General features: G+C 37.1%; 6 protein-coding genes and 1 long non-coding RNA gene across 10 annotated transcripts; 3 read left to right on the forward strand and 4 right to left on the reverse strand.

Annotated features, from left to right (window-relative positions):
• Positions 1-814: 814 nt before the first annotated feature.
• Positions 815-19,247, reverse strand: LOC132142235 (tyrosine-protein phosphatase non-receptor type 9-like). 2 transcript variants are annotated; one of them, XM_059551943.1, is made up of 13 exons: positions 19,113-19,247; positions 12,827-12,970; positions 12,635-12,724; positions 11,002-11,126; positions 10,807-10,912; positions 7,146-7,256; positions 6,183-7,027; positions 5,991-6,087; positions 5,566-5,635; positions 5,383-5,461; positions 3,748-3,898; positions 3,285-3,492; positions 815-3,194 (listed from the first exon to the last, which is right to left on the reverse strand). In XM_059551943.1, the coding sequence occupies exons 1-13, from the start codon at positions 19,245-19,247 to the stop codon at positions 2,971-2,973; spliced, it is 2,385 nt and encodes a 794-aa protein (XP_059407926.1). In that variant the 3' UTR covers positions 815-2,970. The 2 variants fall into 2 exon arrangements, with proteins under 2 accessions (XP_059407926.1, XP_059407927.1); XM_059551944.1 differs by lacking the exon at positions 19,113-19,247 and adding an exon at positions 18,934-19,095.
• Positions 19,248-20,477: 1,230 nt separating this feature from the next.
• On the reverse strand, positions 20,478-26,736 carry LOC132141809 (exosome complex component RRP45). Of its 2 annotated transcripts, XM_059551474.1 has the most exons (13): positions 26,575-26,736; positions 26,361-26,455; positions 26,114-26,233; positions 25,897-25,999; positions 23,351-23,488; positions 23,147-23,229; positions 22,480-22,612; positions 22,297-22,385; positions 21,339-21,485; positions 21,009-21,127; positions 20,723-20,786; positions 20,557-20,614; positions 20,478-20,525 (listed from the first exon to the last, which is right to left on the reverse strand). In XM_059551474.1, exons 1-12 carry the CDS (start codon positions 26,638-26,640, stop codon positions 20,584-20,586), a joined length of 1,188 nt encoding a protein of 395 aa, XP_059407457.1. In that variant the 5' UTR covers positions 26,641-26,736; the 3' UTR covers positions 20,478-20,525; positions 20,557-20,583. The 2 variants fall into 2 exon arrangements, with proteins under 2 accessions (XP_059407457.1, XP_059407456.1); XM_059551473.1 differs by having other exon boundaries at positions 20,478-20,614.
• Positions 26,737-29,304: 2,568 nt separating this feature from the next.
• Positions 29,305-31,271, forward strand: LOC132142114 (paired mesoderm homeobox protein 2B-like). The gene is made up of 3 exons (XM_059551751.1): positions 29,305-29,395; positions 30,278-30,465; positions 30,676-31,271. Exons 1-3 carry the CDS (start codon positions 29,305-29,307, stop codon positions 30,955-30,957), a joined length of 561 nt encoding a protein of 186 aa, XP_059407734.1. The 3' UTR covers positions 30,958-31,271.
• Positions 31,272-33,323: 2,052 nt separating this feature from the next.
• LOC132142115 (uncharacterized) lies at positions 33,324-79,848 on the reverse strand. Its single transcript, XM_059551752.1, has 33 exons — positions 79,487-79,848; positions 61,715-61,785; positions 60,968-61,037; positions 60,490-60,596; positions 59,659-59,689; positions 59,438-59,548; positions 59,124-59,325; positions 57,177-57,414; positions 56,777-56,956; positions 55,144-55,482; positions 53,705-53,986; positions 52,974-53,261; positions 51,657-51,968; positions 49,362-49,766; positions 48,693-49,022; positions 48,010-48,225; positions 47,438-47,467; positions 46,325-46,457; positions 46,085-46,242; positions 45,130-45,598; positions 44,739-45,042; positions 44,035-44,153; positions 43,314-43,401; positions 43,039-43,095; positions 39,988-40,319; positions 37,653-37,745; positions 37,387-37,580; positions 36,871-36,965; positions 35,856-35,964; positions 35,555-35,641; positions 34,377-34,485; positions 34,196-34,298; positions 33,324-33,498 (listed from the first exon to the last, which is right to left on the reverse strand). Exons 1-33 carry the CDS (start codon positions 79,592-79,594, stop codon positions 33,473-33,475), a joined length of 5,796 nt encoding a protein of 1,931 aa, XP_059407735.1. The 5' UTR covers positions 79,595-79,848; the 3' UTR covers positions 33,324-33,472.
• Positions 79,849-86,119: 6,271 nt separating this feature from the next.
• LOC132142236 (E3 ubiquitin-protein ligase RNF38-like) lies at positions 86,120-121,102 on the reverse strand. Of its 2 annotated transcripts, XM_059551945.1 has the most exons (13): positions 120,953-121,102; positions 119,349-119,938; positions 101,788-101,849; positions 92,149-92,342; positions 91,192-91,447; positions 90,050-90,229; positions 89,690-89,860; positions 88,979-89,140; positions 88,785-88,888; positions 88,605-88,692; positions 88,365-88,486; positions 87,152-87,251; positions 86,120-86,332 (listed from the first exon to the last, which is right to left on the reverse strand). In XM_059551945.1, exons 2-13 carry the CDS (start codon positions 119,854-119,856, stop codon positions 86,270-86,272), a joined length of 2,010 nt encoding a protein of 669 aa, XP_059407928.1. In that variant the 5' UTR covers positions 119,857-119,938; positions 120,953-121,102; the 3' UTR covers positions 86,120-86,269. The 2 variants fall into 2 exon arrangements, with proteins under 2 accessions (XP_059407928.1, XP_059407929.1); XM_059551946.1 differs by lacking the exon at positions 119,349-119,938 and having other exon boundaries at positions 120,953-121,020.
• LOC132142237 (uncharacterized) lies at positions 112,555-114,821 on the forward strand. The gene is made up of 4 exons (XR_009434034.1): positions 112,555-112,646; positions 113,609-113,664; positions 113,793-113,862; positions 114,567-114,821. It is a non-coding gene; the product is annotated as an uncharacterized LOC132142237 (long non-coding RNA).
• Positions 121,103-129,372: 8,270 nt separating the features above from the next.
• On the forward strand, positions 129,373-132,556 carry LOC132141810 (cysteine-rich protein 2-like). The gene is made up of 4 exons (XM_059551475.1): positions 129,373-129,525; positions 131,230-131,324; positions 131,395-131,449; positions 131,624-132,556. Exons 1-4 carry the CDS (start codon positions 129,483-129,485, stop codon positions 131,668-131,670), a joined length of 240 nt encoding a protein of 79 aa, XP_059407458.1. The 5' UTR covers positions 129,373-129,482; the 3' UTR covers positions 131,671-132,556.
• Positions 132,557-136,673: the final 4,117 nt, after the last annotated feature.

Below are 136,673 nucleotides of genomic sequence, written 5' to 3' on the forward strand. Positions count from 1 at the left end.
TTTGAGTAATATTTATTTGATTTTATTCAATTGTTGTATGTTTTGCCTTTATATAATGATTTCTTATGGCAGGCGTTATAGGGTTAAAGTGATCTAACTTTCACTTATAAAACACTTGAGGTAGGAGTAACTGTTCTTAATTGTTTAAAAAGATTTATGATTGATTCAATTTTTCTGAGATTATTGCATTTAGCCAAAAACACCAACCGATTAACAGCTGTTGCCCGGTTTAACAATTTAGCAATGGCTAAACATTCGTTCTTTGTTTTAGTAAACTTAGATTAAATTTTGTGCCAAACTCACTTCATGTTTAGGAGATTTCAATATTGTATATATCGCCTTTGCTATTAAATTGGAGATGCATTTCAGCACTATACCATCCATCAACAGTCACCCATTATTTTATTATATTTTAGACACACACTGAATAGTTTAGTTTAACTGTGGGAACAAAGAGTGCAGGTGGTAAGCCTTTCACATTTGTAACTAATTCCAGCCACTTTTATAAGGCCTTATGAAATGAAAAAGAACAAAACCACTTCACAATTCCTATGCAACTTTCTGCTGGAATCTTTTTGGTTCCAAGTGTCAATTTGACCTTTTTTCCAATCATTTACTACTTTGTGTGTGAAGCTTTCAAATCAGCAGTCATTTCTGAACAAGTCAAATCAATGTGCCGTTTGGCTCAAAAATACACCAAATTACAGCTAATTCTGAAATAAATCACTCCTTTCTGAAAACACAATGGTTATGTATTTCAATACAGTTTCACGTTTCAGTTCTCATCAGCTCATTTTGACACACAAACACATGCTCAGTTTCAGAATAATATTCATGTTTACTACGACACTACTGCAGAGGTCAGGTAAAAAGACCATTACTCAATCACAAGCACTCTGGGCACCAAATGAAGAAAAACAAAAGTAACAACACTCACATCGCATTCCCGACTGCTTTAATAAATCCGAGCAAAGTGTGTCTCTTCCACTTAGTCTCATTCAAGCAGGAATCAGCTGTATAAAACAGTCAAGCACATTCTACAGACCTGCATTGGAGAAGTCAGTCAACAAGCAAACATTATATGAGTGGGACGTTCACACATTCACTACCATCTGTCATCATACAAGCATTGATATTCAAGGAGAAAGCATTCCAAAGTTCTCCCAAAGACGACATGATTTTAATCTAACAACATTCAAGTTATGTCTTTTTTTTTTTTTTTTTTTTACATGTAAAACCTCTGTCTGTGTTTTGATTGGCAAATAGTTAAAAACTGTCAGTGGCATCCATGCTGATCGGTCGCTTGTCTGTTTCAGTCTTGGCCCTTTAACAGTTCACGGAGCATGAAAAAGGTTTTGCTACAGGCATCTGGGAAAATAACAGATGTTATCTCCCAAAACACAATGATGAGTAACATAATTCCAAACTGAACTGAATGCAGAAAAAAAAACTGATCATTCTCGTTATGCGGATTGATTTCTTTAGCTTATCTGTTTAAAATAGTATGTCTGTTCATTTTTTCGTACCAACATTCAAATTTCAATACTGCTGAAGTTCAACAAAGGCATAAATAAAAACAGAATATAATACAGGATGCTGTATAAAATTCAAAATAAAATTTATATACCCTTCCTTTTTTGTCTTTCACTTTTTTTTTCTTTTTTTTTGTGTGTGGAAATGATAGTTACCAGAGAGGCAAATGACGTTTTTGAGAGCAGGAAAACACCAAGTATACCCCTGAGATTAAAATAAATTCCCTATATGCAAGTCAAGTGAGAACAGCTGATCTACTCATTGCACTACAGAAAACTTGAAGGCACAAAAACTGGGGCTTTTTGACCCCAGGGCTCCATACAAACATACACACAGCTGAAGACCCCAGTTCACTCGTAACAAATGACTCCCAACACTTCAGTACAGAACACTTTAAATAATCGCGGTAACAAAATCAGCGTTCGTGCGGATCAGGATACTTCAACTTGGGGCCCATAGTGGAAGGAGATTTAACAAAAAAACAAAAAAAAACAAGTAGAAATAAAAAAGACCAGCTGAGTCGAAAGTCAAAGTTCATAGTTTAGAGAGAGCAAGGCAGTGATTGAATGTTTAGAGCCAGAATTGAGACGCTCTGTGAATGATAGACGGCCTGCATTAAGTCTGGATAATCATGGATCACGGTTCGATGAAAATCAAAACTGCAGGACAAAAACGGTCACCTAGATAATCTATATATAGCAGAGTTATGTTCCTCCACTTTTCATATCGTTTTAACCCAACATATACTTAAACATATAGTCTTTATATTTATATATAGATACACATAATTCTGAAGAAAGTTAAGAGTATTATATTAAAACAAGGCTTTTCAAAGGTTATGCACAATATATAAATGTATGTTACAAGATATACAAAGGTTTAAGTCACAACGATCATTACGGATACATCCAAGCATTCGACACCATACCTTTGGCTTGAAGATTAGTTTAACGAAGTACACGAATAATGACAACAACTAAAACTGTTGGAACCTGTTCAGACGCAAAGAAGTTGCTATTTTAATGTGATGGAGAGCAAAAAAAAAAAAAAGAATATTCAAGTTTTATGCTTTTACACATTTGATAAAAAAAATGTGTGAATTTAACCCTCAAGTTGAGTGATATTGAATTTCGACAACACTCAGAGCATAAAAAAAGAGCAGATAATACGATAAACTGCATTTTTCAAGTTTGTCATTCCACATGTGCAAGTCAGTATTTATTTAAAAAATAATAATAAAAATGCTACAACTCGTACATCAAGCCACAGTCTCTGATCACATCTGGATCGGAGTAAAAAATAAGGGCTTGAAAAGTGGCAGGACAAAAGCATCTTCCTCAGCGGTGGAGTCTACCTGTAACCAGGAGAGGGGAAAAGAAAGCTTGTTTTCCTTGCGTGTCTTCTGCTTCCTCTCCTGCGAGTTCTGTGTTTCCTGATTCACTCGCTGTCAGTCTCCAGCTCGGTGTCGGACCACTCCACAGGCTGCAGCTGGCCTGTCTGTTGGGCGTACTCGATCACTGCTTTGTAGCAGAAGTAGTACTGGTCCCATGTTTGGATGCTGAAGGCACGCTGTGTCCGCATGCGACGCACCGTCTGCTTAATGTCCACTGTCCCAATGTCCTCTAGACGAGAGAGACAAATGTCTAATGTACAAAACGTACCTGAGGGTGAAGAAAAAAGAACAAAAAAAATCTTAAGACACGCTGTAGTGGTGTTAAACAATGAGATCAAAGATGAAGGTAGAAACAAACCTGTTCGGCCGATGCCTGCGCTGCAGTGCACCACCACTGGGGGGCCCCCTGGGAGTCCCATCCAATCAGGATACAGTGTTCGTAATGAGGATTCTTGTCTCTGTTTCACATGCGCCCGGAAATCCAACATGGCCGACGCTGACTTGGGAACACCAAAATCTGGCCAGCTCATGTAGAGGTAATGAGACAATTCCCTACATTCCCCTGTCTGAAAGAGAAGCTTGTCCTGTCATTTATGTTTCCACGACATTATTATGGACAATCAACATACATATAAAAAGAATCAACATGTGTCTTTAACTACACAATAAGCATGTGATGTTATGGTGCTGTTCTCGGGTAGAATAAGCCCAAAAGTGGACCAGACGTCATGTCGATAGTCTAAACAGCAAACTTCTATGGCTGAGTCAGTACTCATGAAAATAAACTACACTACAAGAAAAACAGGGACTGAGGGACTGACCTGAGTGTTGAAGAGCTCCAGGTGTGATAGCTTAAAGTCCTGAAACATCTCAATATGGACATTTCTCACCAAAAAGTACCCATAATCCTCAGTGCGCCCAGCCTCTAATGGCCAGTACTGTCCACACTTCACTCTGCCTCGCTCTACAACTCTGAGACAGAGATCAAGAGTCATTAATAGGGCTGCAGGATAAATCTAACCGGAATTTAGATCACGTTTCGACAGAAGCTGCGATTGTTATGCGTATCTTTCAGTGAAGCATGGTTCTGTGATCAGCAGTAAATCTCCATTCAAAGGCCAGAGGGCGCTCTCGTGCTGAAAATCCAAATATGCCTCACATAAAAAAATACAGGAAAAGCCTATAGCAGTAGCTGGATAAACAGAAGATTTAACTGCTTTTATTGATTCAACATGACTAATAAACACACCATTATGACAATATATGGTTCATTGGAGTTATTATTATAATAATTTTCATTAAAATAAAGTATATTTATAATGCGATGCCTTTATGAAATATGTTGTGTGCCTTATTCTGTGTAAGAAGCCACATCATCTCACGGAAGGATTTATTTCAAACACTCGACTGATGTTATGAAGTGAGTTTCTAGTATAAATATGTTTTTAAATGTGGTATTTCACAGAGCCGTAGTTCACAGAGAAGCTAAACAAACAGCTGTCGTTATCGTAAATGATTTCTTCGATTTCATACTCGTGAGATAAAATCATCTGCCATTTTTTTGTGGAGCTTGTCAGTGAACTACGGCTCTGTGTAGTAAATGCTGCTCCATCTGAAAGCACATGGTGATGATTTACTGCTGATTACAGACCGGCTTTACTAACAAAATGCACATGACAATAGCATTCGATTAATTGTCCAGTCCTAGTCATTATTATACTGGTCTACTTTGTCAGACATTTATATTTATTAAGAATAATAATAATGATTAAAAACATCTATAAATTCAGTGCAAAGATCTTTAAATACATTCTATTAACCAAATTATAATACATATGCATAAAATGAAAAAAACATAGCAGGGCTGCAACAACAAATATTGAGTATTTGTAATTAAACATTATACAACATAAAATGTATTACCAGCAGTATTATACACTTTTTAAAATTATAGACTTTCTTTTAGCCATTTTAGCTGAAAATATCAGCCAGTGCATTCAATTAAATACAAAAACAACAAGGCTTTTTCCATTGAGAACATATTTTTATCTGTAAGACTTTTAAACATTTTTGAAAAGTCCCTTGGGGCTCATCATACAGTTTGAAAAATACAGTATACAGAAATACTGTAAAATATTATACTTAATTTTCAGCATCATTACTTGTCTTCAGTGTCACATGATATTTTAACTGTTGTATTACCAGCTGTATTATCAATATTGAACAACTTTACACTGCTTAATTTTTTTTGCGGAAACCATGACGCTGCATGGTTTTCTTGAATTTCAGGATTTTTTCATGCATAGAAAGAACTACAATTATATTAGAACTATTTTGTAACCACATAAAGTAAAAAAAAAAAAAATCACTTTTATTCAATTTCATGCATCCTTGTGAAATAAAAGTATTAATTTATTTTAAAAAGTTATAATAATCTTTAACAGAAGGAAACTAACCTTGTAGTCATAACAATGATTAAAACCATTTGCTCCCACACCATTCGCCAAAAGTCTCCAAACGTTTTTGGCAAAGGACCTGAAACAACCCAAACATTTATATTTACACACATACACTGACATCTGTAACATGCATGTATGTGTACTTCAAAACACAACGTTTATTCCAACAAAGTGTCTCACCCTGAGTAGCGATGTAAGCATTACTCCTCTTGTAACCATCCATGAAACTTGCATTTATGTAGTCAGATGTCTGAAAGCAAACAATCAAATTGATGAAGAATGAATACAAAAAATACAAAAAAAAATTTTAGTTAAGTGAATTAAAAATATTAGATGCAAAACAAACCAAAACATTTTATTTGAATGAAGTACTAAAATTACTATACCTATAACTGGCATACAAATAAATTAGTTACATAAAAATAAATAATAATAAAAGCACATAAAATTACTAAAAGTTAAAAAATGAAATTAAAAATGAAAGCCAATTCAAAATATTCTTAAATACTATAATAGTATATAAATAATACTATACTAAAATAACACTGCATTGAACAATGACAACCATGAGGAAGATCATAAAGGAAAAAGGGCATTACTCTGACCTCATCATCCTCATTGTTGAGCGGACAGAGTCGAACACGTGATTGGTCGAGGCAGAGCACATCACTGTAGCGATTCTTTATCTGGTTAGAAGCTTTCCTGTGAGAATAAACATCCTTTATATAAGCAAACACTTCTCGGACTATAAACGTATCATCTTTACAGCCATTTCTTTAAAAGTAAAAGTCACTTACTTAGAGTAGTCAAAGGTTCCAGCAGGAGGTTCTTTCCGGATCTCCTCGTACTCCTGATAAATGCCCTTCTTCTTTTTACATTTCACGTGTTGCACCAGATCCTGCACGCTCATTCCGCCCGGCTCAGCCACATGCACCGACAATATAGCCGTTTCCGGGACCCAGCTCATATCCGGGGCGGGGCTGTGATGGAGGGACGGCGGCAGCCTCGATTTCTGTGGAAGGGGTGGAATGCCATCCCCTCCGTCCTCCTCCTCTTCCAGAAACTCCACATCCTGTTGGACGTCCTCAGCACCATTGCCATCCTGCCTCCTCTCGTCCAAACATGCGCCTTCCATACCTATAGTCCCTCCTGGCCCTATTGCACCAGCTGTGAGTTTTTGGTGCAGGGGCGTGTCTGGGGGCGTTTCTGACTGTGGGGGCGGCCGCCGGCCCCGTCCATTAACGACATTGGCGTTGGACCCCGAGAATCCCCCTGAACCTGGCAGTACAGAGCCATTCCAATGTGCATGCCCTGCAGTTCTGTGGTTCTGCAGATTGGCATTGCCGTCATCCAGTATGGGGCAGTTTGAGTTCAGTCCGTCCCCCAGGAGGGTGGCCCCTGAAGTATTGGCAGTTAAGGGGTCTGCTGAAGTGTTCTGGCTATGCTCCATGGAGTAGGAGTGGAGGAGACTGCCCAAGCAGTCCCCAGTGACATAGGGAGAGTTATTGGGGTGGTTGGGGCTGGAGTTGACGCAGGACTGGATCCAGGCAATGTGGCTATACTGTGATGAGCCACCCAAATGTTCTGGAAGGGAGCTGAATGGGATGTGATTGACCAGTTCGTGGGCTCTTACAGTGCACACCTGTGGAGGTATCACATGCATACAAACATTCAAAGTATTGCACCCTTAAAAATACAAATATAGCACTGTCCATTTAAAAAAAAAGTTTAGTTTTGCATAAACAGAGCTCTAGACATACCCTTTCTCTGAGTTTCTCTCTCACAAACAGACGGAGTACCGCAAATGGTGCTCTGAACCACAGCGGAGATGACACAATAAAGACGCATTTCAGACGAGCAGGGAAAGCCCCCTAAAATCATAAAAACGGCCGACAGTAAACAACACACACTGTGCCAATCCCATTCACAGACCCACCCACTAAACAAACCCTCTGAAAAATCAAGAACATAACATTTTGCAAGCTTAGGGTTGGTAAGATTGTTGAAAGTAGTCTCTTGAGCTCACCTTGGCTCCATTTATTTGATCAAAAGTCAATAAAAAAAAATAAACATTTATTTTTCTCTTTAAGACAGACTGCATTGTTTCAATATACTGTCTGATACAAAACAGTTTTCAGACAAAACTGGCTGTGTTTATGAGGATACTCACCAGGACGGGCTTTTTAACATAATTTTCTGTGTATTTGGCAGCATAAGTGCAATAAGCTGTGAAAATAACTTAATATGGTACTCGTAAGGTGTTTGAGGCAGAGTGCTTTGGATGTGACTGTGAGCACTCAGGAAACTACTGTGGAGCATGTGACTTTATGAATGGTTTATAGTGGGTTTTTGTTAAATGTGAGCCAAAATCATCACAATTAAAAGAACCAAAGACTTAAACTACTTCAGTCTGTGTGCACTGAATTTATTTAATACACGAGTTTCGCAATTTGAGTTGAATTACTGAAATAAATGAACTTTTCCACGACATTCTGATTTATTGAGATGCACCTGTTTGCCTGTAAGTGTGTGGATGGCCAAGTGTTTTACTCAAATGTGCTTGCTGACATTTTCATTTGCATTAACTGTAGGTTCATCCTCCCTTTGCTGTTCTAAAAGCTTCCAATGTTCCAGAAAGGCACTAGATGCTGAGGATTTGCTCCCAGTCAGTCCCTATAGCATAAGTGAAGTCAGCCAGTAAAGATGAGCGATGGATCCTAAAGTTTCTAATGTTGTTCAGTGGGATTCAGGTCTGGCCTTTGTGCAAGCCAGACAAGTTCTTTTAGAAAAATCTCAGAAAATAATCTCTGTATGGTTCTTGGTTTGTGCACAGGGCCACTGTAACAGTGAGAAAAGAAAAAAAAAGTTAGTCTCTTTTAACCTAAAATGTTAATCTAAGGAGGTTGTGTGGTTATGTGCTTAATTTTTAGCACCTGTCATAGGCTGAGCTAAAAAAGCAAAATCTGCTCATTAAAAGGGGATGACCGCATACTTTTCATCAATTCTGGACAAAACAAAGAGACTTGGTCTCATGCACTCTCAGAATTATCCATCTAAGGTAAATGGTCTCACTAGTTAGCAGGACTGAACAGCAACATTTTTAAAGAAATTTCTTAAGAACTGGTCATTATTTCCATTACTCCACTATTGACATCTTTTTTTTTTTAACCAAATAGACACAGTTTCCAAAAACAAGATTTAAACTGCAAAAATTAAAACCCTGAATATTAAAGTTAAAATAATCATATATAAATCACACTTCACAAATTGAACAAGAATGAAGAAATATTGTATCCTCTACACTACCATTCATATGTTTGGAAAGTTGTCCTGGAAAGTTTCCAAAATATCTGGAATATTTCCGAAAGTTACTGGAAATTTTCCACCATTTTTGCAACCATATTGGCAATATATTATCCCAGACATATTGTGAATTTTCAATACATCAACCAACCACATTTGTATGGGATTGAATATTGATAAAGCTCCAGTTGTCCACACATTACAAGTACAGCAGTAAATACAGATGAAAATCTTCCTATATATCCAGGGCTCCAAACAAAAAAATCGAGTAAGGAGCCATTGGCTCCTATAAGAAAAAAACTTAGGTGCCAAATGATTTTTTTAGGTGCCACAGAATAAACATGTTTTATGTGTTTTATTTAAATTATTTATTTTACATTTTAACTTTTTAATCATACTGACGTATGACGTACTCTTTATTTTTAAGAGTGCATGTCTTTCACACTTTCAGTCTGTTTTATTAGTAAAATTAAATTTTATAGGAGGAGTTGAATCATGTAGACAACAGGTTAAGTAAAAATATTAAATTTCAATAGCTCATAAATATAGCAAAATGCTCCTCTTTATAGTTATTTTTCTAGCTGACTGATGAGCTTGTGGACACCGAAAGGTTACTGAGGTTAATATTACGTTGCAATGTTTACAAGCTTTACACGTTTTCCGCAGTTTGAAAGTGTTGTACTGTAGAATCTCTTATAAAAAAGCCTACCTTTTGATGTTAATTCATGTTCACTATGTACTCGAGTAGTAAAGAGCAAGGTATGATAGGTTCACGTGCTGCTTGAACTGAAGCACTACTCGTGATCGCGTCTGCCGCATGGCTGGCGACACACTGGATGCGTGGCACAAGCGTCTCAGCGTGTCCGTTTTTAATTCAGCTCCCATGTTAACAGGTTAGAGCTTGCAGACTGCCTGTGTGAGACGCGCGTCCAGGCGCGGCTCGAGCCTCGCGGAAAACGCGTGCATGCTAGAAATAGAACCGACACCTATTTTTCACGCGTCACGCGCATATGTTTATGTGTCATTTTGTACACAAATACATATTAATTCATGACATTTTGATGTTTGAAAGTCTATAGGTTGACATAAATTCAGATATAAATGTAATTTAAAAAATAATTAATTATCGATTTTCAAATATTGCACCTGTCAAACATAGTATATTTTGCCGTCAAAACTGTTGACGGTGTCCTTTATCAGTAGGCGTAGGTGTAGGTGTGTAAAAAAAAGTTTATACTGTTGTCATGAAGACAAGAGCCTGGTCTGTCGGCGGCCTCCCTCTATGTCACCTACAGGAACAGCAGCTGCGTGTCAGGAGTGTGGCGGCTGCCTCGCGTTTTCTGTGTCTTTAAACACTAGAATCGTGCCTGACGCTGACGCGGCGCTGCTGCTGCGCGCGGCCCCTTAAAGAGCACCAAAACTGTTTTTATTGTTTGAATTTTGTTATGAATTTGGAATAATTTTCAAGCTGATACTTTGTAAATTAAAAAGTAACAAAGCACAATGCTTTTTGCGATTACTGGATGGCAAGTGCACTTCAAATAATGAAGTTCATGCATTAATAGAACACAGCATGGACTAAGATCTTGTTAAGAAGAAGCCTTATGATTATAAACGACAACTGTTAACGATATTGGCAATATCCACACAGATGACAGCTTTACCTGTTGTAGTTTGTTCAAGTTATGAACTAAATAGACGCTGTTTTACTGCACTTTCTCTTCAAGTCTCCATCATTTCTCTCTCGTGGCGTTTATCAGGTGTGTGTCAGCGCTGCTGCGCGGCAGATGAGGACTGTTTAAAACTCTTTTTCCCACTAAAACTTCGATGCGCATTCTCTCAATGCGCGAACATAACAAAAGATGTGAATGCAAAACAATCAGGAAAAAAGTCATTACATGCAATTTTTTAAGAGATAGCATGTAAACACATAGGCCTAGTCGCCACTGGCGACCTCAGCAAAAACTTGACTCGCATTTTAATAATTATGGTCGCAAATGCGACCGTTTTAGTCGCAGTTTGGAGCCCTGATATCCAAACCCCTCTGAGTTCTGTTAACACCATATGAACGCAGTATGAAACATACAGATGGTCTTGACAGCACTAAAAAATACTTACTTTAAGCAGATTCAAAATCTTGACGCAAAGCTCATAGTCAAAATTGGCATATGTGGAGTTAGTCATATCATAGATAAAAATGAGCCCGTCTCTCTGTGTTTGAACACTGGGGGAAGAGAAGGATGTTTTAGATTAAGTTTAAGAGCTGTTAAAGACATTACATTTGATCAGACTTACGGAAGTGGTCTATTTTACCTCTCAATGGCCTTGTCTAGCTGATATATAATGGCCTGAAGAACAGCCTTATGGGTAGTGAGGTCAGGGCGATGGAGACGTGCTGTAAAAAGCGCCAATGCCGCACCATTCGCGTCACGGCCGGGCTATACACACATAAGCCAAATGAATGCATACACAACTTGTAAAAACATTTGCACAACTAATACATGAACACACATGACAAGAACAAGTCAAATGTACTGTCTGCAAAAGTTTAATTAATGCTGGTTATCTTTTATATCATTGGAATAATTCTCTTGCATGCTCATTGATCTGAAAACTGTTTAAGATGTGATGAATACATCAGAACTGCCTACACAAACACTTGAGCAAACTGTATACAGCACAAACAAACAGTAATGTTCAGACTAAACAAAGATCATGGAACTGCTCTGTGTGAGATGGTGTGAAATCACAGATTAAATTACCTTAGTCGTCACTAGCAATGATGGTGGCCTTTATTTTATACTTTATTTACAGGGACTGTAAATATGAATGATCGCAACTTGCACTGTTTTTGGTTAGGATAATCTGAAAGTGATTAAAAAATTGCTGTGTCCAAATTCCTGTAACTGCGCTTTACCAAAGTTTGGGTTACTTACTGAGAGTTTCCAGTTAACTGTCTTTGCAAGTGCATATATAGATTACAGTTCAGAAGTGTGTGGAGTCAGCAGGATTTTGCAATGATTTTGAAAGAAGTCTCTTATGCTCCCCAATGCATTTATTTGATTGCAAAATACAGTAAATTATTGTGAAATATTACTAATATTATGAAATATTAATTCAATTTCAAATAAATAAATAAATACCACAAAACCAGTCTTAAGTCGCTGGTGTATATTTTTAGCAACAGCCAAAAAAATATTGTATGGGTCAAAATTTTTCTTTTATGCCAAAAATCATTAGGATATTGAGTAAAGATCATGTTCTATGAAGATATTTTGTAAATTTCCTACTGTAAATATATCAAAACTTAATTTTTGAATTTGAATTATTCCTGTGATGCAAAGCTGATTTTTCAGCATCATTACTCCAGTCTTCAGTGTCATATGATGCTTCAGAAATCATTCTAATATGCTGATTTGCTACTCAAGAAACATTTCTTATTATTATCTTTTTTGCTGCTAAATATCTTGTGGAAATCTAATATATTTTCAGGATCCTTTAATAAAAACAAAACAAAATACAAACCTTTTGTAACAATATACATGTTGTTGCTGACACTTTTGATCAATTATTATATATTAACTGCTTTAAAAAATCTCAATGACCCCAACCTTCTTAATGGTAATGTTTCAACAGCATTTTTACACAGTGAGCCAATTCAAAACTGAAATTCAAGTTTAAAATTGATAATTGATTCAAAAGCTCATCACATTTGCATATAAATCATGTACCAACTGACTGAAAATTGATAAAATTTTAAATAGTTTTTGTCTAATAGTCTGACCTCACAAAGTGTCTAACAAATCATGCCATCTCCAATCTGTCAAACTAAGATGTTCCTGCAGCACAAAAGCAACGGCATACTGGTAACAGCATCCAAAAAGCTGGCCTGGACATCAGTAATGTTCACACACCACACATTATGTTCGTGTGAAACCGTACTCACCAGAACTGTGAATTTACCACAAAGTAACTCGCTCCTTAAAGGCTCCTCATTTGGGTTAATATTGTAGATGCCTTCCTTTATTCTGGTGTTCTGTAAACACACAGAAGCATTAGAATGTAAACTGACTCTCATACACCACACCGAATTTTATCATCTGACCAACCAGACACACACACAAACTTTTCACATTACCTTGTAAGCTTGGAAGAGGTCTATGGCTCTGGAAACATCAAACTTTCTTGCCGTGAGGAACTTAACCGCTGTCACCTGACTGACAAGATCTGCTTTCTGAGACTGTTCCAGACACCTGAGCTCAGCCAGGAACTCCTCCACCGCCTGGCGCACACACAAACATGAATTTCATTAGGAGCTTTACTCCATCCAATGCTGAAAGAGCAGTCTGCAATCTATTTTTGTATATTTATTGTAATAAATGCTGTCCTTTATAGTGTTGATTGGGTCTGGCTGCTGTTACTAGAGATAAACCAATGTATCTATCAGCCTCACTGATATAAATCGTAGGGCTGGACGATTAATCGAAAAATAATCAAAACCGAAATTCATAACCTCTAACCGACGTAATTTTCTCATGTCGGTTATCTCGGTTTTTTAATTCTGTTAAAACTTTCCCCTTAAAAGCATACTAGTGCGTGTGTAGCCACATGACTCTGCCTGTCAGTGGCATAAAAGCAAAACACGGAGGTGAACGCCGGTTCAACACATACTGATGGCGCGTGAGCGGTGAGCCTTGTGTCTTCACTAAACTTTGTCAGTTGTATTTGTTTTATGGTTTGGACATTCAAGCGATTAGATGATTCGGATGTGTATTCTTACATCGAGCTACCATGTTCGCGCAGCTGCACTGTGGCACGAACACTCATATAAACAGTAGCTATGAAGACCGCGTGCACAGAGGAACGCAGAAACTAGTTGTCAGCGCTGTCCTGTGATTTATCACTAAAGTATCTTAGAATCTCAAAACGTATTATAGCATGTTTGTGTGCAGTGCTCATGAAGCACAAGAGCGTGCATAGAGAGCAGCGGTCGGCGGTCGCGCTGCGGGTTCCCGGTTTGTGTCCGTTCTCGGACTGTTCTGTGTATTTTCACTGTAGAAAAGGTTGTTCCGAGTCGAAACTACGATACAGAAAACTACATCAGTATATCATCATAAACGCAGCCGTTTTTGTCTTACGTGAACAGATTCATAAACAGATGAGAAAGAAAACACATGTGCAGTATTTTTGATTAAAGAGACAACAGCCTAATAAACACGCTGCCTGTCATTAATGTTAATCAAAGAACAAAAGTAAATCATTCACTGATCTTGACTGAATATATTTAATAACTTTACTTGATTAATCTTTATTCTATTTATAAACGAAAACTATGCAGTGTTTTTAAACTTTTAATTAGTTTCTGTACCTGAAATTTTTTTTTGTTGTATGTATTTATTTATGATATTGCTAATTGATTTGTTTGTTCCTATCTTATTACTGACTGTTTACTTGTCTTTAACACTTTAATATTTGAAATTTATATTAATCTAGTTGTTTTTGCTATGGTATTTTTTTAATCACAGGCAAAATTCCTCTTGCAGTGTTTTGTAGGCTGCTGATTTTTGCTCATGTTATTCAGCTGCAACAGAATGCTTTGTAAAAATGTTTGACATCTAAATGTTTGACTTAATTTTTTTATATTGGATTTTTTTATCTTACTGGAATCGAAACTAGGAATCGATAAGCAGACAGAATCGGAATCTGAATCGATAAAATTCAAACGATACCCAACCCTAGTAAGAAATCTTATGAACATAGATAAAATAACTGCTGATAGTCAATCATATTTACAGTACAAACCTTGTCAGTGAACTATGAGGGCAAAAAAACAAAACCGAAACAAAATAATCGTTCATTAACCGTAATCGAGGTAAAATGTTCAATTAATCGAGGTAATTAATTGATTTTAGGCCATAATCGTCCAGCCCTAATAAATCGCTGATCATAAATCAGTTGATATTTGGTATTTTGAGATCATCGGCATGGCCAATCAATAACCATGGTGGCTTAACCAAAGTTTGGCTGATTAGCATGACACCCGCTGGCTGCAAACAGCATCCTTTTCCATTGACAGACTTTCATAAGTCAATATTTATTCTGGCAAAGCACATTGAGATGAATGAGAATGCTGAACGAGTTGCTTTCTCCAGGTATTATAATAGAAATGTTAGCTATCCCTTGTTAAAAAAAAAAATCAATCAATGGCCCAGTCAATAAATAATCTTTTTTTTTTCTTTTCAGATAGTTTTTGTGAATTTTGAGTGGATCTTATGTAGAGCTGCACAATAATGGTTAAATGGTTAATGACAATAAATCTGCTCAAAAAAATATAATCACGAGTTTTTTTATCATGATTCCTTTTTCTATTTATATTTCGTCAGTGTTATTGTACTCTCAAATAGGTACCATTCAAGAGAAAATCAACTCGCATAGTTTGCTTGCAGATTTAGTCACAGCAAACAGCACAAATGACCATGTGAAAGAAAAACTTACAGCATGACATCATTATTAGAGCAGAATATCTCAATAGAGATTACTGAACTCCAATTTACATGTTTGCCCGTGTTTTCTGGTTGGGTAGATTAAGTAAACCACTGAGCTAAAAATACATAAATTTAAGAGAAAATCTTATTTCAGGCAATTATTGCAAACGATTATGATTTTAAAAAAAAAAATAATAATAATCTCAATTTATAAAGAAATTCATATTCAATTCAGCATGCCGGACACAATAAATTGATTGAGGAGTGACAGTAAAGACATTTATAATGTTACAAATAATTTCTATTTCAAATAAATATAATAATATAAATAAAAGATATATTAAAACATATGAATGATTTCCGAAGGATCAGGTGACAGTCAAAACTAGCAACAAATAACATGTTAAATTATAAAATGTGATGAAACATACGCTGATGACACTCAACTCTAGCCTACTTCTGAAGTGAAGTGAAGTGACATTCAGCCAAGTATGGTGACCCATACTCAGAATTTGTGCTCTGCATTTAACCCATCCGAAGTGCACACACACAGAGCAGTGAACACACACACACACTGTGAGCACACACCCGGAGCAGTGGGCAGCATTTAACCCATCCGAAGTGCACACAGAGCAGTGAACACACACACACACACTGTGAGCACACACCCGGCGCAGTGGGCAGCCATTTATGCTGCGGCGCCCGGGGAGCAGTTGGGGGTTCGATGCCTTGCTCAAGGGCACCTAAGTCGTGGTATTGAAGGTGGTGAGAGAACTGTACATGCACTCCCCCCACCCACAATTCCTGCCGGCCCGGTACTCGAACCCACAACCCTTCGATTGGGAGTCCGATTCTCTAACCACCAGGCCACGACTTCCCTCATTCCAACCAGATGATCCAACGGTAGCTGTTCACACTGCAGCTCTTCTGAAAGACATCTCTGGCTGGATGAAGGACCACCACCTTCAACTCAACCTTGCACAGACAGAACTGCTTGTGGTCTCTGCCAACCCAGCACTTTATCCCAACTTCTCTATACAGCAAGGTTCCTCAACCCTAACTCCTTCTAGGACAGCCAGCAACTTTGGAGTTGTGATTGATGAGCAGCTATTAAAGGGTTAGTTCACCCAAAAATGAAAATTATGTCATTAATAACTCACCCTCATGTCGTTCCAAACCCGTGAGACCTCCGTTCCTCTTCAGAACACAGTTTAAGATATTTTAGATTTAGTCCGAGAGCTTTCTGTCCCTCCATTGAAAATGTATGTTCGTTGTACTGTCCATGTCCAGAAAGGTAAGAAAAACATCATCAAAGTAGTCCATGTGACATCAGAGGGTCAGTTAGAATTTGTTGAAGCATCGAAAATACATTTTGGTCCAAAAATGATGACTTTCTACAGCATTGTCTTCTCTTCCTGTTGTGTTGTGAGTGCGTTCACAATGCTGCTGACGTGTTATCTTTGTTATTGGGCGCACCAGATAACACGTCAGCAGCGTTGTGAACGCACTCACAACACAACAGGAAGAGAAGACAATGCTGTAGAAAGTCATCATTTTTGGACCAAAATGTATTTTCGATGCTTCAACAAATTCTAACTGACCCTCTGATGTCACATGGACTACTTTGATGATGTTTTTCTAACCTTTCTGGACATGGACAGTAGACCGTACACACAGCTTCAATGGAGGGACTGAGAGCTCTTGGACTAAATCTAAAATATCTTAAACTGTGTTCCGAAGATGAACGGAGGTCTTACGGGTTTGGAACGACATGAGGGTGAATCATTAATGACATAATTTTCATTTTTGGGTGAACTAACCCTTTAAGCTTCACAGAACATATTACTACAACAGCTCGGTCCTGCAGAGTTGCTTTATGCAACATTAGGAAGATTAGACCCTTCCTATCAGAGCAGGCCACACAACTCCTTGTCCAAGCTTTGGTTCTCTCCAAAAGAACCAAAGCTCTCTTAGGTTACGTTCACACTGCAGGCTGAAACGACCCAATTCCGATTTTTTTTGCCCCTATGCGACCTGTATCTGATTTTTTCATGACAGTTTGAACGACACAGATCCGATCTTTTCAAATGCGACCCAGGCCACTTGGGTATGTGGTAGGGCTGCACGATATTGGGAAAAAATGACATTGCGATATTTTATTTTTCTGCGATATATATTGCGATATTTTTTCTTACAAACAAAAATGGGGTGAACACACTTACATGATTTAAACATCGACACCATCACGTCAATTGATTAAAATGCGGGAGGGAGAGAGAGCAAGACAGCGCTGGTGTTGTTTGAAGACGGCTCGCTCTCTCTCTGTCTCTCTCACAGTTAATGAATAACAGATCAACTACGACAGCCTACATCGCACATCCTGCGAGCTCCGCTGTTGACTACACTGTTGTTATGACATCCATGTTTAGCTACTTCCGCAAACAACGAGTGACGTTGTTGGCCGTTGAGTACTCTTCTGCGCATGCGGATCACTTCTGGGTCATTTCACGTTCACACAGGAGATCACAAAAGGTTGCATTTAATTGGAAATGTGAACGGCCTTGCAAAAAAATCGAATTTTTTCAAAAATTCGGAATTGAGCATTAAGCCTTGCAGTGTGAACGTAGCCTTAGCGGGCCCTCCAGCATGTATACTATCAAGCATCAGCAACTGATCCAGAATGCTGCAGCAAGAGGCACAAAATCTCTCTCACTGGTCTATACCTGGACTGTTTCAAGCTGGTGGGATGACCTGCCAATCTCAATTCAAGCAGCTGAGTCTTTGGCCATCTTCAAAAAATGTCTAAAGGCATCTTTTTCATGAGCACTTGACTAGTTAATGCTAACATTTTCTTATTCTACTTGTCTCTTTTTCTGGAAGAAAAAAAAACTGGTATGTGTTACTGTGCTAGACACACTGAGTCTTGTAAACGGTTGCCATCCTATTGGTCTGAATTGCTTCTATTTGCTCTTCTCATTTCTAAGTCACCTTCTGCTAAATGATTAAATGTACATAAAAAACTGCAACAGTAATTTTAAACAACAGCATCTCACATTACTGTTTTGATTTGCATTTGCGATCAAACTTTTTGATCACAATTTTTTTTGCCTCCGTCACATCTAGGCTATATTAACATTACACTGGCAATCACTCTCTATTTCCAGTCCCTGTATCAGTTAACCACTAGCTAATGTACCAGACGATCTACAGTACATTGCTTTCGTTTACCCGACTTTCCAAATTGTTTCCATAAGCAAAACAGAAACACTTTTGCAATAGCCAAAGATGACACCACTCAATCAAATGATAATCTGACAGTGTACCGTGCAGACAGACATTATGCTACACTCATATTACAGTTTCCTCAACGACTCAGCACTAGATATGAGTGTTCACGCTCAGACAGAGACAGAAATGTAAGAGTCACATTTTCCAGCACTAGAGAACTTAAGGCACCCGGCTACCTCTGTTATGTAGCAACGGCGATATTGAGATTCATATATGCCCACACATTACAGAGATAACGCTACAGGTTTATTAGAATAATGTGAACAGACCGCGAGTCACTTTCGCGTTGTATGCCAACAGACTGCTAGACAGCTGCTTCTCAGTCCAACACACGTAAGAGTCATTTTACAACGCCATATACAAGTTTGATAAAATTCTATAATCATACCGGTCAATTAACATATATTAAAAAGTTATAAATGTGCATTATTCTGTAGAGCGTCGCTAGCTGGCTAACACGGCTAGCATTTACCTCAGCTAACGTTACCTCCAAAACAGCCACAGGGCCGATTCTCATTAACTTAATTGTTTAAAAAATGATTATCAGCTATATTATGTGACGTATCGTCTTAACACATGCTACAGAGGAGCTGGTGGTGATTCAGCCTGAAACTCCACGAAAGGCTTAATGGAAATATTTAGGTATCTTACCAGCTCCTCTTGAGTTGTCAGGGCTTCCGCCATCTTGAAGCCTGGGCAGCAACGTCTACTGGCGCGCCGCCGCGCCCTCTCAGCTGTCGGGAACTTTTTTTTTTTTTTTTTTTTTTTTTTTTTATAACAAAACATTACAAGTTTACAGAACAAATTGGCATACAACTTTTATACATTCAAGGAATTCAGTTTTAAGAGGGGCTTAGACTTACGCCGAATACAAAAACATTATTTAAACCATCTATATTAATAAATATAGATTAAACACTGGATAAAATAAAACATTACAATAACTTACAATAACTCAAATAAATCTAACGAGATTCCAGCTTTTTTTTTTAAACAAAAAAAACAGTTTTTGAGTGTTGTCTTAAATAATTTTTAAATGCTATAAACATGGGTTGGGGGGGTTAACAAACTTTTTTTTTTTATACCACCTTTGTCATAGTTTCAACGTAATATCTATAAAGGACAGGTTACCATAATTCCACTTTGTCCCATTAGACACTAGATTCTAATACACTTTACAAGCAAATAATAATAATAATATCTGTATTGTTTGGAGATGAGTTATAAAATTCACATAATATCATTTCAAAATTAAATCTAACCCTTAGAAACTCTCCAGAAGGGTTAATATCATATATGAATAATATCATATATCATTTCTCTCAGCTGTCGGAAAAGCGCGGCTGATGCCTGCGGCGTGCGTCATGATCTCGCGCATGCGTAGTAACGTGTTAAGTACCCAAGATATTGATGAACTTTCGCTAGTGGGTAGGAGGACAATACTGCAGGCAGTATACTCTTCGAGACAGATTTTAGGTTGGTAGCGCGTGCTGCTTATAAGTCCAAAGTCGCGGATTCAATCCCTGTACCGGACTCACACATAAATGCACTGCAGTTCTGTTCAATTACATGGTCAGAAGCTTTAATTACCTGTTTAAAGCAGTAAGCAATTTCTGAGAAACACTGTTGATATTTGAAATCACTCAAACAAACACCCCCATACCTAAAAGGATCACCCCCATATCTTGATAGCTCCACCATCAAATTCAAGAACATGACGATAGATAGGCTAGAAGTTTGTTTTGGTACTCTGTGATTCAGAGAAATCACTTACTGCACCTTTAAGTTCCTTCACATTTACTATTGCTGTCTGAAATCGCATGCACTCGAGTAGGAACTTTTTTTGATTAAGTGATTGCAACCATAAGAGTATGTTCTGTATAGTGCAAATGTGTGTAGTATGAATGTAATCTGGATGCACTACATTCACCATGTCATAGGGTTGGTATATAGTAAGGAATTATGCAATTTCGGATGCAGCATATAACTTTTTTTAGTAAGTCAAAACACAAAGAATTCCATATTTTCACATTTCATTTTATTGTACAAAAAAAGAACAAATAGTGTCCAGTGGAATCAGAGTCTGGTATATGATCGTCTCTATCCTCTGCAGCGCCAAAGTTCATTTTTCTCTAGAAGTCTTTGTGGATTTCCTTAAAAAAAGGATTATATTTGGTTATATCACATTGCGTAATGAATTATGTGGGTATGTTGCACTTTTATGAGTGAGATAAGAGGACAGATTTAATGAAATGACTCACTGGGCTTCTTCATGAAGAATGACAACTTCCTCCTCTTCGCTGTCTGAGATTAACATCACTTCATCTGTAACACACACACACACACACATTTGGTCCCCACAATGTCAAAAATTTCAGGTTATACTATTCTTAACGTAGTCCCTACAACATACAGAATATATGGAGCACACACACATTAATTTTTTGGCAGACAATTCCTTCTCAGACAGAATTAATATATATATTATACATATGAAGTGCGTCTACAATTACTCTACAGCACAAAAACACACTTCTGACACAGTACCTGTTTTTCTGTCCTCTGTCTGAGATTCATCCTCTTCATCCTCTTCGAGTGCCCATGAGTTCACGATGCCCTCACCTATCTGTGCAGTTCCCATGCCAACAAGAACAGGAGAAGGAACACTAGCTTTGGGGTCAAGGAGTAATACTCAGGTAAAATAATTTATCTGGCACAGCAATAGGATATATATAGACAATATCCCTTTAAATGTCATGCATCTCCACTGAGACCTCACTCTACTTCTGCATTTCTAAACAAGATATTAAAACATTCTCAATCAACATGAGTTTTTCTATAACTATCTTTAAAGAATCTGTATGGGCCAGTAGATACGCTTCTGTGGTAGTTTCTGTTCTGTTCACAATGTCATTAGCAGTCTCTTTGACATCTGTCATCTCCACCGGGACTTCATCTTTCTTGAGGGTCGTGATTCGCTCTTTGGGCATGGACTCAGCAAAGCCAAACTTTCCACCCTCCTTTCTAAAAGAACAATCATACATACATATCTGTTATAAAAAAAAAAAATATATATATATATATATATATATATATATATATATATATAAATATGTTTCTTTTTTAATTGCTTTATATTTGCTGTAAGACAGTAAGAGTGATAGAAGGACTTTTAATTTTAAATAAAAGCCTTTAAATTTAAGATCAAATTCTAACATCTAAATTTAAATACAAAAAAACAACATTAAACATTAATAAAAAACAGACATTAAAGGGGTCATTTGACGTTGCTAAAAAGAACATTATTTTGTGTATTTGGTGTAATGCAATGTGTTTATGCAGTTTAAGGTTTATAAATAAACATTATTTTCCATGTACTGTACATTATTGTTTCTCCTCTATGACCCACCTTTCTGAAACGCATCGATTTTTACAAAGCTCATCGATCTCAAAAGCAAGGTGTGCTCTGTTTGGCCATCTATCAAGTGCGTTGCCAAAACTTGTGTTTATTTCAACAAAACACACAGCGACAGCGTCTCCAAGACATGGCAGCAACAACACTACAGCGATAGACAAAGTTACACCTTCTTTCTTTGTGTGAATGCAAATCTTCCCACATAGTGATGTAGAGATGTGGGGGCGTGTCTAAAAAAGCCGTTTTAGGAGGGCTTGGACGAGTCTTAAGGTTTATAAAGAATATCTCTTTGGGTTTGAGACTTTAGTCTTTGCAACTTTACAGATCTTCTTTATGCACCAAGAGCTTGTAACATTCCAAAGAGAAAGGAAAACTTGAAATCACATCATATGACCCCTTTAAACTACACACACATCAAACCTGATTTTTCTGTCATTCTCTAAGGCCTTGTTGATGAGCTCTGTAATTTCAGAAACTTTTACACTTGCAATTTTACTGCATCTTAAAACCTGAAAGAAAACAAAATGTTTATGATAAATCGATGAAATAAACTAAAAACCAATATAACTGGACTAAAAATGTATAACTAACACATTCTCTTACCTGGTCTTTGAGAAGCATGATTCCTCCACTAGACTGAATGGAGCAGATCTCTCGATGTTTGTTCATGGCTATCACCAATAATCCATCCTTCACTCGCTCTTCTCGTTCACAAGGGTCCACAAGCAAATAAGAGCTTAGGAAGAAATAACAAGTAAACAAAGAATGAAGAAAAATCATTACTTATGTCAACTGAAAACAAAAAACAGCAAGAACAGAACAAAAAGGCAAAACAAGTTCAAAATAAAACTCAGTACATAGTAGTAATTGCTACAAGTCAAGTCACCTTTATTTATAAAGTGCTTTATACTATAAAGATTTTTCAAAGTATCTCCTCGGTATTAAATAAGGAAGTAACGGAAACAATGATGAAACAATGATTCATTGACTTCAGCTGAAAAGAAACTCTAAAAAGACAGAAGTAGCTCCAATCAGTTCAGTAGAATAATAGAAGTTAAATTCAGCGATAAGTGTCTTTATTAAGCTCGAGTCAGTTTAATGTTTATTGCATTCAGTTCAGAAACAGTGTCAATGTCACAAAATTTGTCAATTATGAAAAGCAAAACTAACTAAAACTCAAATGCATTGTGCATTTTTCCAGTTGCATGCAGAATAAGATCAGTCAAATTTGTGTTGCTGTAAGAGATTGTGTGCATGTGATGTTTCTCACCCCTGCAGGAAGAAAGCAAAGCTGACACATATAGGCATGTGATAAATGCTCAGTGTAATAGGATCTCTCTCCTCTGGACTGAACTGTTCGAAAAAAAAAAAAAAAAAATTGTGACATAAGTAACTAATGCAAAATAAAATCCACCTTCTAAACGCATATATATATAAACAGCCTAGTCCACGTTTCTGCAGTTTCATGACTTACCACAGTGATATCTCGTCCCTGAATAGCAACATCTGGCCGCCTAAAATGTGAGAGTGCAGATATGGCAGCAATGCTGGCTGCATCCATCAAGTTTCCATCATGATTTAACACATGGACATCAACCCGTATCTGCCAAACCTGTCATTTCCAGAGATACAGGGAGTGAAGGGACACTTTATGTGGAACATGGGACTAATGAGTTGCTATGGTTTTTAGTATGAGAAAAAATTATATCACTGTTCAAAAGTTGTTGTTTTTTGTTTGTTTTTTTAAATAAACACTGTACTATTGTAAAATATTATTACACTTTAAAATAACCTAATATTCTTTAAAATATTATTTTAGTGTTCCTGTAGCTCAATTGGTAGAGCATTGCACGATCAAGCGCAAGGTTGGGGGTTTGATTCCCCGGGAACACATGATAGGTAAATATTTATAGCCTGAATGCACTGTAAGTCGCTTTGGATAAAAGCGTCTGCTAAATGATTAAATTTAAATGAATAAAATGAATAAATGTTAAATGTAATGATCCTTCAGAAATCATTCTAATATGCTGATTTGGTGCTCAAGAATAGGGCTGGGTATTGTTCAAAATCTTCCGATCCGGTGCCAATTTCGATACCTCAGTTTCGATACCGGTTCCTATCGATACTTGTTTCGATACCATATGTTTTAAAATCCATTTCAACATCAACACAAATACATTAAACACAAAACTTTTATTTTTCACCTTAATTAAAACAAATTCTGGTAACACTTCACACTCAGGATAACATTATTAAAACAATTGGTTGTTCTTTTTGGATAGGGGTGCGCCATTCAGGGGCGGACTGGGACCAAAAAGTTGCCCTGGACTTTCTGGCCCACAGCTGCCCACCACATCATAACGCAAACGCCCCTGTTTTGATGTCATTTATTAATTTAATATTTAAGTAAACAGTTTGGGAATTTTAACCAATAGGGCAACTGATCCTCCGTTGAAAAAAAAAAAAAAAGAACAGCAGCTGTTCATTTAGCGACTCCTAGTTAGCGATACATGCTCATCAAGACACAAACATTCTTCTAGAACTCACACTTTGCATTCAGTTATCAGATCCATATGAATCATGCATGAAATAGAAGTTTATAAACTCAAACGATAGCTTTATGTGCTTTACAGATTAACTTGAAGTCTTTATTCATTTGAGATGTTCAATAATAGATAATCTTTGGCTCGGTAATACAAGTTCATGATCCGATTAGTGAACCGATGATTCTTTTGAGTCAATCTTTTAAAATAATAATTTATTTTGTTTAACGAAACCAGTGTGGAAACCAGTGTTTCACAAACTGGATAGATCTGAGGTGCAGGGCTCGCAAAATTGTTAGCCCCACGTCCCGGTGCTATTGTGTTTTCCAGTCCGATGGGCTATCGTGAATAGTGATGTAAAATTCCTAACTTGCTTCGCTTGCGCTCACTCATTCAAAGCATGCGCTGCGAGCAGCATTTCAGACAATGCGCGTACAGAGAATGAATTCATCTTTCGCGTATCGTAACTTCTGAATGAACACATACACACACAATTATATCAAAATAATTGTCTCTGCAAGTATTCTCGTAAACACAGTCGGTTATATTTTAAGTGAACGTATACAGTGGCCTGCTGCTTAGAGAAATTCGGTGTACCGGATAAATCTGTCTCTCTCTCTCTGTTTTTTAGACGACGTGAAAGGGTGCGTGTTTTAAGATATGCAATGGAGTAGACCAAACTAAACAGGGAGGGAGGGCAAAACACTCATCCAAACAAATGCTTCATTAAATTGGTGGTATTGCCGGCTTTGGTTGCAATACTCTTATCGCATATGTTGCACTTTGCTGACTCGGCATCCACTTTTATAAAGTGTAGCCACACTTTAGACCTCTTTGGCATTGTAAAACGGAAACGTTTTGAAAAAAAACAACTACACTTGTGTTGTGTGACTGCGAGTATCTTCAGAAATCCTCCCCGTCATGTCACGTGGTGGTGGACAGCCAATCACGGCAAATTTAGGTCCTTACATGCACGTATGCTACAAGCTCACACAGACACAGCCGCACAAAAAAAAAAGCACAAAAAAAAATACGGCCGCTTGGCTTTTGGAACCGAAATTTGGCAACGAAAGATAAATAATTTTTCGATACTCATAGTATCGAAGTTTTTCGTTCGATACCGTAAAGGCATCGAAGTTCGGTACCCAGCCCTACTCAAGAAACACTTTTTTTTTTATATCAGTGTTGAAAACAGTTCTGCTGCTTAAATATTTTTTGTGGAAACTGTAATATGTATATAAATATTTAAATATTTTACATTATTTTTTTCAGGATTTTATAATGAAATAAAAGTTATGTTTTTATTTGAAATATATTTTTGTGTAACCATCTTAAATCTTTACATTAACTTTTGATCCATTTAATGCATCCTCAAAATAAGTATTAATTCCATTACAAAAATCATTCTGATCCAAGCTTTCCAACTGTAGAGTATGTTATATACTGTATGTTATCACATGACAAGTGTGCATATAACCTTTTCTCCTGAAACTACACAGAGAGACTCTGTGTCTATGCATTTGGAGTTCCTCAGACATCTCTCCAGCTGTCTGTTTAACGTCACCAACAACTCTGACTGTCTACAGAACACACACAGAAACACAATGAGAAACACATAGGGATTAGGAATGAAGAAACCACACACACACACAAGACAGAATAATTTGCAAGACTGTGTGTAGATAAATGTGAACCTGTTTGGCTCAAAGGCTGGTGATGCCATGGGAGACAATTCCAAATTAAAAAACACGATGCCTTCTGTGGGACGTGAATCTTTTGGAGGCACCAACTCACAAGATACCTGACACAACACCCTGGGAAGAAAAAGACGTGATACGAATGGGTTTTCAGCGGAAGTAACTTACCCAAACAAAGCATGCAACTGATTATTTGTTTTGACTTTAAACTCGTTGGTTTAGGGAAGCAACTATAAACTGATACCTTGTTTTTCCAAGTTCCACGCTACAGCAGCCATAATCAGCTCCAAAAGAGATTTTAATATTCCGGTAATCGTATGTTTGTCTCCCGTCTAAGCGCTACAGAACACAGAAATATGATTAAGACAGAGATGTGGACTGCAGAATAACAATGATCAAAATGTACGTAATCCTAATGATATCGCATGTTAACTATAAATTTAACATTGTGAAATTACTTTTTTCTGCTCTATAGCTTTTAGAAGAAAAAGCCTCTCGCAGTTTGACAGCGGAGTATCCCTCATTTTGACAGCTTGAATATATCACAAAACAGCTCGGTTTATCACAGCATCCTCTCGCACGTTTCATTCAGCGTAGAACCGCGCGCGATGTTATGACGTAAGCGGCGCGCAGTGTTTGCGAATGCGCTAATTGAGAGCGGTAAGCATGTGATAAACAGTAGATCATATCAGAGAATGTCTTATATGGCGTAGACAGGCTCTGGTCATATTCTTTGAAATTTCATGTTCCACCAAATGAACAACAAAAAATAAATGAATTAAAATTAAATACATTATATATAAATATATAATTCAGTATTGAAAATTAGATGTAGAAAAATATGTAGGTTCTCAAGGTTTAAATATATATATATATAAATAAAGTTTCCTTGTTTTTGCTAAACATTTTTTACTAATAATGTTAGACTATTATATTGCTAAAATAAAAATCAGACATAATTTACGTTTTTCAGAAATCATTTTGTTAAATTGTTATTATATATTTCAAATAGGCTACCTTAATTTAGGCTATGTGTGTGAGAAACTCGCTTATTCTGAATTTTTGAGTTTGTGCATGTCATTGTGCCTGAATTAATTAGCCTACTGATTTATTACTTTATAGTTCGATATCTTTAGTCTAGAAATCCAGCTGTGAAATACAGGATTGCAGCCTTATATTACAAAAATATATTACAAAACGAACCTACAGACAGATAAACACTGAGATAATCACTTTGTTGTAAGAAAAAAAACTGAAATTTAAGTGTGCCAACAATTTCTGCTGAACTAAAAAGAGCTAAATTAGAATTTAGTTATCTTCACTCATGGATGAAGTGTCGTCAAGTTATCAGAACAGCCTCAGATAGGCTATATGCTTAATTTTGTTTACAATTTAACAGTATTCAATAATCAAATGTATTTTAGAAATTAGGACTTTTTTGTGGATTAGCCATCCAGTGCATTATATATTTGGTTTTGCATAAATCAGAATCTTAACTGATGCAAATGTTAAGCTTTTAAGGCTATTTTTTTTGTAGCTACTGTTTGTGTGTGTGTGTGTATTTCAAAAGTAAATACAGATTTTAAATGTAACTTTATTTTATTACTGATACAATACACAGCATTACTATTAATTCAGAGTAAAATTATATGCATGGGGCCTCGTGGTTTTGACTTTGCTTAGGGCACGTATGGTAAAATCGCCATTTCACATGAGAAAAAAAAAAGAATTATTTGTCCATTTTACCTCAAACCGTTGTCGATTGATTTCTATGCATAAAAACATGGTTTGATTAAGATCAACCATAAAAGCAAATAATCGGTGGACAAAGCTATCTTTAGTCAGTTCTAGCTGGGTTGTCCGTCTTCCATATTGATCTGTTAATGAGATGAAACTTTTTCAGACAGTCTGGGTCATTTTGGCAACCCAGCATTGGGTCAGACTGTGAAAATAGATTTATTAAGCTAATTCAGCGTTTATTACAAATTAATATACTGGTTTATAAATCACTCTCCTTTTCAGTGCAACAATTCGGATAGTTTGATGGATCATAATCTCATGCAATCTGTAACAAAATAATGTGATTTATTATGTGATATTATTGGGAAGCTATTGTTAGCTAAGCTCGAACGCGCCTGTGGCAAATCAACCCGTTGGGCAAATTCACATGTACGCAGATGTCCCTTTTAAAAGCGCTGTGATAGCACCAGCCGAACACGACTAATCATAGCAGTGTTGTGGATATTGTTCAGCTGGTGCTCTTGTGAGGGACTGTTGCTCTCATAACGTTATGATGGATGGGCTGCACACTCGCCAGTCCTTTGAGCGGCTCAACGTGATACTCGCTTGTTGAGCACAAAGACGCGTGGATAGCTATTTGCATTAAAAAAAAACACTCTATCATCTCTTGTCTCTCTTTTTCACCTACATACACACTTACACCACACACCACAAACTCTTTGATTATAGTTCATGTCAAATGTCATGCAAGGTTCAAACTAAATAAGAACAAATAAATGCGAGTAAGCCTATAAACAAAACGGCTTAAAATAAATACGATACCGATTGTATATAGCTAAATAACGATTACGTCATAAAACCACGAAAATGTTAGGCTACAAGAAACATAGCGTTCAGAAAATTGTGAATCCCTGCTTATACCAGGCTTGTATATTTCCAGTTTATTCGACTTTAATTAAAACTATAATATTAATTCATAATTAGCCAATTTTTATATCATATGCCATTATGAGAAATATCAATATTAATGCATAATGTATTTAATATGTAATTATCTTCTGAAATTCTTTCCAGCTTATTGTAATTCTATTAACCATTAATGTGTGTAGCCTAATATAAACTGTATAAAATGCCCCATTAAACAGCCTACCAACTGAATATAAAATTTTAGATTATGAAAAAAAGTACAAGTGAATTAATGAATGAATATGTGATTTGTGATAGTTTGTAGAGATTTCTAAAACAAAAAATAGGTAGGCGGCAATCATTTTGCTGCTGGCTGATCTGATGCAGGTGGAGGCAGAGATGATGGAGAGACATGTCAAAAGCATAATACAATGAGAGCAACCGCCTCGTGTCAGTGACCGACTTAATCAGCTGAACTTCAGGGCTAATAAAAGCCACGGAGCACTCGCATAAGAACAGTTCCGGGGACTGCACCAATAGTGATGGAGTTCAGTTACCTGCCTTCCTCTGCATACGAGTCTGGGATGGACACTGGCCGAGCCTCTGGCCGCTCCACAGAGTTCAGCTCCTGCAGTCAGACCTTCAGCTTTCAATAAAACAGGTGCAATTTAGGAAACACGACCAGTTGCCATTTCATTGCGCCTGGTTCTAATCAACCCTCGCACTACATAACAGGTTAGTCTTTGCTTTAATCCTAATTATTAGTATATCAAATTAATTAAGGATGTAATTGTTTGCATTTGGCTAAGATTTTGTGAATTTGAAACATGACAGCTACAACCTTTTCACTACAGAAAAATGCAAATACTTTTTTCTCATATAGGTTCTCTTATGTTCAAAAGCTTTGGGTAGCTTGTTTTTTAATTAATTATTATTTTTTAAAAGATATTAATATTTTTATTCAGCAAGGATGCATTAAATTGATCAAATGTAACAGTTAAGAGTTTACATTTTGAGAAAAAATATTTAAAATAAATGCTGTTTTTTTAATTCATATTCATCAAAGAATACTTCTAAAACGTAAATAAGCAATTTTTTTTAAAAAGCACGATTTATTTATATATATAAAAAAGTTTTTAACATTTATTTATTTTCATTTCATATTAAAATAATTTCTGAAGTGACACCCGTGACTTTTACAGTTACTGATTTTGTTATTTTATTAAAATGAAAATATATATAAAATTAAAATGCAAACAAATTAAGCGGGATATGTATATTGTAGGCTATATTCCAGATAACCGTATTAGAATGATTTCTGAAGGAGCATGTGACACTGATGACTGAAGTAACGACGCTTTGTCATCACAGGATTATTTTTTTTTAAATAAAACATTTCAAAACCTTACCTTACTAAAACTTTAGCATGTTATAGAGTATACAGTTGCTCCAATTACTTATTATAAAACATTATATATATATTTGTGTTCAAATAAAATGCCATTCAATTTCCAGTTCACCACAAACTTCTGGCTTATGAACTAGGCGTCCAGGAGAGACGCAAACAAAGGCGCGTGCGCACCATCTTCACGAGCGCGCAGCTGAAAGCGCTCGAGCGCGTGTTCTCACAGATGCATTATCCAGACATCTACACGCGAGAGGAGATCGCACAGGAGATCCATCTAACGGAAGCTCGAGTTCAGGTACCTTATCTTCTGCACTGATCATTCTTCTTAAAAGACCTAAATACCCCATTCATAAACTAGAGCAACGTAGACAACATTAGCAGCAAGCAAATGAAAGAAAGCATGAATACTTAATAAATAATTACATTGTTAATATCACGTCAACCGGTTTTTATTAGGTCAGGTGTTTAAGTGTATTTATTCATTATTTTATTCTGTTCTATTCAGGTCTGGTTCCAGAACAGACGCGCTAAATTTCGCAAACAGGAGCGTGCATCTCTACTGATTGAGTCATCTTCTAAAGCAAACAGTTCACCTTCCCACTACAGCTCCAAAACGATGACAGTCCCTGACCCAGACAGCACACAACCCACCCTTACCCCAAACCCGGACCTCAAAAAGGACAACAGCAGTCTCAGAGAGGACCAGGCTCCAGACGAACTGACCTTGTTCACACAGAGGTCAAGAGGTCACCAAACTCACTGTGCAACAACCGCCTGCATGTGTTGAAAGAGTTCAAACCCTCAGAACCCACTGCATAGATCTCTATAGTGCCATTCATTTACCCCATTTATGTCATTTATCTTTTAGAACCTCATGCAAAAAAGTTTGTATACATAATGGGAGAGATACTAGATTTATATCTTTTTTTATTGATTTGATTAAAATGGAAATAAATGAAGCTGGATAGAAAAAAAAGTGTCATATAATCAGCTAACAGTGCTTTTTGTTCCGGAAGAGATAAATACAGCTAAATATTAAGATTTACAGTACAAACACTGCACACTTATATATATAAAACCATATTGCACTCACAAACACAAGCATGTGGGTCAAATGCAAGTGCATTTAAAATAGTTTATTACAGTTTATTTAAAAACATACACTTGCTATAAAAGCCATTGCATTTCAGCGTCTTGTAGGTTGTCTTATATCGCTCATTTTTAAAATAAATACAGAATATGAAAGTATTTGTCACATACATCTCACTCATCCTTGGCCACTCTTTCCAGTAATTATTGCCTTACTTCTGGGTCAGTTCATATTCTAACATTGCCACAAAATAAACAAACGATATACAAGCATCAGTCAAATCCCCCCGGATCTAAATGACAATGCCGTTAAATCTCAAATATTAACAGAAAGCATAAACAGAAGTTAAAAAGCAGCTGCTAAATGCAATCTGTCCTTGTTGCTGAATTTGATATTTTGGTGACATTTGGATTGAAATCCTTTCCAGTTGATTTAGATAAATATAGATATTTAATAATTGTACATGTCTAAATGCACACGAGTGAAGAGCTTACAGAGGGTGTGAGTTTCATTATTAAATCTCTTGCTCGCACATTCATGGTGTTCGAATAAAGTACAAGGGTAAAAGCAGAGTGCTCAGTGCATATGCATAATACTCTCACCAATACACATTGGTAACTGGAAGCTTTGGATGCAAGGGTGGCCGACACAGACATTATCTAGGAGCGCGTTTCTAAGGCACAACATTGCAGAAGAGAGAAAGGCAACAGAACACATTAAACCGTTTGTAACGGAATAATTTCAAAAGCTAAAAGAAAAGGATTACACTTTACATTACAGTGTTTATTACATAATATACTTCTGATTATGTGGAACTTCTTTGCAGTTTATGTTATTAATTTATTAGCTTGTAATGTACGTGTAACATGGACATTGTAATGTAAAGTTTCAGAGATCATGCAATCTCACCACTCAACTGCAGAGCAAAACGTAAATATTAATAACAAAGTTTGTAAAAGAATAAAATGGAAATGTAAGATCTACCTTAAGCAGCATGCTGTTTACATGGTTTTAAACAATACTGCACAAATAAAGTATCAAACCCCTCACTGATCAAACAAGGAAGAACAGAACTTTTCAATCAAAACCACTCCAAGTAAATAAAAGTGATGGACAATCTTTTCTGTATTCACTTCGTGTTGTCTGTTAAGGCTTCAGGACAAATCATCTATAGGCCTAAAAGTCGCACAACATCATGCTTTCGTCTGTTAGTGCCGAGCATATAAGAACAACGTGAGATACCTGCAAGACCTTTACAAAAACTGACATTATTTTTCACTCATAAAATAATAGATGCACATGTTCTTGAATGAAAACTGGATGCTTGTGCTACCTCATGTTCCACAACAGATATGGATTCAGTCTCACTCTACATTACAGTGCCCATGTTACAATGCATTTACATAAGAAAGTACTTGAACAACATGTAGTCAATAGTAGTTCAAGTTTAGAATTCCATGTCATTGCTGTTAGGCCAAAAACATCCTCTAAACAAGTGCACAAAGGCAGATGTTTCTATCTACGCAGTAGTAGTGAGCATCCTAAAGTATGGTGTCAATTTCACACTTATAAAAGCCATCCAAAAATCTCACTGGCTAAAACATCTAATAAAATGAAATATCTGCAACAGGTTTTGCAATATCTGCAATCTTGGTTTTAGATTTTTATAAACATTTATGCACTCTCTATATTAGTACTTTTAAGGTACATATTAGTACCCTAAATTGTATATATTAGTACCTTTTGAGAAGGTACTGCCATATTGACAACTGTTGTGAGTGTGCAGGTGGCTACCTAAATATTATTTGAGTTAATGGCACAGGTATTTAGCTCGATCACCACCTTTAGTACGGAGGTTGGATAGTGCACATTAATGCAAGAAAGCACATCTTTATTTGCGTGAAGCATTTTCAGGCCTTATCGCTATTGAAATGTGTGTAACATGGCCACTGTGAGGTAAAGTGCTACCAGAACTTCTTATTGTAACAGTATGAACAGACTACTGTAATCGCTGTAATAATCTTTACCGTGTAAGCAATAAGGTCATGTTTCAGCGAGTGCAAAAACAGTCAAATAAAGTCCAGAGGAAAAGCCATCATCTGTGCTTGATTGTGCTGTAAGGAAAACTGTTGGAAACATTGAATAAACATTTTTGTTGTTGGTTATGTTCCTGGGATGGTTTAATATTTCAGTTGTGAGAAGTGCAGAGGCATCACAATGTTGTTGGCTGGCCAGCAGCTGCAAGGAAGGAGCACATTAAAACTGTGTTGAAAATAGTTTAATCCAAAGGTACCAGAAAATCATATCATCACATTTGTAAAAACTATGATAAATTTTGACTTTACTAAAAAATATTTTATTACTCCTAAAATTGTATTTGTTTTTTACTGCTAAAAATAAATAACAAATAGTGGACCACCAATGAAACAGTGTCAATGAAGAGCTTGAAATGAATTATGATAAGAAAAATCAATGCACTATTTCTATTGTTCTTCTCTTCTAATGCAACTAATTTTGTCAAATTATGTAAAAAGTGCAAATATCAAATATTATTAAATTGTAATTATAAAATACATTGTAATATTTACTTGTGTGAATTTAAGATCAATAAAATGCTCGCTATAAAAGCAAGATGTTTCGAAACACTGTACATAACTTGAAATGTGGTAGAAATTTGACAGAAATGAAAAAATGTTCTATATTAATTTATTAAACTAGTGAGATCTTTTAAGAGTTTATTTTCTAGAGTCAACAGGGCACATAGCCAAAGAAAGTTTTTAAATAATTAAAACCTAATGCAATTAAGAACACAGATTTTAAACACAGGTTTTATTCTGTTCATCTTACAAACCCCAATAAATAAAAGGGGGGAATTACAATAACCTGCACATTTAGGATCATGTTTAAGATACAATTAAAACACATTAAGACTCACCCCTTGATTTTATGTAGCATTCTTGACAATTAAGAAGTCCATTTCGAATTCTGACATCAGTTCCAGCACTTGAGTCGCCCAGTAACCCTTTACATATGCCACACTAGAACACATCAGATATTCATATAAGAGGAGGTACACATTACTCACATATAGAGAGAGTAACAACAATGAGCATTACCTTAAAACACTGAATATGGAAGTACAACCCCAAGCTTTCAATGATCATGGCTGCTCCTTTACCCAACGGATGTGCACAACTGGAGCAAAGCTTCTTTCCACTGACTGACCTGCAGAGGGCGCCATACAAAGACATATATTCATGTCTGATGAAACTTTAACAGCTAGCCTTCTTGTCTTGTCAAGTCTTGGAAGAGCAACAATAAGAAAATGTGATATATTTGTAATATTATAAATTGTATAAAATAGGTCAAAATGCGTTCTTTAAGCCTGAGACCAACATTATTATATATTTTTATACATATGTTTTATTTTTAATACAAATGTCTTTAAATTTCGATTTTCAAAAAACAATAGAGGGGTCCTAGACCTTAAAGTGGTAACAAATGCAAAAATGTAATACATGCACGCAATATAAATAAACAAGACTGTGAGAACATAAGCATTTAGCATGATTATGTAACTCCTGAAATGAAAGCAATGCTTATGGCTTCTAATCTTGGTGGCACAACTGTTTTGCATTTCAAATGAATACATTAAAGGAACAGTTCATCCAAAATGTAAATTTGAAAACTCAAAATTCACTCACTCTAGAGCCATCCAAAATGGTAGATGAGTTTTTTTCTTCATCAGAACAGATTTGGAGAAAATGTAGCGTTACATCACTTGCTCACCAATGGATGCTCTGCAGTGAATGGGTGCCGTCAGAGTGAGAGTCCAAACAGCTGATAAAAACTTCCCAAGATGTTAACTGATGGACTGGAGTGGTGTGGATTACTTGTAGATTATTTTGATGTTTTTATCAGCTGTTTGGACTCTCATTTTGACGGCACCCATTCACTGCAGAGCATCCATTGCTGAGCAAGTTATGGAATGCTACATTTCTCCAAATCGGGTCTGATGAAGAAACAAACTCATCTATATCTTGGATAGTCTAAGGGTGAGTACATTTTTCAGCACATTTTCATTTTTGGGTGAACTATTCCTTTAAGCTGATACTTTTGCATTTAAAGTAGATGCAATAAATCTTCTAGGTCAGTTCGACAACATGACACCACAGTCACTGTGTCTGAGTGAAGCACACAAATGCTTTCAAAGCCTATTACTGAAATGCTCCACACACACACACACACACATGTCTCCATGTGATTGAGTATGTGTTGGAGCGAAGGCTCATACCTGCTGGGTGATGGAGGTGGTGTGTCTTGTGAAGGTGTGGGTGATTTTGATGGGTGTGTCCCTAAAACATATTCACACGACCCAGTCCTGCCAGCAGCCACACACACATACACACAAGCATAGAGACACACAACTGTGAAAGCAAGTCGTATTCAGAAATGTTCCATGTGCCAGAAAAAAAATAAACCTCATACTGATCTGATCTTTTAAACATCCTCCACCCATAGCAAAGCCAAGCAGCAATTTGGCACGCATGTGTTTATTCAAGCCAGCATGCAATCCCACAGACACATCCACGTACCTCCTCATCTTTGTGGTCTGGCTCTGGGGTGGACTCTGTTTACGATCCAGTGAAGCAGTTTTCTTCAAATCCTCTTGCCTTTCTTTAGTCTTACGGCTCCAAGAGCCATCTGTAATTACACACAAAGAAATAATGCATGTCTGCTAATTCACTGTTTTAATTGAGCATCCAGTGTGTTTTCTATATATGCAAACATTATTGTGGCAGATGAGTAAAGCATTAAAATACATGTTCTTGCATTTTCTTTTTTAAGGTTGACTATGGTTATTTTAAATTTAAAAGTTTTTTTTTTTTTAATTATTATTTAAAGTTTTCTAAAATGTTTGTATAAGAAGTTTAGCTATTTGTAAAAGCCATTTGTCCTCCAAATCAAGGTCAAGCGTGGCGTAAACAACAGGAAGAATTTGTGAAAAGGATCCTTTTAGATGTTTATCTGTGTATTATTAATGTCATTCATTTTTGTTTTGAAACCATTTGAAATATATATATATATATCATCCTATATATATATATATATTTTTTATGAAAGCTAAGAAAACCATTCAATATCCATGACTCATAAATACAAAATACATCAGTTAATTTAACAAATAATAAAATTAAATATAAATAACTAAATAACTATTGTTATGATTATTTAGAATATCATGAATTCCTATTATAACCAAATATAAATCTTATAATTATTAAATGTCATATTTTAAATATTAGCTTTAAAAATATCAAAAATATCTCATCATCCAAATCAAAGTCATAATATTTAATTAATATTATATTAATTAATAATAACAATATTAATAAAAATTATTATAACATATTATAATTCACCTTGAAAATTATGTTTGAAAACATTTCTGAAAATAAGATTTATGTTATACCTTTACCTGACATTTACAGTCTATCAAATGTTTTTTTGTAAATGATATCTTTTCAAAAATGCACAAAAACATTTATTTTATTAATTACACTTTGTTTAAGACCTCTATGGTCCAGATGAAGTGTGTGTGTGTCTTACCCTGTATAAACTGCAGTTGTGGTGTAGCTGTTTGGCTCTCCTGAGACTCAGTTCTCTGACCGTTCTGCTGAGCTGCTGTGTTTACTTGATCAGGGCTAAAAAAAGGTTAAATTAAGACTGAAACATCCTTTCAGAAAAGTCAACGCTTGAATCTTTATTTTCTGTTACACTTTTTCCTATGACAGGTTGCCAGAGTATATCAAAGTCAGCTTTTTATAGCCTAAAGACTCTAAATGAAATTAAGGTGGATGTTAAAATTAGATTTCTTTTGTAGGTTTTGTGTTATTATGGCAAGCAACCATATATACATTTACATTTATGCATTTAGCAGACGCTAAAAGAGACTTACAGTGCATTCAGGCTATACATTATTTTACCAGTATGTGTGTTCCCTGGGAATCGAACCCTCAACATTTTTCGCTGCTAAAGCAATGCTCTACCACTGAGCCACAGGAAGGATCACCAGAATCAGCACCATTCTGCTGGAAAAGGAATATTATTTTGTATTTATTCCACCTGTGTCTGTTACTCTGGTTCGCCTGCTTCTCCAGCACTTCCTGTTTCCTTTCCCAGTCAGCCAAGGAGAGGACAACGGTGTCACATGGGGCCGAGGGCTGGGTGAGGGGCGGAGCTTCTGTCACCATACTGGATGATAAACCTGAGGTGTGAGGGGTCAGTGGGGTCACGGTTTCCTCCAGTATCTGTCTTTCCTATAAATTAAGAACTAATTAGTGTTTATTAAGGACCAATTAGATGTCATGTGAAACAACTGGAAGACGCACCTCTTCATGGTGTCTCCTCTCCTCCTCTTCCACTTCTCTCTGCGCTCTCTCCCACTCCTCCTTCAGCTTCTCCTGCTCTCGCTGATATTTCTCCTGCAGAAAAAGAGGGATTACTTCCATCTTTGACCTCTGTCATCATTTATTCAACCTTATGTTGTTTCAGCTTTCGTTCTTCTGTGGAACACAAAAGGAGAAAGTCTGAAAAATGTGCTGGCTGCCATTTTCCCACACATTAACAGTGAATATGAATCATGTTATTTTTATGCTATGTGTTGTTTAGGTCACATGGAGGAACTCTAAGAAGACTTCTTGATATTTATCTTTTTTTTCACTGTGTATATTCATGGAAACATTCTGGATAATAATTTGTACTTTATTATTCTTGTATATTTTTTACTTGATGCTTACACTACTTGATATTTTTAGGAGCATACCTCTTTTTTACTAAAAAGAAAAATGTAGAAGCTAAGTTTGATATTTCTGTATATATTATTGTGAAAAATATTATGAAACATACTTAAAATACCCATGTGACGAGCGGAGCGAGGCCGGTGGAGTGATTGGAAATGAGCGACACCTGCTCGACCCACCGGTCTCGAGTCCCACGGAGGAGATGGAGGGATATAAAACCGAAGCGACGACAGTGAAGGACGAGAGAGGACCAGGCCTGGATTTTAGTTGTGTTTGGTTTTTATTTGTGCGCGTCAGTCGTCCGTGAGGGGCTGACACGCTGTTTTGTCTTTATTTTGTCATTATTAAATCTTATTTGATTGTCCGCCGGTTCCCGCCTCCTTCTTCCCGATGATTCTGAAATTTGTACATTGTTACAGTGCTGCCGAAGCCCGGGAGAAGGAGGGACGTGCTGCTGGAGATCCCTCGCCGCTGTGGTGAATCCGCGGTGCCATCCAGCAGGTGAGGGAGTGTGCCGCCATGGACGCTCGAGGCGGTGGGCTGGAGTGAGTTGCCGGGGACGGGCGAGCTCGCTGCCGGCCGCCCGTGATGTGGAGGGGCGGCTGCCGTCCGTGAGGGAGCAGAGGAGTCGGCGCCGTTCGCCAGAGAGCCGGAGCCTGCTGCCGTCCGCCTGAATGGGGAGGAGCAGGGAACGGGGGACTCCTGCCGGCTGCCCAAAACCGGAGGAGCCGTAGCCATCCACCTGGAGGCGGAGGAGTGTCGTGCAGTCCACCGAGGGCCGTCCAGTGCCACCGCCAGGCACCACGGGGGAGATCACCCAGCTGGTGGAGGGCCAAGCGGCAGTGCGTCTGCGAACCAGAATTTTTTTTTTCTCCTCTCTCCCCTCTCTCGTCTCTGTCGCTCCTCATCCTTCCATCTCCTTTTCTCTCGCCTTGTCTGTCCTACCCCCAGGTTCCCGCAGGTCCCCGTGAGCGGTCCCCCCTGGAGGGAGGGAGGGGGAGTAGAGCGCAGTCTCGAGGGCACCCCCCGGCCTGCGAGGGGCGATGGGAGTATGTGACGAGTGGGGTGGGGCCGAGAGACGTGGGAACAGGAGCGAGGATACCCACGGAGGAGATGGAGGGATATAAAACCGAAGCGACGACAGTGAAGGAGGAGAGAGGACCAGGCCTGGGTTTTTAGTTGTGTTTGGTTTTTATTTGTGCGCGCCAGTCGTCCGTGAGGGGCTGACACGCTGTTTTGTCTTTATTTTGTAATTAAAGTTTCTATTTGATTGTTCGCCGGTTCCCGCCTCCTTCTTCCCGATGATTATGGAGTTTGTACATTGTTACAACCCATTTTCCATTTTAAGTTATATTAGAATGCTCCTTATTAATTTCTTATTAATATCAAAGCTAAATTTTCAGTATCATTACTTCAGTCTCCGGTGTCACATAATCTTTCAGAAATCTTTCTAATATACGGATTTGCTGCTCAAAAATGATTTCTTATTTTAACAATGTTAAAAAACTAAAAGTGAACATGATACAATTTTTCAGGATTCTTTGATGAATATAAAGCACAGAACAGCATTTATTTGAAATATTTTTTTTAATAATGTAAAGTCTTTACTGTCACTTTTGATTAATTTAATCCATCCTTGCTAAATAACTATTAATGTCATGCATGAGTCTGCATGGACAAAACTAATCAGCACATTCTTCAAAAATTCCTCCTTTTATATTCCCCAGAAGAAAGAAGTCATACAAGTTTGGTTCTAGTTACACACAAGTCAACAAACAGTGTGATAGATTTGAGAGAAAGTGAAGGGCAGACAGGAACAGATGGGAAACAGCTAACCAGAACACAACAACAGAAGAAGTTGTCTCTACGGAACAGCAGGTGCGCACTTCTCTCACACAAACCCCAAGCTGGCTGGCTATTATACCTGCAGCAGACGTTCCTGCTCCTGTTGCCACTTCTCCTGCCGTCTACGCTCTTCATTAGGATCCCATGTCCAGTGGTCAACCCTTTTTGCAAGGTTCAACATTGGGGTTTCAATCTGATTCACACACACACACAAACACAAACAAAAACAAACAAACACACCCACACAAAAACAAACACACACACACACACACAAAAACAAACACACACACACACACACACACACACACAAAAACACACAGAGAAAAAGAACGGGAAAAAGGAAAGGAAGGTAAGAAGGCAGGGTGCACCTACACTGTTCCAACTTGTATGAGCACAAGTACTTCAAAGTACAGAAATTATCAATAATTTAACATCAATTTTGTAACCTGGAGTTTTTTTTTTTTGGCAAAATGAGGCCTCATTTTTCTAATTCTGTGATTTGCTGCAATACTACATTTGTTGGGTGGCTTGTTTCAGTTGGTTACTTCAAACCTTACCTCAGACTGGCAGAAACATTTTTTGGGGGGGCAAAATATATTTTGCCAAATATATTTACGTCATAAAATATAATATCTTTATAGATTTTGCAGTTCATATACACATGAATTCCAATGTTTACAAAACTGTTTAAAAGCACATGCATAATTGGTTTGAAATCTGATTAAAATTGTCTTAATGTTTCTATGTTTTAAAAAATATACAAATATAAAAGCTCTTTGAAAATAATAAATAGTACAGTATAATAGTACATAACACTAAACTAACACAGAATTGTGTGCAGTGTGATCAAGGCAGCAACAGCACTCTAAACAGTAGGAAGAGAGGATGCACACACAAGAAACTGCTAGATGCAGCTGAATGCAACAGAATGCTAAATGTTTTTGAAATGCATTAACACTTTTTAACTATTTGTATTATACCTTAACACGTTGTCTTAAAAATGTAAAGCTACTGGTGTGAGACACTGAAACATCAGTGAGAAGCAATGCAACGGCAAAGACATCCAACTCAATCTGTTTCCCTAAAGCCACCCTGAGCACTCCAGCAGCCGAAATGACCAAAATGTTACAATGAGTGACGAACAAAAGAAAAACAGACTGAAAAGAGATGCAGGAAGAGGAAATAAAGAGACATTCATGAAGAATGAGAGTGAGTTTGGCACAACTTAAGTACTTACACAGTCAATGGAGTAGTCTGTCCCCTCTGTGAAGGAAAGAAGAGCGAACAGTGGCTTTAGAAACTCATCATATTCTCATTAACCTCTTACATTAATGAAAGCGACAACACCACAGGAGCTCAAACTGGTGCACAGATACACAGAGCATAAAACACTAAAATGACACAAAGAGATTGAGAAAAATGAAGAGACATAATATCTGTTTACACTCAGTACTGACATCTATCATATAATCTCTGTTTACACTTACCGGTATTTTTAATTATTCCCATGCATCTCCAATAGATCTCCTGTATCCACTATTGACCAGATTTTGATAATATTTATAGACTTCACACTACAAATGCAGAGTGGTCATGTGTATCTGATAACCTCCGAATGTGGTTCAAGTGCTACATTCAAAGATTTTGGACCCTGTTTTAAGGCTGCACAATTAATCTAATTCATTTACATCGTTCAAACCAGAATCGTTCAGAGTCCACTCATGTTATTCTGAGTGATTGTGTTTTTTTTTTATTTTTTCTTTCTACAGTTTATCTTAAGGGTTTTTCCATTGTTTTAATTTTAGTTTTAGTATAACATTATAATATCATTCGTATTTTAACCTTTTTATTATTATTATTATTTTTATTAATATTATTAGTCGACGTTTGAGGCTTAGTAATATAGAAAAGCAATACAAGTTTTTCAGTTTGAGTGTTTTCAGGTTGTTTATTTTCATCTAAAAATATGGCATGCGGTTGCTTCAAACAATGGTATAAACATATCATTCAGTGGAAATTGTGATAATCATAATTAATAATAGCAATTACAATTTCAAGGGAATAATCGACAATTATGATTTTTGTCATAATCGGGCATCCCTACCCTGTTTAGATCTGTATTTAGCAGGCCACTTGTGACTCTGTCATCTGAGATGGATATGAATAGCAGGTATAAGCTGAGCCAAAAGAAGGTGAGAAGGGATAACTGCAGGCTGGAGAAGTGGGTGTGCCTAAAGGTAGGAGGCGTGGATAAAGGTCTTTCTGATTGGTTAGGCTTAGGGGTTAGTTTCTGTTGTAAAATTCACCTTTGGCATACCCATTACTCTGACTTGCAGCAACCCCTGTCTCAAAGAAAGAGGATCTGTTCTCTGAGAGCAGTGAATATAGCCAGGAAAACAACAAAGAAAGCAATATAACACAGAGCATCTTAATTCCTACATGATTAATTTCAGTGCACAACTGTACAATGATCAGACTAAATAAATCTATTCTATAGTCATGGAGAGCTGACATATGCTACAGATGCCTGATGAGGACAAAATGACCATATGTTTAGAAGGAAAGATCTTTAGTTGAGGAGAGAGTGGGGTAAGATGTGAGTGGGCAAAATCAATCTCCTCCTTAAGAAACTGTGAAAGGTTTTTGTCATTCTACTACTGCATATACTAGTAATAATAAGTCTCATAACTAAGTCCCCTCTGCTCACCAAGGATGCATTTATTTGATCAAAAAATATAGTAAAATCAGTAACATTGCGAAATATTATTATAATTTAAAATAAGCATTTTTTTATTGTAATATATTGTAAAAAGTTAATTTATTCCTATGATGCAAAACTCAGCATCATTACTGTAGTCTTCAGTGTCACATGATCCTTCGAAATCATTCTAATATGCTGATTTGGTGCTTACAAAACATGACAACTTAAATTAGTGTGGCACAGCTTACCCCACTCTCCTCTACACTCAAAAACAGTTTAAAAAGTCTGTATTGTCTCATAGTGCCCTCAGCAGACAAGCATTTACTGTATGATAGACCTCAACAGGAGAAGTCTAACAGACGAGAGATGAGCAGATGGATCATCTGCCGTTCGTGGAGATGGTGCTATTAGTTCATCTATCAGTTTTACCTGTCGGAGCGAAGAACTCCCAGCGTAACCTAGAGCTACTAGAGGAATGTGAGGACTCTAACAGACCCACACGCACACCGAATGAAAGAAGGGTAGTCAATGACAGAGACAAAAAGCAAGAGAAAAAGGTAAACCAGAAAGAAAAGCAAACCAACAGAGGATTTAGAGGAAGTAAATGAAGGACTTCAAAAGTGTGAGAAGTGTGGATAAGGGATTAATTTGGTCATCGCATTATGAGAGAAATGTGGATATGGAAAGTGTAAAAGTTGTATTACCTGTCAGTGAGAGTGAGTGTGAAGTCTGCTCAGCCTTGGTGGACTCGGCAGCTGAGCTCAGATCACATGAATTACAGTCTGAATCAAACTAAAAAGAAAATCATCACAGTCAATGTGGAAACATAAGCAGGTTTCCAACAGAATACACAACAACACATTCACCTACATTTTTTGAAGGTATGATATTGATGCTGACAAAAATCCTCTGTTACAAATAAGTGAGGAATAATATATAGTCAGCTGTACATACAGCCTGAAAATGAAAAAAAATAAAATAAAAAACATGGAAATATTGACATACTTTAATACTCTTAATGGTTTATAATCGCCATACTTGAATTTATGTATACTAAACACTGCCAGGAAGAGTAACAAATTAATCAAATAATAATCAAACAATCATTCCTATGGAATGACATGTCGTAAATCGTAAAACATTTTCAAAAATTGTATATGAAAAAGCTGGACGTGATATGATCTCTAACAAAACAAAAACAGGTTGAAGAAGGACAACTCCAAAACAAATGAAAAATAAATAATTCTGTATGTAGACCTTCATACTCTTTTGAAATTATTTATTTTCGTTTGTAAAAAGCACATTTATTTTTTCTAAATGCTTTAATTTTTGCTTGCAAAACTTTATTTTCTTTTGCGATGCTTTAATTATTTTGCAAGGTTATGTGTTTTATTAAAAAGTGAAAAGAGAGACATGAAGGCCCACCTGCTCTGTGCTGGACGTGTCATTTGGTGGGACGGACTGTGTCTGAGTGAGTTCTGTCACTATGGTTGTTGTAACCACACAGTTGCGCTTCATCACTGTGTCAGGCCCTGGCTGCTTTCCTAATGAAATAGGAAACTATAATTTAATTTAAAAATCATTCATTCTATGCTACCTCTGGTATAAATGGGTTACATTATATAAGCACATTTTGTTTTGTGCTCAGTTAGTAATTTGCATATATTTGCACTTACAGTAAATTTTATAAGTATCAAATAAGTGTTGCTGATGTGAAATGTGGTCAGCCAACTGTCAATCTATTAAACTACTTTAGCTACTTAAAGTGATAGTTCACCTTTTGTCATTTCAAACCTGTATGCATGTCTTTGTTCTGTGGAAGAATGTTGGGAACCAAACTTGATTGGTGCCCATTGACTTCCATTGTATGGAGAAAAACACAGTGAAATTCCTCTTAATATCTTCTTTTATGTTCCACAGAAGAAAGAAATGCATACAGTTTACAGAGGGTGGGTGAATAATGACTCTTTTCATTTAGGAGTGAACTGTCCCTTTAATTCTAAAAGTACACGGGATGAAGTTTTGATTTCTGAACGTTACAGTAAACCTTCATTGTATGTCAGTATGTCTATTACTCATCATATGACCGCTGAATATTACAAACTATAGCTAATATTATAATCCTCAACCTTCTGGTTCTGACAGCGATGGTGTAGTTGAGATGTCTTTGTTATTCACTTCATCAGGACTAAGAGAACACTCTTTTTCCTTCTTTCCGGCTTCTTTCTCCTGGTCAGAAACGGTTGTCTGTGAGCTTTGCTGGTGGTCTGAGGCTTCTAAAGCAATAAGCTCCTCATTTAGTTGACTTTGAGTAACTGGATTTGGAGGTGAGGAAGATAAGTCGACTTGAGGACACGACACAGAATCTTTATCGTCCCTCTCTCTGTTCTCTTGCAGAGTCCCGTCACCGTTCACACGTATCAGCCCATCGCTCTATAATAAAAACAGAACACACATTTATTTAAGCTGATTATTAGTTGTTGGTTATTGAGATTATAGTCCTTGGTAAGATAGTCTTGCCTTTATTGATTTGCGGAGGCCTTGGCTGAATTTGGGCTGGCTGTAGGGTTTTGGGGTGATCAGGGATACAGGCTTTGAGGGGACAGGAGGAACTTGTGTAGGCACTAACAGGACTTTTGGAGCGTTTGTGGTCTCATCAGATGATGGCTCGGGGGTTTCGGGCTGTGCCTGTACCTGTTTTTGTGCAGTCTTCTGGTCTACATGGACACTGTGGTGTGTTTGGGTAGTTAGTTCAGGCTTTAGATCCTCTGCTTCTGCTAAGGCGGTGCATGTCAGCTTCTTCTCAGGCTGATGGAGAGGTGACGTGTGCATCGGTGAAGCCGCAGAAGGCAGCTTGGGGAGCTGGAGTTTCTCCAGTATGGCATCACTGATGGTGAAACGGAGAGCATAGCGTTGAAGCACAGCTGCCTTTTCTTCTGGAGTGGAGGCCTTACAGTATTGTTCATGTAGCTCCTGTTCCCTACGTTCTCTGAAAGAGAATCAATAGAAAATCAAGTGACAAATATTCATATTTATATAAAAAGGTTTCGGAAATATTTCTCAAAACGTATTTCTAATGATCTTTACTGTCATTTTTGATGTCCTCGCTGAATACAAGTATTTACTTCTTTACAAAAAACAAACACAACTCCTAATGACCCCTAACTTTTAAACAGTATTGAAATTAATTAGGCTTTTTTTTTCTTCATTGTGATATCTGGACAGTTGTATTACCCTGACATTTTTTAATAAAAATTCATCATCTAAATTAATTTTAATCCATGCTATTCTAGTCAAGCCACTGACGTATTTTTTGAATAAAATAATGAACAGACGGAAAAAAAAGAGCATCATGTCATTGACCCTTTAAAAATTCGGTTCTACTAAAAAGTAACTTTGTTTTAAAATACCAACACTTCATATTCACTAAACCCCTCCAAAATCTGGAGGGTGTAGAGTTCAATTTGTGTCTCACTTCTCCTCAACGATTTCTCTGTATGTCTTGATGCTCTTCCGGCGATGGCCGGGTCCTCCATCTGTTGACATTAGCTTCTCCATCATCTTCCTCTCTTCTTCCTTTTTGATCAAATCTTGAGATGCACTTCGCCTCCGATTCTTCCAGCGAGCCAAGTCCTAAACACAGAAGCCAGAAAATGTAGATACTTATGCATGTGAGCTCATTAAACATGTGTTTGTGTGGGTTTGTATGACTCACGTCCTGCCACTGGTCCTCCTCCTCTCGGAGTTTGTTGTACTGGTTGTGTAGGTTCTCATGTCGTGATTGGCTGTGCGGCTGAAGGTAGGCCAGCTCATCCTCTTCATCACGCATGTCAATCAAGCTCACACTCCTTTGAGTAACAAACAAAAGCAGACATGTTTACAAGTGCTGTAATCCTTTTAGCTGAAGAAGGAAATGTGCAATCAAAGCCAGAGCAAAAATAACACTACATCTCTTCTTCTGACCTGAAGACACGAAAGCAACAAAATATAAAATGTTATTATGATGCTAACAAGGAATGATAAGTGGAAGAACTGTTAGTGGAAGAACAACACGTGGTTATAGGAACCATGAGCAATACAAACAGAACAAGTACAAGAAAAAGCTGATTTACATACAGTATATGACAACATCATTTCTTAATTGCTCATGTTGTTCAAAACCCATATTATCATACCACATTCAATTTTACTAAATCTGATATATCTATTTTATCCCAACTCACAAAACTGACATGAAAACTGATTTTAAGTTTCAGTCAGTTTCTCGTATAAAGCTATTGTATGACTTGATAAAATGTTAAATATGTACACGCCATATTTGCATCCTTTTGAAACTTGTAAACTCGAATGAATTGTAAATGCATGGAAAAGAGCAATCAGCACATTGTTATTCTTTCCCCTCATCCAGTCATATAGATTTAGAACAACATGACAAGCAAATTATGACAGAATTTGATTTTTGGTTTAAGTGTTCCTTTAATAAAACTGGGTGTGCTGTAGTGGATTGAGGTTATGGAAGTAAGTTAATCTGTGTGTGTGTGTGTCTGTGTAACAATTTCCTCCAGGCAGCAAAAGCATCCATCACAGCAAACCATGAGAAAGATTCAAATACATGTTGTCGCATGCATGTGTAGCTACAGGCTTTTGACTGCTCAGCTTTTGAATATGCATGCATAAAGTACAAGAGAGAATTTAGATGACAGTTAAAATGGTTGTATTTGAATGTGAATAGAGACACCACTGAATGCTTGTGTTGACTGTACATGCAACTGCTCAGTTCTGCAGCGACAGTAAGAAGACAGAAAGAAAGGAAGGAAAAGAAACTTACTCCGTTTCAGAAACACTAGTAGCTCTGAATCTAGAACATTAATGGATTAAAAAAAAAAACAATATAAATAAAGTTGAGCTTTAAAGAACAAAATGGTCAAACATAACATCATAGAACACTTACTTTAGACCTTTTTTTGTTGTTGTTAATTATTACCCTTCAAAATAAAAGGTTGCCTCACTATACTAGATAGGAGTTGATATAGTTTCTAGCTACTGTGCAATGTAATTTTTTAGCTTTATAGACATCATTTTGTGTGTGTGTGTGTCTTCATGTCAGAAAGTATGTCAGTAAAATGGGTTGTGAAAAGCATTTTATATAGACTTGGAGCTGTAAGTAATATTCAGTCAGCTCTTAAAATGAAATGACTACTTTTTAATAATAAATTATAAATTACAGCACCTCTAAGGATAACCATTGCACCAAACCAATCAGTGAAGTAAAGTGAAACAATGATAAGGTACATAGATACAGGCGTGAGACACAATATCTTTCCATGCAGAAATACAAAAATACATTTCATTCAGAGCGCTTTCAAAAGTAATAAATTGGTCCTGAAAGTGCTTTCTCACATTGGGGGGAGATCATCATCTTCCTGCCAAAGGGGGCGACGTGAGGGTTGGTGAGGTTTGGGGGAGGGGCTTTTGGTAATAGGCTCATCTTTAATAAGACTTTCATGTCCCAGCACACCCACAGAGCCCGCCTCCTGCCTGTCCATCATCTGAGGGCACTTCCTAGGCGTGTCCTCAGCATCCCTTGGGGGTGGGGCCACAGAGCTAAGGGCGAAGCTGAGAAAGTTGCCATGGTTACTAAAGCAAAGCAAGGCTGTGAAAGGGAGGCTGAGACTCTGCTCTCTGACCACAAAACACAAATCGCCAGAGAGTGCAAAGAACAGAGTGAACAAAAATTAAAAGGCTGAAAGATTTATTAGGGGTGTCAAAAATGCATTACAACACAGAGAGAAAGAGAGAGAGAGTTATATATCAATAAAAGACTAGAAACAAGGAGAATTATTCAGTTTTGTGAAGAAACTCCAAGTCAGTCACACATATTATTAAACAGGCAATAAACACCAAAAATCATTGATGCACGTGACATCCATCTCTTCTCTGTACTCTGAAAATCAACCTGCACACAGCAAACTCAAAACCATATCTAAAAAGGCCCATGCTAATAATTCTCCTTTGCATGGACACCACAAAAGCAGCATTCAGAGCATTCATAGGCGAGCGCTTCATTCCCAGAGGGTCCTAACCTGTCCAGAGATGGGGGTGTCTCTTGCTCTCTAGGCTTGACGTGTGACTGCGATCCACAGACAGGGGTGATTTTATGTTTGACAGCAACAGGTTTGGGCAAAAAAGCATTAAAATCCTGTCCTGGCTTTTGGTAAGATCCAGTCCTTTGAGCAAGCATGTCATCTTTCTCAAAATCTGCCAATTGATCGTCATCCCCACATTCCTCATCACCAGTGTAAATGCCAGGGCGATTGGCCTTAGTTGCAGAAAAACGTACAATGTCAGGGCACTTTTCTGTTACTACAGCAACTGGAACGGGTGTCTTTGGTACTTGGTCGACTGGTTCATTTCTGTCAAAACAGCATATGCTGATAACGAACCTGACAAAAGAAACTCAGTTTGTGCAATACTCTCTAAGGCAAAAAGTAATGCAAACAGGTTAAAAACGAATGCACACATACATTCACTTCTCTAGGAACAAAAAAATAAACTGTTCAGTAAGATGTTTTGAGTGATTGTTAGCTCATTGCTACGGTGTTCTGAGTGGTTGCTATTGCAAACTGGGAGGTTGTTTACTGGCCCAAGCATTATGGTTTCTATAAATGACTCTGTGCCTCTTTTATTTCACCACAACACATAGCATGTTAGACTCACATATTATCAACAAAACTTAGTCTTTCTTGTCCCACCTTTGTCCAATCTTGGTTCTCTTTGTCTTAATGTTTCTTTCCAGGCATTGGAAGTCTCTGTCTCCACTCGTGCCCATCTGAATACTTCCTTTCTGGGCTAAGGAAGCCCCTGTAGCACTGTCTCTCTTTGAACCCGGCTGCGGGAGGAATCGGTTATGTGAAGTCCCATTAGCTGGCTTCTGAAACGCTCCTGTTCTACGAGCTAGCATGTCATCCTTTTCTACATCCGGTTGCCTCTCTTCTTCATCCTCTTCATCATCCTCCCTCTCATCCTTCACTTTCTCAGCCAGTTCCTCTTCCAGCACCCTGTGCTCGGTGGAGGTCAAAGGCCATTTAAGGTCAGACATAAAAGGGTTTGGAAGTTCAGGGGGCATGATAGGAGCAGGCTCAGGGTTTGCATCTCCACTGTTCAAGTTAGTTCATAATGTATTTGGAGTGGAAGGAAAGAGAGAAACAATGAGTCAGAGACAGAAAAAGAAAAACAAAATGAGGGAGAAGGACAGCGAATGCAGAGACAGGCAAGAAAAGATGCAGTCCAGTGGGAACCAAAGCAACTGCAGTGCAGTTACTCAAAACTACAAAACACATTTTATTACTTTCATGCACAAGCACAAACGCATATTTCATCGTTTTTTTTCTCTAGTTTCTTCACAGTCAGACAGTCAGATATTTCAGTCCAAACCAACAGTCAGGCATTCACAGCTAAGTTCTCTCCTAAACAGGGCAAAAAAAGCACAATTTTAGCATCATTCAGGGGTGCTACAGATGCTAGCGTCATGCAAACAGCCTGAAACCCAATTGCTCTTCTCCAGATAACAAAGGTTTTAAGCAGCAACAGTGGTGCCACAGTTGTTAGCATCATGCTAACAGTCTTTTAATGCACCTGTCCTCTAGATTCATAAACTCCAGTGAGATTAAACCAACATGCCCTATAAATGCAGCATCACTGCTAAGATCACTAAACACATTTTCAAACTCCAACATTCAGTTCAGACCATTTGATAAACAAAACTCCAATCCTCAAAAAGCAGTGTTCGTAAAAGTCCGTCAGTAGGCTGCTTCACAACACGAATACTAAGAGATTCTAAGAAAACAATGAGCATTGTCTAAAAGGGGTCATATTGTGAAGTAAACAACGAAATAGAATACAAACTAATGCTGTGTTCATGCCATTTCACAAATACTAGATGACCACTGGGATGTTACTCGAAGCTGGTCACAAACTCAGAATTATGCTTTTCCATGTCAACACTATTACCACCAAAATGAATGTATGTAAACCATATACAAAACCATAATACAATAAGTCATTATGCAAATTAACCATTAATAAACTCATAGTTTAGTGGAATATATTTACTCAACTCTGTGCTAGCGATATCAAACTTCATCTTTCGTTTGTTTTTAGATTATTCTTGCATCATTAAGACATTAACCACAGTCAATTATAGCAATTGCTTTGATTGACTACTGTTGAATAACTCTAAATTAACTGCTAAACTACATTTTACAGCTGAAACCATTGCCATTTTGATTGTTTCTGCATAATGCCGTGGAAGTCATATGGTACGAGTCAGAGCTCACACAAAAGTTGAGTTTATAAGTTGTAAATATGAGGATTTGAATTTATTTTATTTTTTTAAAACCGTAATATTTTCTCAATTACGGTATTTCCAACATGGCATGAACACACCTTAGGCACCAGGCAAAAAATAATTGTAATCTAGTTGGAATATATTAAACAATAAGCAAATTTGTATTTTAAATACAAATTTAGGCTATATCTTAGAATTTATTTTTTTATTTTATTTTAATCTTTATCTCACAATTACTTTTTTTATTTTACATATTTTATAAAATAATATCATTTAGGTATAATATACATCATTTATTTTTATATAATATATGAAACATTTTTTTTTTTAAATATAATTTATTTTTTATATTATTACATATTCGATACTTATTCATTTTCCACGCAAAATTTACACAGAAGTCTTAAAGTAGCAAAATTACTAACAGTTGTGCTGAAAAATAGTTATCAGAAATTATATTATGACTGTTTTAAGTGTAATATATATTACGTATATATATATATATTATAATATATAATATTATATTATATTAATATTATATATAATATTATTTTGCAATATATATTATACTACCATATTATCAATGACCCTCAGGTAAACAATAAAATAAAAATGTGCACATTTTGGTCTGATGTACTTGGATGTGCATGTATTTATGCATCTATCCTTCTCCTTCTGCCTTTCTTTCTTTCTCTCCTACCTGCCAGCTGCTCTCTTTGTCAGCCTGGAGCCCAGCCCTATGGTGGGCACAGCAACAGGTGCCATCGAGAGGAGATATCGAAGCTTCCCTGCCTCGTCCCCCTGTCCCTCTTCCCCTTCCTCATCCTCTTCCTCTTTCCAGGAAGTACTTTCCATATCTGTCACACCCCCAAAAGTCACAAAACGCTTCCGTTCACCGGAGGAACGTTCTTGGCAACTGGCCAGGTCATTCTTGGCAACCTTCATCTTGGAGGCAACAGAGTGGCAGCCTTTCTCAAGACACGTCTGACACAGAGGGACAATAGGGTCATCGCTGTTCACACGCACACACATACATGACACAAGTAAGTAAAGAAGAGAAAGAAAGAAGAATTAGAGGAGCAGAGGGAAAGAAATGATGAAAACTAAAAAAATACTAGTACAGAAAGACCATGTCAAGTCAAAGACATAAAGAGAATTGTCATGGATGTCTGGATGGGAATTTGTGTGATTTCCAAATAAACCTACAGATGCTGATGCAAGCATGGCCTTTTTAAACATACAAAAGGGTAATTACTATACTGAAGGAATGACACACACAGCCTTGGCTCTTCTACAACAGTTTAGTATGTGGTCTAACACTCACATGCTCTCCTCCCTCATTCTCTGTGAGCATCTCTTGCTTTCAATTGTTGCCTTGGTGACGTCTGTATGCTAGAGAGGGGCTTCCTCTGCTAAAAGAATTTAGAGACTCACAAAGGCCCACTTTAACAAACATCACCACAACAGCGTAACAAGACAGAGCCCTATTATGCGACACTCAGACCAAGCTTATTGGCTGTAAGCTTTGACCGATTTAAATATATTTTAAGCTCACACTGCATCTAAACCAGTTGCATTACTTTTTCAGTGGCAAGTAATTTGTCTGTCTACACTGACAGATCCCAAACATGTGAACTACAGTTTATTCTGAACAGCATTTTCTAAGGTTGACAACATAGTGGGAAAAATATTCTGCAAAGCAAGATTAAAAATAAAATAACATGATAAAAAATGCTTAAAACATTTTATAACCCCTTCTTAATCATATAGCATACTAATGGATAGAATTAACATGGGAAAATTTATTGCCTGTTGCTTTATTACATCATGTCTGGTTAGGACATACCAGAAAAAAGTTTATTTTCGTTGACAATTAACTTAATTTCAGAAACTGGTGTGTCATATCTTTTATGTGTTAAAAATACATAAAACATCAAATTTGATTAGAGAAGCTCAGTGTGAAACCTCTGTGTTCGTGTGTCATGTTAGGTCAGGGTCAAAGGTAAAGGTCAGACACCTGCTCTCTGTATTCATCTTGAGCCTCTGCCATTTCTCCAGGTCCGTCTGATTGATGGTAGTTTGAGCCAATGACTGACAGGGGTCCCTCTGTGGGACAGGCCCATTTTGGCCCCGCCTTCTGGCCAGGTCGTCTGTCTTTAAATCAGGCATCACCACCCTCGCCCCTTTCTCTCTGTCTGTTCCCTCCTCATTCTCCTGCTTACACTCACTGTCTTTCTCAGAGGTCAGGAAGGGGTTGTCCTTGCGATTTATGATTGACACTTCAGCACCGGTGGAGTCAGACTCACTGTAGATCAGTACGAAGAATACACTGAGCTAAGCAGGAGGAATGGCATTAACTTTTTGCCACACATGCAATTAGCAAGTGTATCTAAATATTTAATTATTTAAATAGAATTCAAAGATTAAAAAAAAAAAATCATATTAGAAATATTTTTTACCAACCTAAAAGCTGTATTTAGCATTTTTAAAAACATATTATTATTTATTCATTTATTTGTCCCTATAACAATTGGATTATTTATTTATTGTTTTCTTCCAGATTTTCAGTTACTTCCAGGATCACAGTCTTTTAATATCAAATCATGAATAATGAATAATACGGCTCCTAATAAAGTTACCAGCCAAATGACCAGTAAATCAGTACAATTATTCTGTGCTCAATAAGTGTTCATTTTTGATACTGTGCTCAGCTCAGTGTGAGCAAAGTGTGTGTTTGTTTCGAGGCACCTGCTATCTGTATTAATCTTGAGTCTCTGCCATGTCTCCAGGTCTGACTGAGTGATGGAAGTCTGGACCAATGACTGATGAGCATCTTTGGGAGGGCGTGGCCCTCCCCCAGTCCGCCTTCTTGCAAGATCATCTTTGAGTGGGTTTGGGACAACTATCTTCCCCTCTACCTCTTTCTTATCTTCCTTATCCCTCTCTTTTCCCCTGTCTTTTTCAGGATTCAGGAAAGGGTTGTCCTTACGAGTTATGATTGACACCTCAGGGGAGGCGGAGTCAGCCTGACTGTGGTAGAAACATAACATTATAAGAAATACAAAAAGGCGGACTCATAAATACCACATAAAACATCAACAATCCCAATATTGACCAAAGAACTATGGATGCAATTTCATCGTTAGCATCATAGCTCTACGATTCTGTGTTTCCCAAAACCAAAGTTCCAACAAACATTCGCAAACAACATCGTAAAGTTGTATGGTTGAAACTACAACTCTCATCCTGTGTTTCATTTTAGTATGACAGGTGAACTTGTGGTCTCAATTTAGCTCGTCATGCTAATGACCATTTTTTGAAGCATGCATGTGCATATGTTATCTACGGCAGTTATTTTTTAATCAATGTGGTTCAAATGACAATACAATAAAGTTACTATTGTAACAGAAAACAGTTGTCACTAGCTAGTTAATTTTTCCTACAGTGCATTGTAATACAAAGTTCTGTCATGAAACTCTAGACGGCGCAGCTAACTGGTTTCTTTTCCCATTAGCAGCCAATGAGCTTGCTGCTCAATGTTCAAATACTTGGCTAATGCCCTCCACCTTCCCCAGCTCCACCTGTATAGATCTGCTACGGGGAGTTTCATGTGTGTTATATGTGCTCACAGCAGCATAGCTGTGGATGTCTTAGCAGTAGTAAGTATATGTATTTGCTCTGCTGCAGCAGCAGCGTAGCAGATCTATTCAACCAAACTCCAATAACATTGCCATGTATATTAACATGCTAAAATTCAAAGAGTTGATGTGACAGAATTATGGTAGTTAAGCACTGAGTGTTCTAAGTGGTTGATAGGCAGTGGCTGCAGTGTTCTGGTTGGAAAGATGAACCAAACAATCAAAAGCCATATCAGTCCAAAAAAACAAAGCATACTAGGTAAGAACAGGCTGAAGTAATGCGTCAAGTCATTCAAGTTTAAGTAGGAATCTTAAATCGTTAGCAATAGATTGAAGCACTCGTCTGTGCATGAGCCGCCACATTCGTGGGCCATATATGTTCTGTGCCACATGGGAGGAAAAAAATCTGAGTTGGATTATTTGAAGTGTAAATATGGCCTATAAGGAAACTCTGACCCAAATTTGCCCAGTAACTTCAAGTTAGATTTGTATAGCCAACATAACTAGACCGTGAGCATGAGACACCATCACACTCTGTCACAAGCACACCTTCTTTTCTCCTGTGCCATCTTCTCCATCCTCTCCAACACGGCATGTTGGGATGCCAGCCTGATTCCCTCCCATTTTTCTCGGTCCTTCCAGCTACAAGAGCCTGGCAGGAAGTGATGCGCCACACTGGGTTTAAATTGATTCATGCGTGCTCTGCGAGAAGCAAGATCATCTTTCTGGACATCTGGAACCTTCTGTTCTGCTTCTTCGTCCTCATCTTCCTCATTTGAGTCCCACTGATGTGGAGCGGCGGCCCGCATGAACTCATTGTCACGTCGGAGAATGATGTCCGGTGAGGGTGGTTTGGCTTTACTGGCCTCCACAGGATTCACAATTGGACTGAGGAGAAATTTTGCCATGACAAAATTTGAATATATTTTTTGAAAAATAGAGTGCAACAGCGCTTTGTTCCGCAAGTAGTTTTTCCCATTATTTTTTTCCATAAGGACATAATGACGTAATTTAAAACATATGGAATGTAAAACTATTGATTTAAAGGTATTGATCATATATAGTTGTGCTCATAAGTTTATATACCCCTTGCAGAATATGCAAATATGTTAATAATTTTAACAAAATAAGAGGGATCATGAAATGACATGTTAGTTAGTACTGTCCTGAATAAGCCATTTCACACAACAGGTGTTTATATATACTCAACAAGACAAAATAACTGATTTAAGGATATGTAAACTTTTGAACGCAATTATTTTTATAAATTTAGTTATTATTCTGTCTTGTGGAGCTTATATAAACATCTGTTATGTGAAATAGCTTATTCAAGATAGTACTAAATAAAGAACAACATGCCATTTTCATGATACATCTTTTTTAGTTAAAATTATTAATATTTTGCATATATTGCAAGAGGTATGTAAACTTTGAGCACAACTATATATGGTTTATTGTGAAATATAAATTTCATGCATCCAAATATTTAAGTTGCTTGAGAGCGCAGGAAAACTGGCTCCACATTATTCGTAGCGCTTCAAAAGATGTGTTTAAGAGTTTTCTTTTCTGATTGGTAGAGATTTCTCTGTAAAATCATGGGTAATGTAGTTTTTCACCAGGAATTTCCCCTTTTGAACATGACTATTAAAAAACAAATTAAAATTTTGTAGTCTGGTGGCTTCAACAAAACCATAATTAGGTCTGTCTTCAAACGTTTTTGTTCAAAATCAACTTCCCTGTGGAGAAACAGATGGGATTTTTCCTTTTTCTAACCCAACTGTTGCACTCTATAATGAAGAGATGTTAGTCTTTCCATATCAGGAGGTGATGCAGACATCAGGACTTTAGAATAAGTCAAATTAGCATAACTAGCATAATATGCTCAACCCAATACAACACACACTCCTCATTTCAACCAATCACAGATTCAGAGTAGTCATCCAATTAATTCACAAGCTGACATCATCTCAAAACATTAGCTAAGCTACAAAGACTAAAGCTCAATCATAACTGTGTCACTCCATGCCATAATGTAGATTAAACATTTCTCAAATCCACAAATCCAAAGCAAAAGTGCACAAGGTCACTCCCGACAAAGCAACTTGGGGTTAGATCTACCAGGCCCTACACACAACTAGTTAGCATTTTTAGTCGCTTCATACACATGCATTCAACCGCTGACCTGTGATATCGCACAGAGGCAGGTAATACTTTAATTCCCGCCTTTTCCAGCTTCCTCATTTTCTTAAGCTCTGCCTCCTCAAGCTCTACCCCTTTCTCATCCGCCCAGGTGAAATTTTTCTGGAGCGCAAGGCTGCGAGATTCGACAGCCCCCTCTTTTAATACTTCTACATGCTCTTGTCTGTGGGGAGCAATGGGAATTTCACAGCTCTCACCAACACGCAGATAATACAGAATGAAACCAACAAACTCTGACAGATGAAAACAGATGATGATGCTTGAGTGTACTGATTTTTGTTTAGATGTATGATGTGTCTCAGCCACATTGAGGGATTTCCAGCAACCACCTGAGAAACCAAACAAACCAAACAGTTACTGTTTATCATGGCAGGTGTGATTACCTGAGAGGTCTTTCTCCTACAGGAGATGTTGAGTTGCTCAGGCTCCTCCAGTCTTCCTCTCTCTCGCTCCTCCTCTTCCTCAGGGGTGCAGGAATGTAGTTGGTTTGGTTGCTTTTGTTCGGCAGATACTGATTAAAGGGAAGAGCTGCGCGAGGCTCTTTGTAGGACACGCGACGGGCAGACATGTCATCCTTGCGCACGTCTGGCAACTTCCTTTGACCAGCGTGCCCTTCAGAGTCTGTCAGAATGACGTATTGAAAAAAAAGAATCATGCTTTGTTTTTATCATTTTTACTTATTGTTATTCATTCTTGTCTAAATGTATTGGCATTTGGTATTAGTATTACATATTTTTAGGTATTTACAGACAGAACCATCATTCATATTTCATCCATTGCGTGTTGGGTTTCTTACCGCCATCTGACCACCATCCAAATCAGGGCCGACATGATTGAAAGCTTAGTACATGTATTTGAGTGTAAATATATTTAAGCTTGTCTAAACATATTACATCAGGATTAGCAACAGAATATTACATGCATTTATTTGATGCAGTCTTTGCTCACATCGACATGCCAAAAGCTTCTTGCCCTAGTACTTCCACACAGTCTGTCATAGAGCAATGACATTAAAGGAATTCAGATACTTGAAATAAGTGAAGTATTATACTATGAATATTAGATTTTTATTCTAATTGTATAAATGTCATACTAAGTTAAAGGATGCAAGTTGCAACACATTTTTTCTTTAGTAAATAGTTGTATGTCTGGCATTGCATTAATCAGCAAGAGTCATCTTATTATTCCTTCATTTTCACATTAATAATCTAATATTGCAGAGCCTAATAAAGCTGTCAAGTGTTTTTTTTAATTTATTTCATTTTATTATAAAATGAAAAAAAATATTATTTTATTATTTTATTTAATATTATAATTATTATTAATATTGTTATTTTTAAAGCCATGTCAGAAGCAATGACTATATTTACGGCCAAAACAATTCATCTGCATAATTCAAACAATTAAATCAATATATTTTCAAAATATTGTTTACAATAATTTGACAATTTTGTCTTAAAAAGTCAAAATACAACAACAACAAAAAGCAATAACGATTATATAGTCTTTCAACTTACTATATGACAAATATTCTAAAATTATTTCAGGAGAAACCTTTTTAAAAATGTCCATTAATGTATTTTCTTTATTTTCTTTTATGTTATTTTCACCTTAATCATAAATGAACTTGTTGACTTTAATAAAAACATTGTTTGACACAGCAATTAACAAGAACAGTTAAAAATTCATATGCATAAAATCATACACACACAGAAATATAATTTATGGCTTAGAAGCTTCTTGAGCTTTAATGTTTTTTTTTTCGGTCCCTGGTTTTAGTCCATCCATGTCTGGACTCAGTAATCAGATGCAGCTCATATAGAGCCTCTCTCACACACTCAGCACACAGATGAGTGTGTGAATGTCTGTCCAGTCCAACAGCTGCACTCTTGCACACACACTGCACATATGTGGGAATGTATTAATCCTTTCATTGAGTCCAGAGTTCCTGATTGTGTGCTGAGTGTATTTTTACCCACAGCTGCTCTTTTCATGGAAGTAAGTGTTTGTGTGTGTGTGTGTGTGTGTGTGTGTGTGTGTGTGTGTGTGTGTGTGTGTGTGTGTGTGTGTGCATAAGAAATAGGGATCATGTAAAAAAGGTTTATATTTTCAGTGCAATGACAATTCAGTGTCACATACAGTAAAAATAATATATATATATACACACTGCCATCAAATAAGTATCTTATGCTCACCAAGGCTGCATTTATTTGATAAAAAATACAGTAAGATTATGTGATGTATTATTTCACAATTATAGACAATATTTCATGACTACTGACTTAACTAGCATGATGACAAATGAAAATAAATAGAAGAGAAGGTCATACCATCACTGTTGCAGCGAATGACTGTGTCTGGTGAGGGTGTGTTCTGTGATCGTGAGCCAAACGAGTCGAGACTGTCAAACGAATCTTCACGACCGTGCCTCGGAGGAGACAGCGAATCAGAACGCTCCGATTCCCAGCTGTCGATGTAACCGCTGTCCCTTATACTGCGCTTAGGGGACTCTAATTCTTCACTTACACACTCCTGCACACAAACACCAAATAGAAAAAAAGAATTCAAAACATAAAAGCTTATGAATTATTTAATTTATCAAGCTGCTTCAAAGGTTTAGTGTTCTTGGTAAAAGTTGATTTACCTTTCGCATCATGGAAAGAAGCCCCTCAAACTCTTTCAGGTCGAGTGTGGGGCCGTTATACATTGCACAGCTGTTAGCAGCTTTACCAAGCCAGTATATGGTTATGAGCACCTAATCATTCAAGAAACACGGGAGAGAATAAAAACATAAATAAATCAGCAAAAATGTAAATCAAACACTAATTGACATATAAAGTTTAAAAAACAGTTCAGTTTACTTACATTCTTCAGCTTTCTACTACAGTCAGAGCCCCTACAAAGAGAGAGAGAGAGAGAGAGAGAGAGAGAGAGAGAGAGAGCTGTTCTTCCATCTAATCAACAGAGATATAATATCGTTCAAAACTTTGGGGTCGGTAAGATTGGTCTCTTATGCTCGCACACCCAGGCTGCATTTATTTGGTTAGAAATGCAGCAAAAACAGTAATATTGTGAAAGACTGTTACAGTTTAAAATTTCTCTTTTCTATTTTAATTTTCAGCATCATTACTCCAGTCTTCAGTGTCACATGATCCTTCAGAAGTCATTCTAAAATGCATAATTGGTGCTCAAAAAACATTTCGGATAATTGTCAATGTAGAAATCAGTTGTGCTGCTTAGTACTTTTTCTAGAAACTGTGATAAAAAAAATTCAGGATCCTTAAATAAAAAGAAAGTTTAAAAGAACAGCATTTATTTGAAATATACTTTTTGTAACAATATAAGTCTTTGTCAACGTAAACTCACTTTTGCTCGAGTAATAAACCCTTGCTGAATGTTACATCTTAAAATTGTAAACATCTTGTATCTCCTTGAAGGTGGATTAACCAAGATTCTCCCAAAAACTGTTGGCTAAGCTTATATTTTCATTAAACAATTAAAATAAACAATTAAATAAAAATGTAGCTTCTTAAGCTAAAACTTCTTTAAATCTACGCTCTCAGAACAAGATGAGCAGCTGTGAATAACTGAAAGGCCAGATCTTCTAGAGCCACCAAAATAACTTATGATTCATCCCATTCATTTTTCTGCAAATAATCAGTCTCTCTGTTCACACATACACAAGCGCACACATACGTTAAGTTCGCTCGTATCGATGTATCCTGCAGGTCTCCAGGATCGAACAGCTGTGATCCCTTCAATCCCAGCTCTTCGCATCCTCTCAGAAACATGGTCAGATTATCCTGATGAGAGGAAAGACACATATTATGCACCTGCTGCCCGCTGTGTGTGACAATTACAGGCAATGTGTGATGAGCTGCATGTTATCAAAACAAGCATCTAAAGATATGCAAAAAATGCTGTGATGTAAAAAAAAAACTTTTTGTATCTAATTAAAGTTCTGAAAACATTGCTTTTGAGCTATAACTTTAATTCTGCTATTAGCGGCTGTATGTATCAGATATCTTGATGGCACAAACATAAAATAGCTACCACACACACAGATACACACACAAATTGGGACAGTCCTGGATTTGTTCCGAGACAGCAGTGCTGAGACTGGCCTGACACAAACAGGCACAGAACAACACAAACACACACTAACCACACTCACCAGTCCTGCAATGGGTGCTGGAAGTCTGTTGATCTTTTTCACAAGGCCTGGTTTGATTGAACTCAGCAACCTAATAAGTCACATGATGAGAGAAAGAGAGAGACATTGCTAAATATGTTGGAACCATAATATATTGATTGACCCATAACATCATCTCATTTTTGTGATTTATTTCCATTTTTGTTTTCTTCGTTGTTTCCTTCTTTTTTTAATTTTTCATTCATCACAGTTTGGACCCAAAAATGAAGAAAAAAAATGATTTGTTTAAAATAAATAAATAAATCACTACTGGTCACAAATTTGGGGTCAGCAAGATATATTAAAGAAATGGCGCAAATAAAGAAATGAATACTTCCATTAATTGCATTAAATTCAACAACCTATTGACGGCGCAGACTTACACTGTTGCAATGTAAGTTTTTTATCAATGTATCATGGTTTTCAACACTGATAATAATCAGAAATGTTTCTTGAGCAGCAAATCAGCACATTATAATGATTTCTGAAGGATCATGTGACACTGAAGACTGGAGTCATGATGCTGAAAATACATCTTTGCATCACAGGAATACATTTTTATATATAAAAATTGTACAGGAATAAACTGTAAAAAATAAATGGATCCTTGGTGAGCATAGAAGACCCCAAACTTTTGAATGGTAGTGATCAGAATTAGGCTTTTATTTGTCCTCTTTAACACAAAAAAATCCTAAATGAAAATGATGTGTGCATGTGTGGAAAACTCACTCGCAGAGCAGAATGCCGTTCTCCAGGCCGCTTCTGAAATCCTTATCACCAAAACTTCTTCCTGTCACTGCCTGTCAAGCAAACAGAAAAGCAAAAGCATTATCAGTAAGAAAAATAACTGAAAATGTATTAAAGAAGAGGTAAGAGAGTACTAATGTGACTGAAGCAGTTTGAATGTAGTCTAATGATTTCAGTGACCAATGTCCCCTTCTAAAGCTACAGTTTTACAGTATGATTTGTGTCTAAATGCAAACCAAACAAATGCTTTCTATTTGTTAAGGCAGTATTTAAAGCTCAACTCTTCATGTTTTAATCTGTTATGATATTTCCTTTTTATAATATGTATGTGTGCTCACACATCTAATGCTCTTTATAAGTTTAAAAACTAAATAAGACAACAAGAGTTTGCTTATGAAACAGCTACTCTTCTTTCATACAAAAATCTGGTAGTTATTAGGCTAATACTTAACACATTAAAAAGGCACAATGAGTCTGTTTGTGTGTGTGTGTGTGTGTGTGTGTGTGTGTGGGTCCAAATATATAAATATGTATGTATGTACGTACGTATAACTATGTATATATGTGTGCTTTTCTGTAAGTGTGAGTGATTATATACAGTAAACTACAGTAGTGTGTGTGTGCATTTAACATGCACAAGTACGAAACTATTATTACATAACCTGTCCTTACTTAACACGTTTAAACAAGCGTGTATGTGTAAGAAAAAGGCTCTCTATTGCCAAGAGGCCAAGTACATGACCAAGTAGTTGAGATTAACAAAGATTAGTTTCATTAATGCAAAGCACTTTGGAATGAATACAAAACCTGCAAGCACACACACAATTACCCATAAACATGTTACCCCCTAAACCGTTACACAGAGTTTGTCTCAGAGCAGGAAACAGCTGACCTGTACATCAGTACGAGGTCACTCATTGTCCATTGTCCTTCAACTGCTGCTAAGAAAGGAAGTCACACAATACTTTTAAAGGAAGTTCACCAAAAATTGCTAATTTGCTGAAAATGTACTCACCCTCAGGTCATCCAAGATGAGTTTGTTTCCTCATCGGAACAGATTTAGAGAAATTTAGCATCGCATCACTATCCTATGCAGTGAATGGGTGCCATCAGAATAAGAGTCCAAACAGATGATAAAAACATCACAATAATCCACAAGTAATCCACACCACTCCAGCTCATCAATAAACATATTGTGAAGTGAAAAACTGTGTGTTTGTAATAAACGAATCCATCATTAAGATGCTTAAGCTTTAAACAATTGCTTCTGGGCAACACACATGTCCATAAAACATAAAAATGCTTCCTCTAGTGGAAAAAGTCCATCTCCCGTTACATGGCAAAATCTACCAATATTAGTTTAGAACTTGACTGTTTTCGCTTGTAAATATACTTTGATCTATGCATAATTCTTTCCTGAATCCGAAGAGACATCTTTTTTTACTGGAGTAAGCAATAGTATGGATATTGGACATTAAGAGTGGAATCAACAGTTCAAAGTTAAAAACTTGATGGATTTATTACAAATATACTCCTTTCACAAGATTGTAACTGTTGGACTGGAGTCATGTGGATAACTTGTGGATTATTGTGATGTTTTTATCAGCTGTTTGGACTCTCATTCTGACGGCACCCATTCACTGCACAGGATACATTGGTGCGCAAGTGACATAATGCTACATTTCTCAAAATCCGTTCCTTTGGAAAAATAAATTCTTCTAGATTTTCGATGGCTTAAAGGTTAGTAAACTTTCAGCAAATTTTCTTTTTTTTTTTTAAGAACACCTGTCTTAAAAAAAAACAGGCTCAGTCAGGGGGTTTGTGCTCCTCTGGCCAGACAAAACTCTAGGGACCGGACAGACATTGTGTACACCACTACTGAAATCATTCTGCAAGTCGGAGCCTTACACACTGAAATAATTTGGTTATTCATCATTCATTTTCCACACAACCCGGTCATCCTTGGCTTACCCAGGCTACAGGACCATAATCTACAAATCTCTTGGCGTAAGAAACAGATCATGCCCAACTGCTTGTCTAAATGCCAACTCAGCCACACATATACCTTCAGAGTATTGCGATCTGCTTGAAGCCTTTAGTAAAACCAAAGCTTCAAAACTACCCCCGCAAGGACCCATTGACTGTGCCATAGAACTGCTACCTGGCACCATGCAGCACAGAGGAAGAATCTTTCCCTTTCCCATTGAAAACATATATTGAAGAAGAGCTAGCCAAGGGTTTCATTCATCCATCCACTTCACCGAGAGCAGATTCTTCTTCAGGGGTAAGAAGGATGGTGGCCATTGTCCTTGTATTGATTATCGAGGCTTAAATGAAATGATGTTCAATTTCCGATATCCATTGCCCCTGGTTCCAGCAGTATTGAAGCAGCTCAGAACTGCAAAGTTTTCAACAAGCTAGATCTGGATCTAGATCAGGCTGTCCAATAGTCCATCCATGCATGTTCCAGTCCTTCATAAACAACATATTCAGAGAGACTTTGAACCAGTGCCTAATCATATACATTGATGACACCTTGATCTACTCTAACACTTTAGAGAAGCACGTCAAGCAGGTCCAGGTGCTTTTAAAGCGTCTCACCGAACACCAACTGTATGCTAAGGCAGAAAAATGTGAATTCCATCAAGCTTTAATCTCCATTCTTGGTTACATCATCAGTCCTAAAGGGGTGTCTATAGGCAAGAGCAAAGTACAAGCGGTTCTCAAGTGGCCTCAGTGAAGGAACTACAATGTTTCTTGGGATTTGCTAGCTTTTATAGAAGATCTATCAGGAACTTCAGCTCTGTCATAGCTCCACTCACCTCAATGGTAAAGGGAGGGAATACTAACCTTCGCTGGTCTACTGGTGCTTTTCAAGCTTTCAAAGGATTGAAGAACCGCTTCACCTCGGCACCCATTCTGCATCATCCTGACCCTAACATACCTTTTGCGGTAGAAGTAGATGCATCTAACACCGGCATTGGCACCATTCTCTCCCAACGTCATGGTAATCCTCCTAAGCTTTTCCCATGTGACTACTTCTCTCGCAAACTCTCAGCCGCTGAACAGACCTATGATGTAGCCAATCGAGAGCTCCTTGCCATGAAAGCGGCATTTGAAGAATGGTGTCACTGGCTGGAGGGGGAAAGGCATCCATTTCTGGCATTAACAGATGTAGCAAATTAGCTCAAAAGGGAAAAAGGGATTTACAATTATTTATAATTGATTACAATTATTTAAGCTATATCGGCTGCCAGTAGTAACTAGTAGAATCAATATTACCATCAACTAATCAGTTCATCCCACCGACATTCAGAATAATTTGATATCAGCTCTAAGAAATTATATTTTCATGGCCATAGAAAATAACTTTCTTACAGAACTAGTGCAATAGAGCATGTAACAAGATAAGGAATTGTTAAAGGGACATCTACAAGCAGTGACAGAATTAGAAACTTAGAATTAGAATTAGAAATAAAAACTGTGCACAAAAGTTTTATTAACTAAACACTAACACATAACTAGTCTAAACTAACAAACATAAAATCACACATACATGGGGGAAAGGGATAATGCGACTGAATGAATGAAACCATTAGAGAAACAGGGAATAGAGCTTTGAAAAGGAGTCAGTAAATCACCCGAATTAAACCATCAGCGCCATTTTACAACGGAGTCTACATCTTATACTAAACCTGTGTTTTGTTTAGTTAAACATACGATACTTTAATAGCCTTGGCTGTTGAATGAACATCCTGATGCAGTCTCAGGTGAAAGTCTTGATGGTTTGAAGGTGTTGTAATTGCGATCACATTATTTCTGGGTTTGAAGAGTGATAAACTCCAAAGATGTCTGACTCAGTGGTGGTCGGGGGAGTTTTGCATCACAAATGGAAAGTGAAGACATAACTGTAGTATGACTGTAGACTCACAACAAGCCCCGGGACTTGGTAAGTCCCACACGAGCAGCAACCAGAAGAGCAGCAGAAGATGATGAGAGAGGGAGGGAGGTCACTGATGTAGTGTCCTTTTAACTTCTGTGGAGGTCACGCCTCCAGGGGGTCACTGAGCCAATGGTAACCAACTTTCGGAGGGAATTTTTACAACTCTTTGTCTTTGAGCATGGTATTTTGCATATGCAACTGGATTGGGTGCTGGTCCAAAACTATTAAAGATTCTTAGAACACTGATATATTGCATAGGTATCAACATATAATATGCACTATTATTTAGATCATCAAAATCAGGGGTGCCCAAACTCGGTCCTTGAGAGCCAATGTCCTGCAGAGTTTAGCTCCAACCTGCCTCAACACATCTGTCTGGAGGTTTCTAGTATGCTTAGTAAGAGCTTGATTAGCTGGTTCAGGTGTGTCTAATTGGGGATGGATCTAAACTCTGCATGACACCAGCCCTCTGGGACCGAGTTTGGGCACCCCTGATCAAAATACATTTAATCCCACTCCAGATGCAGCTTCTGTTTTTCTTGCAGTGGAAAGGTGTTGATTCTGACTTCATTTGAATGATTACAACACTACAGTTTCTTGTTATTCTAACTGAATTCATTGGAACAATGTAAGAATTTTATGTGAAAGATGACACATTTAATAAGGTTAGGGGGGGACGGATCATTTATAAACATAGTGGGAAATGACATCCGTTTTGATAAATACAGCAACTCATTTTCAGTTAACTGTTATTTCTACCGCTTTCCAGTCACAGAGCACTTTATTTTGAGAGTTGTTTAAGTGAAAGAACATCTGTAACTTTTTGCACTGAAAATTTTTTTGTTTGTATATGCTGTTAATAATAGTTCTTAGAAATAAAATCAGAATCAACAGAAACCGGTATTGGTAGGTCACACTTAAAAAAAAAATAATTGAAATCAGCCAAATTGCAATAGGTGCATCTCTAATTATTGGATTGACTATATTTTTAATCAAATAAATGCATAAAAGATATTTCTTTTAAAACATTACAACTTTTAAACAGCAGTTTTATACCCAATTTTATGCTGAAGAAAAAAGTTAATTATACAGGGAAAACAATATTCTACAAAAACTCAAACATAGCAATTATAGTGCACTATATAGGGAATGAGATGTGATTTAGGACAAAGCTACTCATAGTGATTTTCACACATGCAGACACATTCACTCTCTCAGAATCACACACTATCTTCATTAGATGAGTACACACATACACACACACACACACACACACACATAAATTAGAGGCAAGCTGTTTTTCAGACAAATGTTCATCTGCCTGCACCAACATACTCAATATTACTGTGGCCCAGAGTCAGAAGTTAATTCCTGAAAGTGAAGAAATCACTTCAACTACTCGATAACTCAGCTATATGAAACAGCTTTTACGGTACATTAACATCTACCATAACTGTAGTACAATCTGTAACTATTATATAAGCTGTAGTTATAATTAACTACATCTTATATAATAACTACTCTTTCTGATTCTGATTCTGATTAACTGAAAGTGCCATTTTGAAACTGATATCATTTTCAGAGTTGTTAAGGTACATTTTTGTAAGATTTCAAACATCCTAACAAACAAAAAACATGTTTTATTTTTAATAAATGGACAATATAATGTTAACGGTGTTGACATGACCTGGGGACAATTTTTAAGTTTATTTTCCCCTTATCATAAAACACTGTCAACTAAAATCTAAAGATAAATGTCTTATAAACTGAAATGTGCCTTGAGAAGCAAATATTGCTCTTAATACTGTGAAGGCTATATGACAGTCCTGCCTTCACATACTGGCCTAATTCATTCATATAGAGAGATAAGACATAATAGAGTGAAAGAGCTGATTGCTGGCAACATTTTTAGGAATAAACAAAAAAGCTTCTGGTGGCAGACAAGCAGTTCTGTTACCTTTAAGCTAAGCTCACAAACACCCAACCACCCACCCACCCACACACACATACACACACACACACACACACACACACACACACACACACACACACACACACACACACACACACACACACACACACACACACACATACACTTACACCTGCTGGTGACAGTCCAGTCAACATTCCCACAGTAACAGCTCCCCTACAGTGCAGTTGTGTAAGAGGCTACATTTCACCTTAAGATGCCATTCACCAGATCCAAGAAAACAGTGAGCTGCTCAAGGCAGCCTCCCATTAGCTGACTCAAAGTTATAGCTCACTTGCCAGCAGTTTTTGCTGAAATCAAGCTCTCTTCTGTTAGTCTGTCACACTCACATATTACCATGCTTTATTTTGGCAACAAGTCAATCTAATTCTCACTAAGAAAAAAACTAAAAACAAAACAGAGCTACCAGACTAACAGAAGCTATTGTATTGCACTGAAGTCAGTAACTAGCTCTGCCACCTCAATGTATATGATTATATATTTTCCTCTTATCATATTATGTGTATCCAGTGAAGAAAACTTTGTGACATGGCTTTGTGTGTTTTTTTGGGGAAAAAAACTTTGTCTCTGAATTTCTGTTAACTAAAAAATCTAAAAACTAATATTTTTTGGTAATTGAAATAAAATATTTAAACGGAATAATTTAAAATAAAACTGAATTTAAATTCTAGATTAATTTTTTTTTATTTGAGAAAAAAGTAGTAAAATTACAAAAACAAAAATTAATTATACAAATATTTAAAAAACTTAAAATATTAAAAGTAGGTTTTGGTTATTGAAATAAAGCTAAAATCAAATATTAGACTAATTAAACTTTGAAATAATTTATTTTATTTCTAAATTAATTATAGAACTATTTAAAAAAAATACCATGAAGGCATGACTACTACACTAAAAATGTAACTATAAATAAAATACAAACTGAAAATATAAAACTGAAAGGTAAATCAAAATATCAACAAATACAAATATGTGTGTGTGTATATTTTTTTTTAAATAAAATATTGTGTGTTGTGGTGTTGTGATTCACCTTGTTTCCGGTTGGTTTTGTTCGTGGCTTATAATGCATTATGAAAGACTTTTAAAAATCCCTAAGGAGAAAAATTAACATGTGACTTCCGGAACAAGCAAAATGTACATAAAAAGACAATGTTTGACAATCTGCCCCATGACATCATCTTTAAAGGCCGACAAAAATAGCAGTATATGGGTGCTATTCCTGCTTATAATCACCTAAGCAACAGCCTCAGCAGCAGGAAGCAGGGGCTACTCTCAGTGAGGCAGAAACAGACAGGGGATGATGTCTCTCAGGATGTACCGTCTTAAAATACATCTGAAAATAGGCCACCTGACTAGGGCTGTTTGAAATAGACAACTCCAGCTCATCCGTCCAGACAAGAGCACACACAAGATTAAACAGCAAACTCTCTTACCACTAGAGGAAAATTAAAAGCTGTAAAAGAACAACAGATATTACATGGGCAAAATCGGATTTAACAATGATATGCTCATCTCTCCATTTGTTCATTGGAATGCCACTCTCATCACAATTTGAAATGATAATTTAATTGAAAATTATAATTTAACAATGTGCAAAATGTTCAAAAGTGCTACTAAAAAACCTAAAAACATAATACTATCGGAATAAAAACACAAATATCTCATACTTCATATGCAATTGACTGCTTTTTATTGCTTTCCATCAAACTGTTTGCAACCGAGAATCCATAAATAAGAGCATAAATATTAATTGGGTCACAAATACATAGCACAGTAATCTTCTGAGTCCATCCTCCAACAGTTCAACATTAAAAGTATCTTGATGGATTTGTTTTTTACAAACATGCAGCTTTTGGCTTTACAGTATATAAAGTATTAAAAAGAACTGGACAGCTGTAGGTATCCTAAATTTAGATTGACAGAATTTGGGTGATGGGAGCATTTTAAAATAACCAAGCAAATGACATGTGAGTGTGGGACGGGGGCAGAGGCACCGAGGGGGCCGAGCACACACAGGAAGGCACAGTGTGTATTAATAAGAGAAAATGCATTGTTTCAAATTCATTCCTAAATGTATTCTGTTCTGTAGGAATAATTATTCACGAAAGTATGTGTTGGGACCGTTTAGTCAAAAGAAATGGATTCTATCAAGCATCCCACAACCACAGGGTAACCATAGTTTCAACCAAAACACCACAGTTTCTGCAATGATTGTAACTAGGTCTACAGAAAAACATTACATTCATTCTAGCTGGGCAAAAACCTTCCATATATTTTTGGATGACAGTTGTGGTGAAAAACCAAGTTACCACAGTTTTATTATAGGAGCAATAACTGTAGTAACTATGATATTTTTGGCAGAAACTATGGTTAGCAAAGCACAATTCTGTAACAGTAACAGGAAACACAGCTCAGAACATCATATTAAACCATATTTCATTCTGGTACAAGCTTATCAGTTCCAACCTTTTTTTTAGCATAGTATTCATGTTCAATTTTTTTTTAAATGTGTTCAAAGAACAGTAGAGATTTCTTTAAGAATCAATGTATATTTCGCAATTTATTTAATGAAACGGAGCAGAGATATTATCTGACGGCATTTTGCATGGTTTTAGTAAAGACAAAATGTCTTATTTGGGTTGTGGGCCAAGAAAGTTTAATAGCTCTTGATTTACCGCACCCATCGGGAATATTTTCAGTGTAAGATACTTTCTGCTGCTCTGTATTATTCTCAGAGTTTACTCTCCTCTGTTGTCAGATGTGTGTGTGCCTGTGTTTCTATGTCAGCCACGAGTTCATTCACATGTTAATAATCACTCTGCTAATTGGTTTATGATATTCAACCTCAAGACTGGCTGAAGTACTTGAAAATGCATGCAGATTAATATACACAAGCAACAATAATAGTGATAACATAACATCTAGTTAACAATTTAATTGAGGTTCAACAAATAAAAAACAGAAGCAATATGGATAAACAAATGATAAAGCTTGGCTTATTGAATATCAGATCCCTTTCTACGAAAACACTTTTTGTAAATAATATGATCACTGATCATAATATAGATGTACTCTGTTTGACAGAAACCTGGCTAAAACCTGATGATTACATTATTTTAAATGAGTCCACCCCCCAAGATTACTGTTATAAACATGAGCCACGTCTAAAAGGCAAAGGTGGAGGTGTTGCTTCAATTTATAACAACGTTTTCAGGATTTCTCAGAGGGCAGGCTACAAGTATAACTCGTTTGAAGTAATGGTACTTCATATAACATTATCCAAAGAAACAAATGTTAATGATAAATCCCCTGTTATGTTTGTACTGGCTACTGTATACAGGCCACCAGGGCACCATACAGACTTTATTAAAGAGTTTGGTGATTTTACATCTGAGTTAGTTCTGGCTGCAGATAAAGTTTTAATAGTTGGTGATTTTAATATCCATGTTGATAATGAAAACGATGCATTGGGATCAGCATTTATAGACATTCTGAACTCTATTGGTGTTAGACAACACGTTTCAGGACCTACTCATTGTCGAAATCATACTCTAGATTTAATACTGTCACATGGAATTGATGTTGATGGTGTTGAAATTATTCAGCCAAGTGATGATATCTCAGATCATTATTTAGTTCTTTGCAAAATTCATATAGCCAAAATTGTAAATTCTACTTCTTGTTACAAGTATGGAAGAACCATCATTTCTAACACAAAAGACTGCTTTTTAAGTTATCTTCCTGATGTATCCAAATTCCTTAGCATATCCAAAACCTCAGAACAACTTGATGATGTAACAGAAACTATGGACTCTCTCTTTTCTAGCACTTTAAATAAAGTTGCTCCTTTACGCTTAAGGAAGGTTAAGGAAAACAGTTTGACACCATGGTATAATGAGCATACTCGCACCCTAAAGAGAGCAGCCCGAAAAATGGAGCGCAGCTGGAGGAAAACAAAACTAGAGGTATTTCGTATTGCTTGGCGGGAAAGTAACATATCCTACAGAAAAGCATTAAAAACTGCTAGATCCGATTACTTTTCTTCTCTTTTAGAAGAAAACAAACATAACCCCAGGTATTTATTCAATACAGTGGCTAAATTAACGAAAAATAAAGCCTCAACAGGTGTTGACATTTCCCAACACCACAGCAGTAATGACTTTATGAACTACTTTACTTCTAAAATCGATACTATTAGAGATAAAATTGCAACCATTCAGCCGTCAGCTACAGTATCACATCAGACAGTGCACTATAGACCCCCTGAGGAACAGTTCCACTCATTCTCTACCATAGGAGAGGAAGAATTGTATAAACTTGTTAAATCATCTAAACCAACAACATGTATGTTAGACCCTATACCATCTAAGCTCCTGAAAGAGGTGCTTCCAGAAGTCATAGATCCTCTTCTGACTATTATTAATTCCTCATTGTCATTAGGACATGTCCCCAAAACCTTCAAACTGGCTGTTATTAAGCCTCTCATCAAAAAACCACAACTTGACCCCAAAGAACTAGTTAATTATAGACCAATCTCGAATCTCCCTTTTCTGTCCAAGATACTAGAAAAGGTGGTATCCACACAATTATATTCCTTCTTAGAGAAAAATGGTATATGTGAGGATTTCCAGTCAGGATTTAGACCGTATCATAGTACTGAGACTGCTCTTCTTAGAGTTACAAATGATCTGCTCTTATCATCTGATCGTGGGTGTATCTCTCTATTAGTTTTATTGGATCTTAGTGCTGCGTTTGACACAATTGACCACAACATTCTTTTGCATAGACTTGAATACTTTGTTGGCATCAGTGGAAGTGCATTAGCATGGTTTAAATCGTACTTATATGACCGCCATCAGTTCGTAGCAGTGAATGAAGATGTATCCTATCGATCACAAGTGCAGTATGGAGTACCTCAAGGCTCAGTACTAGGGCCGCTACTCTTCACGCTTTATATGTTACCCTTGGGAGATATCATCAGGAAACATGGTGTTAGCTTTCACTGTTATGCTGATGATACTCAGCTCTATATTTCTTCGCAGCCCGGTGAAACACACCAATTTGAAAAACTAATGGATTGCATAGTCGATATAAAAAACTGGATGACGAGTAATTTCTTACTGCTAAATTCTGAAAAAACAGAGGTGTTAATTATAGGACCTAAAAACTCTGCTTGTAATAACCTAGAACATTGTCTAAGACTTGATGGTTGCTCTGTCAATTCTTCGTCATCAGTTAGGAACCTAGGTGTGCTACTTGATCGCAATCTTTCCTTAGAAAGCCACGTTTCTAGCATTTGTAAAACTGCATCTTTCCATCTCAAAAATATATCTAAATTACGGCCTATGCTCTCAATGTCAAATGCAGAAATGTTAATCCATGCATTTATGACCTCAAGGTTAGATTATTGTAATGCTTTATTGGGTGGTTGTTCTGCACGCTTAGTAAACAAACTACAGCTAGTCCAAAATGCAGCAGCAAGAGTTCTTACTAGAACCAGGAAGTATGACCATATTAGCCCGGTCCTGTCAACACTGCACTGGCTCCCTATCAAGCATCGCATAGATTTTAAAATATTGCTTATTACTTATAAAGCCCTGAATGGTTTAGCACCTCAGTATTTGAATGAGCTCCTTTTACATTATAATCCTCTACGTCCGCTACGTTCTCAAAACTCAGGCAATTTGATAATACCTAGAATATCAAAATCAACTGCAGGCGGCAGATCCTTTTCCTATTTGGCGCCCAAACTCTGGAATAACCTACCTAACATTGTTCGGGAGGCAGACACACTCTTGCAGTTTAAATCTAGATTAAAGACCCATCTCTTTAACCTGGCATACACATAACATACTAATATGCTTTTATTATCCAAATCCGTTAAAGGATTTTTAGGCTGCATTAATTAGGTAAACCGGAACCGGAAACACTTCCCATAACAACCTATGTACTTGCTACATCATTAGAAGAATGGCATCTACGCTAATATTTGTCTGTTTCTCTCTTGTTCCGAGGTCACCGTGGCCACCAGATCCAGTCTGTGTCCAGATCAGAGGGTCACTGCAGTCACCCGGATCCAGTACGTATCCAGACCAGATGCTGGATCAGCACCTAGAAAGGACCTCTACATCCCTGAAAGACAGCGGAGACCAGGACAACTAGAGCCCCAGATACAGATCCCCTGTAAAGACCTTGTCTCAGAGGAGCACCAGGACAAGACCACAGGAAACAGATGATTCTTCTGCACAATCTGACTTTGCTGCAGCCTGGAATTGAACTACTGGTTTCGTCTGGTCAGAGGAGAACTGGCCCCCCAACTGAGCCTGGTTTCTCCCAAGGTTTTTTTCTCCATTCTGTCACCGATGGAGTTTCGGTTCCTTGCCGCTGTCGCCTCTGGCTTGCTTAGTTGGGGACACTTCATCTACAGCGATATCGTTGACTTGATTGCAAATAAATGGACAGACACTATTTAACTGAACAGAGATGACATAACTGAATCCAATGATGAACTGCCTTTAACTATCATCTTTGCATTATTGACACTGTTTTCCTAATGAATGTTGTTCAGTTGCTTTGACGCAATGTATTTTGTTTAAAGCGCTATATAAATAAAGGTGACATTGACATTGACATTGACAAAGATAACTTCTGGTGTTTCCATGAAGAACCTTTAACATCCATGGAATCTTTATAGTGGAAAAGGTTTCTAAACTGAAATCTAACTGTAAAAGTTTTTTTTGGAGTGTTAGTGAAAATATTCTGAAAGTGGGACTGATAGTTTTCCTTCATTTATTAGCTCTTATTTATTGAAGAAAGGCAAACAAACCACATATACAGTTTGTGTTATTACCGTAAATGTGTGGATTGAAAGGCCTTTAAGTATGTGCATCGCACTGTTTTCTTCGGTTGGCCTTGTATCCAATGATTAACATTGTTACAGCTAAATTTGGGGTTTGCATTGAGGTCTGAAACAGTGTTGAATTCAAATGGATCATGCAGGGCATGACTCTGATTCATGCAGCGCTGTTCAATTCGGTCAACAAACCCATATTCCAGTGGCTTGTGCCGCACTGTTCACAGGCCGTGCAGAAATTAGATTTGTGCTGCATGGTTTAGTTGGAAAGCCCTGTTTTGTTTTATTTGCTGTCTGGCGTTTCCCATACATGACTGAAAATTTCAGCGCACAAACAAAGACCTGGGCCAACACGACCGCTGACAATATGTAGCCATAGCGACAGAAAAAACAAATGCGTTTGCATGTGCATTTTGAGGTCAGAGGTCAAAACTGTGACATTGTCTGCTGCCTGAATTTGGAATAGCATACTAGTCATACTATTTCTACCATAACTTTATATATCTCTTCGTCTCTCCTAATATAGTGCAGCACCGAATTAACAAAGTTATGCTGAACGTCTATGGATACTTGGAGATTATTCCCTGACCAGGAAAAGCTTTTCCAAGATGAGTAAAAGCAGTGTTACATAACACTGCGTTTAAATGATTGCAAAATACCTCAAGATTGTGAGTGTGGCCTCTCAAGGGTGGGTGGTGAAGCTGGAGGGATTTTGATACATAAGCTACGAGACTCATTTACACAACATGAACAGTTGTGTTGTGTGGTATAAGACGAGAGCATTAGATGAATGTGTCTTCATCAAAAGCTAATCAGAGACCGGAAACAATCGTTTGAGGTAACACTTTTTTACAAGTTCACAAGACGAGTTGTGACTGAAATGGTTGTGAAAGTGTCAAAAATTAAAAATGTGCAACAATAATTTCAAATCTATTAACATTTTGTCGTGCACAATAGCGTTTCCTGCACACAATAATGAACATAACACAAGCTGTGATGCATGGGTCACAAACAACTGACATATAAATCAATTCAGATTCATACAGATCAGAGTCAAAAAGATTCCCGAAACCGCTTCAAACCCGTTAGCAGTTTGAATTAGACTTGGTTTATACACTTACATAAGCCCCGAGTTTTGGTGTATGAATAAATTCATAATGCTGTTCTTATTGTATGATGTATGAAACAGACTAATTTTTATTATTGATTAAAAATACAGTAAAACCCGTAATATCGTGAAATATTTTTACAATTTAAAATGACCATTTTATATTGTAATACATTGTAAAATGTAATTCATTCCTATGATGCAAAGCTGAATTTTCAGCATCATTAGTGACACAAGATCCTTCAGAAATCATTCTGTTATGCTAATTTTCTGCTTAAGAAACATTTATCACTATTATCAATGTTGAAGTCAGTTGTGCTGCTTCATATTTTTGTGGTATCTGCCATAGCTTTTTCTGGATTTTTTGATGAACAGAATCTTTGAGCTATGCAATCGAAAAAGCTCTTCAAAACAACCACCTTTATTGATAAATTCAAAGCTTTATCCACCAATAAAATTACTTGGTTCCACTTGGCCCATCACTATAAAAGTGATGTCATATGATGAAGGCAGTACAGTTGCGTTACGAACGGAGTCATAGTACATGTTGCTAATAATGCTGCATGGCACACAGAACTGATGCTAAACGATAGATTGGAGTAGATCTTAGTCCCAGAAACAATTGGACAAGCTCATTTGGATTTAAGTGTGTCTTAGTGGTCCCCCTGAATACTTGAAAGCAAACCACGGCCAATGGCATCACAGAGAGCTCATATTCAGGCTGTGATTGTGATTCTTGAGAGGACTGTATTGAATGAATGTGAATTGTGTAGACAGCCTGTGTCTGTCTCACTGTGTAAGCTGTATAATTTAATCCCTACGCATGTGTGTGTGACCGCACAGCTGTGACAGCTGGCTTTATGAGGTCATATGACAGAGCCATCTGTTCTCAAATGTACCAGCTCTTTCACTTAGACACACACACATTTGACCTCATACCCTTGATCTGCCACATAGATGCTCTAAATGCTCTCAAAAGTGGACCATTAGTTAAAGTGCATTTAACAGGACACATACATGGTCTCTGTTGTGAGTCTATGGCAGTAGTGGTCAAATGGTAGGACTGAAAGAAACAGGCAGAGAAAGAGAGAAGTGCTCTGGAACCCGATCGTCTCTTGACATGTGATAGGCCAAGGCAGAGAAAGACTGTGTGTAATGTGATGTGGTTGCTGCTGTCCGTCTCTAGCCACTGACAGATGCACTGGGAGTGTTTCCTCAAACCATTTCCGTACAATGTCCCGTGGCCCGTCCAGCACAAACCTATGAGCCCGGAGAGAGGAACTACTAAACAAAGACCGCAGGACATACGATACTCTGTCTAAAAACAATCCAAATATACAGATTTTTTTTTTTTTTTACAAATTATTTATAAATTATGAACAAAAACTTAGGGGGGCTGCGTACAGATTTTAAAATTTTATAAGTAGATAAGTAAGTACAGGTAGTAAATTGTCACCTGGTACACCAAAATAATTCATGATTTGAAATAATATTAATAATAAATTATTTCAACTTGAAAACTTTTAATACCATTGAAATTAATAATTCATCATTTAGTTGGAAATTTAGTGAACAAGTTAGAAATTTAATAATTCAGTTCACCTTTATCAACATATAAATTAATAATTCATGATTGGCAATAATAATAATAGTAAATAACACACTTGTTACTGTAAATATATGAAAACTTCATTTTTGATTACTTATATGCATTGCTAAGAACTTAATTTTGGAGAACTTTAAAGGCGTTTTTATCAATATTTAGATTTTTTTTTGCACCCTCAGATTCCAGATTTTCAAATAGTTGCATCTCTGCCAAAAATTGTCCTGTCCTAACAAACCACACATCAATGGAAAGCTTATTTATTCAGCCTTCAGATGATGTATAAATCTCAATGTTGAAAAATTGACACTTAAGACTGGTTTTGTGGTCCAGGGTCACATATTGTCCATCGCCATGCATTCTAAATATTGACATGTACCCCATCTCAGCTGAGCACTCGAGGGCAGCTCAGTCTGGGGATGTGTCTCATGAGAGCTCCTTGTATCTTTGTACTGCAGTCTGCTGTTCACACTTCTGTCTGCCATATGCTTTGGTCTGTAATGTTCTAGCTCTTTCAGTGACTCATTTAGGAAAAAGCATTTTTAGCAGGAGTCCGAAGAAGCATGTCTCTCTCTGTGCCAATTCAGTTAAAACTATTTGCGAGCAGCAGGGGGCTGGGCTATTTCAGCATGTCTATTTATACTAATGAGCTCCTGCCTGTGTCACTGACATGCCACAGAAACACACAGACAGAAAGAAGGACAGATAAATGGAGATACAGTAATGCAGAAAAAATATGAATTGATTATGGCATGGCATACAGAGCATAAATCCCATGCAACTTCATCTTTTATACTATTCTAACTAGGCAAGGCCTTGCATAATCTAACTAAATAACAATATACTAATACTGGCTGTAAGTGGGCTGTTATGTAAAAGTACCATATGTATATTATTATAAGGAAATACAGATTTTCAGAGTCGCTTAATGGGGACTTTTACTTAACCATATAATATCTCACCTTATATTATTAATCTATATTAAGTATACTTGACCCTTGAATCAATTAATTGAAATAAATAGCTACTCAATTACTGATACCTTTAAAATCAAATAATATATAACATCATAGTAGCTGTTAATAATTTATGATGCACTGAGAGACAATCAATACTCTGCTAGAATACATTTAATATATTAATATATACAGATATAGGACTAAAACAAAGTACAATGCAATATCCGATTTAAAAAATCTACATTTGCAGTGCATTATATTTGCAACTTCATCTTTTATACTAATCTAACTTGCATATTCCAAATAAATAATAGTATACTAAGTGGGTCACTATGTAAAAAGTTTGAAGGGCCATATGTATATTATCATAAGGAAGTACCGATAAATAAATAGAAATGGGATTGATAGAAACTAAATATTTCCCAAATAATATTTCAGACATGAAAAATATTTTAACATTATAAATCTGGTCTCTACACAAGAAATTGTTCACAAAAATCTGGGGTCCATGGCATCTGAAATATTAATAAAACCCCTTATCTAATGCACAAGAGTGAACCTGAAATCTAGATCAGTGACGTGAGGATTCTCCCTATCCAATCCACGAACTATAAAATAGGTCATAATATTAATACCAAGACCTACATCTCAAACCTTTAACATCTCTGGGGATGAAATATTCCTACATTCACGTGTCACACTAGACAGTGAATCAGGTCAAATGAAACGAAGGTCGAATAACTACTGTATATGCGACAAATGCTCCGTAAACAAACTGTTTGACTGAGCTTGCCTTGTGCGCTGCCCTGACCACTGGCCTCAAAGGGAAAGGGGCGTGTTCTGAAGGACAAGGGGGCGTGTCTCCTGGCTTCCACAACAACTGGAATCTCTTAGCAGAAGGGGGCGTGTCCCCTCGCAGACTAATATGAGTGCATCCTTCTGTTTCTGCACGTCTTCAAAATGAGCTATATTTTGTTTGGAAAAGCATTCACTCCATTAGCGATCTGCATTCTTAAATCTAGCAGCAAATTTAAATAGGCTGTCATGTGAGTGAAAAAAATATCGGTGAGCGATCAAAGCCGCTAGTCCGATTACAGCGGCCGAATCCGGCGCACATGATCCCCGCGCTGCTGTAACCAAAGACGCTCCACACGCTCACAACAGGTGACGGTGCAATATTTATAAGCTGTTCAGAGCATAATGTAACCTTTTTATATTAGTGCCAGAACAGACATTAAAATGACGCGAAAGAAATGTTTACTTCCAGCTCTGTGAGCATGCATGGACGGCCAACTCACCTCGATCCATTTTTGAGCCTCTCGAAAGGCTGGTTCTGGCGTAGCGTCAGCAGACTCAGCTTGATCCAGCTGGGCACTTGAAGCCGAATCGTCTCCGGGACTGGCCATTTCCAAAAAAAATAACAAGAAAGCCTAGATGAGATATCCAGCGCTCCGCGAACAGACAGAACTGCGTGTTTTCTTGAGATCATTCGCTATTGCAGGGGGCACGTATGCGGAGCTCGAGCGTTCACCGCGCAACACACTGCGGTTCTCCAGCGCAGCAGCACTGCAGATGAACCACGCGCGATGCAATACGAGTCCGACCTCCGCTGCTAAAAATATAAGCCACAAAATACACCAGAGTTCTTCGTTCAGCCAATGCGTAGCCCGCGAGCGCATCAGCCTCCCTTTCTCTCTTCTCCTAAAGAACGGGAGACTGGTTTGGCATGCGCGCGAGCGCGGGGAAAAGGAATTTAACGAGAACAATCGTGCAGTTCCGTTACCGCTCCAGTTACGACCAGACATCTATCTTTCTCTCGCTCGTTCTCTATATTATGTTTTATATTATATGCATTTTATTTTATTGTAGCTTTTTATATATACTATATCATAGATATAGACATAACTATATCTTGTCTTTCACCCTCTATTTTAATTAAGTACAATAAATTTAGTTGGTTAATATAAAGTAAAACTAGAATTGCATTTGATGAAGAAAATACAAAAACATTGCTCGAATTTGAGGTAAATTTATAATTGGAAAAATGTGTGAACCCACGGATAGAGGGAGACAGAGATTTCTAGAATCATGCGTTGTGTAAGAAATTTGATAAAAGGCATTAGTTGTCCTTTTAATTTTATTTTATTTTTTACCTTGAGGACTTTATATCTAACCATATAAAATCAAACCTTATATTATTTATCTATATCAAATACTTGAGCATTGAATCAATTAATTGAAATAGCTAGCCTACTCAGTTAATGTTACCTATAAAATCAAATCACCACATATAGTAGCCATAATTTATTATGTATCAAAAGACAATAAACAATCTGCTAGAATACGTTTAGCATATCTAGATACAGAACTAGAATAAAGCACTATGCAATGCGTTAAATATTTAGAGAACAGATTTTAAAAATCTAATGAATGTAGTGCACTATATTTTGCATTATTCCTCCTCCAGCATTTTAAATGTCTGTGGTATTTTTGCCCCATGGTTCATTTCTGACTTTGTTGTACAGTGTGCCATTTTTACACGTAGCTACAGTCACATTAGTGAAATTTCACAGGTTCACACTGAAGTCACTTTCAAACCTAGCAGCTTCGAAATCTGTGTGTGGAAATCTTTTGCGAATTTCCTACTGGAATTATATTTAAATATGTCTCCTTTATTCAACATCTTATAATAATGCTCCTTCATGAGCTGAACTGAATGTGTCAGATTAAAGAGGGATAGCCTACCAAATGTGCAGTGCTGTGTGTGCCCAGAATCAGGAGTGAAATATTATAACCAATAGGTGTCAACACACTCCAGCTTGAGTCTCATTTTTTTCTCTTAGTCGCCATGCACCCTCTGCAGGAAGGACTTTTTTCTCATGGGAATCCCTTATTCTATACAGCAATATTATCGGTTTATTTTTGTACAACAGACAAACAAGCTATTGTAACCAATAACCTATTTACTGTCTGTTATAAATATTGCTTTGACATCCTGTGTGCAATCCCATTGTAACAAATTAAATTCAATCATTTTATACGAACGAGCACAGGGAAAAACAAAAGGAGCAGTCACAGATGATATGTTTGAATTGAATTATTTGATAAGCAATCGTTTCTTTATCAGTGAGGTGTAAAATACAGTTTTTATTTATCTGAATGCCATTTGCTTCACCAGTACAGTTGCAGGGAATTTTCTGGAGTTGCAAACCTGTTATTTGGCCTACATGCCTCAGGCAATGCCACAAATCTTACACAAATTTCTGTAATCATTACAGAAATCCAGTGAAATTTCTTCCTCAGAGTCAGAGGTGGTGATCATAATACTGAACCCCTTACACTCACCTAAAGGATTATTAGGAACACCATACTAATACTGTGTTTGACCCCCTTTCGCCTTCAGAATTCCCTTAATTCTACATGGCATTGATTCAACAAGGTGCTGAAAGCATTCTTTAGAAATGTTGGCCCATATTGATAGGATAGCATCTTGTAGTTGATGGAGATTTGTGGGAACCACATCCAGGGCACGAAGCTCCCGTTCCACCACATCCCAAAGATGCTCTATTGGGTTGAGATCTGGTGACTGTGGGGGCCATTTTAGTACAGTGAACTCATTGTCATGTTCAAGAAACCAATCTGAAATGATTCGAGCTTTGTGACATGATGCATTATCCTGCTGGAATTAGCCATCAGAGGATCAAGGCATGATGGATCCATGTTCTCATTCTGTTTACGCCAAATTCTGACTCTACCATCTGAATGTCTCAACAGAAATCGAGACTCATCAGACCAGGCAACATTTTTCCAGTCTTCAACTGTCCAATTTTGGTGAGCTCGTGCAAATTGTAGCCTCTTTTTCCTGTTTGTAGTGGAGATGAGTGGTACCCGGTGGGGTCTTCTGCTGTTGTAGCCCATCCGCCTCAAGGTTGTGCGTGTTGTGGCTTCACAAATGCTTTGCTGCATACCTCGGTTGTAACGAGTTATTTCAGTCAAAGTTGCTCTTCTATCAGCTTGAATCAGTCGGCCCATTCTCCTCTGACCTCTAGCATCAACAAGGCATTTTCTTCACAGGACTGCCACATACTGGATGTTTTTCCCTTTTCACACCATTCTTTGTAAACCCTAGAAATGGTTCTGCGTGAAAATCCCAGTAACTGAGCAGATTGTGAAATACTCAGACTGGTCCGTCTGACACCAACAACCATGCCACGCTCAAAATTGCTTAAATCACCTTTCTTGCCCATTCTGACATTCAGTTTGGAGTTCAGGAGATTGTCTTGACCATGACCACACCCCTAAATGCATTGAAGCAACTGCCATGTGATTGGTTGATTAGATAATTGCATTAATGAGAAATTGAACAGGTGTTCCTAATAATCCTTTAGGTGATTGTATATCAACCTTGTTACCTTGTGAGCAAGACTTTGTTAGCGTTTGCTATTTCTACAATTTTAAATATCAGGCAGCTGTCACATCCAGAGCTGTATTACTGAGTGAGAGCAAACAAATGTTCCTTCCTTCCTCGCTCAGCATCATGGCGATATGACTCCAGACCAGGGGCTTATGTGAATGTGATATTAAAGATATAGATGAGAGGCACAGGAGAGAAAAAAAAGACAACACCTACATCCAAGAAACAAGTTCTGGACAAAAGACTGGACTAAATGTAAAAAAAACGATATGCTTGTTTTTGATGTATAAGAATTTATGCGACGGTTTCTCTTTTTTCTGCTGCATGTAATTATTCTTTAGATCCATATCCAACTAGAGAATTAAAGACACTCCAACTCTTAGGTTTTGTTTTGGCACCACAGAGAATCAACTGTTGCAAAACTCATGCTGCTTTTTATGATGCAGTCTTCCAAGCATATAGAGCTCAAATGAGATTATAGAACTTGATTAACAATTTAAAGAATTTTCAAGTAGTTACATATCATCCTTAGCTTATGGTTAGAAGATACAGCAGACTGGATTGCTCTCTAGACACTGCTTGCAGACACAACCAGATATTTTAGTTCGAAGTAAATTAAACACGAACTTAAAACGTCTGTATAAAGCAGCTTTATAGCTTTTGTTGTCCAATCAAACTTGAAACCAGTGGTGGATGTAATTATCTACTGAAGAGTGTGACATTTAAAATGTTATGGATTCATTTCTGCATGTACACAGAACATCCCTAGGACAAGATAAAGGGATAATTCACCCCAAAATGACATTTGTGTCAAATACATTCGCAATTTGTACGTAAAAACGTTCGTAACGTTGTACGTAAAAATGTAAATGGCATTTTTCCATTTTTGTAATTGATTGAAATATTCCTTTAACCAAGCAGTAAAACTTGGACATGAGAATGAAGACAACAAAGATAAAAAGATGAGATAAGAATGGAAAAAGTAAAGAACAGAGAAGGTCAAGGAAGAGAACATTATACATTTATTACTGAGCCTCCCTTAAAAGTCCAAAAGACTGGGAATAGGCGTCAGACACAAAGAAAAAAATAATAATTTGCACTTCTTAAAGCATTACTAGTAATATCTCACATTATCAAAAAAAAAAAAAAAAAAAAAAAGTACAAATGTTTGTTAAAAATGTTTATATCAAGCCTTCAAATGATTTTGGTTACAGATATTATACATATGAAACTAAAACATGTTAAATGATACAATTGTATTTTTTAATGGTAAGAATTAAAACAACCAATAAACAAACGCAAGAGAATACATAAGCTCTCTTATTGGTGTAGCAAAAGAAGGGGGAAAACATAAATAGTAAAACTGAGGTAACTGCTATTGTACCAAGCAGGGAAAAAAAACCTTCTAGAACACAGAACGCCAATGGTTAAGTAAGGTAATGCACATTTGTTGTTTGCAAAGAATTTTCTGGTCATGAATTCAACTTATGACACTAACACTGGAGAATGGTTTAAAGGCATCTCTCATTAAGACACTGCAGGCTCAGAGACTACATCACACAATTCATATGACACTTTCTACACCAGTCATAGAGCCTACGTAATGCGACACAGAGGCAGTTATATCCATTCATAATGATAACAGCGCATGACAGAAAATAATCATACACACAAATACCCCTCCAGGTCATAACACATCTCAGGCATTCATTATAAAGTAACGCACATATGAATATGAATGGCTATAAAAGCCTTATTGAGGCTGTATTAAAAAGAATAGCTAACTGTATAGAGAGGGCAATGAAAGAGCAAAAAGTTTAAACGTTTACAAAGACCAGAGCATTTGAGGGATAAAGGGAAGGTACTTAAAACGCTGTGCATCCCCCTTTTTAAAGAAACTGAAATGCTACGATGAAATCATTCCTCTTCAAACAGGCATGTACACACAATTTTAAGGCATAAGAAATCAAATGACGACCCAAATAAAAAATGACAGCTAATTTTGGTAAAGACGAGAGTAATGTGGGTTGCAGCCAGGTTAACTGGAATGAATAATTTGCGGAAATTAAACATTAGTTTGGGTTTAAAAAGATGGCTATTTTACAAAATGCAAGTCTTAAAGGGATAGTTCACCCCTCAAAACTGTAAGTTGAATCATCATTTACTATAAATATGAATTACCCTCAAGTTATTTCAAACCTGTAAGAGTTTCTCTCAGCTGTTGAGCACAAAAGAAGATATTTTGAAGAACATTGGTAAACAAACAGTTGCTGGTAGCCATTGACTTCCATAGTTTTGAAAAATAATAATACTATGGAAGTCAGTGGCTACCAGCAACTGTATGGTTACCAACGTTCTTCAAAATACCTTTTGTGTCATCAAAAGGAGGAAAACCATACAGGAGGGTGAGCAAAACTAAATGAACTATCCCTTTAAGGCGAATACCAGGTTTTAATCAAATCATAATAAATTAAATATGGTGCCCTACGTGCTAAATGAGAAAAGTAAGGATCTGTCTACATAATCAGTCTGCAGGACTGGCTATTGATTGGGAATACACATTACATTTTTTTTTTAAGGTTATTTGAGTTGAAAGTACTGAAAAGCATAAGAGGCGGCAAAAAGAAAACTGAAGAAAAAAAAAGGTTGCAGCAGGATACATCGAATAAGAACTTCTCCCTCCAAACCAATCAGGTCATGTCAGTGCTCATCCTCAGCCAATCCCAGACGAGAATAAAAATGAGAGCGACAAGCCAGTGTTCTGTACCACACATATGGGATAAATAACAAACAACTGATTCTCTAATACACACACACACTCTCTCTCACACAAAAGCAAATACACACGCACCTCACAGTTTTCCAATTCTATAAAGACTGTTAATTCATAATTGAGCAAGACCCACCCAAAAGCCCCGTTTTATCAATAGATATCATTTGAATCTTTTGCAATATTTTGTTCCATTTTTGGAAAAAGACAGACTTCCATTATTTTTTTTCCCCATTAAAAAAAAAAAAAAAAATTACGAATTTTGTAATTTGTCCCTCTATATTGATACATACATATTTATATATAGCTATATTTGTTGGTAAAATATAAAAGCCCATGCTCACAACATTAACCTTTGTAAAAGACCACCACACCACAGTGTGCTCACATAGCCAGGAATGTTAGTGCACAAACACACACACACACACACACACACACACACACACACACACACACACGCACGCACGCACGCACGAACACGCACACACACGCACCATGACTTCAACATACCAACATCCCCACCACTCCCGAGGGGAGAACTAAACTATATAGATTTATATATAAGAAAAAACTAAACTAAATCAGAACCAAAACATAATCAGAATGATAATATGAACCATTATCTTTGGACTTCCACTCAAAGAATTAATGATCAAAAAACCGAAGGGATGTGTGTGTGTGTGTGTGTGTGTGAGAGAGAATGTGTCTCAGTTAGTTGGATATTCATAGATGAATATCAAACGATGATTCTGATGCATAAAGTTTCCATGAATCTTTTGCAGCAGTCTTTTGTGTGTGAGGAGTAATTATGCACGTGGAAGTTAATTGAATGTAACGGTAGGAGAATGACTGAAGTGTTTAGTGGTGTGTGTGTGTGTGTGTGTTCAGTGAGCAGCATCACTCAGAATCCCGCTGGACTTCAGATGCATCTGCTCGGCAAATAGGACAGGTTCTGTTAGCCTAGAAGACAGAGGAGGACAGATTATCATAAAGGTCTAAGAAATCATTGTCTCAGATCATAAATGGAGACAAGCTGTAATTAGGCAAGTCTGTCTGTTTAAAGGTGCAGTCACAGTAGCAAAATTTTGCAAGCAAAAAAGGTCCACTGCCTATTGTCTATAGCAGAGATCCTCAAATCTGGCCCATGAGATCCAATTTCCTGCAGAGTTTAGCTCCAACCATAATCAAACACACCTGAGCATGCTAATCATAAATGCTAAAATCATAGGTAGGTGAGTTTGATCAGTGTTGGAGCCAAACTCTGCAGCAGATTGGCCCTCCAGGGCAAGATTTGAGGAACCCTGATGGTCTATACAGTGTAGTGATGCATGAAGCACAGCTCATAAATCATCACTTTCAAACTAAGCAGCTTTCTATTGGTCAATGAGACAAATTTGCATGAATAACTTGATTAACACAATCTGTATAGGGAAATCTTTAGGCCTGATATAAAATTCTCTATTGATGACTAAAAATCATTTAAATTATGAATACATTAAAATTAACTAATTTTTGTTGGACAAAAAAAAAATAGAAAAAAAAAAAAAAAATCACTCTAATATCTGTTGCTTTTAATTAAATTCTTACATTAAAAAGAAAATTGTTAGACAATGGGGACCTTTGAGTTAAGTTTGAAAACAACCGAATAGGTATAATAACAATGACACATGATTATATTATTAAATAATATTATGAATCATAATAATAAATGAATAAAATGTATTAAATAATTAAATATTAATAAGCGTAATAAATTAATATGCAAGCTTGTTTCCTTACCTTAAGCCATTTGTCGACACACTTGGCATGGAATTCATGATTACAGGGCAGTACTCTCAACAGCTGACGAGACTCAAAATCACACATGCACACTACACACCTATAAAGAGAGGGGGGAAATAATATTTATTACTGTAATACTTTTATCCAACATCAAAATGTTGCTAAAACATTTATATAAAAGCAAACGTCTATTTTAGGTGATGTAATAGTTTTTTTTTTCCTTTAAGAGTACACATATTCCATATATAGTCTAACAATTATTATAAGGTTATCATTACTATTACTATTATCATATGTTTTATAATATTTTAATATTATTACTATTATCATGTTTTTTTGAACAGCAAATCAGCATATTAGAATGATTTCTGAAGATCATGTGACACTGAAGACTGGAGTAATGATGCTGAAAATACAGCTGCATATCACAGAAATAAATTACATTTTAAAATACATTCAAGTAGAAAGTAAGTTATTTTAAATTGTACAAATATTTCAAAACTTTACTGTTTTTGCTGTACTTTGGATCAAATAAATGCAGGTTTGGTGAGCAGAAGAGACTTTAAAAAACATTACAAAAACTTTTGACTGGTAGTGTATATATAACATTTAAAACCCCAGTTTTTTTTTATTATAATGATGAAAAAGTTGTTTAAATCATTGTTTCAATGACTCACTCATAAACCTACTACATTACTGGATTGAATCAGCGTTTTTGAGCGATTCTCTTGAATGAAAAATTAATTCCTTGACAAATACATTTTTAAGACACTTGTCGCCACCTAGTGTTTAAACTATGCAATCGACACAAACGATATTTGAAGCGCAGTACTTTCAAAAGGGGATTTGTTATATTTTGATCGCTGTCATATAGACACATCAATGTTTATATCTGAACTATAATATTAAAAAACTTAATAATAAACTTTATCCCAGTATTTCTGTGATAATATAAATGACTGTAAGACAGAAACAATACTGTGTAGTTGAAAAGACCGTTTGTGAAGATGTTTTTTTTTTACGAAACATGCTAACTGCTCTCTCTGTGTCAGCGGCAGTACGAGCACGGATCTGAATGATCCGGTAAGACATTGTCAAAGGTTTAACAAACTCAGGGAACCGTCTTCATTTGGAAATGAGATCGAGAGGGCGTCTGAATCGAGATCGCGATCTTTTAACGATTAATCGTGCAGCTCTAGTTTGTACTCACAAAGTCTGCTCAGACTGATGGTTGCTGGGGTTAAATCTGTAGGAAGGCAGCTGTTCGATGTCGGCCTTTGTCAAACCTCTAGGCTTCGCTTCTCCAAGACGCTCGGCAAGGTTTAACAGGGCCTAGTCAAACACAAGAACAAAAGCACATGTAAAGCAGGATAAAGAAACAAAAGTATGCCTAAAATGGGATCCGAAGCATTATTGGTAAGTGTTTCCTGATACAACTATAGACTCTCACCTCATAATTCTCAACCTCTCCATCATCGACATCCAGCTCTAAGCTAATGGTGGGACCCACTGCTGTTGGCTGGACTGGAAGAACCGATCTAGCCCACCAAACAGAAACAAAACAGTGACATTATTATTCTCCAGCACACTGGCTCTCCAACACTGATGCATGTTTGCATGTGTAACTCACAGGAAGTAGGGCAGCAGACTTGGGTGGTAAGGAGGAGGAGGTATGGGCTGCTGAGAGCGGTAGCGCCTGCCTGTGATTCGTCGAGGCATGAAGTGTGGATAGGGCTAGAGAGAACATACAGGAAAAACACAAAACCTTCATTACCTTGTTTTGACTGCATTGGGCAGAGGTGATCAAACGTGAAGATCACTCACCATTCCAAAGAGCTCCTGTGGCAGGGGCTCATGGGAGAGGAACTGCAGTGGAGTGGAAGGGGGCAGAGGACTAGGATGCCCCGAGTGAGGATAGTTAAACCCTCCACCAACAGACAGGTGATCCCCCAACAACTCCACCTCATTCTCTATCCTCTGCAGCGGCTAAAACAAACAGATGCAGATGCATTATATTGAAAAAAATTAATAAATAAGACATTCAAAATGTTACAAATTAAATTTATTTTAGCACTGTCAAATCGTTTAAATTGCATTCAAAATAAAAGTTTGCTTACAAAATGTGTGTACTGATATATATATACACCAGTATACATACATACATATACACACACACCTGTTCATATTTATGTATGATTTTATATTATATAAATATTACATATAGTCCCTAAATATATTCATTTATAAGCGTGTATTTATAAATGCATAAATATGTACAGTACACAAACACATTTTGTAAACAAACTTATTTTGGATGCGATTTAATCAATCTCACAGCGCTAATCTATATCAAATAAATACTGTTCTTTTAAGCTTTTTCTGTTTTTTTTTTTAAAGTCCACATAAATACACACAGCTGTTTTCAACAGCTTATTAAAATAATTGTTTTCTGTTTTTAGATATTTCACAGTATTACTGTATTTTATATATATATATATATATCTCAACTCTGTGTACATGTGATTGTATACTCACAGATCGAGACTGTTGTGTCTGGAAAGGTAAGAACTGTCCAGGAGTGGGCAGGTGTGGCGGATGATGAGACAGATGTGGAGGATGAAGCAGGAAGGGTGGATCACTAGAGAGAAGAGAAGGAAACGCGGCATACGGCACTGGCAAATGCTGCACAGAACATGCCGGCAACATCTGCACGTCAAACAAACAGACAGACATTAGACCATCAGTTTCAGACCATTATAATGGACTGCACCCACAAAGACTAAAACAGGAAAGTAACAACTTGCCACCACTGGAGGACAGCAGATCCAAACAAATCAAATGAGCTCACAAAAATCAGTTACAGCATTGCCTCTTCACAGCCTGATATTTACTTACAGGAGGCGGGACGCTACAGATTGGATAGTGTTGCTGTCCGCTGAAGACCACAGAACAGGCAGGCACCTGCTGTTGGGAAGAGCATGCTGGGAGATGCTGTCCTGTACACAGGGGGGCAGGTAGACCATGGGGCGGCACTGGAGAAACTGTATATGACACCGGCACCGTACCCTGAGGGAGCTAACATGCACACAGAATCAAAAATTATGAATAAAGTTTTTATGCTTGATTTATTTAAAAAAAAAAAAAACATCAAAAAACTAAAACAAACAAACAAACTGCCACTTCATATAAGGTACATGCATGTTTATGGAAGCTTATTTCTTGTTTTTCTTTTTTTTTTTACTTAAAGGGACTGTAAGTAGGAATTACTCCCATCTAGTGGTGAAATTGTATTTTGCATTCAAACTAATTTTGCTCTCCAGCGCCTCGCTTTTTCAAATGCGCGTTGCATCTACGGTAGGCGATATGTACCAAAAAGCTTTGACAGGATGTCTTCTAATAGCACTTCGTTTTGGCGACGATGTTTTCTTCTCCTGTGGCGCGGCATATGTATGGTCCATAATAAGAATGCAATCCAGACTTTTAAACTTGCCGGTGCAGTTTCAAGCGCCTCTCACTGCTCTGCACCTGCGTTTCTGGCTCTGACCGAAAACGCGTTGTGGAAACTTCATGGAAGCCTCCGTCGACCTACCCGTCCCATGTATATAAAGATATATATTAGATGTATTATATATATAAGATGTATATAAGATATATTAGTTTAAACATTGGCATAGGTATTTGTACACCATTGAGGGCATATTTATGAATAAAAATATTGATTTTAGATAATAAAATACCTAAAAAGTTACTTATTGTCCCTTTAAACTCTTACCATCTCTCTGAAAAAAATAAAAAATAAATGCTATTTTTTTTATTTCATAAATGCTATATGATCCATCAATCCTAGATGATAAAAGAAAGATTTCTGCCTTGGTTAATGAAGGGGTGCTTGAGCCCTACCAATGGGGCTGTGGGTGTAACATGACACACACAAAAAAAGTTATGATACAAGACATCAGAGTCTGCTTAATTTTCATGGTTAGAAACCACATTAGGACACCTTTGATCCCACAGAGACCCAACCCCAGCCCTCTAACCTGCTCATGGAGGTCCATCACCATGGCGCCCTGCTGTGGAGGGTGCAATAACCGGGGCGAGAGCGTGGGGGGGTGAAAGGCCCGGGGCTCATCAAGGCCGGGTGGAGGGTGGGATGGTGGCTGGCCATAGGGATGAAGCGAATGTGGGTGAGGAGGGTGGCGGTAGTTTTCATCCTGCCCCCCACCTGGGGAACCATGAGGGGGGTGATGCCGTGACAGACGCTCTCGTCGACCACGCTGACGCCGCACTGGAGGACTGCACAGAGAAAGACACATTCATAATACACACACACACACACACAGAGAGAGACATAGTGGCAGCCATAAGTATGGAATAATAAAACATTAAATACATTTTAGAGAAGCCTTTTATGTTCACCATTATATCTGAGGGAAAATGACAGTAAAAAAAGCATTTTAAAATATACTCAAATCTAAATGTTATATCTAAATTTTACATTTCAGCAGCCATTACTCCAGTGATCTATAAATATTATTTAAAAAAAAAACCCATTCATTTTCACTAACAATATACCATAATATAATACGATAATATAATCAACTGGCTTTAAAAACTTAATGTCTTAATTGCCATTCACTAAAAGTGATGTTTATTATAACATTAATTCTGATATATTAATTTACAATAATGAAAATGTATATGTAAAAAAACAACTAAATTCAAGTTTAAAATTACATTTATTTTAATAGCCAGCTCAGCTGTATTTAAATTTCTCACTGGAGGACTAAAAGAATTTAAGATGAGACCAGACATTGTTTCTAGCACAGTAATTGACAGGCCATTCATAGTAAACAGTATTGGATGTCTGTTACGCTGCTTGAAAATGTGCTATAAAAGCAATACACAAACAAACCTGATAACAGTCTCTCCGGTCACGACTAGCGGTCAGCTCATTCACACATTAGTTCTAACAGTCAAAACTAACACCAGCTTACCTGCGTCTGTGCCGTGCAGGTGTGTGGCAGCGCTCGGGATGGTAGTGTGGGTGAGGATAGGGGTGTGGCCTGCGACTGGGCGGAAGCTCCCATGGTCTGATTGGCGGCGAGGGAGTGGAAGGAGGGGCAGAGGTAAACTCCAGTACAGACTGCTGGGAAAGACGCGGTCTCTTCGGACTAGGAGAATCCTCCGTCTGAGGGACAAAACACAGTTAATCACCACACATATTCAAACTGAATCACTGCTTAAACATCGTGGTACTTCAGCTTTCCGATACACTTGAAGAAGACTCCTCCCAAAAATGTGTTAAAATATGTGAAGTTTTAATTAGTGGAAGTGCAAATGAGCTTTGTGAGCCAAACTCAAACTGCTCTTCCTGGTAAGCTATCATTTGGCTTGAACTTGGGACATGAGATGTGGACTACTTTTATGGCGCCTTCGTTTCCTTTTGTGTTTCACAGATGAAAGGCAGGCCAAATTAAAAACTTACTCTTTATAAAAAGTTTTTTCTTTTAATTCCCAATATATTTAGTGCAATTATTAACAACGATTTCCAACAATCAGATCTAATAACTCACTTCTGAGCACTGCTCACTTCCGCACTGAAGGACAAAATAATTCACCACAAAATAAGTTATTTTCTACTGCGGTAACTATACTCGCTAACTAATATTTGGCACAAAAAGGAAGAAAAAAACATTCTGTATATGCTAGTTGCTCTTGCTCACTGAGAACCCGAGCAGCTATTGTGCCTGGCGGCATTAGTAACATTTCCTGTCAATGATATCACTGCCTCCGTTACCTAAGGCAGTGTGAGGTCACTTCCCGAAAATTTGAGGAAACCCATGGCTTGTTGCTCAACACTTGCACACTTGCTCAGCCGGTGTTACTCCGACACGTTCAACTCAAAGTCAGCCGTCTCCTCCAAGACATGGAGAAACACGCAGCGGCACGTGAGTCAGAATGTGTAACAAAGGCTTGAACATGCAGAAATATGTGAACACATCAGCTACATCTAACACTCACCTTTTACTGGAATTCAACATACACACACACACACTAAAACTTTACAGTCTGATGAGCTCATCAAAACCTAGGCCTACTCAGTCTGGAAAAGTCATAGTTTACAATGGGATGGGATCCAAAATGGGACGATTGACTTTCTAAAGCACTTTCAGGTGACTAACAAGTTACTCTCAAAGTTACTTTCAAACACAAAACCTTAAACACACACACACACACACACATCTCGGTAATGCTTTTAAGATGCAATCTTCTTAAAAGAACACACGTGTGATTTCAGCTAGAACCACATGGGACATGCAAACAAGCGGAAGGTGCACACGCATACACACACACACTCATTGTGGGTGGTAAAGTGAGCAAGGTTAAGCCAAGTGTGGAGATACGGAGAGCAGCCGCTGACACCAGGGAAGGCTTGAGCGTGTGTGTGAGAAATCAGTAACAGGAAAAGGCTGGGGAGCAGGCTAGACTTATCTGCATATGGATTTGAGTCAGGATTATTTGAATGTCTCTTGAAACGGATACAGTGTATTCCCCCACATCTCAATTTCCATGAGGTACAAATGTCACTTCAGCCTGCATAGTCTTCTTAAGAGTAAGGAGAGTCAATAACTTAAACCAAAACCAAGAAACCCATCCCACTGTTCTGAACTCTTCATGGGAAATTTATTTTATGTACAGATGCACTGTTTTACTAGAGCAGGGCCTTGGAAAGTTGAAGATGTCATTTTCAGCACTGCTGTGGAAGTTTTACAGCCTTGTACTATAATTGGATTTTAAAACTAGAAGCGTGTTGAAATGTCTCTCCCGTTCTGATGGCCATATGGTCACACTGTCGCCTGTATGACAACTTTATAATGAGCACTCTGCTTCCTTCCACTGTGGACTGACTACACTTGAAAAGACTTTATAAGAAACAGTTACAGCAAGTACACCACTGCCCTTCAAGTTTTTGGACATGTATATTTGGTACAATGTTATGTACATAAATGCATGTATTAACTATGTAGTGTAAATGCATTTACTCTCTTTTGTTAGTTAATGCATTATTTCACACATTTGTGTGAAACCAGATAGTGACCTCGAACCAATCCTCCCTCAGTCCTTCAGTTTCTTCAGAGCCATGAGACGAGGGCAGGGGAGAGGAAGGTGCAAGGGAAGGATGAGAAACTGGGGCTGGAGGGGGGAGTGGATGGATGGATGGAAGGCAGAGATGGGGGAGGACAAGAGTGATGCCCCAGGGGCAGCAGGGTGGGGCTCAGAGGGGGAAAGAGCAGAATTGAAAATGATGAACTATGAACAGTGCCTGGAAAACAGCCTCAGGACATTTATACACGACCATACAAAACCAGCAACTGTCCGTGCACACGCACACGCACACACACACACACACACACACACAGGCATTATATCAAAACTATCCTAAACCAGTCATATAAATGTTACTGCTATAATACAAAGACGAGGGAGCTTTTTAATCCGTTATGAAAAACCTTCATTCATATCTTTTACTTTGCTGTGTTAATGGGATATATCTACAGTTGTACCATTTGATTATAGTTACAATAAAAAAAATTATTATTATTAGTAATACGACTTTATACTTAATATAATTAGCCATTTATAATTAATATAAGTCATTGTTGAGAATCACTGATATGCGATTATATTTTTTATTAATATTTAGAATTAGTTTTTATTTTCAGACTTTGTTTTTAAAGTTTTCATAATTTTGATTGTTTTTGTCATGTTTTAGTTTGTTTTTTAGTTTTATACATGTAGACACAAGTACATAGTTTAATTATTTCCGTTTTAGTTATTTTAGCACATCAAGTTGCCTTGGCAACTACACACACACACATATATATATATATATACACACACACACACACACACACACATACTTTCAGATAATTAAGTATTTTAAGTAAGGTTTTATTAGGTTATAATAATCCTGCTAGTAATGCTCTTATTTAGATTTACTAATTTTACATCACCGTTATAATTTAATATACTACTGTATTTTATAACATAATATCATAGTTTGTCTATAGTACTTATGATTATTATATTTGATTACAAAAAATAAAATAAAAAACAGATTATGAATTTATTTCTAAATAAGAATATTGCTGAATGTCCCTAAACCAAAGGATAACAGGAGACCTTCAGGACAAAGCCAAACAGCAACCGAGATGCATGACACAAACACACACAGACACACACATCTGTCCAAACCCGGTCAGACAGGTCCATTAGGATGAAACATTAATGGGGCCGTACATCCGTGTTTGGGGGAGATAGGTGGGGTGAGGGCTACAGAGAACTAAATTTGAACATGCATGTGGACATACTACACGTTAGGAGAAGATTACAGAAAACTTTCAACATACTCTGTTGTTCTCACATTTTGATTGTATTCATTGTAGCGAAGCACAAAACAGCCTTTAGTTCCACACGCGTATGTGAGAGCTTAAAAACTACAGCTCCAGGACCCGCCATCACATGCTCAACAAATACCAAGCTCTCTCTGCCTGGGGGCCACACTATCTACAGGGAATAACCACTGCTATTGTGAGGGAGCTTGGCAAAGTGCTGAACACCCAGCCTCTATAGCAGTGCGATCTGGGAGCAGACAGCACTGCTGTGGATAACTAGGGCTGGGACTCATACGGGTTTTATGGATTCTGGTTCTGATACCAATTCAGCTCTATTTGAGGAGCATTTCTGTAAAAGCTGATTAACTCAACAGCTGGTTAACTTGACTATGCCACAAATAATTAACTTTTTTGACAGCACAATAGCTTCTATCAACAAATAAAGCATGGTTATAACATACTAAACCAAGTCTTGCAATAAAGTGAATGGCACAAGGAATGCCTAAAATCTAATTGGACTTTGTGTGTTGCATGGCACATAACTATGGTGTCAATTTAGCATCACAATTCATGAAGCTGCTGTTGAGAAAATAGTGCAAGTGAAAGAAAAAAACTAAAATGTAGTCAAGATTAGTAGACGATGATATATCACCACGGCCGATATATCAGCTGATATTTGGATTTTTTTTTTTAATATCGGCATCGGCCCATAAGTCTTTCCGTGTGGCTGATGTTTTCCAAAATGGATTATGGTAACATTATGGTGCATTTATGCTTCCTCTTTAAAACAAGCCACTCCGATGTGAAGCCAGCACATAACACACAGTAAAATGACAAATCATCATTCACTTTCTAAAATGACATACAATAACACTCCAGCGTGACACAATGTCTTATACAAACGTACCACGAGACATCAGATCTGCAGTCCAGCAGCAGCTCCGGTGGGAGACACAGATGTGATATAAACTAATTCAAACAAAAATGAAACGTGTTTAACTCGTAAACAATCAAAAATCCCATGACTGGCTCTTCCTCTGATATGCACGTTGCTCTCGGATACTTTTAAACAAGATGCTGTTTTCCGGTGGACTCAAAAGCTGGCGCGCTGCAGAAATGAAAGCTGGGTCAACATGAGAAATCTTTATTAAGATATATGTCTGAATTCCTTTATATGTTTATTCAGGAATATTCACTGTATTTGACTGCCCATGATTGGTGTAATATCGTTACACCAATCATAGTATAGCTTTTCGAATGTTCTGGTCTTATTTAATGCTGCTTTATGCTGATAACCAAACATGTAATTATACGCATTCAGGCTTGTATTATTTTTTATTTTATTTTTTACAATGAAACAGAACAAGCAAAATGAAACAGATCAGAGACAAAAATCTTTATTATTAACCAACTATGCCATGCTATAAAACAACCTGTTGCTCTGTAAACTATATATGTATTGTACATAAAATAATTGGAATTACACATACTATTTTTTACATTAATTTATGAATATTAATTTGTTCATTAATTATGAACGCTAGAAAAAATTTTTGTCGTTGTTGTTGTTGATGTTTCAGCAAAAGAAAAGGAAAGGCTGCACCAATTGTTACCTCAATTGTTTACATTTTTTAATTTAGGTTTTAATGATTACTTATGCATGATAAATGTTAATTTAGTTTCACAATTTTTTTTTTCTTGCATTTACTGTAATTACATGCATTATATCAGCCTCATATTGGCCAGATTGATTTCTCAATATTGGCATCGGCCATTAAAAATCCCATATTGGTCAACCACTAGTCAAGAAATAATTTCACACTGGCATATAGTGGGTTCTTAAAATGCACAAAATATTTCAAAAAGCAGTGAAGGGTCTCTTTATAAGATGGTACTTCTACTCGCTCTTAAGGCAGTGTTGTGTCCCTAGTGTTTTTACCCAAAGTGACTAACAGTACACTGATATCTGCCTTGCGGAAAGGCACAATAGGGGTCGATCTTGTGGGATTTGACCTTTTACCAGCTCCAATCTTTAACCCTTACGCTATAACCACCTGAATACAACATTATCAGTCAAAGAATTGCTACAATACAAGTTCAACTACTAAAAAAAATGCTTTAATACAAATATGTAATGGCAAACATACTGAAACAAGCAATTCCATTGTTTGGTAAATTCCATTTTTGACTGTTTAAAATGGCCAGTGTTCAATAAAAATCCAAAAATTTGTCTAACAATGTGCTGCAAATATATTAACGCATACATGTTTGTAATTACAAACCTAAATAAGGAATCTGGCTGTTTGTTTGCTTTTGTTTTTTCACATCTGACCTGTAAGTGTAGCTAAAACATAAGGATACAAACTAATACAGTATGGGCAACAACCAAACATCTGATATTTTTAAAATCCTAACCAGCCAGCTGTTACACATCAGGGTGAGGACCACATTGTAGCTTCACTTGCAAAGCAGCAGAAAACTCTGAATGGAAAATGATATGTATTTTATATATACATATATAAAATACAAGAGCACCTGGTTTTCAAATGTAAGAAATCTTTAATCCACTAACATACGTTTCTATGTATAACACTCCAACATTAATGCCCAAAATGAGCAGAACTCCATAATGGACTAGGCCTTTATAATTACATATAGGCTGGTTTCAGCAAGATGTATTGTCACTTTTTAAACACCGTGTGCTTTAAAGGGGTTGACTTTATAGAAGCATATGATGTCACCATGCTAATTAAAAGCACCCCCACTATATCAAATGCATCAAAAAAAAGTATTACATTTGTTATTACTGTCATCACCACTATGACCCTTCCCTACCCAATAACGGTACTAGCATCAAATTGTTGCAATCATAAACTGAACATTTATATCCCTTATATAACTATGCATCTGGAGGGAAGAAATTGAAGTACTGAGCTATACTACTTGCAAGGCTGCGACAACACGAGATGTCGCATTTTCCAACCTTCTGAAACAACAATCTGCAGGAGATTCCCCATCCTCACATGCCTAACCGAAGAGCTGCTTTGATGTGAGAATCCACAATGCACTTCTGTTTCAGTGTAATACTTTAATATTTAATAGGCTGAGTCTATAGAGTCCTTGCACTGGGTGACTGCTCTTCAAACGCTGGGACTTTATGAAAGTGCTCTGAATAAGCGGGTCCCCCTCATCTCCTCCTCTGTCTCATTATTTTCCAGCCTTTCATTTCTCCTCCCTTTTTTCCTCCCTCTGACAGGCAAACACATTTGAGGCCGCCTCTACATTCTACACCACAGAGAGCTTGTTTCTGCCTGTGCGGAGGCCTAGGAATGGACACACACACCCTCACACACACACGTCTCAGTTTCAGCACTCTATATTCAGGACCTCCCAAGAGTCAACACGTCCCGTTCTGCTGTTCATATAGATGACCAGCAGTGAGCACAAAGCTTTCCAAATGGCTTCATACACCCCGAATATGCTTTTAGTTCTGAACAGTCAGCACACACAGGATGAGACGCAGTTACCCACAGGCCCAAACACTCTTCATTTTGTGCAAGTGTGTGTGTGTGTGTGTGTGTGTGTGTGTGTGTTTGTGTGTGTGTGTGAAATGGGTCTCTCTCCCTCACACGCACACATTTGGTCAAAAATCAGGAACCAGTAAGGGTTGTTGGCCTGGTTTCTTTGCCACTAAGAGCATCAAAGCATTCAAGGTTTTTTTATGGTTTAAAATCCTCTCAGAAATACAGACTAAATTGCCTTAGCTTCATTCGGTCATAACATAGTCTCTTGCTCGCACCAAAACAGCCCCACTGGTCTTTTTCCACTCCCTTCATTTCGACAGCCATCCATTTCTCTGCCACTGTTCACCTCTCTCTGCGTCCCACAGCTGGAGGTGAAATCATTAGTGCCCCCACTCCCCCTTTCCATTCTTTCCTCTTCCTCTCTCTCCCCCACATCATCCCTTCTTCCTTTCCCACCGCTGCTTGCATTCCTCCCCTCTCCCTCTTACCCTCCTTCACAGGGCTGGTTCCGCCCCCAGAGGCCGATTGGACCAATCATGGAGCTGCACTCAGCTAGCCCTCCTCCTCCCTTTGACTGTAAACACAGTGGAGAAAAAATGGGCAGGAACTGTCTTCGGTTTTTTGTCTACCCTCCCTCTCGCTTTTGATTTTAAAAGGCCAGCAATGACAGAACAGCACATTTCCCAAAGTGAACATGTATGTTGATTACTCGATGACTTAAAGATGAATAACCAGGATAAGATGATTAACCATTAACACTCTTAGTACAAAATAAGCCACATACAACAACCCCAAAAAGAATTCGGATATTAAAATGTAATTGACGAAATCTGCATACAAATGGATTACTTCAAAGTAGGGCTGGGCGATATACAAAAAAAAATGATATCTCGATATTGTCACATTTTTTACAATATTCGATGTATATCTCGATATGTTTGCATTTGCATTTAAATAATAAAAAATAAAACATGATTTTCTTTTGCCCATTAAAAAAAAACAAAAAAACATTTAGATTAAACAGCTAATTTAAGCAGTTAAAAAAATCTAGACCAAGAGATCACTTACTGCTTTTTATTAAATGAATACATGTAGGCCTATATGTAACTGAAGCAGTGCAAATTAAGTAACAGTTACAGAAAGTGCATTCTGTCAACTTTTTAGTGCATGCAATTCACAATTTAAACTATGCAACTGGGATAAGTATTTTATTTTAAATAAAATAAACAAGTTTTTAAGCTAAGAACACAAGTCTGTCAACTGTCTGTGGTTTTAAGAGAAGCTCTGTGGCATGAAACTATGTTCCTACTGACATTAAAAAACCCTCTTAGATGGGGAGCTAGTTGCTGAAGCACATAGCTATTTCTTATATATAAATGAATACCAAAGACTTTTGCATTCTCTCAGTCTATATTTTGGAAACTGGTAAACATATCAGTGAAATTCCCCAATAGTAATTCCAAATGGCCATAGCCTATGTTTCTCTATTCAAACATCAGCGGTCGAGTAAGTGCATTTATTTTGCGATCACAAATGCAAACAATACAGTTGAGATCTCACGACAGAACACAGACCGGCTGAACGACGGTTTCATTAGATCGCTCAATTCCAGCTTGTTAGTGTTTTCAGATTATCATCGGCGGCTCTTCCGCAATGAGGAGTGAGCACGTGCACATGGTTGCCAGATTGCTTAAAATAAGCACACACCAGGCAGAAAATGTATCCTTGTAACAGTTGAGCTCTGATTCTGAGATTTAAACTCTTGTTATCTGGCAACCGCTATCATTACAGCTCTCGTAGTAGAGGGGCGTAGAGCAGTCAGCAGTTACAGGTTCCTTTTTTGGACATTCGGCGCGTTCTTTTGGGAAAGTATGCTTGAATTTGAAATATTCGATATTCCTGATATATTCAAATTGTACATCGTCGTCAAAATTATTCCGATATTATCGCTAATATTCGATATATCGCCCAGCCCTACTTCAAAGTAGTTCTGTGCCTTCAAAACTGCTTTTTATATTGTATAGCTTATAAAATTGTTCATAGAAAATTGTTCATAATTCAATAGTCAACACATAAGGTAGTATTTTATACTAACTTTGGGGTCAGTAAGACATTTCTAAAGCTCACAAGGCTGCGTTTATAAAAAAATCAAAACACAGTAAAAGCAGTAATATCGGAAAAATGTGTTTTTTACAATTTAATATACCCATTTACCATTTTAATATACATTTTAAAATGTAATTTATTCCTATGATGCAAAGCTGAATTTTCAGCCTCATTGCTTCAGTCTTCAATGTCACATGATCCTTAATATGCTGATTTGCTGCTAAAATAAATAAAAAATTTTTTGGTAATAATTTACAATAAGGTTCAATAGTTAACATGAACTAAGCATAAACAATACTTCTACAGCAATTATTAATCTTAGTTAATGTTAATTACAAAATTAAGCGAATAGTAGTATGTGTTTGAATCATACACACACAAAAAACTCAAAACTCATAAGAGACTAGACTGAGACTCAGACTAATGTGTGCAACTTTCATTTGTCCTTGCACATTAGCCCAGACAGACAGTCAGAAAGAAGACGGAAAGGAAAAGGAAAAAGAAGTAGCACTGCTAAATCCTCTGCAAAAGTCAATATGAAGAATGAAGAATTTGCCTGTTTCCAAGTCATTCCATTAGTAACTGGCTATAAGAAGTGACGTCTTACCTTGTCAGTGGCGTCTGCACAGGCATGCTCTGAATGATAGTGGTATACTCCTCCCATCGCACCTAGAGACAGCACAAGAACAGTTAACCCAACAGCCAAGCAGATTTAAGCCTCTAAAATACTACAAACATGTGAAACAGCATAATTATTTACAGCTTGTATGCCATGTTTGGCAGTCAACAGTTTCAACAGGTCCAAAAACAGATTCTTGATCCTGCAGCTTTTCAGGATATCAGCAGCATGTTGAGACATCTGGGCACTACTTTAGTCTTGCCTGGTGTGTTATCACATTAATGCAATCACAATCACAATCACTCCCATATAATCACCATCGCACACCCCAAATGAGCCCTATAAAGTGTAATTCTGAAAATGCAATACTTAAAGGATAACCTGTTTTTATTTTAAAGACAAATCTTACTAATTGCTGATAAAGGTGTTCTAGATGTTTCTACAGTCTTTTGACATCCATTGATGATGACTTCATGTTGCTGTTGTGATGGAAAGATACATAAGAGAGAGCGATGATAAATACATTAATCCTAGATTATAGCAGGGTGCTTTCATGACAACACATCCAAAGCCTTTTGTTTTCTTTGGGTTTTTGCTTTCGTATTTTTTATAAAAAAATTTCAGTGCCCGTCTGTTTATTTGGGTGTTTCCAGTGTCTCGGTGAACATTTCATCAGACAAGCATAGGATTACCCTTGAACACTCCCAAAAAAAAACTCTCCAAGGACGAGGATGCTTGTGCGTATGAGCGAGGAGTGTGTGAAGTGCCCACAAAAAAAGCTTTTTTTTATTGGAACTTGTGTCTATATTTCTGTCACCCTAAGTTCTTTTTAGTCTCTTTTCTCTCAATGACAGAGTGAGTGAGTGAAGCAAGGAGTGACTGACAACTATAAGATAAGGGAGAGAGGGAGCAACAGAGAGATGAAGCTGGGTATGAGGAGGATACCGACAGCGCATGAGCTAACACGAACTATATCATGCACCAACTACCACCATGTAAACAACAGATTAATACGAAGTAAGATCGACTAGTTTATCAGGTAATCTCTTGATGAACTGGTTGATCTCACGTCAGATTAACCAGTCACTGGTTGTGCATGATATTGTTTTAATATTTTTTAACAGTGACGCTTCAAAGGGAATGAATTACCTACTGAAAAGTGTGAAGCATGTCTCAGTAACTGCTAAAAGTCTCTAAAAGCACTATGGAAATCATAGCGGTGTTCGCAAAACTCATCAGCTAAATAATACAATAAAAACCATTTAATTCATTGACTATATTCATCAAAATCACATTACTTTCTTTGTGAAAATGGCTTTTACATTGCAGCATTAACTATCAGGAAAATCTTAGAAACACTCAATTACTAAATCATTTTATATGATCATTTAAACAATATTTTTGACAACACCTGGCCAGGTATAATCCAACAAAGGAGTGTCTATAAATTACAGAAAAATATTTAATTTCCAGCTTATTGCATTTCTTTTGTAACAAATTTGGTCAAAATATTTAATTTACATATGCAAATCATTCTTTTCTGCTTGTTAGTGCAAATGTTAAGACTTAATATAATGATTTTCTAAAGAACATTGCACAGATAAGGAAGGTGTCAGTCATAACCATCCTGCTGAAGTCTGATTGTGTAACACATTCCTGGGTTGTTCTGTTCTACTGTGGCACCATCATGACGCATTTTCAGTCCACAGTTACAGAACAAACTCATCGATGACATGTTGTGAAGGATACAAGGCACACATGATGTAAGAGATATAAAATGAGCAACACACACTTTTTTGCAATGATAACAGACGGGAACACAAAAAGGGGGAAATAGGGAGAGAGGAAGAGAAAGAGGCCCACAGAGGGAAAGAGAAGAGACCTTGAACAGAACTGCAAGCAAGACAGAGAGTGTCATTTATTAATTCTTAAAAGGACACCATTAAAATCAAGTCAGTGGAGAGAGAAAAGCACCTTTGACTAATGGTGAAGTAAAGCAGTGCTGTGCCGATCAAATCACAGGTCTCTCTGATGCATTTGTCACAAATGTATTCGTAACATTATATTGATGCATCCTGATGCACTAAATAAATGACATGCATATCACAATGTGTATCAAATCATGCGCCAGTTGGTAATGCATTAAAAATGTTAATGCTGAAAATCACGACATTTAAGAGAACACCATGATTTTGTAATCGCAGTAAATAAATAAATAAAACTTTGCTAAAAAAATAAAAAAATAAATAAATAAAGTGAAAAAAAGAAAAAGGAAAAAAACTATGCATTGCAAATTCTGATGGTACATTCTCCACTTAAGATGTTAGAACTACGACAAACATTTTCTTCAGTTTGATGATTTATACATCTTTCAGTTTGAATCATGCATGTCTCTGTCATCAGCAAAGGTCAGATGATTAGGCTTGCAGTTCAACTTAATCAGCAGATGGCCATGGTTTACTTATTTGGCAAAGCCAATTTCTTCTTGAATATTGTGCACACAGAGCATTCATTCTGGACCTTGTTTCTCCACAAACCATCAAGGAGAGATAAGAGACCCTGGTGTCATTGTGGGGGAAGGGACAGACCACAGGTGTCCAGAGAGAAGTTATGGGAAGGAAAGAGATCCAGAGAAATGGAGAGAGAGAGAGAGAGAGAGAGAGAGAGAGAGAGAGAGAGAGAGGGGACTAAGGCTTCCCCTCTCGGCTACTATTGATTTTTTCTCTGAGCTTCAGAGTGCATCAGCTTTATCTGTCCACTCCTGCTCCATCCTTCCCTCCTGCCTGAATCCATCTATCCATTGTTAGCTTCAACTTCCACACGATTCCAGGGTCCTCTCTTGCTCTCCCCTTACACACTGCAAAAACAGGCATAGCCTTCTCCACATTATGGAGACAAAAACAATAAAAAAAATCCTATGCAAACTCAAATTAAGCACTTACATTAACCTAAAGAAAACAATGACATTCAAGCTCACTCACAAGTTCCTCTGATGTAGCACTTTGCATTAAGAATTAAGTAGGACAAACAGACAGAGGAAAGCAGAAGTAAAACAGAAAAAGGATGACGGCATTAATGTGGCCTTTTTAATATCTAATGTTATCAGTTTATAAATTAGGTAAGGTAATTGTTACATTGCACTGGTGTAAATAGTTTAAATATATATAGACATTTAACATTTTTAAAAGTATTACTAAATAGGTAAAATTTTTATATTGGTTTACATTATTAACTTCCTAATGGTAATTTTATTGCTTCAACTTAAACAGTTTTTCTCTGTTCCTGGAAAGTAACAATAGTTATTTACCAGGGTTTTCATTGACTTAAAATGTTTTGTTGTGAAATAAAGCAGAAATAAAACAATTAATATTAGATGAAAAACTTAAATTATATATTAGACCATGACATGCAACCATGGCAATAAGACTAAACTGAATAATAAAAAATAATGAGAAACGTATTGGAGAAAAGGTACATTTGGAGTGCTACAAGTTTATCTTAAAACCCAAGAGCAAAAAGAAAAAAAGAAAACAGAGGAAGGAAGGTCAGTGTTGGAAAAGTTGAGCCAGCAGAGCAAGAGCGAAAGAGCGAGAAAGGAAGTAAGAGGAGTTTAAATGAGCGAGTTCAAGAGTGTGACTGAACATGAGAGAGTGAGAGGGAAAGATTTGGCTAATGTTTCTCAGCTTGGTTCAGCTTTCCCTCTCACCCCTCTCAGTTCTCCAGCACACAAAGAAAGGGACGCCAGAAAGACACACACATCCACTCCCTCTCTTTCTCTCGCTCTCTCTTAATATGTAGTCTACCTATTAACAAATCTTCCAAAACCTGTATTATAAGCCCAAATCTCTGCACCCCTTGGTTAACCTGGGAAAAGAGAACATATAGCAAATTTAACTCTAGCCAGTTCAAATCTCATTTACAGTAATAGGCTCTATAGAGTGACGCTGGGCTGGGACTTAAGTTGAGATTGGTCTTGGTGCAGACTGACGTCAGACGAGAGATTTACACAGAGATGAGAGGTCAATGCGGTTTGAGGAAAGCCACATTTATGCCTTGGTCTCCAACAAATACAAAAGACCGGAGCACAGGATGGCGCTCTCATGAAGACAAACACTAGAATGGAGTGTAGCACAATGTCATTCGCTCCTTAGAGGATTCAGGATTGATGAACACTGTGCCAATTAAATATGGTGTCAAATCCTGATTCGCAACCATTCAGTAATGACAATGGATCAAGAGTTGGGTTTGACTTTATTTACAGACAACTGACGCAGATACCGTGCAGCACAAGGACTTCTGGGGTTACTTGGCTTTTGAAAAGAACTAAGCCTTGAAGAAAGCTTCATCACACCCAAATAGAGTAAACTGGGTGCACAAAGAATAAAAATAATTAAAGTGAGTTAATAAGCATCTGTTTACGGACCATAAGAATATGCTGCATAAAAGGGAACATTAGTTGATTATTGGAAAAATTTGGCAAAGTCCAAGGACAACACTGCATCTGGGTTATAATTTAAATCAGGTGGACATTTACTTAAATTTAAAAAAGACCAGAAAGCCTTTTTTACATTAGCCTTTTTACCCTCTCTTAGAATTAAAATACCCTTTGTTGCTACTGTACCTTTAAGTACTGCTATATGTAAATGAACCTATAATGATTGGCTCACATGTGCATTCAACTGTAATTCACATTCAGCTCACTCAATAATGGTTACTAAAGTCTTGATGTTAATATGCTCACGGTTGCAACAATTGCAACTTCTCAATGACCCATTTCTGCAGTTTATATTCATAAACCATCTGGTTGGACCAGAGAGGACGTTTATGCAAAGTACATCAAACTTACTTTAAAAGTGCAAGGCAAATGCTGTTCTTGTTCACAAATTATTTGACTAAAGAAACCGTTAACAATCATTACGTGAAGTTGAAAGCAGAATTACTGAATACCTTATGATTCTTATCTCTAGCATAACTGATTATAGGTTTGCTGACTGTTCAGTTAACACGGGCCTGCTGGTCAATACTCGCGTCCACATACAAAGAGTACAGGCCTTAAAACGGAACTGTTGGAGAAGTTGCCTGGAAACAGGCAAAAGCAGGCAAAACAAACTTACACTTTTGTTATGAAAATGGAATGTGAGTAAGTTTTACAGACACAGTAACACAATAAGAATGTGTATGAGAACTAGAGCTGTAGCGATCGAGTATTCTACCAAAAATTCCATCGATTCATCGAGTAATCGGATAAAATGTGTTTTTGCTTAAAGTGCAATATTAATTATGCAAGAGAAAATAAGACTCGTGGGTCTCTTAAAATGAACAATTAAGTTTCCTTTTTTAGAAAAAAAATATTTGTATTTTTTAAATGCATAGAATGCAATGCACACATCAAAAATAAACATTTAATTAGTACCCATTGTTTCTCTGTCTGTACTTGTATAATGACAATAAAGTTGACAGATGAATTAAGTGCATTTAAGTGCCATTCAATTGGGGTTTTAAATAAAGCATTTTCTGAGATGTACATTAAACACATAAAACATTAATTTATCTTTTAATTATTGAAAATTAAGCAAACTTAACTTTTTGGTAAACAGGGGATTTACTATCAAAAATAAAACATGGAAGAAATGTTGTGTGATTGATTTTTATTTGATGCTCATGAAGTGACTGTCAGAGCAGTTCGGGAGATGTTGTTCATGTGTTCACGTCCTTATTTAGTGAGACAGCAGACGCAGAAATCACCGCGAGTGTCACGCGCACTTCAGTGTGTGTAAATAAACGAAGACGCGCTTCTGCTCCATTCATTAACCGAGACACGCAGAACATGCAGGATTCATATTTAAATAGACTGTTCCGGTTTAATATTTACAGACATTATTCCATATCATGATTTGATGTAAGTGCAATGACCTATTTTTGATTAATTCATAAAAAATTTGGAAAATTCCATGCCATTCCACGTTAAACTGTAAATTCCATTTTTATGACTGGATTCCACGATTCCCTCCGCGTTTTCTGCATCACGGAAATCATAGGGCCCTAGTTGTGGTTTGCCAGCTCTATCTTGCAATGGACACACGCCACAACGTTCTCTTTACGTTTGCCCGCGCCCTCAAATCAAAACACTGCTGACTCTTTGCAGTATGAGATTTCGGCTGCAGCGCTTGTGTCTCCTTCGGCTTTGTGGGTGACGTAAACGCGTTGTGTCACATGAAAAAATCTTTGCGAAAGAACCTGACGTGAGATTTAAAAAAAAATTAAAAGAGGCTTCGAGGCAGAGGAATTTGCCTCGATCATTTTTTGTAATAAGAGTTACACGAGTAATCGTTTCAGCCCTAATGAGAACATTACAGCCCTGACCGCCACATGGATGAGATCGAGTCAGTCATTCATCTTTCCCTCGTAACCACCTCATGACGCATGTGATCAGGAAAACGTAACTCCATGTCCATCTGTGGCTCAATGCTCGAGACACTATTGATAGCATGAATGGACAGCAGTAGTGTTCAAGCAAGAGACTATAGGCCAGGGATAGGCAACTTCGGTCCTGGAGGGCCACTGTCCTGCAGAGTTTAGCTCCAACCCCAATTAAACACACCTGGACAAGGCAATCAGTGTTTTCGGGATTACTAGATAGATACAGGCAGGTGAGTTTTTATGAGGGCTGAAGCTAAACTCTGCAGGATAGTGGCCCTCCAGGACCGGAGTTGCCTATCCCTGCTATAGGCTATAGGGCTGCACAATTAATCTAAATTAAATCGCAAAAGGCAATAAATCGCGATTAGGCAGAAGCTGCGATTGTCATGCTTTTCTTTCAGTGAAGCAGGTTTCTGTGATCAGCAGTAAATATCTGAGGTCCAGAGGGCGCTCTCGTGCTGAAACTCCAAATACGCCTCACAGAAGAAGCCCAGGAAATCCCTGTAGAGGTTGCTAAATAGATAAAGATTCAACTGCTTTCATTGATTCAACATGACTAATAAACACACGACTATGACAATATATTGTTTATCTGAGTTTGTCTTGTCTTATTTTTATTATAATAAAGTAAATAATGCAATGCTAATCGACATAGCCTTTATCACTGCTTAAAATACTATGAACTGTTGTGTGCCTTATTCTGTGTAAAAAGTCACATCTCACAGAAGGATTCATTTCAAACACTCGACTGACGTTATGAAGTGAGTTTGGAGTAAAAACATTATTAATGTGGAATTTTCATGTGCTTTCAGATGGAGCAGCATTTACTACACAGAGTTGTAGTTTACTGACAAGTGAGGCAAACAGCTTTCATAAACGCTTTCTTTTGATTTCATAATTGCGCGAAAAAATCATCTGCGATTATGAACGCGATATTACATAGCTTCTCAGTGAACTACGGCTCAGTAGTAAATGCTGCTCCATCTGAAAGCACGTGATTGAGATTAACTACTAATTACAATACCGGCTTTACTGACAAGATGCACATGACAATCACATTTGATTATCGTGCAGCCCAACTGTGCTATATTATAAATCAAGTCACTCCAAAAAGGCATTGTTTGCAGCAAAGTGACAGCTGTGAACATTTTTCATTAGACCGTTTGTGCCAGAGTTTTTGTCTTTTGACAAACAAACATTTAACTATAAACTACCATTTTAAAGTTTGGGGTCAGTGTGTTTTTTTTATTTATATAAAATAAATTATTTTTATTCAGCAAGGACACATTAAATTGATCAAGTGACAGTAAAAAAAACTAAACAAAAAAAAACACCAACAATTCAATATCAAATAAATGCACTTTTTTTTTTACTTTTGATTCAAAGAATCCTGAAAAAAACGTAGGCCTACGTCAGTATCCACAAAAATATTAAATCTGTTTTCAACATTAATAATAAGCAGCAAATCAGCTTATGAGAACGATTTATGAAGGATCATGTGACACTGAAGTAACAACTGCTTTGTTACACAGGAATAATGGTATTTTTTTTATAAAAGAAAAGTTACAGAGAGAATTTTTCACAATATTAATCATTTTAACTGTATACTAAATGCAGTCTTGGTGAGCATAAGAGATTCTTTCAAACACATTTACAGAAGAAAAAGTTCCTGACCCTAAACTTTTGAATGCTACATGTATGGCAACTGTAACAGACCTAATCTTAACCAAATTGTCCCAACATTGTGAAATGTATTGTGTGCAAAAAGTAAAAATAAGAAGTTCAGGTCACAAAGTTCAATGAGGAGAACAATATGACTGGATCATTTGCATACATTGAAAAACTGCATTGTTATTTTTCTTGTAATATTACCAACAAAAGTGTATTACAGCTTATCGTTTTCTATTCAATGGGTACCACATAAAAAAAAATGCACACAAATAGTCTTTAAAATGCATTTGCAAATTCAATTAGTGCCATATTTTTGCAAAAGGATATGGTGCCTAACAAGTCAAAACAAACATGTATTCCGCGTCACAGCAGACACTAATGTTTTTCAAGCAACTGGAATCCTGCACCGAACAATCTGCATTTATGACCAGTTTTATAAAGTCTAGTTGACTTTAGACTTCATGAAAATAAGTGAGAGCTCTCACACACTCACTCAAATTCAGACAAAACGCTTGGCTTTCTGACAACTGGCTGTCTGTACAGCACAAATCCAGCCAAAGTCCAGCTGAATTCACAGCCATATTTCATAGGAGAGATGAAACAAGCTTCTTACTGCTGTGGTGAGGACATGAGTGTGTGTGTGTGTGTGTGTGTGTGTGTGTGTGTGTGTATAAATTCACACACAGCATCATATCATGGCTAATATCACAAATTACAGTATAAAGAGGGTTTATAATATTCAATCGTGATTTTTTTCCAACCACAAACCCATCCTCTCCCTTTCTCAACCTTCATCATTTTCTCTTTCAACACACCTGGCACCTGTAAGCACTTCTGAGCGTCTGTTCTGCTTTTTTTTTGTCTTCTCTCACTTCTCTCTGAAGATGATGCCAGGTCAGTGCAGTAGAAGAGAAAACCTCCAACCTTCCTTTTAACACTCGTCCCCGTTCCTCTGTTCCTTGGCTGAAAGGAAGCGGCCGTGCTTTCTGAAAGGTTTATTGAGAGCTAGGGATAAGGGCTTGTGCTAATGCTCAAACTGCACTACTGGTTTAAATAATGATCAGGAGCATAGTCCAATTAAAACAGCTTACTGACACTACAAAGCCCAGCGCTCATCTCCCGCGCTGCACCTTGCCTGCTGAACAGCCCGTGGTGTGTATGTGTGTGTGCAAGAGACGCAGACCTACTCAAGGTGAAAACTGAAGAGGCCTTCAGGGACACTGGCTTGATTTTGAGCACGCAGCAACAGTTGTCTTCATGTTAAGTGGAGCTCTGCATCGTACTGATGTGCAATAAAATAGACGCTGTTGTTCTACTACAGATTGGTTCGCCAGACTAAACCGGGGAATGGACTCACAAAACAACCCACGCTAGCTCTGGGGAGCAGCTGGGTGCTGCTCATAATACAAGCTTGCCCATCCTTAAACGAGAGTAATGAAGCTGGATAAACAAGGCTCGACCATTTCAAGCATGTCCTTTAAATTAGCAAGAGTTAGATATTAACAGTGACACGCTCTCCAACTTTACAGCCCAACTGGCAGATTCCCACAAACAATACAAACAGCAATAGTTCAAATGAACCACAGCCAAAAAAAAATTGCAATAAATAAATACATATGAGCAACTTGCAGCTCATATTTACACCCTCTATACATTGAAAAGTATGATTTACTGTAACACACTGCTTTTACAGGTTCACCTCACGAGTATTTTCACACCTATAGTTCATTTGGAGCATTTGATTCAGAAGCTGGTGTATTTTCTCCTTAGTGTGTCGCATTCAGGCTTACATGAACTAACAGCACTCGAATCTGCAGCCCAAAATAATAATACTAACAAGATCTCCTTGAGGTTAATTTCCTTACCTGCTTGAAAAGATTGATTCAAATGCAGAAGGTTTTATGAAAGGCGGAAACAAATAAGCTTAACGTTATATTACAAAATAAAAAAAGACAGACGCGGTTTTCGCCTCGGACACGGAGGTCTTAACGGCATCATTTAACTTTACTGAACGGAAGAGGTAATTTTAATATAACGTCAGTGAATGTATTTTGTCATATTTACATAAGATTTTACATTATCTGTACTTTTTGAGGCGTTAATAGACGGTTATGGTCACGGTTACACTCATGTTAATTTGTCTTTTTTTTCGCGGTTAAACTGAATGTATGTTTGTCTCCTAAAGGAAACGGCATTGTGTAGTAAAGACTAGCATAATTATTTTGAGGCTGTTTAAGTGGTAGCTGTTAAAAGTATGTTTTACATGTAATATTTCAGACTTGTCGAGCTCGTGTCTTCATTGTGTCAGCGCTGTGCGCCGAGAGTTAAAGACACAGAAGCTGCTCGTGTGAGAGTCTCAGACTGTGAGGAGGAGGATGTTCTTCTGAAGAGAGGGAGAGACGGGTTTAAGGAGAGTAAACTTCAGAATAACAACGTTATATTTATTTTTACTAAGACTAAAATAATGTTTGATTTGGTAGATGTTGAAATCCAGAAACAAGATAACTTCATTCTTTTGAGACTGATGTGAGTTATTTATTTATTTATTTTTTGAAAATTCATGTTTCTGTTGTGTCCTGCCTGTTTAATTCAGAATTTTGATGCAACAACAGTGTGATCACATGTTCATATTTTATTGAAACCATTGATGTCCCTCTTTGCAGAACTCAAACTAACTTTGGAGTTAAGGACACAGAAGTCTGCTTGTGTGAGGAGGAGGTGGTTTTCTCAGCATCTTCAGAAGAGAGGGAAAGACAGTTTAAAGGCAGGGTAGGTAATACATGTATAAACAACTTTCTTCCAAATTTGTTTAAACTTTCTATATATATCAATGCATAATTAAAATGTAAGTACTCTTGATAAAAAGAGTATAAAAATCGAGTGACTCTAGACCGTTTAATCTGTATTAAACACAGCTCATTATTTCCATTTCGGGACGAAACATAGGATTGGCTTAGGCGACTGTCACTCTCTCGCAACCATGGCAACCACCCTTTTGCCACACATGACCTGCCCACTTGCGCGTGCATGTTTGATTTGAGGAAACAGCACGTTTGATTCAATAGGCACGGATCCTAGGAATACCAAAACAATGGCAGAGAAACAGCAAGCAAAATTCACAGTACCGGCCTATGCAGTTAGTGAAGGCAAACCAGGCAAAAAAAAGGAAGACAGCAACAGTACAAGAAAAGGCAATGAACAAAAAGTCTTTGGATAAACAAAGAAATAAAACGCGAGTTAAAATCGGCGTGGCTTTCCAGCGATGGCGAGAACTGAGGGAACTCAAGGGGCTGAAAAGTGACTCCTTGATGGCTTTATTTCTGCTGGACAGGTAAATCTTTCTTTTTGTATTTTGATCATACATATTTTTTTCATGAAGCATGTGTCATTAGCACACGTAGCTGCGTAATATAGCTAACATAACATTACCTAGCGAGCCGTAGTAGAGGCTTTGGAAGGAGCCCAGAAGGGAGGGGGTGGAGTGAATGGAAATAATGAGCTGTCTTTAAAACAGTTGTGAGAGGTCTACAGTCACTCGATTTTTATACTTTCTTTTTCAGAGTACTTACATTTTAATTATGTATTGATATATAAATAAAGTTTAAACAAATTTGGAAAAAAAAAATTTTATACATTTTTTTTTTTTACCTACCCTGCCTTTAAGGCAAGTAAACTTCATAATTTCATGTTATCAGTTGTTGTTGTTTTTTACTAAGAGTAAAATAATGTTAAAAGCCAGAGACATGGGAGAGCATCATTCTTTTGAGATTTTATGTAAGTTTTTTTTAGAAAATAAATGTTTCTGTTGTCTCCTGTCGGTTTACTTCACATTTTGATGCAACAACAGTGTGATTACGTGCTCATTTCATTAAAACCATTGATGTCTGTGTTGTTCATTGCAGAACTCAAACCAACTTTGGAGTTGTCTTGTCTGATTTGGAGAGTCATCATTCTTGGTCTTCCTTCTTAAAGGTAAATTTCACACACAAAACCATTTACTTGCCCTCATGCCATTCCAAACCTATAAGATTTGAATATATTGAAATGAATATATTTTTAATTTTCTCATAATTTTGTTAATCCATTTATAGTCTAGATAATCAGTATTTTAAAACCTCATAAATACAGAGTTATTGTAGAAGTAATTCATTCCGATATTTATATATAAATAAATCTTAAATTATATGATAGCAAACATGTATGTTCCAAATAAAATAATGGTCTCCCAAACTAGAAATGGAGGACACAAATTAAGAGAATATTAAATATATTCATTTGTTTTCCAAAAATGAGCAGAGTTTGTGTGGGTCTGGAACAACATGAGGGAGAGTAAATTATGACCATTTTCATTATTTGGTGAACTAACCATTTGAAGAGCAGCCACTTACATGAACATTTTGTGAGGTATGTGAATGTCATGTCTGTTTTAATGTTTCAGTAAAGAAGCTTTCTGAAAGCAGTACATTTATTCAAACAATATTGCATGTCCTCACACTAGTGCTGCCATTATAGCATTCTGGAGCGCTGTGGTGGACCGAGACATTAAACAACCTCACAAAGTGTTGAAACTTTAACACAGATTATTTACCTATCCTTACGGATGTGAATACACATCTACCTAAAAATGAATAGTTTCATTAAATGTTTTATTTTTTCAAATGTGTTTCTCTTTCTAGGCCACTGATGAAGAACAGGTGGTGACTGGGATGAATGCTGGTCAAAGAAGAGAACGTCCTTTCCCCTAAACTGATGCAGCAGTGGTTTCAAATGAGGACACTGCCCTGGATGATGTAGATGATGTCACATGTGCTGATGGGGCTTCTTCAGGACTACATCAATTATGCTAAAGAGATCATGAAAATTGACCGTGATACTTGATCTGTATTCATGGACTATGAAACAAACTGTAAGTGTATAATTTGTAAAAACAATGTTAAATGCTTTTTCTGTGTTGTTTAGTAGAAGAGTTTACACTCTGTCATTCATACACATGCTCACATTCTTTCACACACACACACGTCTGTTAAATGTTATAATATCAGAGTTAATGTGATTTATTTGTGTACTGTCATGCCAGAATAGTTGGTAAAGAACCTAACTAATTGTAAATTTATTGTATAATAGTGTTTTCGTATATTTTTATACAATATATACAACTGAACAAAGTCCAATTTGATCTTAAGTTATATTCCATAAATGTTCAATGCTTTATGAACTGTAGCTGTTAATGCCATCCTATTCTGCATTTCTTCTTACATGTTACTTTTTGACTTTACTCTTGTTTTTAATAAATATTTTCCTTTTGATAATTATTATTTGTGTGTAAAAGTGATATTTAAAATGAACATTATTTGTAGGTTTAATGCCTAGCTCAATTTGGGCTCATTTTAACGTAGCATGCATTGTTTCCCACATCCTTACACTCAATTGGTGGCGGCACTCTGCAAATTAATTTTCTGCCAGCAGGAGGCGCTAAGCGGGAGAGGTAGGTTTCGACGGTAACGGCTGCAAAGCAGCGCTGAGCTCACAAACGCTGCCTCATCAAGCATTACATGCGAAATGAATTTGAACATTTTCTAAATATAGTAGTTTCCTTCTGAAATACAGAGATAAAAAACACCCGCTCCGGTTTTTGAAACCCTGCAATGTAGTCATTTTAAACCATAAAAAAAAGCAACCCAGCAGGTTGGGTTAAACATGATAACCAAACTGGTTGGATTAAAATAACCCAGCGTTGGGTTCGTCCCTTTTTGACCCAGTGCTGGGTTGCCAAAATAACCCAAATTGGGTTGTTTTCAACCCAGCAGTTTTTAGAGTGTAAGTTCTCTCTCCTGTGGGTGTAATTTACAGAATTGTTTTTTTCTGAAACATTTGTGAAACCTTTAAAAAAAAAAAGGATTTAACAAACTGCCACACACGCATAAGTATACATGTACCAAAATGTGAGGACTTTTCTTTTCTAGGCTTATTTTAATTGAAAATCTTAAGAATTTTATGGTATGCCTTTGACAGTATTACTCTCTTACAGATACATTCTTAAACATAAAGGTTCTTTAAATTGCATCTACAGTTCCATAAAGAACCTTTCCATTGCACGAAAAAATCTTTATGGTGAAAAAGCTATCTTTTTTTAGATTGTCAAATTGCTCTTCACACTTAAAGAAAAAAAGAGTGTTTAAGAACTTTTTACTTAAAGCCTCTTTTAAGGAACCCAAATATCCCAAGTCTACAATAATCCCCTTTTGGGACTTTTTTTTTTTGAGTGTAGCTCACATTATAATCAGTTTAACCAAAATATTTAATAAACAAATGTACAAGGGGTAGGAGCTCTGATGGAATTTTATGAATGACAGACACTCCAATTCAGTGGAAACCAAATTGTGCGTGCCTGCTCTTCATCAAAAGTAAATGGGTCACATGAAACTTCGATCGGAAGAGGATACGAGTTGTTACGAGTCAGCAGAACTGAGCTTGGTCTGGACCGGCCCCAGGGGGGATTTTACACCCTTCAAATGATCTTGAACTGTCTGCATGTACACACACACACACACACACACACACACGTGCATGCTCACACACAGACACTCAAGAGCGGAGGGGCTGCATCCACACAAGCCCACCAGAAATCCGTTTCTCTATTGATTTTATGGGACCTGAAAGCCCTTTTTCTCCCAGAGCTGAGAATAATACCAAACACCTACAGCAGAATAAGCCTCAGGAGGTCTAACATGGTTCCTCCCTCTATACATACATGTGCATTTACAGGCAAATATGAGTTTCGATGAGAGGATGAAATATGCAGGAGGGTAAATGGACAGGGAAAGTCAGTGTGAGAAAATGAAAGGGGAATCGGGTGGACAAAAGAGATAAAGGGATGAGGAATGAGAACGGGAGAGGCAGAGAGAGAGAGAGCTTCTGTATTGAGAGCAGATGGTGTTGAACTCATGGGATTTCAGTGTGCCGAGCTTCTCTCATTATCAAAGCGGCCTATCTGATCTCAGTCAATATCACACACACACACGGCTACAGTATATCCCACTAGTCAATATCACATATACACTCTCAGGTGAAATACCACTGATTATCCATCCAGAGTCAGTATCACATTCATACCTAGATGAGCATATCAGGACAAATCATAGGGCAGAAAGAGAGAAAAGACTTGCTTAATGACAAAGAGACCCAACAAAGCTCACACACATTAGTCTAGTTGGTGCAGCGGTGGCAGGGAGGCAAAGCAGGTTGCTTGACACTCACTGCATCAGACAGGTATTTCCAGTTTGGGCTTTTTAGTAAAGTGTGTGTGTGTAGTGCAGCTTGGCCACAAAAAGCAACTGCCAGTGGGCAAACACACCTGAGCTTAAAGCGCAACACCTGAGATATTACAATTCAACCCTTCACACATGCATTCACGGTCATACAGTGCCTGTGCTCTTTGTTTTCCAATTTATTTATTTTACATGCGTTATGTCATCAAGCCCCACTTAATGTCTCGTAACAGTTAGTAAGGGGTGGCTACATTAACTCTAGGTGCGTGAACACATGGGCGCATGTGCATTTGGACCCGCCAGCTTGCCGTCTATGGATAAAAGGAAGTGCTGATTAAGCCCATTATGTGGCAGGAAATAAGAATGCCAGAGGCTTGAACACTTTATATTTTGGAAATTCCATTCGGCTATACTGAAATCTTAAAGCACTGTGATGCTGTTGGACAGACGACACGATCTGGTCAATTATTAACTTAAACCCTAAAGTCGGTGGGAACTAGTGTCCAATACTTTGGGGGAAAGCGCTGTGCTATTTTGGACCAGTGGATAACAACATTAAGCATCTAAAACAGAGGAGAATAGTCACAGCTTGTGTTATTGAATGAATGCAAGTCCGTCTCTAGTACTAAAGAGCATCTGGTCAAATCTACTGCTTAAGGTAAACCATGAGGCACTAAAGCCCAAAGTATCATCATCAGGTATGTCTGTGTACAACAGCACATACGCAAGGGGAATGTTGAGCCAAAACGAGTCCACTACATGGTACTGCTTGTGTTGAACTCATCCATCCATGCTCATCTGCAGTGGAGTATACTTTGAAAGCTGTGCAGACACTGTAGGGCACAAGATGGAGCTGAACACAAAAAGCAGTACAGGGTTTCCCATACACTGATGTATTTGTGGCTGCCCACCACAATATCAACACGGATTGCCACAAACAGAGTTTCCAAATGGCTTTGACTTCGTTGAATAAACATGAGCACTGCAAGTCAAAACGCGGCATGGACCGATTGTCTTCAGAAAAGTTTCTATGTCATTTTCATTTGATCTGTCCTATAATGCCTGATAAAGTAGAGTTCATGAGCGCATCTCAGTTTTGATTAAAGCAGTGACCGCGGAAACCGTTGTTTCAGCTTCTCCAAAAGCGCCTCCTGCTGGCAGAGAATGAATTTGCACTTTCAATAAGACCGTCTTCAGTTTTAGATTTACATTATATACACTGGAAGCTCCTGTCGTCAACTCAAATTCCTTGCGTGTGTAAACATACACTCATGACACATAGCTCTTCTGATTCTGATATACATTTCCCCAGGGGCATGTGCCGCAAATCATATAAATCATATAGTGCAAGTCTGTGGGAAAGCAATTGGTTTCCCATAGATTAATAGAATACCAATATTGAGCCGATAAGAATGCTTGGTGTATTGCTCATCAGAACATGGGCAAAAAGTTATGAAGAAATAACGAAAACTGCAATTTTGTCTGGTATCAGGGGTAAAATGCCATATTGTGACCCTCCACGTACTTGCTGACAAAGTCAATTTATGAAAAGATCAGAGCTCACGTGAATCCTGTGTGTGACTTTCCTACATCCCTGATATTGAGGTAGTACTGGGTGGAGTGGAATACAAAGCTGCATGGCTGCTGAGGGAGATGGCTGATATTTGTGACTTCTGTTCATCTGATTGAATGCTCCACAAATACAGGGTACAATCAGTACAAAACTATTCCAAACAATAACACTACAATAAACTGCTGGAGAAGAGCCTGTAGCTGTATTAACCCCTCAATTCCAGATGTGGTCAGTGAAGTGACATACAGCCAAGTATGGGGACCCATACTCAGAATTTGTGCTCTGCATTTAACCCATCCAAAGTGCACACACACAGCAGTGAACACACACACACACTGTGAACACACACCCGGAGCAGTGGGCAGCCATTTATGCTGCTGCGCACAGGGAGCAGTTCAATGCCTTGTTTAAGGGAACCTTAGTCGTGGTATAGCCAGCCCGAGAGTCGATCCCACAACCTTAGGGTTAAGAGTGAAACTCTCTTACCATTAGACCACGACATTCCCCAAAGAGATACCATTTTCCAACCAAATATGGTACAGCATGTTAAAATCTCAATAAAGTTAAAAAAAAAATCTAATTTTTCCCAAAATGATGGTGGTTTAAGGCTTGTTTACCTGCTCCTGAGTTTCTGTGCGTTCCAGGCCCTGTGTGTCTGTGGGAGCCTGGGGAAAGTGTGTTTCCGGGTGGGCGCAGGTTTTCGGTGTGTCCATGAGCAGCTCCAAGCTGATGTTGGTGGTGGATTATTCCTCCAGCTGGACTTAGCGCACCGCCGCCACTCCCAGCATTACCATTTGGGTTAGATAATCCACCATGGTAAAATCCAGACCGCGAGCGTGATCGAGTCCTGGGGGGCTCCATAGTCACTGGATGGGGGTGATGATGATGATGATGATGATGGTGGTGGAGGAAAGAGGAAGTGGGAGGGGAATGAGACGCCGCAGAGGAGCTCTCAAGTGCTCCAGAGAGTCTAGTGCGGCCAAGGCTGTGGCCCCCCTCTGAACCCTCGTATTCTGCTGGCTGGGCCCTTACGTCCTCGCATAAATCAGCACGCTTGGGGATGGGGTCCGGGGAACAGACGCGGGGCTCTCGAGACACTGAATGACCAGTTGTGGCGATTGGCATTTCCTTTCAGCTTGTATGTGTCCCCCTCTCTCGCTTCCTCCTCTCCAATTCCACGCCAGAAAACACTTACAGGTTAAAAACTCTGTTCGAAAAACAGTCAAATAAATAACTATGAATTTTCTTTTCTTCTACTTAATTTTTTTTCAAGTAAAACTTTATGTATTAGTCTTTTAAAACATTTTTTTATATTTACAGCAAGGGACGATGCAATACTGAAGAACTGGAGATTAAATCTGGTCTACAAATGAGCTGATGAGGTTTAAAGCCCAGTTTTTACTTTAGAAACTCCATTCCTTATAGGCGTATCCAGCTTACTAACGTTACATACAAAACTATTATAAAAAATATATCAGTAGAATCCGTTATCCGTTCTGTGTACTTAAAGCATTTTAAAAACGTTTTAAACTTCCGAAACAAAGGCAAATTATGCCAAAGAAGAAACAAAAGCAACAAAAAACTAGCTGCGACGCGCTACACAACACAGCACGCACGCACGTGCGTTGTGTTTATGACTAATACAGCCAATATATAAAGTATAGAAATATGAGAGAGCAGCTAACATCATATACTTCCGTGAAGCGCTAGCGTTAGCTCCCAGCTATACAAAACACACAAATATTATTATACACCTAATATTGTCCGTCCACCGCTCTTCTAACACGCCTAACACAGAGATATACTCTATAAAAACACGCTTTGTTGTTCCAGACAGTGTGTAACTGGTTTAATTCACATTCAGAGTCAAACCGTGGAGATATATTAGCTTGCGTTAGCAGTGAATGTCGCACTGACTTTAGTCTACCATCTGCCTTTAGTCTCACAAAACTATCTCAAAAAAGCCCTGGTCGTCCTTTAAAACCCCAGAGGCACATGTCCTGACCAGGCTGCTCATCGCTAAACGGATCTGCCTGGGTTATGAAGGGAATTTATATTTATAAACTCTCTTTTGTGTCGATCAGTGAGAGCTGAAGCGTTCTAAAGTCCCTAATTATATTTACACCAGTGGAAAAAGCGGCGAAAAAAGCTCTTTTTCCCTTTCCTCCGACTCAGACAAAAACATGTGTATATTAGCTATGAAATAAAGAGAGGAACTCACCCGGAGCTGTGTGTTGTGAAGTGTTTTGGAGCTGGTCTTTGGCGTGGTGCTCCTGCGCTCAGACGGTGTCAGTGAGAATAATGTGACAGACCATCAGCGCGATTTCACAGCTCCAGCACAGCAGACCAGAGCAGCCGAGCGCAGAGCGCACTCACTGCTCTCAAGCCACAGTATCATCCACATATTGAGAGAGGCTCACTTCACAGTTCAGATTAAATGAAAGACAGACGTCCATATCTAGTACATGAAATCCTTCCGAAAAAAAACAGTCTGCTAATTTTCTGTATTTCTATTGTATTCAAACTTAGCCTAGTTAAAGCCTAGTTTGCTTTATTAATGATTTAAAGAGGAATGCTGTAAAAAAAAATCTTTACCATCTCCAGATTTCCTAAAATTCAGACTGAAATGTTTACTTTAGATCTTTTACTTAGCTGGTTTTATTCTTTAACCATCTTGTGTCAACTGTTGGCCATATTATCTGCATTATTATTTATGTTCTTATCAAGTTTATCTTGTGCTTTTTTATTAATTGTTTGCATTTCCATTTAACTTTTTTACACCTTTAATGGCGTAAAGTTAAAATAAAATAAAAATAAAATTATGAAAATATAATTTACCTATTTAAACAATATAAATATTCATAATATTAATAATAATACCTATTAAGGCTGTCACGATATTCGATTTTTCATATCAAGGTTATTGTGGCCATAAGAATTCACAATGTCGATATATTGTGATATCTATAGAAACCTTGGGGTGAGGAAGATATCTGTCAAATTATTTTTTACTTTGTTTATTGAGTTTTTCTTTTTCACCCAATGAGCATAATATTGATACTGATAAACGCAGGGCACAAGACTCTGGCTTTCTCCGTCTTCTTTGCAGCTCCTATGAAGTAACAAGAGAGAAAATACTGTCAAGTTCAACAGTATGATGAATAAATATTAATGGTAACACTTTACAATAAGATCCCATTTGTTAACATTAATGTATTAACGAACATAAATGAACAATGAACAATACATTTATTACACAATTTATTAATCTTTGTTAATGTTAATAAAAATCGAGTTATTCAATGTTCATGTTCACAGTGCATTAATGTTTACAAACACAACTTGTGATTTTAACAATGCATTAGTAAATGCTGAAATTAACATGAACTAAGATTTATAAATGCTGCGGAGATATTGTTCATTATTATTTACGTTATTTATATATGTTAACTAATGTAATTAACTAATGTTAACTAATGAACCTTATTGAAGAATGACCACAGATGGGGCATTAAGTGCATGGCACTGCGACCAACTTAGCATTTTACAAAGTTTAATGTAGCAATGTGGTCACACAGTTTTTCAAGATCCGTTTTAATCGTGTAACTGTTAATATGTTTGAACAAAGAAATAAATAAAGTGTTACTACGCACAGGCCATATTGATTGCCAATACAAAAATAAGACGAGTAAAGAAAACGCGGTACTTATTAAAATAATCACCCTTTACTTAAATATATAAACACAGAAAACCGCTGTTAACAGGTTAATATAACGTTCCCATACTATGACTAGTAAAATAATAACAAATCACTCTGATGAACACGGCTCTCCTCGGAGTATCTGTGAGCGCTGCGTCTTCTTCTTGTGTGGCAGGTGTCAGAGTTAAGGCACAATACTGCCACCTGGGCACTCAACCAGGTAATGATGATGGAGTATTTCCATGTGGTGTTATCATAAGAGAACTGTTCATTTTAAATATTGCGGTTATCACTAATACCGGTATATCGTCATACACTAAATTAACACGATATCGATAATTGTTTATTTGAATATCATGGTTATCGTCAATACCGGTATATCGCGACAGCCCTAATACCTATTATTATTATTATTTAACCTGTTAACTGTCACTCACATTTTTGAACATAGACTGGAAAGTGCATGATTCATGATTATAATTCATGACTGAAAACATTTTGTAAAATGATTTTGATTTACCATTTTCATGGTAATGCAATGTTTGAATTTAAAATGGGTTTCAAGGGATACATTTTGAGATTTTATGTTTTCAAGTGATATATAATTTGATAAAGTGTGATAGAGAAAAAGGCAACAAAGAAGACAAAGGTCAGAACTCCTGTTATGATGTAGGTTTTTGGGGTGCACTCTTGCCATAAATTAATCTATTACTTTTCTTAGATAATTTGTAACAAAAAGATTGTTAAAATATCTATTTAGGAGTCTTAGACCTTTCCAACGATATGTAGTTTGTCATGATTAGATTACGATTTAATTGTAATATAGTGAAGTAAACGTAGGCGGTCCACCGAGGGGCCGGGTGGCAGTTAACAGGTTAAAACAGGTGGCGCTTGTGGCATCTATCGTGATTCCATTGCTCTGGTCTAGTTGCAGCACTGAAGGGAATGCAAACTACAGAGATGCGCCGCTGAAGGGGAAACTCGTGAATAATTTACAAATATTAGATGCTTCTCCAATTTATCTTGACAAACTGCCTCCATTCACTTAAATATCCCATGCATTTTTTTTTCGATGTATGTAAACGTTTGATTTGGCTTCGCCTGTAGTTGTTAACACTGGATATTCTCTAGGGCTTGCTGGACATTTAAACCTGAAAACGCCTCTTGTTGGCCAGTAGCTATAGTGTGGACATGCAAGTCGACCAAAACAAAACAAAGATTTAATGAAATCGACAAAACTATGTAGTTTACTTTTAAGAATTCTAGATTAACTTCTCTTAGTCTTGGATTACTGTATAGTCTAGGTATCACATTTATGTGAACATATGGGTATAACGTTTAACAGATCTATATATTTTTATTCAAGATTTCTTCAATGAGTCACATAGGAGCTGTGCATGTGGGTGTGAGTCTCATTTTCAAATCCCACCTTGACACACTGTTTTTATCTCACTTTATTTCGAAAACACACTCCCATGCACGTCATATGCTTCCCAGAATGTGTTTATGATATGCTATTTCTGCCTGTCCTGTATCCCTTTATTTGTGAAGACTAACAGCTCTCCTGGATTCATAGAAACACACATTGAGAAGATACTATAATCACAGTAGGCATGTTCTGTAGTGATAATTTAAAGATTGGGCGAGAGATGGCAGCAAGAGGGGTTTGAAAGAAAAAATGGGGGAGTGATAGAGAGAGGGAAAGGGGGATGGGAAGAGAGAGAGAGAGAGAGAGGATGGGGGTAGGGAGGTGTGTGTGTGGGGGGGAGGGGGGTCTCGGCTGATAGGCCCTCTTATTGGTTTGTTCAAAAGGTGGGGGAGGGCCCCCAGCATACACCAGCTGTATAAGGAGAGAGAGGAGAAACAAAGGGTGAGATGACGAGGGGGGAAATAGAGTACATTTCCTCACTAATACTCAGAGATAATTAAAATTCAGGCAAGGCTGATGATTTAAAATGCTCATTCGTTTCAAATTAAAAATTAACATGTGCTCGGATACTGATTTGATATAATATTAAACACGAAAAACTATTCTATTTTAATTCTAAAGATTCTATTCATCAAGAGATCTTCGCAATGCAGAGAAATGTGTATACACACATAAGCCAGAGGAAGCTGTGCTTTGCATTATTTATTTAAAAGACAAAGGAATTACTTGAAACCTCTAAAACCAGTGTGACTAGTCTCAAAAAAGAGAGAGAGAGAGAGGAAGAGAGCAGACTGGGTGAGAATGAGGGATAGAAAGAAAGAAGGGGGGGCACAGGAAATGAGAGAGGGAGAAGGGAGGAGAGCGCTCGGCCTCCTTGCGTTTAAGCCAAACCAAATCTGAGCGAATTGGCATTGGCCGATTCGGATGAGAACTGAGAGGAAAAAACTATAAGACAGAAAAAAAGTTGAAGAGAAATGCTAAGAATGCAATGGCAAGAGTCAACACATTTAAGAGCTGTTTGTTCTGCTGGCTGACTCGCTCCTTCTTCTGAATGTAGTTCTAAACTACTTCATTTTCACACTGTATAAGCCTAAAGCTGGTTTTGATTAAGATGCATCGACTTGGGTGTTGGTAGTCAGCATTAATTAGTGGAAGACCTGGGTTTAATCAACTCTGCAGGCCTGTAAACATAAAAACACGTCTACTAAACCTAAAAGTATGTTTTATCGTTGTTCTTCAAAAATGGTGCATGTCTTAAGCTGTCTAGTTGGACATCACCAGTTGGCTGAGACAGATGAGTTTACTGTGATGTCTTTTGGAGTAGAAATAGCGGGATCCTGGTCTAGGCGTCTCATGCAGCGTCTTCCCTTCACATCAGAGATTGAGTGTGTTTGCCAAGTTTCTGGTTCGTCGGGCATAGATTCGCTGTCTGCTTTCAAGCCTCTTGGCCCAATGCATGTCATGCCAAAACCAACTGAGACTTACAAACATTATAACACACACAGTTGTACATAAATCACACACATGCCAGCTTGTCTCAAGCCTGCAGCTCTGTAACTTAACATGCCACATACTGTTCACATAAACATGCTTTATGGCATGTTATTAATGCTTGTCAGTATTGTGTGCACTGGGTTTTAAACACAAAGCCCCATTACAGCAAAACTTGCACAAATACTAACCATGAACTGTATGTGGTCGCTAACAAACGTGTCTTATGTTCACCAAGGCTGCATTCATTTGAATACAAATCCAGTAAAAACTGAAATAATGTGAAACATTAAAATTCAAAATACAGTTTCAAATCTAGTCTTAAGTGTCACATGGTCTTTCCGACTAGAGCTTTGGCATCACAGGAATAAATTACATTTTTAAATATATTCAAATGGTATGCAGGTCTTTAAACTTGTAACAATATTTCACAATATTACTGTGTTTTTGACCAAACAAAGGCAGTTTTGAAGAGCTTATAAGATACTTCTTTCAACAACATTAAAAAATCGTAATATTACAAACTTTTGATCGATAATGTAACCCTCATGATTTGATTATTTTAGTGAATCATTCAGAAATGCTTAAACACTCAGGAGTTAGCCGTTTGAATCAGACTGACAAATTATTTGTTGCATGAACTCATCTAATCAATTATATAATCAATAATAGAAATTCAGTTGCTTCAATATAACGGCTGCTCTTACTTGCTCTGCATATATTCTCTATCTGTTTTTATACTCGTGATAGATAAAAGCTATGCAACTAAATTAATAAGTAGGCCTATATAATGTAATAATATAAAATTAAAAATAAATCAAATATCAACTAAAAGACAATTATTATTATTTTTTTAATGGAACCCATGTATATACACGTCTTTATTTTGCTGCATACTATTTTCATAAAGGTCTAATACAAAAATTAGTTAATATTCAGGATATTTGAATGTATAATAAAACCGTTTTCAACATTTTGTAATAATATCACACTGAAAGAAGCATCTGACTCACTTTATCCCATTTTGGGATTCTTCATTTAATAATTCATGGTTAATCTTTAGCCAAATAATTTACATGTTCTCTTTTCATTGGCAATTCACCAACATGTATAATGTATATTTTTTTTAGTCCTGAATAAATTTGCTTTGACATAAGATTAGATTTATGTGTCATGTAGAAAATATACTTTGAATATTTTTCAGTATAAAAAGGCCCATGTTTGTCTAGACAGCTGTATGAGGTGAGTACTTTCTGAATATGTATTCATATGGCACAAATTGTGTACAGCTTGCTTGATTAAGAGGGCGACACAGCTTACCCCACTTTCCCCCTACTTTTATTCTATCCCCTCTTCTCCATTTCTCAGCCAGAAAGAAGAGGATTTAGGCTAGTTTTTCAGAGCCAAACCAAAGCAGCATGAAAAAGGACAGAAAGAGAAGCCCTCCCTTCCTCTAACCCTGTTTTGCTCTTCTCTGTGTAGTTTGGCAGTCGTGTGTGTGTGTGTGTGTGTGTGTGTGTGTGTGTGTGTGTGTGTGTGTGTGTGTGTGTGTGCGGTCTGTGTGAACAAGCACTCATGTGGACAGGGCTCTGACTCTGCTGTTTGGTGAAGTTCCAAGTTAGGCTTGATGGGAAATGTTTTTTTATCCCTCTCTGAATGAAGTTGGATCAGTATACACAAGACTGTCAAGCAATCATTGGACCAAATTCTGAGAAGAGACTGACGCTCAACACTTACCTGCAGAAACACACTAGTATATATAGTAAACATCTTTTGTTGAATTCAAGAATTTGAGTGAACTTCACAAGGAATGGACTGAGGCTGGGGTCTAGGCATACAGACATGTCAAGGAATTTGGCTTCAGTTGTCGTATTCCTCTTGTTTACGCCGCTCCTGAACCACAGACAACGTCAGAGGCGTCTTACCTGGGATAAGGAGAAAAAGAACTGGACTGTTGCCCAGTGGTCCAAAGTCCTCTTTTCAGATGAGAGCAAGTTTTGTATTTAATTTGGAAACCAAGGTCCTAGAGTCTGTAGGGAGGGTGGAGAAGCTCGTAGTCCAAGTTACTTGAAGTCCAGTGTTAAGTTTCCACAGTCTGTGATGATTTGGAGTGCAATGTCATCTGCTGGTGTTGGTCCATTGTGTTTTTTGAAAACCAAAGTCACTGCACCCATTTACCGAGAAATTTTGGAGCACTTCGTGCTTCCTTCTGCTGACCAGCTTTTTGAAGATGTTGATTTCATTTTCCAGCAGGATTTGTCACCTGCCCACACTGCCAAAAGCACCAAAAGTTGGTTAAATGACCATGGTGTTGGTGTGCTTGACTGGCTAGCAAACTCACCAGACCTGAACCCCAGAGAGAATCTATGGGGTATTGTCAAGAGGAAGATGAGAAACAAGAGACTAAACAATGCAGATGAGCTGAAGACCACTGTCAAAGAAACCTGGGCTTCCAGATCACCTCAGCAGTGCCACAAACTGATCCCCTCCATGCCACGCTGAATTGAGGCAGTAATTAAAGCAAAAGAAGCCCCTACCAAGTATTGAGTACATGTACAGTAAATGAACATACTTACCAGAAGGCCAACGATTCACTAAAAATGTTTTGTTGTTGTTGTTTTTTTTTATTGGACTTATGAAATATTTTAATTTGTTGAGATCGTGAATTGGTGGGTTTTTGTTAAATGTGAGCCAAAATCATCACAATTAAAAGAACCAAAGACTTAAACTACTTCAGTCTCTGTGCACTGAATTTATTTAATACATGAGTTTCACAATTTGATTTGAATTAACAGAAACATATAAACTTTTCCATGACATTCTAATTTATTGAGATGCAAAAGTGTCCATCAACATGGCAGATTCTATGAGGCATCCTGCTCCATGTGATATACAACATCTTTTATTAAACTACTTCGTGGAGTCTTCATGTCATAAAAATGCACATGATTTTAAAAGTATTAAAATGAGGAACAAATAGTGGGAAAAATACAGGATTTTTTTTTTAAGGAAAGAAATTGTCTGCAACACGAAAGGCTGCTCTTTTATTGTTCCTTTTTTTAAATTCTCCAACAATGCAAAATGCCATAGCTTTAAAACGTGACAAAGTGAACTAACACATTCAGACAAAAATAATAAAATAATTAAAATGTGAATTTATAAATGATACAAATTTTCAGTCCCAGCTAAGCATTTGGCATGCAAACTCACATGCAGGAATTCCACATTGAATTGTTCAGACATGCAGACCATAACAAAGCTCTTCCTATTTAAATGAAGCCTATGTGTTTTCCCTTCCAGCTCACACATTGTGGAGGAGTTGTGTGTGTATGTGTATAAATCATGCTAAATGGAGGGCAATAGTGCATTGCAACTCGAGCCAGACTCTTATTCATCCTTTATATCTCAACACACACATACAAAAACACACTCTCAGTCTCGGCTTGAATGATTCTCCTTCTCACGGCTTTCTGTGCTCATCCAATCAAGTGCCTTTTGGTGATGTCATCTGTGTGTGTGTGTGTGTGTGTTTGCGCATGCCAGCAGTTTTGGGTTTCTCCTAAAGTCCAGTTCTCCCACACTGGAGCTTTTTAATCTCTCAGATGGAGAGAAAGAGGATGAAAAAGGGCGAGTGGACAGATCGAGGGGTTGAGAAGCGGCCACCACAACCTATGAAATCCGAGCAGCTGACATCTGTGTCCCTCTCAATCTCCCTCTCTGTTGTTTCCTTGACTCGCATCCAGCAAACAACCCACAATCTTTCATTTCATAACAGACTCCGACAAGTCTGATGACCTCACATGGCCCTCAACATCATCTTTGATTTCAAACTGCAACGACTGACCACAGAAGAAGTGTGAAGTGTCTTTAAAACATCCAGACTGACTTAAGTCCAACCCCGCTATGACAGACTCAACATAACAGAGGACTTCTGACCAACATTTTCCTCCTCTCTGTCATCTGACTGTTCGAATTGAGCATATTTTCTTTTGAAATAATTTCTTGCTTCCTGTCACTGCACTGCTCTTGCCACATCCTTTGCTGTACTGAAGGGCTGTCACAATTGAGACGCTTACATATTTCCTGCATCTCAACATCTCACGCATCAAAATCTGTTAGAGATCTGTTACAATGGTGAGCTTCTGTCCTGTATGTGGGAAGCCTGTTTATTTTGGTGAGTGACATCTGGGGTTGGAGGGATCCATCATTAAAATGCTTAAAACATATACTGATTAAGGTGATAATGAGGTTTTATGTAGTTCTCATCATTGAGAAACATCAGTGTAGAGCGTTGAGTTGCTGCATGTTGTGTTTGGATTCTGTTTTGACTTAACAGTGTCCATTAATTTGACTTGCTGTTGCTATATTTGAGTGATTTGGATTATATTGTACCCAAGTTGTGTGTTTGCATATATAGTTATAGTGTGAACTTCTTATGTTAACCACAGATGTTGTAAAATGAGCATAGCAGGGCATGCCAAATGGTAACTTTAAATTAGCTTTAGTTTCTGCTTTTATACTAGGTCAAACAAACAAAATTTTGTGTAACCAAGTGTGTGTAGGCCTATATCTCAATACCTTTGTGTAGAGTTAATCAGTCTGCTGCTTCCTAACTGCCATCAGCACATCACAACATGAGTCACGCGAGAACAGGAAGTGTCTGCCTGTGGCAGGAAGTGGAATAGGCCAGAGCTAGAGAGGCTTGACTGTTTAAATTGGCAGATAACAATACTGAAACCTATGAACACTTGAAGAAAGATGAGAATTTGGCCTGAACAACCATGTAGCTGCCAGTAAGCATTCAGCATTAAAACCAAGGGAAAAAAGCTCCCTCTGTATTGAGCTGGACTGCGGGCAGGTCTGGTTCTGCCAGAAAGAGAAAAAGCTAGAGGTTCAGACTCATTTTTATCTTGGTTCAAACTAGAGGTTTCATGTCCAGTGGTAACGTTCAGGGGTTCAGTAGGAGGGCACATGAAAGGGGAATATCTACTTAGAACTGAGAATGGGAATTCAGTCCAATATGACTGTGGAATCCACAGATTGAGGAATTATTGAGAGTGTAATCTAAATTCAGATTCTCATTTTCCATATTATTGGGAGGTGAAAACTAATAGAATAATTCAGTTGTTATTATATTTTTTTTTACAACTAAATAATTTTGACTATGAAAGCCCGTTTCCGCCACTGAATTAAAAATAAAAAAGGTAGTTGCGCCTTTTTATCTCACAATTCTGACTTTTTTTCTCAGAATTGCGTGAAATAAATTGTCAGTTCAGACTTTTTTCTTAGAATTGCGTGATATGAAATCACAATTCAGACTTTTTTTCTCAGAATTACATGATGTAAACTACTAATTGCGAGTTATAAAATCAGAATTGTGAGATAAAAAGTTGCAATAACCTTTTTTTTCAGTGGCGGAAATGGGCATCCATATTTGACTCATCCCTTAGTATGCAAAAAAAAAAAAACCTATGAGGCAAATCTACAGTAGCACAAATGCTTGCACACTGAGGGACACATATTTTCAGAGGATGAGCAGAAATAACTCAGTATAAAATTAAAACAAATGATTTTTAAACCAAAAACATTCACCTATGAGCGCAAAAGAGGAAATGAAGTGAATAATATACATTATTGTGTTCATATATGTGTTATAATATAACAGGAAAAGCTAATTAAAAAAAATTTAATAAATAAATAAAAATGTATTTATTATTCCATGGTGAAACCAAACTTACATACAAAACTCACGTAAACAAACCACCGCACACATCTATGGCATGATTTTAAGCAGCTCCCTTGACTCTTACCAAACTAACGCCAGCTTCAGCAAACACACCTGGCTGATTGCTTAACCTTTGACCTTTGATCCATGCAGGTGAGAAGAAGAGGTCATTGGGACGAGATTATCACCCGTTGTGCTTGAAGTGTCACAAGTGTAAAAGACAGCTAACAGCTGGCCAGCATGCAGAGGTATACATATACCTATATATATATACATTTCATATACTTTTAATATCACTGTTTTTACATCTCTGTGCAGCACGATGAGAAGCCATACTGCACTAACTGCTACATGAGAGATTTTGGACCCAGAGGTGAAAGCAATTGACTGTATTGTATTCAAGTATATATATATATATATATATATATATACCTTTAAGTATATAATTTTTTGTGTGTTTTAAGTATATTCTATTTTGTGTGTGTGTGTGTGGATTTTAAGTATATTAAATTATTTTTATGTATTTATTTATTTATCTATTGTGCAGGCAGCCAAAAACCTGTTGCTCGGACCTTTAACACGGCTGCTTCATAAGAAGGATCTTGCAGCCTTGAGAAACACACACCATCTAGACTTACAAACGACAGACCAACAGTTTCTGATTTACACCGTCACGCACAGCAAACCACTGTAAAACACTCAGGGAAATGAGTTACTTCATGTTTTGAATTCTTTTGCCATGATTTCACAGTTAAGGCACCTTAATATTATACATAATTGTTTTATTGAGTTGTATCTTATTCCATAGAAAGAGAGATGTGGAAATATCAAACTATATAGTAAAGCTAATGTTGGTGTAGGAGGCTCTCATGTACAATCATCATGTGTTTTTGGTTAAAAATACAAAGTCAAGACTCTGTATTTCATTAATTAATCAATTAACATGAAACACAATGTAAACACAATTTTTGTGCTCTATTATTGTTTTTTCTTCTCTGGGATTTTGAGGATCAGAGGCTATAAAACAAAAGGTTTTTTTTTCATTAGGCAGTAAATTTATCTACAAAGCAAAAATTACAATAATTAATCATTGTGTCTTTTTAATTAGAAGCAGAAGCCTGTGTCCCAAACCGCATAAGTGATGGCTTTATCATTTTTGTTAGTTCAGGAAGAATATATATTTGATTTTATTAAATTTTTTTTGTCATTAGTTCATTGAAAGAAAGTGTCACTCAGAACTGCCAGCTAGCATATTGTCAACTCATTGAATCAGATTCAGATCAGAAATTTCATTTCTTTTATCCTCAATTCCAGAAAATTAACTGAAAAAAAGAATTTAATAAATATTATGATTTTTATGGAATGTTTTTTTTTTATTTCAGTTGAAAATTGTATTTGAATAATTGAAGATTTATATCTCAAAATGTAATTGCCTACAGCTGGAAAATGAATTATTATTTTCATCTTGTCCACAAAAGTGACAATTAATTTATTTTATGTAGTTTTCATATAATTCTATCTATCTATCTATCCATCCATCCATCCATCCATCCGTCCATCCATCAGTTCTTAAACAATTATATAATAAATGATTATTATTATTTATTATGTATTTATTTAATATTATTTATGTGTGTGTGTATATATATATATATATATATATATATATATATATATATAATTCTTTCCTAATTCTATTAATGTAATTCTAATGTTAATTATACATATTAATTATTATAAATTATATAAATGTAAAATAGTGTGATATATATATATATATATATATATATATATATATATATATATATATATATATATATGGATTATTAATTATTATACATTTTATGCAAATTATTTAAATATATAATATTCTGATAACTATACACTACACAGTATTGTATATATTTATACAATAATAATAATATTTATACGATTATACTTGTTATTGATTATTTTAAGAAATATTCTTATACATGATGTGAATGCATGTAGATGCTTCTGAAGACGACCAGCCAATTAATTAAAAAAATCAATATGCATTCACAGTAAGTATGATTTACAGAAACACCCATCATCTATAATTTAACCCATCATCCATCATCTATTATTATTGTTATTTATTATGTAGTATTTAAATGGTATGTGTGTGTGTGTGTGTGTGTATATATATATATATATATATATATATATATATATTCTAATTATATTATTTTAATTCTATTATTAATTCTACATATTATAAATTATATAAATATATATGTATAAATTATTTAAATATATAATATTCTGATAACTATACAGAATGTAATATATTTATATTTATATAATAAATTATTATTACTATTTATTATGTATTTGTTTAATATTATTTATTTTTTAATTTATTTAATATTCTTATACATAGTGTGAATGCATGTAGATGCTTATGAAGATGAGCAGCCAATTAATAAAAAAAAAAAATCCCACATGCATTCACACTAAGTATGATTTACAGCAACAACCATCATCTGGAGCCAGAGAGAGAGAGAGAGAGAGAGAAGGCTGGCAAATGGCTGTCTTCACAAGGCCAGGGCAGTCTGCTGGAATGTGTCTGTGTGAGTCTGTGAGCTGGCAGCCTTTCTGTAGCAGACCTACTGCTGGATACCTGCTGTTGATCCTTTCAAACTCTCACATGCACACACCCAGGCCCTGTTCCTGCAGGCATGTGCATGTGTGAGCACGGGCACGTTCAAGAGCACATATGTGATTAGCTTCATGCATGAGCAAACATTTGCATTGAGGAATAACATAAACCAAGTTAAGATCCGGGACTTAGTTTGGTTACCATTGCCACTCCTTTTTTCTTCCAGATTAAGACAAAGAAGAAAAAGAAAATAAAAGTAAGGTGGCATGAAGGAGGTGGAGGGATTAATCCAGGCAGTGAGGGAGGGAGGGTGCGTGCATGTGTGTAAAGAGGGTTCCCTGCTGCAGTGTGTCTTTGAACCCACCCCCACCTTGACAGGTCACATGGTTTGTGTGATGCCAGCTGTCTCATTTGCATGTGTTTTAACTACACCACAAATCCATCAGTTGGGAGGGAAAGCACGAGAGAAAGAGAGAAGGGGGCGGAGATACGAAAAGGGGCTGCAAGCACACTAGAAGAACTGATTGATGATGAAAGATGCCTTCATTCCTGTGGGCTTTCAGAAATGTGGAGGTTGTTAGATGCCCACCACACCCTCTAAAGACTCATTTGATATGTGCATGGTAAAGAGGAGCATGGTCGCCCATATTTCATGTAATGTGAACAGTCACTGTCGAAATGCATATGGCTTATTTCATATCCACACCAAAACAGTACAAAAATTATATGCTTTCTCTAAAAAAAAAAAGACTATTAGTTTCAGGTTTTCAATCAGATTATATAGTCACACACAGGATCAGGACAACTATGCTACTTTGACAAGTAACATAGTTAACATTTTAACCATTTTGTTTCATAATTTCAGCGGAAGGCCTTGGTCAACCACATTCTATTTTCTTGATTAGGTTAGCTTCAAATCTAAAGAGTTTTATTTTTTTTAAATCATAAAAAGTGTATCAAACATAATTAATATATTCCATGACAATAGGTTATTGTAGATAAAATATTGAAATAAATGGGACGACACCATATTACCACAATATGTTCAAAATGTTCTATTTTCTAAAGAAAATAGTTCATATAAACATGCACACACACTTAATGTCATCAGTTATATGATATTTGCCATAAAATTATAGAATGACTCATTTGCATTCTGGTAATGGGGGCCAAGTAATGCATATGCATTCATAATATGCATAAAATTATATTTTTACTCTTCATTGTGAACACACTGTGCCTCATTGTTCTTGATGGCTATTAATAGCAATAACATCGTGCTTAATTATTGTCTTAACCGAGTTGTCTTGAATTCAGAAATGTGTTAATAAGCACCCTGAAGCACTTCATGAGACTCGGTTTGTGCTTCTGTGGTGGAGGTTTCACAGTCACTCACTCATACACTGACAATGTGATGTAGGGGGCTAATGTCATTGTGCTAATCAAAGCCTGGGCTAATAGCTAATGCTATCTAAGAATAATGAAGCAGTCCATTCATCTTTACAGAGACAGCAGCTCTGCAGACCACACTGCATGAGAGAACGGTGCATTTCAAACAATGGGTTGTGAGATCATAAAACACAAAGGCATGAGGGTAATTTCAAATATGCAGATGTTTTTGTTTGATATGAAAATCTCATTGAAATGTATGAGATACTGTGATAAAGGGGAGTGAAGGTCTATGTGTGGGTAAGGTAACAACAATAGGCAATGTGATTTTAAAGGAGGTCTGTGACATTTTTTTTATGCTGCAAAGAATATCATTTAGATCAAAAATGTTACAACTAATTTGTATCAAATGCTGTCTTTGAAGGCCTTAATTAGGCTTAACTTGTCTTAATTCATATATACATATAGAGCATGTATTCAATAACTAGCAGAAATTAAGTTAGATATGTTATGGAATTTAATGATTATTATTATTATTTTAAATATCAGTAAATTGCAAAAAAAGATGCTGTGTAATACTAGTTTGGATATTACACAAGCAGGAAAAAAAATCTAATATAAAAACAAGCGGCGATGTTTTTATAACGCCATAGAGAGAATACACAGTTTCATTTTTAAAGTGAAATCAACATATAAATCAATTATTCATAGGTGATTCTGCATGTCAGACTGCGACTGAAGAAACAATGTACCTTCTCATTGTGTGTAGGAGCTGTTTCAGCCATGCTATCGTCGCCTCCTGTTGGAGACCAGTGTTTATTGCAGTCTCCATTAAAACGAGGGTTATGATAAGCATATTGAATATACAAAACATAGCATATGATTGACACTGCTGCCATGTGCTGTTCCCGGGACATCAACATGCTGCTCCAAAGGTTCCTGCCACAGCTTGGTCCCAAAGATCCTGTCAGATCAAAATTACAGACACCACAGAGGTTGCTTGAAAGGGTGTCTTTTCAGAGCTTCCCAGATCTCAGTTTATTGTCAAATGAACCTGCTACGGTTCCAAAGCTCTGTGTCATGACAGCTCCAGTTTCAAAGCTTCCCAGAGGTTCCTGACAGGGTCACACCAGGTCATTTCCACTACAAATGTTCCTCCAATGATGGTGCAGACATTCTTGCCACAGCCACCAAAGAAATACAGCCAGTGCCGCCCCGGTGATTCCTGTCGTAGACTCTGCCAGAGCTCTCATCTCATTGTCTGAGTGACATTTCTAGCTGGATGAATGACCATCACCTTCAGCTCAACCTTACGAAGACAGAACTCTTGGTGATTCCAGCTAACCCATTGTTTCATCACAACTTCTCTATACAGCTAGGTTCATCAACCATTACTCCTTCGAGAACAGCCAGAAACCTAGGAGTTGTGATGGATCATCAGTTAAGCTTCACAGACCACATTGCTACAACGACCCGCTCCTGCAGGTTTGCCTTATACAACATTAGGAAGATCAGACCCTTCCTGTCAGAGCAAGCCACTTCTTGTCCAAGCTCTTGTTCTCTCCAGACTGGACTATTGTAATGC

The sequence above is a fragment of the Carassius carassius genome, chromosome 6 (assembly GCF_963082965.1).
Source record: "Carassius carassius chromosome 6, fCarCar2.1, whole genome shotgun sequence".
NCBI lineage: Eukaryota > Metazoa > Chordata > Actinopteri > Cypriniformes > Cyprinidae > Carassius > Carassius carassius.

Bases quoted from the DNA above. Each gene is read 5' to 3' on its own strand.
- LOC132142235 (XM_059551943.1), bottom strand. From the start codon at position 19,247: ATGTTTTGTTATAAAAAAAAAAAAAAAAAAAAAAAAAAAAAGTTCCCG. The intron at 12,725-12,826 runs GTAATGTGAAAA...GTGTGTTTACAG, and splicing joins ACCTCTTCCAAGCTTACAAG to AACACCAGAATAAAGGAAGG. The intron at 7,028-7,145 runs GTATGTCTAGAG...ATACCTCCACAG, and splicing joins GAGAGAAACTCAGAGAAAGG to GTGTGCACTGTAAGAGCCCA.
- LOC132141809 (XM_059551474.1), bottom strand. From the start codon at position 26,640: ATGAGGGATACTCCGCTGTCAAACTGCGAGAGGCTTTTTCTTCTAAAA. The intron at 26,000-26,113 runs GTTCACATTTAT...TGTGTTCTGTAG, and splicing joins CCAGCCTTTGAGCCAAACAG to ACAGTCAGAGTTGTTGGTGA. The intron at 22,613-23,146 runs GTGAGAAACATC...TTTCTTCCTAAG, and splicing joins TTTGCTTTCTTCCTGCAGGG to CTCTTATTTGCTTGTGGACC.
- LOC132142114 (XM_059551751.1), top strand. From the start codon at position 29,305: ATGGAGTTCAGTTACCTGCCTTCCTCTGCATACGAGTCTGGGATGGAC. The intron at 29,396-30,277 runs GTCAGACCTTCA...TTCAATTTCCAG, and splicing joins CACAGAGTTCAGCTCCTGCA to TTCACCACAAACTTCTGGCT. The intron at 30,466-30,675 runs GTACCTTATCTT...TGTTCTATTCAG, and splicing joins TAACGGAAGCTCGAGTTCAG to GTCTGGTTCCAGAACAGACG.
- LOC132142115 (XM_059551752.1), bottom strand. From the start codon at position 79,594: ATGGCCAGTCCCGGAGACGATTCGGCTTCAAGTGCCCAGCTGGATCAA. The intron at 51,969-52,973 runs GTGTCTGACCTT...GCGTGTGAACAG, and splicing joins AAGATGAATACAGAGAGCAG to CGATGACCCTATTGTCCCTC. The intron at 36,966-37,386 runs GTGGAATAAATA...ACCTTTTTTTAG, and splicing joins AACCAGAGTAACAGACACAG to CCCTGATCAAGTAAACACAG.
- LOC132142236 (XM_059551945.1), bottom strand. From the start codon at position 119,856: ATGCCAATCGCCACAACTGGTCATTCAGTGTCTCGAGAGCCCCGCGTC. The intron at 89,141-89,689 runs GTGAGTATACAA...TGTTTGTTTTAG, and splicing joins AGACACAACAGTCTCGATCT to CCGCTGCAGAGGATAGAGAA. The intron at 88,889-88,978 runs GTGAGTGATCTT...TGTTCTCTCTAG, and splicing joins CACAGGAGCTCTTTGGAATG to CCCTATCCACACTTCATGCC.
- LOC132141810 (XM_059551475.1), top strand. From the start codon at position 129,483: ATGGTGAGCTTCTGTCCTGTATGTGGGAAGCCTGTTTATTTTG. The intron at 131,325-131,394 runs GTATACATATAC...ATCTCTGTGCAG, and splicing joins CAGCTGGCCAGCATGCAGAG to CACGATGAGAAGCCATACTG. The intron at 131,450-131,623 runs GTGAAAGCAATT...TCTATTGTGCAG, and splicing joins GAGAGATTTTGGACCCAGAG to GCAGCCAAAAACCTGTTGCT.